General features: G+C 47.4%; 7 protein-coding genes across 11 annotated transcripts; 4 read left to right on the plus strand and 3 right to left on the minus strand.

Moving 5' to 3' along the window:
- Nucleotides 1–17,154: 17,154 nt before the first annotated feature.
- Nucleotides 17,155–22,406, minus strand: mepceb (methylphosphate capping enzyme b). 2 transcript variants are annotated; one of them, XM_055229127.1, is made up of 9 exons: nt 22,068–22,406; nt 21,221–21,487; nt 20,730–20,971; nt 20,266–20,470; nt 19,638–20,092; nt 19,282–19,493; nt 18,573–18,785; nt 18,227–18,335; nt 17,155–17,389 (listed from the first exon to the last, which is right to left on the minus strand). In XM_055229127.1, exons 2-9 carry the CDS (start codon nt 21,469–21,471, stop codon nt 17,337–17,339), a joined length of 1,740 nt encoding a protein of 579 aa, XP_055085102.1. In that variant the 5' UTR covers nt 21,472–21,487; nt 22,068–22,406; the 3' UTR covers nt 17,155–17,336. The 2 variants fall into 2 exon arrangements, with proteins under 2 accessions (XP_055085102.1, XP_055085101.1); XM_055229126.1 differs by having other exon boundaries at nt 19,282–19,475; nt 19,512–20,092.
- Nucleotides 22,407–26,511: 4,105 nt separating this feature from the next.
- LOC117386504 (disks large homolog 4-like) lies at nt 26,512–46,995 on the plus strand. 2 transcript variants are annotated; one of them, XM_033983878.2, is made up of 18 exons: nt 26,512–26,588; nt 27,654–27,779; nt 34,412–34,462; nt 36,054–36,178; nt 36,501–36,670; nt 37,606–37,742; nt 39,578–39,719; nt 39,985–40,241; nt 40,870–40,972; nt 42,018–42,111; nt 42,202–42,378; nt 42,687–42,724; nt 42,817–42,864; nt 43,313–43,414; nt 44,619–44,791; nt 45,141–45,250; nt 46,508–46,599; nt 46,731–46,995. In XM_033983878.2, the coding sequence occupies exons 1-18, from the start codon at nt 26,559–26,561 to the stop codon at nt 46,835–46,837; spliced, it is 2,082 nt and encodes a 693-aa protein (XP_033839769.1). In that variant the 5' UTR covers nt 26,512–26,558; the 3' UTR covers nt 46,838–46,995. The 2 variants fall into 2 exon arrangements, with proteins under 2 accessions (XP_033839769.1, XP_033839768.1); XM_033983877.2 differs by lacking the exons at nt 26,512–26,588; nt 27,654–27,779 and adding an exon at nt 32,046–32,145.
- Nucleotides 46,996–50,646: 3,651 nt separating this feature from the next.
- ctc1 (CTS telomere maintenance complex component 1) lies at nt 50,647–68,959 on the minus strand. 2 transcript variants are annotated; one of them, XM_055229119.1, is made up of 25 exons: nt 68,808–68,959; nt 68,532–68,601; nt 67,667–67,760; nt 66,641–66,860; nt 66,084–66,361; nt 65,523–65,679; nt 64,375–64,845; nt 63,887–64,009; nt 63,205–63,434; nt 62,929–63,067; nt 61,143–61,456; nt 60,510–60,706; nt 60,258–60,372; nt 59,696–59,853; nt 58,532–58,728; nt 57,955–58,047; nt 57,604–57,776; nt 57,358–57,437; nt 57,128–57,263; nt 56,558–56,623; nt 55,771–55,927; nt 55,544–55,599; nt 55,305–55,467; nt 55,047–55,155; nt 50,647–51,268 (listed from the first exon to the last, which is right to left on the minus strand). In XM_055229119.1, exons 1-25 carry the CDS (start codon nt 68,856–68,858, stop codon nt 51,177–51,179), a joined length of 3,939 nt encoding a protein of 1,312 aa, XP_055085094.1. In that variant the 5' UTR covers nt 68,859–68,959; the 3' UTR covers nt 50,647–51,176. The 2 variants fall into 2 exon arrangements, with proteins under 2 accessions (XP_055085094.1, XP_055085095.1); XM_055229120.1 differs by lacking the exons at nt 50,647–51,268; nt 55,047–55,155; nt 55,305–55,467; ... (1 more) ...; nt 55,771–55,927; nt 56,558–56,623 and adding an exon at nt 56,935–57,011.
- Nucleotides 68,960–75,015: 6,056 nt separating this feature from the next.
- Nucleotides 75,016–86,498, plus strand: LOC129457114 (cyclin-dependent kinase-like 3). The gene is made up of 10 exons (XM_055229125.1): nt 75,016–75,106; nt 78,127–78,372; nt 79,921–80,115; nt 80,641–80,822; nt 80,923–81,035; nt 81,464–81,603; nt 81,846–81,934; nt 82,288–83,922; nt 85,520–85,604; nt 86,083–86,498. The coding sequence occupies exons 2-10, from the start codon at nt 78,205–78,207 to the stop codon at nt 86,137–86,139; spliced, it is 2,664 nt and encodes an 887-aa protein (XP_055085100.1). The 5' UTR covers nt 75,016–75,106; nt 78,127–78,204; the 3' UTR covers nt 86,140–86,498.
- A 2,394-nt stretch (nt 86,499–88,892) lies between these two features.
- LOC117386462 (broad substrate specificity ATP-binding cassette transporter ABCG2-like) lies at nt 88,893–114,363 on the minus strand. Its single transcript, XM_033983823.2, has 18 exons — nt 113,633–114,363; nt 112,518–112,699; nt 99,806–99,865; nt 98,891–99,005; nt 98,501–98,653; nt 98,200–98,357; nt 96,725–96,827; nt 96,309–96,357; nt 95,829–95,921; nt 94,746–94,841; nt 94,237–94,382; nt 93,560–93,642; nt 93,206–93,295; nt 92,196–92,320; nt 91,297–91,451; nt 91,039–91,128; nt 90,281–90,342; nt 88,893–89,233 (listed from the first exon to the last, which is right to left on the minus strand). The coding sequence occupies exons 2-18, from the start codon at nt 112,685–112,687 to the stop codon at nt 89,083–89,085; spliced, it is 1,899 nt and encodes a 632-aa protein (XP_033839714.1). The 5' UTR covers nt 112,688–112,699; nt 113,633–114,363; the 3' UTR covers nt 88,893–89,082.
- An 18,113-nt stretch (nt 114,364–132,476) lies between these two features.
- LOC117386465 (H-2 class II histocompatibility antigen, A-Q alpha chain-like) lies at nt 132,477–135,006 on the plus strand. Its single transcript, XM_033983826.2, has 4 exons — nt 132,477–132,585; nt 133,041–133,286; nt 134,054–134,341; nt 134,779–135,006. Exons 1-4 carry the CDS (start codon nt 132,492–132,494, stop codon nt 134,898–134,900), a joined length of 750 nt encoding a protein of 249 aa, XP_033839717.1. The 5' UTR covers nt 132,477–132,491; the 3' UTR covers nt 134,901–135,006.
- Nucleotides 135,007–136,047: 1,041 nt separating this feature from the next.
- LOC117386464 (H-2 class II histocompatibility antigen, E-S beta chain-like) lies at nt 136,048–142,765 on the plus strand. Of its 2 annotated transcripts, none has more exons than XM_033983825.2 (6): nt 136,048–136,191; nt 136,656–136,928; nt 137,466–137,673; nt 139,784–139,851; nt 139,943–140,056; nt 142,409–142,765. In XM_033983825.2, the coding sequence occupies exons 1-6, from the start codon at nt 136,134–136,136 to the stop codon at nt 142,435–142,437; spliced, it is 750 nt and encodes a 249-aa protein (XP_033839716.1). In that variant the 5' UTR covers nt 136,048–136,133; the 3' UTR covers nt 142,438–142,765. The 2 variants fall into 2 exon arrangements, with proteins under 2 accessions (XP_033839716.1, XP_033839715.1); XM_033983824.2 differs by lacking the exon at nt 142,409–142,765 and adding an exon at nt 141,866–141,950.
- The last annotated feature ends 100 nt before the right edge of the window (nt 142,766–142,865 follow it).

Below are 142,865 nucleotides of genomic sequence, written 5' to 3' on the forward strand. Positions count from 1 at the left end.
CAACACACACACCACACACACACACACACCACACACACAACACACACACCACACACATCAACACACACACATCAACACACACATCAACACACACACCACACACACACACACACCACACACACAACACACACACAACACACACACCACACACACACCACACACACACAACACACACATCAACACACACACCACACACACATCACCACACACCACACACACAACACACACACCACACACATCAACACACACACATCAACACACACCACACACACATCAACACACACACACACCACACACACACATCAACACACACAACACACACACCACACACACACACCACACACACACCACACACACAACACACACACCACACACATCAACACACACACACACCACACACACACATCAACACACACACACACCACACACACACATCAACACACACAACACACACACCACACACACACACCACACACACACCACACACACAACACACACACACACACACCACACACCACACACACATCAACACACACACCACACACACACACACACCACACACCACACACACATCAACACACACACCACACACACACACACACAACACACACACCACACACATCAACACACACACATCAACACACACACCACACACACACACACACCACACACACAACACACACACAACACACACACAACACACACACCACACACATCAACACACACACATCAACACACACCACACACACATCAACACACACACACACCACACACACACATCAACACACACAACACACACACCACACACACACACCACACACACACCACACACACAACACACACACCACACACATCAACACACACACACACACCACACACACACATCAACACACACAACACACACAACACACACACCACACACACCACACACACAACACACACACCACACACATCAACACACACACACACCACACACACACATCAACACACACAACACACACACCACACACACACACCACACACACACCACACACACAACACACACACCACACACATCAACACACACACACACCACACACACACATCAACACACACAACACACACACAACACACACACCACACACACCACACACACACCACACACAACACACACATCACACACACCACACACACAACACACACATCAACACACACACCACACACACAACACACACATCAACACACACACAACACACACATCAACACACACACCACACACACATCAACACACACACACCACACACACCACACACACACCACACACACCACACACACAACACACACACCACACACACACCACACACACACCACACACACACCACACACACACCACATACACATCAACACACACACCACACACACATCAACACACACACAACACACACAACACACACATCAACACACACACAACACACATCAACACACACAACACACACACAACACACACACATCAACACACACACCACACACACACCACACACACACCACACACACATCAACACACACAACACACACACAACACACACACAACACACACACCACACACACACCACACACACACAACACACACATCAACACACACACCACACACACATCACCACACACCACACACACAACACACACACACCACACACATCAACACACACAACACACACACAACACACACACACCACACACATCAACACACACAACACACACACCACACACACAACACACACACACCACACACATCAACACACACAACACACACAACACACACACAACACACACACACCACACACATCAACACACACAACACACACACCACACACACAACACACACACCACACACACAACACACACCACACACACACACCACACACACACCACACACATCAACACACACAACACACCACACACACAACACACACAACACACAACACACACACCACACACACAACACACACAACACACACACACAACACACACATCACACACACAACACACACACAACACACACACCACACACACACCACACACATCAACACACACACACACCAACACACACACCACACACATCAACACACATCAACACACACATCACACACACAACACACACACCACACACACACCACACACATCAACACACACACCACACACACACAACACACACATCAACACACACACCACACACACATCACCACACACACCAACACACACACCACACACATCAACACACACACAACACACACATCAACACACACATCACACACACAACACACACATCAACACACACATCAACACACACAACACACACATCAACACACACATCACACACACAACACACACACCACACACACATCAACACACACATCACACACACAACACACACACAACACACACACCACACACACACCACACACATCAACACACACACCACACACACACAACACACACATCAACACACACCCCAACACACACACCACACACACACATCAACACACACATCACACACACACCACACACACCAACACACACACCACACACATCAACACACACAACACACACATCAACACACACAACACACACATCAACACACACAACACACACCACACACATCAACACACACACCAACACACACACCATCACACACATCAACACACACCTGGGCCTCTATAACACACAGTCATAGTTTTAGGTCAGTGTTGTGTTAAGTGTCGAGTGTGAGTTTGAGTGAGACAGAACAGACACAGAGGGACAGATACAGAGGGACAGATACAGAGGGACAGAGGGACAGATACAGAGGGACAGATACAGAGGGACAGATACAGAGGGACAGACACAGAGGGACAGAGGGACAGATACAGAGGGACAGATACAGAGGGACAGATACAGAGGGACAGATACAGAGGGACAGACACAGAGGGACAGAGGGACAGATACAGAGGGACAGACACAGAGGGGCAGATACAGAGGGACAGACACAGAGGGACAGATACAGAGGGACAGATACAGAGGGACAGATACAGAGGGACAGATACAGAGGGACAGATACAGAGGGACAGATACAGAGGGACAGACACAGAGGGACAGAGGGACAGATACAGAGGGACAGATACAGAGGGACAGATACAGAGGGACAGATACAGAGGGACAGACACAGAGGGACAGAGGGACAGATACAGAGGGACAGACACAGAGGGGCAGATACAGAGGGACAGACACAGAGGGACAGATACAGAGGGACAGATACAGAGGGACAGATACAGAGGGACAGATACAGAGGGACAGATACAGAGGGACAGATACAGAGGGACAGACACAGAGGGACAGAGGGACAGATACAGAGGGACAGATACAGAGGGACAGATACAGAGGGACAGATACAGAGGGACAGAGGGACAGATACAGAGGGACAGATACAGAGGGACAGACACAGAGGGACAGAGGGACAGATACAGAGGGACAGATACAGAGGGACAGATACAGAGGGACAGACACAGAGGGACAGAGGGACAGATACAGAGGGACAGATACAGAGGGACAGATACAGAGGGACAGACACAGAGGGACAGATACAGAGGGACAGATACAGAGGGACAGATACAGAGGGACAGATACAGAGGGACAGACACAGAGGGACAGATACAGAGGGACAGATACAGAGGGACAGAGGGACAGACACAGAGGGACAGATACAGAGGGACAGATACAGAGGGACAGATACAGAGGGACAGATACAGAGGGACAGATACAGAGGGACAGATACAGAGGGACAGATACAGAGGGACAGATACAGAGGGACAGATACAGAGGGACAGATACAGAGGGGCAGATACAGAGGGACAGACACAGAGGGACAGATACAGAGGGACAGACACAGAGGGACAGACACAGAGGGACAGATACAGAGGGGCAGATACAGAGGGACAGACACAGAGGGGCAGATACAGAGGGACAGATACAGAGGGACAGATACAGAGGGACACACCCGACACCTTTTACAAAAATGTTCCAATTTCAGAAAAACTACAGTCGCACAAACACTGTCCCAGTTTTAACCACATCATTTTATTCTCGTGTTTCCAAAATGTCTCTGCAGCTGCAAAGTCTTCAGTAAATCAGAGTAAAACTAATACAAACATAAGTATAAGACACACAGAGTAAAGTTTGAAAAGTATTTGTTTTTTTATTAGAAAGTCGCCATTTTATTGGTGTAACACATTTTTTAAAAAGTGGAAAAGAAACTTAATTTAAACACAAATTCACACAAAATAATGTAAAATAATTTCATAATAAACATAAATTATAAGAGAATAAAAATAAAACACAAGTGATAAAATTCATCCAGACAAAAGTCACAGAAAAGGGGCGTGGGGTTTAGAGGAAGGGGCGGGGTCACAGTCACACACACACAAATCCAGCAGAGGGCGCTCTTCTGACTGAAGCAGTGAGTCATTTTCACTGCAGTTTGTCAAAGTGGATCAACGTTTCAGGAGGTTTCAGTTTCACCATAAACCTGAAGACTGGAGACACTCGAGACAACGGCCTGTCCACTGTCTGTCCACTGTCTGTCCACTGTCTGTCCACTGTCTGTCCACTGTCTGTCCACTGTCTGTCCACGGCCTGTCCACTGTCTGTCCACTGTCTGTCCACTGTCTGTCCACTGTCTGTCCACTGTCTGGACCTGTCCCCACCATCACAGTCCCCAAAACAACACAAGGACATTATCAGAGACATCAGCCACAACACGACACAAAACAACACGACACAAAACAACACGACACAAAACAACACGACACGACACAACACGACACACAAAGTCAAAGGAGAGTCCAGAAACTCCACTGTGAACATCATGAACGTAAAGTCTGTGGATAAAAGTGTTAAATATTTACATGACTCAGCTGCAGAACATGGTTTTCACACAGGAGGAACTTTGAGGTGAAAGGATCTGCAAAACATTTAAAGTAAAATATGAAACTGAATCTGAAATGAGGAAAAAGAGAAACATGTCTGAAAAAATTAGAAAACATTCAAATCAAATCAAACTTTATTTATAGAGCACTTTTCATACAACAAAAGTAACACAAAGTGCTTTACAAAGCATTAAAATCAGTCCCACCCACCAAACCCACACAACCACCCCACAGCCCAACAACCAACCCCAACACATCAATAAACACAACCAGACAACCCCCCGCCCCAACACACACTCCCACCCCCCACCCCAACACACACTCCCACCCCCCGCCCCAACACACACTCCCACCCCCCGCCCCAACACATGTTAAAATACCTTTGGTTTCATTTAAAATATGTTTAAGTGGAACAGGCTGATAAAGATGAACCAGATGAGAGAGAGAGAACCACCAGAGGAACCATCTGCACCAGGAACAGGGTCACCCACAGCCACAGGACACCAGCCCAGGGCCCAGAGAAGAGATGAGGTCAAGACCAAACCTCCAGGGGCCACGAGCCGGGGCCCACGAGCCGGGGCCCACGAGCCAGGGCCAACCACAGCTCCCGGTGCAGAGGGCTCCTCAGAGGAAACACTGGCAAATCTAAAATGATTAAAAATAATAAAATAAGTCAAAACTAATAAATAAGTCAATAAATAATAAAATAAATAACCAATAAATAATAAAATAATCAATAAATAATAAAATAAGTCAAAACTAAACAAGTAAATAAAACATAAGTAAAACATAAACACACTATCCAGCCTAAATAAGACTAAATAAATAGAGAAATAAACTAAAATGATAAATACTAATCAAAAGCTATGCTAAAAAGATGGGTCTTGAGCCTGCTTTTAAAAACCTGAATGTTCTCTGCGGCCCTGAGGTCCTCCAGGCTGTTCCATAGACGGGGGCCATAAAACTGGAAAGAGGCCTCTCCATGCGTGTGTGTCCTGACTTTGGGAATGACTAGGAGCCTGCTGCCGGAGGAGCGCAGGGGCCGCGAGGGTTCATAGGATAAAAGCAGTTCTGTAAGATAAGAAGGCCCAAGACCATTAAGACGTTTAAAAAACAGTAAAAGAACTTTAAAATCGATCCTGAAACACACAGGGAGCCAATGCAGGGATTCTAAAACCGGTGTAATGTGGTCCCGCCCCCTGGTCTTAGTCAGGACACGTGCTGCTGAATTTTGTAATAATTGTAGACCTGAAATCGCCTTTTTGGGAAGAGCAGAGAGCAGGGCATTACAGTAATCTATACGACTGGTGATAAAAGCATCAGCGTCTCTGTGTTGGCCCGAGAGAGAATGGGACGGACTCTGGATATGTTTTTCAAATGGTAAAAACCAATTTTTGTGATGTTTTTAATGTGTGGAATAAAAGTCAGCTCAGAGTCAAAAATAAGGCCCAGGTTTCTTACTTGTGATGATGGATTAAAAGACTGTGACTGTAATTTGGGTAAAAGTTTCTCTCTCTGGGCCTCAGGACCGATGATTAAAACCTCAGTTTTGTCCTGGTTAAGCTGGAGGAAGTTTTCTGCCATCCAGGATTTGATGTCTAAAATACAGTTAAAAAGAGCATCCACTGGGCTGGTGTCATCAGGAGACATGGAGATGTAAAGCTGTGTATCATCTGCATAGCTGTGGAAGCTGATTCCATGTGTCCTGATGACATCACCAAGAGGGAGCATGTACAGGTTAAAAAGTATAGGACCTAAAATGGAACCCTGGGGCACACCACATGTGATTTTATGAACCTGAGAGGAGTAGGTGTCTAAGCTTACCATAAATGTTCTGTCTGTGAGGAAGTAAACCATTTGTGTACAGTACCAGAGAGGCCGACCAGGTGTTTGAGTCTGTTTAAAAGAATAGTGTGGTCTACTGTATCAAAGGCAGCGCTTAGATCCAGTAGAACCAACACTGTCACCTGTTTAGAATCATAATTTAGTCTAAAATCATTTAAAATCTTTGTCAAGGCTGTCTCTGTACTGTGGTTTACTCTAAAACCAGACTGACATTCTTCAAGAATGTTCTGTGTGTTTAAAAATAATTAAGCTGGGTAAAAACAAGTTTTTCTAAAATTGTGCTTAAAAATGGTAAGTTAGACACTGGTCTGTAATTGTTAAAATCATTAAAATCTAAATTGCTCTTCTTCAGCAGGGGCCTCACCACTGCAGCTTTAAAGGCAGTGGGAAAGACCCCTGTCTGAAGAGAGTAGTTCATCATGTTTAAAAGCTCGTCTCTAAAAGATTCATAAAATGACTTGAAGAACCGTGTTGGAATGGGGTCAACAAGACATGAGGGTCTCACTGAGGAGAAAACTTCATCAAGCCTCTCAGCATTAACCAGGACAAAACTGTCCAGTGTTTCCTCTGGTAAAGACAAACAATCAGATGTGTTAAAAACAGTGGTTTGGTTAGATAAAATGTCACATCTGATTTTGTTTATCTTTCCCATGAAGTGGTCTGCAAACTGCTCACAAAGGGAGTCAGTGGGAGGGAGTTTGGAGTTTTAAGAACAGGGTTAGTGAGATGGTCGATAGTGGAGAAAAGAATTTTGGGGTTGTTTTTATTGTTTGTGATTAGTTTGGAGAAATATGAGTTTCTATTGTTTCTGATGGCGTTATTATATGTTTTTAGATGTTGGGTGTACATTTGAAAGTTAATTGTGATTTTGTTTTTCCTCCATTTTCTTTCTGCCCTTCTGCAGTTTCGTTTAAGTTGTTTTATTGATTCAGTTTTCCATGGTGCTGCAGGTTTGGGGGGGGCCTTGCTTAATTTAAGAGGAGCAACTGTATCTAAAGTGGATTGAAGTTTGCTGTTAAAATCATCAACAATAAAATCACAGGAGGCAGGTAAAACTATTGGAGGAGTGTTCTCTAAAATTTGAATAAAATATGTGGGTTATTAAAAACAACTGTGTGGGATTCGAAACTCTTAAAATGATTAAATAAAATAGGTTTGTGGCCAGAGCACTTGAACATATAGAAGCAGTGCCCCCTCCCCTTTTACTGCCCCTAATTGAAAAAGCATAGTTAAAATCAGAGGTGGAGGCCTCTGAGAACAACCGGACCATCTCCACCCAACCAAGTTTCCCTTAAAAAGAGACAGTCAAGTTTGTGGTGTAAAATTAAATCATTGACAATAAAAGCTTTGTTCAGCAGAGAGCGGACGTTTAAAAGTGCCATGTTTATTGTTGAAGGAGGATGAGGAGGAGGAATCTTTGATAAATTAATTTTGGTGAGCTGTGATAAATTATTGATGTTGACTGTACGATTGTGCCGCTCTCTGGACATGATGTGATGGAGGACGATGGTGATGGTGTCGTGTTGATTCTACTGATGGAGGACGATGGTGATGGTGTCGTGTTGATTCTACTGATGGAGGACGATGGTGATGGTGTCGTGTTGATTCTACTGATGGAGGACGATGGTGATGGTGTCGTGTTGATTCTGTTGTGCTGCATGTTCTGGGAAAGAAGAAATGAACATTGAAAGAACAAGAAAGTTTAGAAAAACTGAAGCTGAGAAAAGAAACAGAAAAACTTTACAAACTCAAATACTTTTCTCAAAAGACAAAACTCCCATGTGTGACATGACTCCACCCACAGAACCTCCACCTGATACACCACCACGGCCAAACGGACAACCCCAACTGAACAGAAGTGACACCTCCACCACAGGACACACCTCCACCACAGGACACACCTCCACCACAGGACACACCTCCACCACAGGACACACCTCCACCACAGGACACACCTCCACCACAGGACACCTCCACCACAGGACACACCTCCACCACAGGACACACCTCCACCACAGGACACCTCCACCACAAGACACCTCCACCACAGGACACACCTCCACCACAAGACACACCTCCACCACAGGACACACCTCCACCACAGGACACACCTCCACCACAGGACACCTCCACCACAGGACACACCTCCACCACAGGACACACCTCCACCACAGGACACCTCCACCACAAGACACCTCCACCACAGGACACACCTCCACCACAAGACACACCTCCACCACAGGACACACCTCCACCACAGGACACACCTCCACCACAGGACACCTCCACCACAGGACACACCTCCACCACAGGACACCTCCACCACAAGACACACCTCCACCACAGGACACACCTCCACCACAGGACACACCTCCACCACAGGACACACCTCCACCACAGGACACACCTCCACCACAGGACACCTCCACCACAGGACACACCTCCACCACAGGACACACCTCCACCACAGGACACCTCCACCACAAGACACCTCCACCACAGGACACACCTCCACCACAAGACACACCTCCACCACAGGACACACCTCCACCACAGGACACCTCCACCACAGGACACACCTCCACCACAGGACACACCTCCACCACAGGACACCTCCACCACAAGACACACCTCCACCACAGGACACACCTCCACCACAGGACACCTCCACCACAGGACACCTCCACCACAGGACACACCTCCACCACAGGACACACCTCCACCACAAGACACACCTCCACCACAGGACACACCTCCACCACAAGACACACCTCCACCACAAGACACACCTCCACCACAGGACACCTCCACCACAGGACACACCTCCACCACAAGACACACCTCCACCACAGGACACACCTCCACCACAGGACACCTCCACCACAGGACACACCTCCACCACAGGACACACCTCCACCACAGGACACACCTCCACCACAGGACACACCTCCACCACAGGACACACCTCCACCACAGGACACCTCCACCACAGGACACACCTCCACCACAGGACACACCTCCACCACAGGACACCTCCACCACAGGACACACCTCCACCACAGGACACACCTCCACCACAGGACACACCTCCACCACAGGACACACCTCCACCACAGGACACCTCCACCACAGGACACCTCCACCACAGGACACACCTCCACCACAGGACACACCTCCACCACAGGACACACCTCCACCACAGGACACCTCCACCACAGGACACACCTCCACCACAGGACACACCTCCACCACAGGAAGACACATTTAACAAGAGGTCCCAGGTCTGTGTCCACTGCTGTTATGGACAAATGGGACAGTGGGGGTGTAAATGTCACTGAGAAGCTTCTTCAAATACAAGACTATGGGCTAAAACCAACACATCAGATGTTTATTTATTATTTAATGAAGAGACACGAGGACGAGTCCCACAAACACCACAGATTATACAAACAATATAATATATATACACAAAGTACAAAGTACAAAATACGAAGTACGAAATATAAAGTACAAAGTACAAAATACGAAGTACGAAATACGGAATACAAAGTACAAAGTACGAAGTACGAAGTACGAAATACGAAGTACGAAATACAAAATACGAAGTACGAAGTACGAAGTACAAAATACAAAATACAAAATACAAAATACAAAGTACAAAGTACAAAGTACAAAGTACAAAGTACAGAATACTAACCCTGTTTCATATCTTAAACTCCACAGATCACTGCCCTCAGTTCACTCACATAATCAAACTACAGCTTTATAAAATAAACATGACACATTCATGAGAAAATACATTTCAGTTCTACACACAGAACAATAAAGACTTTGACAAACAAACACAGCGTCACCACTAAAATCCACTGGAGTCAGTTGATTGTGTGGACGAGTTTGTCTAACAGACATGAGCTGAGATGTTCTGAAAATGAGCAGCTCACTTTTGTTACTGGGATAAAATTCCAAGTTTGTGAAGCTCGAAAAGAGAAAAGATTCTGTCCAAAAGTGCTTTTTCTAGATGGAACCATACAGTCACCTCTGGAACCTGCTCTGGATCTAATCTGACCTTTTTTGACAAACTCTTGCAGAATCTTCCACACGTGTGCAGTCAGTTTGATCAGACTGATCATGTTGTTTTAGAATTAAACATGATGATGTGACTTGTGTTTTATTTTGAGGTCTGTGTTTAAACTGTTTGAGCAGGTCTCAGTCGTCTGAGGCTGAGTCAGTTCATCATGAGGGACAATCATTAAAGTTTAGAATCATCCAGAGTTAAATTTGCTCTAATACGTCGCAAATTTGACACATTAAATTTCATCTTAACTATTTTTTTAACATGTTGTTTGAAGTGAAGTTTTGAGTCAATCCTGACTCCAAGAGATTTAAATCATAAACAAAACAAAAGAACAGACAGACTGTTTAGATCCATTCAGTACGAGCTGTGACCTCTGTGACCTCTGACCTCTGTGTCCTCTGTGTCCTCTGACCTCTGTGACCTCTGTGACCTCTGACCTCTGTGACCTCTGTGACCTCTGTGTCCTCTGTGACCTCTGTGACTCCACTCTGTCCCTGTGTCCACTCTGTCCCTGTGTCCACTCTCTCCCTGTGTCCACTCTGTCCCTGTGTCCACTCTGTCCCTGTGTCCACTCTGTCCCTGTGTCCACTCTCTCCTCTGATAATTCAGATGATTTGTGTCTTTTGTTAAAAGTTGTTGATTTGACACAAACGTCTGATCCATTTTTTTTCTCCATCATTTAAATGTTTTTATAAAAAAGTACAAACTGCTGAGGACAGTCCATCTGCCCCTGAAGAGTTTATGAATCCAGCTGTTTCCAAACAGAAGAACACGCTGTGGTTGTCCCAGCTCCACGAGAAGCTCCTCACTCTGAGTCAGAAAATATGAGGTTGGCCTCAGAAAAATGGTGAACCTGTTGTGATCAAAGATGAAGATGAAGAGGAGCAGTTGTGAAGCTCCATCGCCTCATCACAGAGCTGGTCGTATATTCTGCAGAGTGGGTTTGGTCTGTGGGAATCACCTGTGGATAAATCCATAGTTCAAGTAGAACTCCTGGTATTGTCTGTTAAAATCTTTTTCTTTTTGTTGTGTCTTTTTCTGTCTCTTCTTTGGGCCTTTTCCCCTTTGACGTCTGTTTTTTACTCATTTTACTCATTTGTGGCTTAAGTTGTCGAGGCTCAAGTGACAGAAATGGAACTGAGAGAATCCGGTCATTTTTCAAAATAAACGATTGTTCAGACTCAGACTAAATACAACGGAAATAATTAATTATTTCTTGGACGGTCCACGGCCCGGGGGTTGGAAACCACTGATGTAAACCACAATATCCCCTGAAGACTGAGGGAATAACACGAGTTTGAATCTCTGAAGTATCAGGAGTAAATGTTCTGATGACTCGACTGTGACGACCTCCACTCACAATTAAAGATTAGAGGAAAAGATGAGTCTGGAGGTTTATCCACGACACAGACGGTAAACACAGTTCAGCCTCGAGCTCAGACGTTCCTGATCCGGACACTGTTCTGTCCCAAGTTCCTCCTGATTCAAAGGACTGTTCTGGTGTAGATGTTTCTTTAGTCCATCCTGACGGTCCATATTGGTTTGCATTTAACTTCAGTGGCCGAGCTCACACATTTACTCGTTTGTGTCGAGGATATTGTGAAAGTCCGACCATTTACAACGATGTGCTCAGGAAAAGTCTTGAATCCTTAGTCCTCACTCCAGGTCCTACGTCAGTGTGTAGATGACATAATGATCTGCTCTACAACTGAACAACAATGAGAAAAGGACACAGTCAAACTCCTGCTCCTCGCTGCAGAGGGCCACAAAGATACTCTGTCAAAAGTACAATTTGTTTAAGAAAAGTCACATTCCTGGGTCACATCAAAAGGTAAAAGTCTGTCTCCACCGTTCAAAATCACAAAACAAACAAACGATGTCTTTGGGAATGTGCTCTTATTGTAGACAATTTCCAAATGATGTAATCCCAGAACCTTCAATCTCATGACAAACTCACATGGAGACGTGACGCTGATCATTTACCACATTAAAAACAAACTCCTCCCACTCTGGGGTTACCAGGCCCAAACCGACCAATCACACGACTGGATGAACATCAAACACGACGTGAAACATGACGTTTCATCCAGACTGGATCCTGCTGTTGTGCCAAGACGCCATAATGACATAATGACATAAAGAGACAGTGTGGGTTATTCTGATTTAACTCCTTCCTCAGGCTGATGAGACAGAAAACGTCTCAGACACACACCTCCACACCTCCACACCTCCACACACCTCCACACCTCCACACACCTCCACACCTCCACACACCTCCACACACCTCCACACCTCCACACACCTCCACACCTCCACACCTCCCCACACCTCCACACACCTCCACACCTCCCCACACCTCCACACACCTCCACACCTCCCCACACCTCCACACCTGCAAACACCTCCACACACCTCCACACCTCCACACACCTCCACACCTCCCCACACCTCCACACACCTCCACACCTCCCCACACCTCCACACACCTCCACACCTCCCCACACCTCCACACCTCCACACACCTCCACACACCTCCACACCTCCACACACCTCCACACCTCCACACACCTCCACACCTCCACACCTCCCCACACCTCCACACCTGCAAACACCTCCACACACCTCCACACCTCCCCACACCTCCACACACCTCCACACCTCCACACACCTCCACACCTCCCCACACCTCCACACCTCCACACCTCCCCACACCTCCACACCTCCACACACCTCCACACACCTCCACACCTCCACACACCTCCACACCTCCACACACCTCCACACCTCCACACCTCCCCACACCTCCACACCTGCAAACACCTCCACACACCTCCACACCTCCCCACACCTCCACACACCTCCACACCTCCCCACACCTCCACACCTCCACACACCTCCACACACCTCCACACCTCCACACACCTCCACACCTCCACACACCTCCACACCTCCACACACCTCCACACCTGCAAACACCTCCACACCTCCACACCTCCACACACCTCCACACCTCCACACACCTCCACACCTCCCCACACCTCCACACACCTCCACACACCTCCACACCTCCCCACACCTCCACACCTGCAAACACCTCCACACCTCCACACCTCCACACACCTCCACACCTCCCCACACCTCCACACCTCCACACACCTCCACACCTCCCCACACCTCCACACCTCCACACACCTCCACACACCTCCACACCTCCACACACCTCCACACACCTCCAAACACCTCCACACACCTCCACACACCTCCACACCTCCACACACCTCCACACCTCCAAACACCTCCAAACACCTCCACACCTCCCAACCTGGGGACGGTTAAAGTCCTGCAGAAGAAGCTCTGCTGTTCCAGACGCTGGCACGTCCCTCCAAATCCTCCTGACACACACACGTCCGTCAAGACCGAAAGAGCGACGTGGATACACAACAACCACTGCAGGAACGTCCCAAAGCCCAGAGACGACCCAACGTCTACAGAGAACCTCCAGGCACCAACTGAAGAACCAGCTCCGGCACAGGCGTCTAACATCTCCTCCGACAGCAGCCGACTCGCCCTGGACATTCTGACTGAAAAAGGCGGTGTGTGTAAACTGATCAATGCTTCCAGCTGCTTCCACGTCCCAGATGAACTTAACATCACAAACATTAAACACATGCAGGTCTTCAGCTCCAGACAAACATCTCGTGGCTTCAGTCCTGGAGCCTGGACTGTGTGTCTTGGATTTTAACAACGATCGTGTCCATTTTAATCGTATTTGTGCCCACGGAGACTGAAGGTTCATGGCTCAAGAACATGACGTCTCCTCCAGGACACACTGAGCACGATGTCCCAGGGGAAACCAAAGATCAGACGGACTCTGACTCAGACGAACTATTTGTGTTGAACTAGTCACATTATTTTATTTTTTACCTGACGACACTGATGATAGTTTTAAATCCATTTGACAATAATGTGTTTATCAGAAATTGTTTTAACTGTATCTCCATTTTAGCTCGTTATTTTCCTCTGATCTTCTTTGTTTTATCTTTGTGTTTATTTTTTTATTAGTATTATTTTTGTGTATTTTTGTTATTTTTCTATACATTGATGTTGAAGTTAAATGTGAAATGATTAATGAATAATCAAGAGGAAGGACGTGTGAAGGAAATTTAAACATGTGATTATTTTACCTTTGACAAACCGCGTGGTTTTGTCTCTAAAACTCACTTGGTCTGGACAGAAAAACTTTGATTAAACCTTTTGTTCCTTTTGTTCCTTTTGTTCCTTAATCTCATTAATGTGTTTATGAGACTGAAGACGTGATCAGACCAAACTGTCTCAGACCAAACTGTCTCAGACCAAACTGTCTCAGACCAAACTGTCTCAGGTCCTTGTTCTGACACGCTCCTCCTGAGGTGTGTCCAGCTCCTGGAGGAGGAGCTGGACACACCTCAGGAGGAGCGTCACTTTAAAGTCTGTCCTCTGGTTCTTCTGTGTGAACCTCAGGTCTGACGTGGACATTCTGTCGGACACAAACTCGTCTCTGCTTCAACTTTTATCAGAAAAAACAAGATTTATTTCCACGACGTCTCTGAGAGGAGGAAGTGTCTGGGGTGAGGGAAGTCTGGGACTCCCTGTTTAGACTGAGCCCCAGAGACCCAGGCCAGGATAAGAGAAAGAACAGGGTAAACAAGGACTAAACCAGGACTAAATCAGGACTAAACCAGGACTAAACCAGGACTAAACCAAGACTAAACCAGGACTAGACCAGGACTAGACCAGGACTAGACCAGGACTAAACCAAGACTGAACCAGGACTAAACCAGGACTAAACCAGGACTAGACCAGGACTAAACCAGGACTAAACCAGGACTGAACCAGGACTAAACCAAGACTAAACCAGGACTAGACCAGGACTAAACCAGGACTAGACCAGGACTAAACCAGGACTAAACCAAGACTAAACCAGGACTAGACCAGGACTAAACCAGGACTAGACCAGGACTAAACCAGGACTAAACCAAGACTAAACCAGGACTAGACCAGGACTAAACCAGGACTAGACCAGGACTAAACCAGGACTAAACCAAGACTGAACCAGGACTAGACCAGGACTAAACCAAGACTGAACCAGGACTAAACCAGGACTAGACCAGGACTAAACCAGGACTAGACCAGGACTAAACCAGGACTAGACCAGGTCTAAAACCAGGACTAAACCAGGACTAGACCAGGTCTAAAACCAGGACTAGACCAGGACTAGACCAGGTCTAAACCAGGACTAAACCAGGTCTAAACCAGGTCTAAACCAGGACTAGACCAGGACTAGACCAGGTCTAAACCAAGACTAAACCAGGACTAGACCAGGACTAAACCAGGACTAAACCAAGACTAAACCAGGACTAGACCAGGACTAGACCAGGTCTAAACCAAGACTAAACCAGGACTAAACCAGGACTAGACCAGGACTAAACCAGGACTAAACCAAGACTAAACCAGGACTAGACCAGGACTAGACCAGGACTAGACCAGGACTAGACCAGGACTAAACCAGGACTAGACCAAGACTGAACCAGGACTAAACCAGGACTAGACCAGGTCTAAACCAGGACTAGACCAGGTCTAAACCAGGACTAAACCAGGACTAGACCAGGACTGAACCAGGACTAAACCAGGACTAGACCAAGACTAAACCAGGACTAGACCAGGACTAAACCAGGACTAAATCAGAACTAAACCAGGACTAGACCAAGACTAGACCAGGACTAAACCAGGACTAAATCAGAACTAAATCAGGACTAAACCAGGACTAGACCAGGACTAAACCAAGACTAAACCAGGACTAGACCAGTACTAGACCAGGACTAAACCAGGACTAGACCAGGTCTAAAACCAGGACTAAACCAGGTCTAAAACCAGGACTAGACCAGGACTAAACCAGGACTAGACCAGGACTAAACCAAGACTGAACCAGGACTAAACCAGGACTAGACCAGGACTAGACCAGGTCTAAACCAGGACTAGACCAGGTCTAAACCAAGACTAGACCAGGTCTAAAACCAGGACTAGACCAGGACTAGACCAGGACTAAACCAGGACTAAACCAGGACTAGACCAAGACTAAACCAGGTCTAAAACCAGGACTAGACCAGGACTAAACCAGGTCTAAACCAGGTCTAAACCAGGACTAAACCAGGTCTAAACCAGGACTAAACCAGGTCTAAACCAGGACTAAACCAGGACTAAACCAGGTCTAAACCAGGACTCAGGTTGGTCTCTGTAATTCACACTTTCTTCTTTGACTTTGTTTATTTCTTTATTTCCAGCGTTTTAGTTTCACACATTTGTCATTTCAGCCAAAGCTTCTGATTGGTTAAATCCTGATGAGTCACTTCCTGTCGCTGTGGGGACCTCATTTCCCACGATGCCTTGCCCATTCATTAAGTCCATTTTCACAGCCAATCAGATCCCTCATTTAAGGTGCATCACTTCCTGGGGGCGGGACCTTTATGGAACAGGTAAATGGGGCGTGGGTTTCCTGTGGACAGACGAGACAGGTCAGGGACTAAACCAGGACTAAACCAGGTCTAAACCAGGTCTAAACCAGGTCTAAACCAAGTCTAAACCAGGACTAGACCAGGACTAGACCAGGACTAGACCAGGACTAAACCAGGACTAAACCAGGTCTAAACCAGGTCTAAACCAGGACTAGACCAGGACTAAACCAGGTCTAAACCAGGTCTAAACCAGGACTAGACCAGGACTAGACCAGGACTAGACCAGGACTAAACCAGGTCTAAACCAGGTCTAAACCAGGACTAAACCAGGACTAAACCAGGACTAAACCAGGTCTAAACCAGGACTAAACCAGGACTAGACCAGGACTAGACCAGGACTAAACCAGGTCTAAACCAGGTCTAAACCAGGACTAAACCAGGACTAGACCAGGACTAAACCAGGTCTAAACCAGGTCTAAACCAGGTCTAAACCAGGACTAGACCAGGACTAGACCAGGACTAAACCAGGTCTAAACCAGGACTAAACCAGGACTAAACCAGGACTAAACCAGGACTAGACCAGGACTAAACCAGGTCTAAACCAGGTCTAAACCAGGACTAAACCAGGACTAAACCAGGGCCAAACCAGGTCTAAACCAGGACTAAACCAGGTCTAAACCAGGTCTAAACCAGGTCTAAACCAGGACTAAACCAGGACTAAACCAGGACTAGACCAGAACTAAACCAGAACTAAACCAGGTCTAAACCAGGTCTAAAACCAGGACTAGACCAGGACTAAACCAGGACTAAACCAGGACTAGACCAGATCTAAACCAGAACTAAACCAGGTCTAAACCAGGTCTAAACGCAGCACAGACCTGGACGTGTGAGCAGACGGTATGAGCTGAAGCCGATCGTCGCTGTCAGAAAAGACGTGAATTTCTCTGGACGAAGTCCAAGAGTTTTAAAGTTCCTCAAGGTAGTCTCCTAGGAAACGAGGAGAGAGGAGACGAGGAGAGAGGAGACGAGGAGGGAGGAGGAGAAAGGTGGGTTAGATTCAGATGACATCATCACATGAACATTGAGACATTTTGTCATAAATCTCTGAGCTATGACATCATCACATCAGGTCTAAACCCGGTCTAAACCCGGTCTAAACCCGGTCTAAACCCGGTCTAAACCCGGTCTAAACCCGGTCTAAACCCGGTCTAAACCCGGTCTTACCGAGGCCCTCTTGCTGTGGCAGTAGCTGGTCCAGGGCTGCGTCTCTAGGAGGAATAATCCGCCCGGCGACAGGCTCTGATAGGCTCGTGTGAAGAGCCTGGCCAAGCCCTCGTCTCCGCCCTGCAGCTGTATCCATTTGGCCACACCCAGACACAGGATGACATCATACAGGCCCCGCCCAGGCCACGCTTCCCCACTGCACACGTAATCGCCCTGGAAATGATAAGCCACACCCATTAATTAATAACATCATCAGGCCTGACCTCATCATACTTCTATGGACAACACAGGGGTCAGGTCCCCCAGACTCTCAGGGGTCCCACAGAGACTCTCAGGGGTCTTTACCTGTGTGGGGTATTAAAGAGGAGGTATTTACTCCTGTGGGGTATTAAAGAGGAGGTATTTACTCCTGTGGGGTATTAAAGAGGAGGTATTTACTCCTGTGGGGTATTAAAGAGGAGGTATTTACTCCTGTGGGGTATTAAAGAGGAGGTATTTACTCCTGTGGGGTATTAAAGAGGAGGTATTTGGCCCACTCCACTGGACTGTGTGTGATCAGGACTTTGTTCTGAGTTCCACACGTTCCACTTGTTCCTCAGGATGCTCCAGGGCATCAGGTGTTTTTGAGGAGGTCCTCTGGGACCTCGTGGATATTTGACCAACTTGGTTCAGTCGTGGTTTTACAAAAAACAGAGTAAGTGAAACTCACCTGAAGAAAGGTGACGTTGTGAGGGAAGTCCAGAGGAGCAGGGTCCTCGGTCCGGTCCTCGGTCTGGATCATTGGGAGCAGAGGGGCACACAGTGGACCTCGAGTGACTCTAAACGACTGTGGGAACGACAGAGATGAGAGGATCCTCTGCAGCTCAGACAAGTCCTGGTCCAGACCCCGGTCCAGGTCCAGACCTCGGTCCTGGTCCAGACCTCGGTCCTGGTCCAGACCTCGGTCCTGGTCCAGACCCGGGTCCAGGTCGAGACCCGGGTCCAGGTCGAGACCCGGGTCCAGGTCCAGACCTCGGTCCTGGTCCAGACCCCGGTCCTGGTCCAGACCCCGGTCCTGGTCCAGACCTCGGTCCAGACCCGGGTCCTGGTTTAGCTCCTCGCTCCTTGTCCCCTTCCCTTGTCTCCTCGTCTCCTCTCTTCTCATCTCCTCCCTCCTCGTTTCTTTCCCTCGTCTCCTCGCCCGCTCCTCTTTAACCAGGTCATGTGACAGGAAGTGTCGAACGTTCTGATTGGCCGCGTGCACCAGGCGCGGGTCTAGCTCCACCCCCAGGATGTGGGCGGGGCTAAAGGAGCGCGCGATGAACAGAGTCACGTGACCGGGGCCACAGCCGACGTCGAGCGCCCGGCGGCCCCTGAACCAGCCGTCCTCCAGCAGGCCGAGACGCGCGTCGGCCCCGCCCACCACGCCGTCACCGTCGCCGTAGCAACCACAGAAACCGTAAAACTTACTACAGTTTCCAAACTGATACCGGCTCCGGTCCTTCGGCCGCAAACGCCGACCAGAGGGGCGGAGAGAGGCGCTGAAAGAGAGGGAGGGCATCTGAGGTAAAGACAGCATCTGACACACAGGGAGGGCATCTGACACACGGGGAGGGCATCTGACACACGGGGAGGGCATCTGACACACGGGGAGGGCATCTGACACACGGGGAGGGCATCTGACACACGGGGAGGGCATCTGAGGTAAACCCACCTGTCTGCTTTGGCCCCTCCCACCTGTGGCGTCTCAAAGCGGATTGGCTGAGCCTTGCTGGTTGCCGTGGTGACGCAGGAGGAGGTGGTGCGCCGCCGTCGGTTACCGCTCAGAGGGGGGTGGGTGTGTCTACGCTGAGGGGGCGGAGCCAAGTCGTCTCGACATGTGAGCGCCGTGTTCAGCTCACACCAGAGCGGAGACGAGTCTGAGAGATGACAAGTACTATTACTACTACTACTACTACTATTACTACTACTACTGCTACTGATATTAACACTGATACTACTACTATTACTACTACTACTACTAATACTACTGCTACTACTACTACTAGTAGCAGTAGTAGTAGCAGCAGTATTAGTAGTAGCAGTAGTAGTAGTAGCAGTAGTAGTAGTAGTAGTAGTAGTAGTAGTAGTAGTAGTAGTATCATCTCTGCCTCTTCACACTGTGCCCTGTGTGTGTACCTGCAGCAGTATTTGTAGTACCCGCTGCAGTATTCTCTGTAGTACTGGCTGTAGTACCGGCTGTAGTACTAGCAGTACTCTCTGAAGTACTGTGCCCGTGACGGTGTCTGTGTCTGCGCCTCCTCTGCTGCGCCCCCTTCAGGTTGAGCGGGTCGGTGATGTCACGCGGCACCACGATCTCCACCGTGTCACCGCCCCTCTGCGGCAGCGGCGAGCTCTGAGGAGTCTCCTGATTGGTCAGTCTGCAAGGGAGAGGCGGAGTCAAACACTCTGCCACTCAGGAGGAGACAGGAGGTGGAGAGAGGAGGAGGAGGGGGAGGAGAGAGGAGGAGAGGAGGAAGAGGAGAAGAGGAGAGGAGAGTTGGAAGAGAGAGGAGAAGAGGAGAGGAGGAGAGAGGAGGAGGAGGAGAGGAGGAGAGAGGAGGACAGAGGTAGCGTGTCCTGCTCGGTGCGTGTCCACACTCGTCCTCCAGGGGGCAGAGGTCACTGACCTGTTGACCTCGTCGTTCAGGAGAGAGTTCAGGTTCAGCGGGTCGAAGATGTTCCCGCCCAACAGGAAGTGGCTGGGCAGGACGGACTCCGATTGGCTCTCGCTGTTAGCACGGCGACGGCGTTTGGGAGGGGCCCTGAAGCCGCCCAGCGAGCAGCGCCGCTTCCCCATTGGCTGAGAGGAGACGGGGCGGGGCTTCGGCAGGGAAGGCTCCGATTGGACCAGAGCCGAGGGTTTGTCCAGTGACATCATCTTCCACCAATCACAGCTGAGGAGAGAGACCAATCAGAGGAGAGGACACGGAACAACGACCAATCAGAGCTCAGGGTCAGAGTACTGAGAGTACTGAAGTACTAAGAGTACTGAAGTACTGAGAGTACTGCAGTACTAAGAGTACTGAAGTACTGAGAGTACTGAAGTACTGAGAGTACTGAAGTACTGAGAGTACTGAAGTACTGAGAGTACTGCAGCCTTACGCAGAGCTAACGCTGTTAGCCTCAGAGGCTAAAGTACTGAGAGTACTGTACTGAGAGTACTGCAGTACTGAAAGTACTGAAGTACTCAAGAGTACTGAAGTACTGGGAGTACTGCAGTACTGAGGGTACTGAGAGTACTGCAGTACTGAGAGTACTGCAGTACTGAGAGTACTGCAGTACTGAGAGTACTGCAGTACTGAGAGTACTGAAGTACTGAGAGTACTGCAGTACTGAGGGTACTGAGAGTACTGCAGTACTGCGGGTACTGAGAGTACAGAGAGTACTGAGAGTACTGCAGTACTGAGTCCACTACACTCCTGAGAGTACTGCAGTACTTCTTCAGCAGTAGTACTGTGTCCCTCTCATACTCACTCTGGTGTTTGTAGAAGTTTGTTGTTGTTGTTTGTTTAGATCCGTGACCGAGCGCGTGCGTGGTCCAGTCGCGTGAGCACGCCTCTGTACGTGTGTCGTCATCAGCGCCTTACGCAGAGCTAACGCTGTTAGCCTCAGAGGCTAACCCCAAAACTAAAGCCTCAGAGCAGCGGGAGCGCGCCCGGTACCGGCAGTGCGCGAGCACACGAGCGCGTGTCAGACCTCCGGTGCAGGCGCGTGCGTGTGTCAGAGTGCACGCGGGTTCTGTTCGGTAAAAATCCTCCAGAACCGCGCGGAGTTTAGTCCCGAGAACCGAGACCACGGCCCTGCTGCGCCTTATCTGCGCTGCGTGATGGACAGGGCCCAGGGCCAATCAGAGAGCAGGGGCAGGGCTGAGGGCCAATCAGAACGCAGGGGCAGGACTGAGGGCCAATCAGAGCGCAGGGATTGGTCAGAGCAGGCTGAAAGGCGGGAGCACAGCGGGGATTAAGCTGCGCATGCGCCAAAACTGCATCGACAACAACCCAAAGTCTCAACAAACAAATAAATAAGCAAACAAACAAATAAACAAACAAATAAATAAATAAATAAACAAATGAGAGAGTCATGTGACATTCATTCTGGTTTCTGATTGGATAATTCTCTTGAACCAAGACATTAAATAATAACATAAATAAATGACGTCACGTCCAGTCTTTTTCATTATGAATAAATGAGTCAGAATAATTCAAGTTCAGCTGGTGTCTGGGGTCACACAGAGGTCAGGTTCAGCTGGTGTCTGGGGTCACACAGAGGTCAAGTTCAGCTGGTGTCTGGGGTCACACAGAGGTCAAGTTCAGCTGGTGTCTGGGGTCACACAGAGGTCAGGTTCAGCTGGTGTCTGGGGTCACACAGAGGTCAGGTTCAGCTGGTGTCTGGGGTCACACAGAGGTCAAGTTCAGCTGGTGTCTGGGGTCACACAGAGGTCAGGTTCAGCTGGTGTCTGGGGTCACACAGAGGTCAAGTTCAGCTGGTGTCTGGGGTCACACAGAGGTGAACATGTGGGAGGGCATCTGACACAGCACAACATGTGCAGATTAACTACAGACCTGTAGATCTCAGTCTAACACAGGAAGATGGGAGGGCATCTGACACAGGGACAGGACGGGAGGGCATCTGACACAGGGACAGGAGGACGGGAGGGCATCTGACACAGGGACAGGAGGACGGGAGGGCATCTGACACAGGGACAGGAGGGGAGGGCATCTGACACAGGGACAGGAGGGGAGGGCATCTGACACAGGGACAGGAGGACGGGAGGGCATCTGACACAGGGACAGGAGGACGGGAGGGCATCTGACACAGGGACAGGAGGACGGGAGGGCATCTGACACAGGGACAGGACGGGAGGGCATCTGACACAGGGCTGTGTGTGGTTCAGACTACATCCCCCACACTGCCTGTCTGTGTGGACTCCATTTCCCATGGTGCTTTGCAGTTAAATCCCTAAAGAGGATTTGTTTGATGAGTCGTCGACATGCCCCTGAAACGAGAAGGTAACACAACATTTACTCTGACTAACCCAGAACTGAACCAGGACTAAACCAGGACTAGACCAGGACTAGACCAGGACTAAACCAGGACTAGACCAGGACTAAACTAGGACTAGACCAGGACTAAACTAGGACTAAACTAGGACTAAACCAGGACTAAAGCAGGACTAAAAAAGGAATCCTGGTTTAGTCCTGATAAAGTCCTGGTTTAGTCCTGGTTTAGTCCTGTTTCAGTCGTGGTTCAGTCCTGGTTTAGTCCTGGTTTAGTCCTGGTCTAGTCCTGGTTTAGTCCTGGTTTAGTCCCGGTCTAGTCCTGGTTTAGTCCTGGTTCAGTCCTGGTTTAGTCCCGGTCTAGTCCTGGCTTAGTCCTGGTTTAGTCCCGGTCTAGTCCAAGTTCAGTCCTGGTTCAGTCCTGGTTCAGTCCCGGTTTAGTCCTGGTTTAGTCCTGGTTTAGTCCTGGTCTGGTTCTTCACATGTCTCTCTTGCTCAGACACGGAGAAGGCTCTGATGGAGGCGGCGGCACAAAATGAAGAGGTCAAAGGTCGCGCAGAGAAACTTCTCAATGTTTTTCAGAGTGACCTCTTCCAGGCTCTGCTCGGTAAGTCCTGGTTTAGTCCCGGTTTAGTCCTGGTTTAGTCCTGGTTCCTGACCGGGTCTCTCTCTGCAGATATCCAGGAGTTTTATGAGCTGACCGTCAACGAGAACCAGACGAACCCTGACGAGACAGACCAAGTAAGACCCTGTCCCCGTTTAGTCCTGGTTTAGTCCTGGTTTAGACCTGGCTTAGTCCTGGTTTAGTCCTGGTTTAGTCCTGGTTTAGTCCCGGTTTAGTCCTGGTTTAGTCCTGGTTTAGTCCTGGTTTAGTCCCGGTTTAGTTCTGGTTTAGACCTGGTTTAGTCCTGGTTTAGTCCTGGTTTAGTCCCGGTTTAGTTCTGGTTTAGACCTGGTTTACACGACCCACAGCCACAAGGTTTCAGGTTTGATTCCCAGACCCTCAGAGATGACGGTCTGGACCATGGCCCTGGTCCGATTCAGGTCCGTCCTGGTCCAGACTCTGGTCTGTGAGGTGTAGTCCTGGACCAGGACCTGGTTTGGATCTGGACTCTGCCTGGGCCCAGAACTGGAGCAAACACAGCATCCTCCTCGTCTCCTCTCTCCTAGCACCTCATCTCCTCTCTTCTCGTGTCCTATCTCCTTGTCTCCTAGCACCTCATCTCCTCTCTCCTCGTCTCCTAGCTCCTTGTCTCCTCATCTCCTCTCTCCTCATCTCCTCTCTCCTCGTCTCCTAGCTCCTTGTCTCCTCATCTCCTCTCTCCTCATCTCCCCTCTCCTCGTCTCCTAGCGCCTCGTCTCCTCTCTCCTAGCTCCTCGTGTCCTAGCTCCTCGTCTCCTCTCTCCTCATCTCCTCTCTCCTCGTGTCCTAGCTCCTTGTCTCCTCTCTCCTCATCTCCTCTCCTCTGTCCTTGTCTCCTCTCCTCTCTCCTTGTGTCCTAGCTCCTCGTCTCCTCTCTCCTCGTGTCCTAGCTCCTCCTCTCCTCTCTCCTCATCTCCTCTCTCCTCCTCTCCTAGCTCCTCGTCTCCTCATCTCCTCTCTCCTCATGTCCTAGCTCCTCGTCTCCTCTCTCCTCATCTCCTCTCTCCTCGTCTCCTCTCTCCTCATCTCCTCTCTCCTCGTCTCCTCATCTCCTCTCTCCTCGTGTCCTAGCTCCTCGTCTCCTCTCTCCTCATCTCCTCTCTCCTCGTCTCCTCATCTCCTCTCTCCTCATCTCCTCTCTCCTCGTCTCCTCATCTCCTCTCTCCTCATCTCCTCTCTCCTCGTCTCCTAGCTCCTTGTCTCCTCATCTCCTCTCTCCTCATCTCCTCTCTCCTCGTCTCCTAGCTCCTTGTCTCCTCATCTCCTCTCTCCTCATCTCCCCTCTCCTCGTCTCCTAGCGCCTCGTCTCCTCTCTCCTAGCTCCTCGTGTCCTAGCTCCTCGTCTCCTCTCTCCTCATCTCCTCTCTCCTCGTGTCCTAGCTCCTTGTCTCCTCTCTCCTCATCTCCTCTCCTCTGTCCTTGTCTCCTCTCCTCTCTCCTTGTGTCCTAGCTCCTCGTCTCCTCTCTCCTCGTGTCCTAGCTCCTCCTCTCCTCTCTCCTCATCTCCTCTCTCCTCCTCTCCTAGCTCCTCGTCTCCTCATGTCCTAGCTCCTCGTCTCCTCTCTCCTCATCTCCTCTCTCCTCGTCTCCTCATCTCCTCTCTCCTCATCTCCTCTCTCCTCCTCTCCTAGCTCCTCGTCTCCTCTCTCCTCGTGTCCTAGCTCCTCCTCTCCTCTCTCCTCATCTCCTCTCTCCTCATCTCCTCTCTCCTCGTCTCCTCATCTCCTCTCTCCTCGTGTCCTAGCTCCTCGTCTCCTCATCTCCTCTCTCCTCGTCTCCTCATCTCCTCTCTCCTCATCTCCTCTCTCCTCGTCTCCTCGTCTCCTCATCTCCTCTCTCCTCATCTCCTCTCTCCTCGTGTCCTAGCTCCTCGTCTCCTCATCTCCTCTCTCCTCGTCTCCTCATCTCCTCTCTCCTCATCTCCTCTCTCCTCGTCTCCTCGTCTCCTCATCTCCTCTCTCCTCATCTCCTCTCTCCTCGTGTCCTAGCTCCTTGTCTCCTCGCTCCTACAGCCTCCTGTTGCCTGGAAACAGCTGCAGCAGCGTCACCGGGGCAACAGCTGCAGGTTTCCATGGCAACACCTCCCCATCCCTCCCAAAGAGAATCAAATAAATAACAGAAAATAAATAAATAAAAGCGGAAAAAAAGGGAAAGAGGCGCGAGCGCAGCCCCATTTTACCGCCATTCACCGCGATCTCCCGCCATTCACGAGAGACGGGGGCGCGCGCGAGGAGACGAGGAAACGAGGAAGGGAGGAAAGAAGGAAGGAAGGACGCGAGCGAGGAAGGAGGGAACGAGGAGGATGTGAGGGCGCGTGATGGGGACATGGACTGTCTCTGCATCGTCACCACCAAGGTACGGCACGTGGTCCCGGTCTAGTCCCGGTCTGGTCCCGGTCTGGTCCCGGTCTGGTCCCGGTCTGGTTCTGGTCTAGTCCAGATTTTGACGCGGTACAGTGTCGTCCCGGTTCAGAGCTGAGCAAGCCTCGAGTTAGTCCTGGTTTAGTTCTGATTTAGACCTTGTGTCTGTCCTGGTTTAGTCCTGGTTTAGACCTGGTTTAGTCCGGGTTTAGTCCCGGTTTAGTCCCGGTTTAGGGCTGAATCCAAGCAGGTCCCGGTATAAACCTGTTTGGAGGTACGTGTTGCTTTAGTCTGGTTCTGTGTTCTGGTCCAAATGGAGTCCTGATGGTTTAGTCCTGGTTCAGTCCTGGTTTAGTCCTGGTTCAGTCCTGGTTTAGTCCTGGTTTAGTCCTGGTTTAGTCCTGGTTCAGTCCTGGTTCAGTCCTGGTTTAGTCCTGGTTTAGTCCTGGTTCAGTCCTGGTTCAGTCCTGGTTTAGTCCTGGTTCAGTCCTGGTTTAGTCCTGGTTTAGTCCTGGTTTAGTCCTGTTTAGTCCTGGTTCAGTCCTGGTTCAGTCCTGGTTCAGTCCTGGTTTAGTCCTGGTTCAGTCCTGATTCAGTCCTGGTTTAGTCCTGGTTCAGTCCTGGTTTAGTCCTGGTTTAGTCCTGGTTCAGTCCTGGTTCAGTCCTGGTTTAGTCCTGGTTCAGTCCTGATTCAGTCCTGGTTTAGTCCTGGTTCAGTCCTGGTTTAGTCCTGGTTTAGTCCTGGTTCAGTCCTGGTTCAGTCCTGGTTTAGTCCTGGTTCAGTCCTGATTCAGTCCTGGTTTAGTCCTGGTTCAGTCCTGGTTTAGTCCTGGTTTAGTCCTGGTTCTAAAAACTTGCACCATGAGTCAAATCCTCCAGTGACAGTCGTTCAGAGACACTGGAGGATGGGTCAAATGCAGGTTTAACCCAGAGACACTGGAGGACGGGTCAAATGCAGGTTTAACCCAGAGACACTGGAGGACGGGTCAAATGCAGGTTTAACCCAGAGACACTGGAGGATGGGTCAAATGTTTACACTTGTATGTATTTCTTGTTGCAGAAGTACCGTTACCATGACGATGAGACACCGCCCCTTGACCCCAGCCCCGGTCACATGACGCACGGACGCAGCTCAGACCACACCCCCCACACACGACTCGACGGATACGCACACCCGCCCCTCACTGTGAGTCAATACTACTACTGCAAATCATACCAGTACTGTTACTACTACTTCTGCTGCTGTGAGTACTACAAATACTACGAATACTGTTGCTTCTACTGCACACTGATGTTCTCGTGTCCTTTGGCAAGACACTTCACCCACCTCTGTGTCCAGGATTATACACACACTAGAACTGCACTTTACAGCGGGGGTATTTACCTCTGTGGGGTATTAAAGAGGAGGTATTTACTTCTGTGGGGTATTAAAGAGGAGGTATTTACCTCTGTGGGGTATTAAAGAGGAGGTATTTACTCCTGTGGGGTATTAAAGAGGAGGTATTTACTCCTGTGGGGTATTAAAGAGGAGGTATTTACTTCTGTGGGGTATTAAAGAGGAGGTATTTACCTCTGTGGGGTATTAAAGAGGAGGTATTTACCTCTGTGGGGTATTAAAGAGGAGGTATTTACCTCTGTGGGGTATTAAAGAGGAGGTATTTACCTCTGTGGGGTATTAAAGAGGAGGTATTTACCTCTGTGGGGTATTAAAGAGGAGGTATTTACCTCTGTGGGGTATTAAAGAGGAGGTATTTACTCCTGTGGGGTATTAAAGAGGAGGTATTTACTCCTGTGGGGTATTAAAGAGGAGGTATTTACTTCTGTGGGGTATTAAAGAGGAGGTATTTACCTCTGTGGGGTATTAAAGAGGAGGTATTTACCTCTGTGGGGTATTAAAGAGGAGGTATTTACTTCTGTGGGGTATTAAAGAGGAGGTATTTACCTCTGTGGGGTATTAAAGAGGAGGTATTTACCTCTGTGGGGTATTAAAGAGGAGGTATTTACCTCTGTGGGGTATTAAAGAGGAGGTATTTACCTCTGTGGGGTATTAAAGAGGAGGTATTTACCTCTGTGGGGTATTAAAGAGGAGGTATTTACCTCTGTGGGGTATTAAAGAGGAGGTATTTACCTCTGTGGGGTATTAACTGTAACACATCACATTAACAAGTTTTATAAGTTTCACTTTCATTTCTGTCGCTCTGAGTCTCTCCTCCCTTTGCTCTCTGTGCTAAGCCCCTCCCCCTTCAGAGCACTATCACACTCAGCTGCATCGCACTAATGAAACTACTGCACATCACACCAGGTTTGTCACGTCATAGTGCACAGTTTGTGTCATGTTTTTGTTTATTTATGGAGGATTGTCACGTGGAGCGTGGGTGAGGCTTCTGGGCGGAGCCTCGTACAGACTCTTTATTCAATCAGTTGACAAACTGAACAGACACATTTTCAAATCTCGATTCATATTGTTTTGAATGTGGTTCTTGTGAATGTGGTTCTTGTTCTGAATGTGGTTCTTGTTCTGAATGTGGTTCTTGTTCTGAATGTGGTTCTTGTTCTGAATGTGGTTCTTGTTTTGAATGTGGTTCTTGTTCTGAATGTGGTTCTTGTGAATGTGGTTCTTGTTCTGAATGTGGTTCTTGTTCTGAATGTGGTTCTTGTTCTGAATGTGTTTCTTGTTTTAAATGTGGTTCTCATCAAATGTCACAAAAATCACAGACGTTAAACCGCACTGTGAACACACTGTACTATACTCTGAGTACTACACAGGACCTGATACCACTGTAGTTACTGTGCTGCTGATGTCATCCACTGTCTGTGGTGATGCTAACTGGAGGCACTGCTTTGTCTGAGGCGTCTTAGACTTTAATCTGAGTTTTATTTTAACACAGTGTGACCATAAAGAGCTGATTTATCTGAACTACACCAGTCTGTGCTGTGAAACAAGTCCCCCTGTAATGACATCACAGTCACAAGCTAGCATTAGCATTAGCATTAGCATTAGCCAACAGCTAACACCTTTTTGTGTAAAATCAAACTCTAACATGAGCTCTTTAAATCACTTTTTAATTCACTTTTTTCATAGTGTCACCGTGGTAACGGCTGAACATTCGGCCGTAGACATACATGCAGAACACCTCGGTGGGATGTTGCTGCGCTGCCACTGTTTGATTTTGAGACGCATTTATGAACAAAGCTCCAGGAGATATTTTAAGAGAGACCGAAATAACAACGAGAGCTAAAAATACAACCCAGAGACAAGAAGAGAGCAGGAGTCTAACCCACAACCTCCAGAACCAGAACAGAACCAGGACAGAACCAGGACAGAACCAGGACTGAACCAGGACAGAACCAGGACGGAACCAGGACGGAACCAGGACTGAACCAGGACAGAACCAGGACTGAACCAGGACTGAACCAGGACAGAACCAGGATGGAACCAGGACTGAACCGGGACTGAACCACGACAGAACCAGGACTGAACCAGGACTGAACCAGGACAGAACCAGTACAGAACCAGGATGGAACCAGGATGGAACCAGGACTGAACCAGGACTGAACCAGGACTGAACCAGGACAGAACCAGGGCTGAACCAGGACAGAACCAGTACAGAACCAGGATGGAACCAGGATGGAACCAGGACTGAACCAGGACTAAACCAGGACAGAACCAGGTCGGAACCAGGACTGAACCAGGACGGAACCAGGATAGAACCAGGACAGAACCAGAACGGAACCAGGACGGAACCAGGACTGAACCAGGACGGAACCAGGACTGAACCAGGACGGAACCAGGACAGAACCAGAACAGAACCAGGACGGAACCAGGACGGAACCAGGACTGAACCAACACCTGAGAGGAGGGGACAGGATAACCACTCTGCCGTTGTAATAATCTCTTCATATATTTCTTCCTCGTGTCCTATCTCCTCGTTTCCTTTCCTCTGGCACTGGTTGCCGTGGCGACAGGCCTCTCTCTCTGTGGGCGGTGACATCACAGAGTGGGCGGGTCCTCAGGCCCTGTGTGAAATATAACCAAGACTAGACCGGGACTAAACCAGGACTAAACCAGGACTAAACCAGGACTAAACCAGGACTAAACCAGGACTGAACCAGGACTAAACCAGGACTAAACCAGGACTGAACCAGGACTAAACCAGGACTGAACCAGGACTAAACCAGGACTAAACCAGGACTAAACCAGGACTGAACCGGGTCTAAACCAGGACTAAACCAGGACTAAAGCAGAAATAAACCAGGACTAGACCAGGACTAAACCAGGACTAAACCAGGACTAAACCAGGACTGAACCAGGACTAAACCAGGACTGAACCAGGACTAAACCAGGACTAAACCAGGACTAAACCAGGACTAAAGCAGAAATAAACCAGGACTAGACCAAACTCTCTTCCTTTTCCTCTCCTCCCTCTCTTTCCCTCTCTCCTCTCGCTCCTCCCTCTCTTTTCCCTCTCTCTCTTTTCCCTCTCCTCTCGCTCCTCCCCCGCCCCTCTCTCACTTTCTCTCTCCCCTGTGCTCTCGTCCTTCGCTCGCTCATTCATTTCCATTCTTTCCCTCCGTCTGCTCAGAGCTTTTTTTCTTTCTCTCTCCTCCTTTCATCGTGCATCCTTCTCTCGCTCGCCCCTGCTCTCCTCCCTCATCCTTCCATTTTTATTTGACATATCACATCTTTTGTGTGGCTTCTTTTCTTTCGCCGCTCCACCCCCTCCGTCTCTCTCTCTCTTCTCTTTTGCCTCGAGACATCCCTCTGTTTTCCCTCCCTCTCTCCTCCTCCTCGCTCTCTCGTTCATTCGGATGTGTGCGTTGCCGCGTCGCTCTTGGACATTTCTGAGGCTGCGTTTGCGATGGCGTGAGATTTATGTAACAGAAGGACAGAGGAGACGAGGAGACGAGGCGGCCAGGTAGGAGATAGGAGCTAGGAGGTAGGAGACAAAGAGGTAGGAACTAGGAGACGAGGAGGCTAGGTACGAGGTAGGAGCTAGGAGGTAGGAGACGAAGAGGCAGGAACTAGGAGACAAGGAGGCTAAGTACAAGTTAGGAGTAGGGGCTAGGAGGTAGGACATAGGAGGTAGGAGCTAGGAAGTAGCAGTTAAGAGGGAGGACCTAAGAGGTAGGATCTAGAAGTTAGGAGGTGGGATTGAGGAGGTAGGATCTAGGAGGTAGAAGGCAGGATCTAGGAGGTAGGATCTAGGAGATAGGATCTAGGAGATAGAGTCTAGGAGGTAGGATCAAGGAGGTAGGGTCTAGGAGGTAGGGTCTAGGAGGTAGGATCTAGGAGGTAGGATCTAGGAGGTAGGATCTAGGAGGTAGGATCAAGGAGGTAGGATCAAGGAGGTAGGATCAAGGAGGTAGGATCTAGGAGGTAGGATCTAGGAGGTAAGGTCTAGGAGGTAGGATCTAGGGGGTAGGGTGTAGGAGGTAGGATCTAGGAGGTAGGAGTAGGAGGCATGTTTGTATCGGTGTGGTACGCCAAAAAGATGGGTCGCCGTTTCATCAACAACGTTCGCCGCGCCAAACGCCACCGACAGAGACTCCTGGTAACTCCTCCTCTTTTACCTCCATCCCCCTCTCCTCCTCTTTTACCTCCACCCCCCTCTCCTCCTCTTTTACCTCCACCCCCCTCTCCTCCTCTTTTACCTCCACCCCCCTCTCCTCCTCTTTTACCTCCATCCCCCTCTCCTCCTCTTTTACCTCCACCCCCCTCTCCTCCTCTTTTACCTCCACCCCCCTCTCCTCCTCTTTTACCTCCACCCCCCTCTCCTCCTCTTTTACCTCCACCCCCTCTCCTCCTCTTTTACCTCCATCCCCCTCTCCTCCTCTTTTACCTCCATCCCCCTCTCCTCCTCTTTTACCTCCACCCCCCTCTCCTCCTCTTTTACCTCCACCCCCTCTCCTCCTCTTTTACCTCCACCCCCTCTCCTCCTCTTTTACCTCCACCCCCCTCTCCTCCTCTTTTACCTCCACCCCCCTCTCCTCCTCTTTTACCTCCACCCCCCTCTCCTCCTCTTTTACCTCCATCCCCCTCTCCTCCTCTTTTACCTCCACCCCATCTCTCATCTCTCCTTCTGAACTGAACTAAACCAGGACTAAACCAGGACTAAACCAGGACTAAACCAGGACTAAACCAGGACTGAACCAGGACTAAACCAGGACTAAACCGGGACTGAACCCAGATGGGACACACCCCCTTCACCAGAGTAGCATTAGCATTAGCATTAAAAGGTGCTAACAGCGGCTAAAGCTAACATTCATTTAAATCTAACACAGAATCACACTGAGGCATCATGGGAAATGTGCCGCTGTAATTACCTCTCACTTTAGATGACTTTTTCCTCCTCCTCTCCCTCCTCTCCCTCCTCTCCCTCCTCTTTTATCTCCTCTTCTATCTCCTCTCTCTCCTCTCTCCATTCTTTCTCTTTCCTTCTGTCTCTCTGCTCCTTGTCTCTCCCTCTTTTCTCTCCTCCTTCATAACTGTTACATAACTCTCTCTCTCTCTCTCTCTCTCTGGGCTGACAGCTGCTCCTGAGTCTCACACACACACACACACACACACACGGGGAGGGCATCTGACACAATCTGACACACGGGGAGGGCATCTGACACACGGGGAGGGCATCTGACACAATCTGACACACGGGGAGGGCATCTGACACAATCTGACACACGGGGAGGGCATCTGTGTGTGGCTCCTGAATAATTCATGTGTTTGAGACTAAAGACGTTTTTCTTGTTCTGTAAAAATAGAACAATCCTCTGTCCCTGTTAAAGCCTTTAGTCCTGGTTTAGTCCTGGTTTAGTCCTGGTTCAGTCCTGGTTTAGTCCTGGTTCAGTCCTGGTTTAGTCCTGGTTTAGTCCTGGTTTAGTCCTGGTTCAGTCCTGGTTTAGTCCTGGTTTAGTCCTGGTTTAGTCCTGGTTTAGTCCTGGTTTAGTCCTGGTTCAGTCCTGGTTTAGTCCTGGTTTAGTTCTGTTTAGTCCTGGTTTAGTCCTGGTTTAGTCCTGGTTCAGTCCTGGTTCAGTCCTGGTTCTGTCCTGGTTTAGTCCTGGTTCTGTCCTGGTTTAGTCCTGGTTCAGTCCTGGTTCTGTCCTGGTTCTGTCCTGGTTCTGTCCTGGTTCAGTCCTGGTTCTGTCCTGGTTCTGTCCTGGTTCAGTCCTGGTTCTGTCCTGGTTCAGTCCTGGTTCAGTCCTGGTTCTATCCTGGTTTAGTCCTGGTTTAGTCCTGGTTTAATCCTGGTTTAGTCCTGGTTCAGTCCTGGTTCAGTCCTGGTTTAGACCTGGTTCAGTCCTGGTTTAGTCCTGGTTCTGTCCTGGTTCAGTCCTGGTTCTGTCCTGGTTTAGTCCTGGTTCAGTCCTGGTTCAGTCCTGGTTCTGTCCTGGTTCAGTCCTGGTTCTGTCCTGCTTCTGTCCTGGTTCTGTCCTGGTTCAGTCCTGGTTCTGTCCTGGTTCAGTCCTGGTTCAGTCCTGGTTCTATCCTGGTTTAGTCCTGGTTTAGTCCTGGTTTAATCCTGGTTTAATCCTGGTTCAGTCCTGGTTCAGTCCTGGTTTAGTCCTGGTTCTGTCCTGGTTCAGTCCTGGTTCTGTCCTGGTTTAGTCCTGGTTCAGTCCTGGTTCAGTCCTGGTTCTGTCCTGGTTCTGTCCTGGTTCAGTCCTGGTTCAGTCCTGGTTCTGTGTGGGTGATGGAGTGATAGAGGAGATGTCGTTGCCTGGGTGACGGTGATGCAGTTGCCGTGGTAACCTCTCGACAGCTGCTGTTGCCGTGGCGACAGGCCGAGGATGAGGAGTTTAATGAGTCTGTTTCTGTTTCAGATGAACGGGTCTGACGGAGAACTGGAGTACGAGGAGATCACACTGGAACGGGTACTGCTCCTCTGCTCCTCTGCTCCTCTGTCTCTGCTCCTCTGCTCCTCTGTCTCTGCTCCTCTGTCTCTGCTCCTCTGCTCCTCTGTCTCTGCTCCTCTGCTCCTCTGTCTCTGCTCCTCTGTCTCTGCTCCTCTGCTCCTCTGTCTCTGCTCCTCTGTCTCTGCTCCTCTGCTCCTCTGTCTCTGCTCCTCTGCTCCTCTGTCTCTGCTCCTCTGTCTCTGCTCCTCTGTCTCTGCTCCTCTGCTCCTCTGTCTCTGCTCCTCTGTCTCTGCTCCTCTGTCTCTGCTCCTCTGTCTCTGCTCCTCTGGCTCTGCTCCTCTGGCTCTGCTCCTCTGGCTCTGCTCCTCTGCTCCTCTGTCTCTGCTCCTCTGCTTCTCTGTCTCTGCTCCTCTGTCTCTGCTCCTCTGCTCCTCTGGCTCTGCTCCTCTGCTCCTCTGTCTCTGCTCCTCTGCTTCTCTGTCTCTGCTCCTCTGTCTCTGCTCCTCTGCTCCTCTGGCTCTGCTCCTCTGGCTCTGCTCCTCTGCTCCTCTGTTTCTGCTCCTCTGCTCCTCTGTCTCTGCTCCTCTGCTTCTCTGTCTCTGCTCCTCTGTCTCTGCTCCTCTGCTCCTCTGGCTCTGCTCCTCTGGCTCTGCTCCTCTGCTCCTCTGTTTCTGCTCCTCTGCTCCTCTGTCTCTGCTCCTCTGCTCCTCTGTCTCTGCTTCTCTGTCTCTGCTCCTCTGTCTCTGCTCCTCTGCTCCTCTGTCTCTGCTCCTCTGCTTCTCTGTCTCTGCTCCTCTGTCTCTGCTCCTCTGCTCCTCTGGCTCTGCTCCTCTGCTCCTCTGTCTCTGCTCCTCTGCTTCTCTGTCTCTGCTCCTCTGTCTCTGCTCCTCTGCTCCTCTGGCTCTGCTCCTCTGGCTCTGCTCCTCTGCTCCTCTGTTTCTGCTCCTCTGCTCCTCTGTCTCTGCTCCTCTGCTCCTCTGTCTCTGCTTCTCTGTCTCTGCTCCTCTGTCTCTGCTCCTCTGCTCCTCTGTCTCTGCTCCTCTGTCTCTGCTCCTCTGTCTCTGCTCCTCTGTCTCTGCTCCTCTGGCTCTGCTCCTTTGCTCCTCTGTCTCTGCTCCTCTGTCTCTGCTCCTCTGTCTCTGCTCCTCTGGCTCTGCTCCTTTGCTCCTCTGTCTCTGCTCCTCTGTCTCTGCTTCTCTGCTCCTCTGTCTCTGCTCCTCTGTCTCTGCTCCTCTGTCTCTGCTCCTCTGCTCCTCTGTCTCTGCTCCTCTGTCTCTGCTCCTCTGCTCCTCTGTCTCTGCTCCTCTGTCTCTGCTTCTCTGCTCCTCTGTCTCTGCTCCTCTGTCTCTGCTCCTCTGTCTCTGCTCCTCTGCTCCTCTGTCTCTGCTCCTCTGTCTCTGCTCCTCTGCTCCTCTGTCTCTGCTCCTCTGGCTCTGCTCCTCTGCTCCTCTGTCTCTGCTCCTCTGTCTCTGCTCCTCTGACTCTGGTCCTGATCCAGTCTTAGTCCTGACCAGCTCTTGCCCTGGTTCTGGTCTGGTTCTGACCTGGTTCTGGTCTGGTTCTGGTCTAGTTCTGGTCTGGTTCTGACCCGGTTCTGGTCTGGTTCCAGGGGAACTCGGGCTTGGGCTTCTCCATCGCAGGAGGGACAGATAATCCTCACATCGGAGACGACCCCAGTATCTTCATCACCAAAATCATCCCAGGAGGAGCCGCCAGCCAGGACGGCAGACTGAGGTAAGACCGGGACTGGACCGGGTCTGGACCGGGCCTGGACCGGGACTGGACCGGGACTGGACCGGGACTGGACCGGGACTGGACCGGGACTGGACCGGGACTGGACCGGGACTGGACCGGGTCTGTACCGGGACTAGACCGGGTCTAGACCGGGACTAGACCAGGACTGGACGGGGACTAGACCGGGGCCTGGACCGGGGCCTGGACCGGGACTGGACCAGGACTGGACTGGGACTAGACCGGGACTAGACCGGGACTGGACAGGGACTAAACCAGGACTAAAGTCCAAGCCTCTCTGATGATGTCACTGTGATGTCATCAGGGTGAACGACTCGATCGTGTTCGTGAATGACGTGGACGTGCGTGAGGTCACACACTCCGTTGCCGTGGAAGCGCTGAAAGAGGCGGGGCCAGTGGTGCGACTGTACGTGCTGCGCCGGCGCCCCCCTCAGGAGCGCGCCACACAGATCAAGCTCTTCAAAGGACCCAAAGGTGAGACCGAGACTAGATTTAGACCTGGTTTAGACCTGGTTTAGACCTGGTTTAGACCTGGTTTAGACCTGGTTTAGTCCTGGTTTAGACCTGGTTTAGACCTGGTTTAGACCTGGTTTAGACCTGGTTTAGACCTGGTTTAGACCTGGTTTAGACCTGGTTTAGACCTGGTTTAGTCCTGGTTTAGACCTGGTTTAGTCCTGGTTTAGACCTGGTTTAGTCCTGGTTTAGACCTGGTTTAGTCCTGGTTTAGACCTGGTTTAGACCTGGTTTAGACCTGGTTTAGTCCTGGTTTAGACCTGGTTTAGACCTGGTTTAGACCTGGTTTAGACCTGGTTTAGTCCTGGTTTAGTCCTGGTTTAGACCTGGTTTAGACCTGGTTTAGTCCTGGTTTAGACCTGGTTTAGTCCTGGTTTAGACCTGGTTTAGACCTGGTTTAGACCTGGTTTAGACCTGGTTTAGACCTGGTTTAGTCCTGGTTTAGACCTGGTTTAGTCCTGGTTTAGACCTGGTTTAGTCCTGGTTTAGACCTGGTTTAGACCTGGTTTAGACCTGGTTTAGTCCTGGTTTAGTCCTGGTTTAGACCTGGTTTAGTCCTGGTTTAGACCTGGTTTAGACCTGGTTTAGACCTGGTTTAGACCTGGTTTAGTCCTGGTTTAGTCCTGGTTTAGACCTGGTTTAGTCCTGGTTTAGACCTGGTTTAGACCTGGTTTAGTCCTGGTTTAGACCTGGTTTAGTCCTGGTTTAGACCTGGTTTAGTCCTGGTTTAGACCTGGTTTAGTCCTGGTTTAGACCTGGTTTAGACCTGGTTTAGACCTGGTTTAGTCCTGGTTTAGACCTGGTTTAGTCCTGGTTTAGACCTGGTTTAGACCTAGTTTAGACCTAGTTTAGACCTGGTTCAGACCTGGTTTAGACCTGGTTCTGGTCTGTTTCAGGGCTGGGCTTCAGTATTGCTGGGGGAGTGGGGAATCAGCATGTTCCTGGAGACAACAGCATCTACGTGACCAAGATCATCGAGGGCGGAGCCGCGCACCGCGATGGACGACTCTGCATCGGGGACAAGATCCTGGCCGTGAGTACTACACACACACACACACACACACACACCCCACACCCATACACACACATATACACACACACACACACAGTGGGGCAAAAAAGTCTTTATTCTTCCTCCAGTTGTTCCAGTTCTTCCACTTAAAAAGATGAGACGCCTGTGATTTTCATCATAGTTTCACTTCAACTATGAGACAGAATGAAAGATCCAGGAAATCACACTGTAGGATTTTTAATGGATTGATTTCCAAATGATGTTGTAAAATAAGTATTTGGTCAATAACAAAAGTTCGTCTCATACTTTGTTACATTCTCTTTGTTGCAGTGACAGGTCGTTTTCTGTCTCCAGAGGTTTTCTCTGTTGCTGTAGTTTGGTCCGTTCCTCCTGCAGATCTCCTCTAGAGCAGTGATGTTTTGGGACAACATGGACTTTCAACTCCCTCCAAAGATTTTCTATGGGGTTGAGATCTGGAGACTGGGCCACTCCAGGACCTTGAAATGCTGTTTATGAAGCCTCTCCTTCGTTGCCCGGGCGATGTGTTTGGATCATTGTGACGCTGAAAGACCCAGACACGTTTCATCTTCAATGTCCTCACTGATGGAAGGAGGTTTTCACTCAAAATCTCACGATACATGGCCCCGTTCATTATTTCCTTTACACAGATCAGTCGTCCTGGTCCATTTAAAGAAAAACAGCCCCAAAGCATGATGTTTCCACCCTCATGATTCACAGTAGGTCTGATGTTCTTTGGATGAGACTCTGCATTCTTTCTCTTCCAAACACAAGTTGAGTTTTTAACAAAAAGTTGTATTTTGGTTTGATCTGACCATGTGACATTGTCCCAATCCTCTTCTGGATCATCCAAATGCTTCTGTCAAACTTCAGACGGGCCTGGACATGTCCTGTCTTAATCAGGGGACACGTCTGGCACTGCAGGATTTGAGTCCCTGGTGGTGTCATGTGTTACTGATGGTCCCTTTGTTACTTTGGTCCCAGTTCTCTGCAGGTCATTCACTCGGTCGTGTGGTTCTGGGGTTTTTGCTCTTTGTTCTTGTGTCATTTTGACCCCACGGGGTCAGATCTTGGTGGAGCCCCAGGTCTTGGTCTTGTTCCATTTTGTAATACTTGCTCCACAGTTGATTTGTTGACTCCAGCTCTTACCTGTTGCAGATTGAGTGTTCGGGGCCTGGTGTCTACAGTTTTGTTTGTGGTTCCTTTGCTCTTTGGTCTTGTCCATAGTGGAGTTTGAGTCTGACTGTTTGAGGTTGTGGACATGTGTCTTTTATACTGAGGACGAGTTCAAACAGGGGCCATTAATACAGAGAACGAGTGGAGGACAGAGGAGCCTCTGAAAGAAGAAGGTACAGGTCTGAGAGAGACACAGATCTTTATTGTTTGTAGGAGACAAATACTTATTTTACCGAGGAATTTACCAATTAATTCTTTAAAAATCCTACAGTGTGATTCCCTCGTTTCTTTCTGTCTCATAGTTGAAGTGAAACTATGATGAAAATTACAGGCGTCTTGTCTTTTTGGGAGAACTTGAACAGTTGGAGGATGAATAAACACTTTTTTGCTGGACTGTATTTACACACACAGTTTTCTATTTTCAAAACATGAACTTTCTCAAAGCTCCTCAAACACCCACAGACAGGGGGCGCTCACGGTCAACTGCCTTTTCCTTGGCACCTCAGAATGTCTGATCTGGTTCTGGTCCCTGACGTGCCTGGAGGACGTCTTTCTCTCTTTGGTCTGGGTTTGGTCTGGTTCTGGTCGGGTTTTGGGCGGGGTCTTGGGTCTCAGGTGTTTGTTTGGGTCTGGTTCTGATCCTGATCTGGTTCTGGTCCCAGGTAAACCACATGTGTCTAGAGGACGTCCTTCACGAAGACGCCGTGGCGGCTCTGAAAAACACTGGAGACGTGGTCTACCTGAAGGTGGCGCCGTCACACTTCTCCCAGCCCCAAGAGAGATACAGCCCCCCCGACATCAGCTGTGAGTCCGGATGAAAACCAGAACTATAACCGGACTATAACAGGACTAAACCTAGTCCTGGTCCAGTCCTGGTCCAGTCCTGGTCCAGCCCTGGTCCAGCCCTGGTCCAGCCCTGGTCCAGTCCTGGTCCAGTCCTGGTCCAGCCCTGGTCCAGCCCTGGTCCAGCCCTGGTCCAGCCCTGGTCCAGTCCAGGTCCAGTCCTGGTCCAGTCCAGGTCCAGTCCTGGTCCAGTCCAGGTCCAGTCTAACTCTCTGTGTCTCTGCAGCATACATGGAGCCAGAGTACATGTGTGAGTACCCGGCGGCCCTCCCTCCCCCCTCGCCCCCGCGCAGGTACTCACCCGTGTCCCGGTGCATGATGGGAGACGAGCCGCGGCGTGTGGTGGTGCAGCGCGGCTCGTCGGGACTCGGCTTCAACATCGTGGGCGGAGAAGACGGGGAGGGCATCTTTATCTCGTTCATCTTGTCGGGGGGACCAGCCGACCTCAGCGGAGAACTACGGAAGGGCGACCAGATCCTGTCTGTGAGTCTGGGGTCAGGCCGGGGTCAGGCCGGGGTCAGGTCGGGGTCAGGCCGGGGTCAGGCCGGGGTCAGACTAGGGTCAGGCCGGGGTCAGGCCGGGGTCAGGCCGGGGTCAGGCCGGGGTTAGACCCGGGTTAGGGTGGGTGTAGACCGGGTTTAGACGAGGTTTGGATTGGGGTTTAGACCGGAGTAAGGCCAGGGTTAGATCGGGTTTAGAACAGGATTAGACTGGGATAGTCCGGGGTTAGACCGAGGTTTAGATCTGGTTCAGACCTTTTTCTTATGTTCCTCATGATCCTCATGTTCCATGTGTTCTTTACTTTCCTCACATTCCTCCTGTTCTTAATGTTCTTGTCCCTCGTGTTCCTAATGCTCCTCGTGTACTTCATGCTCCTCGTGTACTTCATGCTCCTCGTGTTCTTCATGCTCCTCATGTTCTTCACGCTCCTCGTGTTCTTCACGCTCCTCGTGTTCTTCACGCTCCTCGTGTTCTTCACGCTCCTCGTGTTCTTCACGCTCCTCGTGTTCTTCACGCTCCTCGTGTTCTTCACGCTCCTCGTGTTCTTCACGCTCCTCGTGTTCTTCACGCTCCTCGTGTTCTTCATGCTCTTCATGTTCTTCTGTTCCAGGTGAACGGTGTGGACCTCAGATATGCCACTCATGAACAGGCGGCTGCAGCTCTGAAGAACGCCGGGCAGACGGTCACCATCCTCGCCCAGTACAGACCCGAAGGTAAGTCAGATGCCCTCCCACTCTCCAGACCAGGTCCAAGAAAAATACAGCCCAAAAGACCAACAGTTGTATTAGTTGGAAGTTACCAGATACAAAAGCACCTCTGTCTCAGACCATCTGAGACCATCTCAGACCATCTCAGACCATCTCAGACCATCTTCAGCTGCTTTATCTCCTCCTCTGTGAGTCTGAGGAGGATCGATACTCTATAAATGTCTGGCAGCTGTTACCGATACCATGATACCGATATCGATATCAGATTGATCCATGTACAGCCTTTCCTCTCGGACTTATATACTTGAGTACTTATATACTTGTATATTTGTGTACTTGAGTACTTGTGTACATATGTACTTGTTTATACTCATATACTCGTGTACACACATACTTATATACTCGTGTACTCATATACTCATGTACTCATATACTCATGTACTCATGTACTCATATACTCATGTACTCATATACTCATGTACTCATGTACTCATATACTCATGTACTCATATACTCATGTACTTATATACTCATGTACTCGTGTACTTATATACTCATGTACTCATATACTCATGTACTCATGTACTCATATACTCATGTACTCATATACTCATATACTCATGTACTCATATACTCATGTACTTATATACTCATATACTCATGTACTCATGTACTCATATACTCATGTACTCATATACTCATGTACTCATGTACTCATATACTCATATACTCATGTACTCATATACTCATGTACTCATGTACTCATGTACTCATATACTCATGTACTTATATACTCATATACTCATGTACTTATATACTCATATACTCATATACTCATGTACTCATATACTCATGTACTCATGTACTCATATACTCATGTACTCATGTACTCATATACTCATATACTCATGTACTTATATACTCATGTACTCATGTACTCATGTACTCATGTACTCATATACTCATGTACTCATGTACTCATATACTCATGTACTCATGTACTCATGTACTCATATACTCATATACTCATATACTCATGTACTTTTTCCAGAGTACAGTCGTTTTGAGGCAAAGATCCATGACCTGAGGGAGCAGATGATGAACAGCTCTGGGAGTCTGAGGAGCCCACGCTCCTTCTACATCAGGTACAGCACCTCCTGTAGGAGACGCAGCATCTACAGCAGGATAACACCTAACGCCTCTCTCCCCTCCTCCCCCCCTCTCCCCCCGGTCAGGGCGCTCTTTGACTATGATAAACAGTGGGATTGCGGCGTTCTGTCTCAGGCCTTGGACTTTAACTTTGGGGAGGTTCTTCATGTGGTCGACTCCAGTGATGACGAGTGGTGGCAGGCGCGACGACTCACCCAGCAGGGGGAGCTAGAGGAGCTGGGCTACGTGCCGTCCAAGCACAGGTACAGAGGGGGCGGGGCAGAGGGGGCGGGGCAGAGGGGGTGGGGTTACACTGGAAAACCTCTGATTGGACAAAAACACTTTCATTCATTTAGCCCTGTGTGTCTGGAGAGTCATGTGGGCCCTTTAATGTGGGCCCTTTAATAGAGTCATGTGGGCCCTTTAATGTGGGCCCTTTAATAGAGTAATGTGGGCCCTTTAATGTGGGCCCTTTAATAGAGTAATGTGGGCCCTTTAATGTGGGCCCATTTTAGAGTCCTGTGGGCCCTTAAACAGAGACGTTGTTGAACTTTGTGCTGTTTCATTGCAGAGTCGAGCGTAAAGAGTGGGCCCGTATGAAGACCAAAGGTGAGTCTGAATCACCAGGACCAGACCAAGTCCTGGTTTAGACCTGGGTCCAGACCAGGATTCATCAAATGTCACCTCTTTATTTTCCTCAGGTCGAGAAGGTTTTGTCCACAGCTACGAACTCGTCACCCAGATCGAAGGTGAGTCCCTGTTTAGTCCTGGTTTAGTCCTGGTTTAGTTTCGGGTTAGTCCAGGTTTAGTCCCGGTTTAGTCCTGGTTTAGTCCTGGTTTAGTCCCTGTTTAGTCCCTGTTTAGTCCTGGTTTAGTCCAGGTTTAGTCCAGGTTTAGTCCCAGTTTAGTCCTGGTTTAGTCCCTGTTTAGTCCTGGTTTAGTCCTAGTTTAGTCTCGGTTTAGTCCTGGTTTAGTCCCTGTTTAGTCCTGGTTTAGTCCCGGTTTAGTCCTGGTTTAGTCCTGGTTTAGTCCCTGTTTAGTCCTGGTTTAGTCCTGGTTTAGTCCCTGTTTAGTCCCGGTTTATTCCTGGTTTAGTCCTGGTTTAGTCCCTGTTTAGTCCTAGTTTAGTCCCTGTTTAGTCCCTGTTTAGTCCCTGTTTAGTCCTGGTTTATATTGATGATTCTTTGTGTGTTTCAGTGGATTACGCTCGTCCTGTTATAATCCTTGGTCCCACCAAAGACCGGATCAACGACGACCTTTTGTCCGAGTTCCCTGACAAGTTCGGCTCCTGCGTCCCCCGTGAGTTCTGACCCAGACCCGGTCTAGACCCGGTCCAGACCCAGTTGGGGGCAAGAACCAGTTTTTCCTTGAGGACGCTCCTTGATTTTTTGCAGTGACATCACACTGGGGGTGTTCTACATGTAACTCTATGATAGAATGTTCAGCAGTTACCATGGAGACACAATCACACATTAACACTGACAAAAGAATTTTACGTTCCAACTCAATAAAAAACACAACAGTGATTTAAAGAGCTCATGGTCCTGAATTTGATTTAACACAAAAAGATGAGACTGAAAAACTGTTGGCTAATGCTAATGCTAATGCTAATGCTAACGCTAATGCTAATGCTAGCGTGTGACTGTGATATCTGAGGGACTTGTTTAACAGCACAGATCAGCTCTTTATGGTCAGATTGTGTTTGACCAAATCTCAGATTAAAGTCCAATTTAAGTAACAGCTTCAGACACAGCAGTGCCTCCAGTTAGCATCACACCCCCAGAGAATGTGGATGACATCATCTGCAAAGGGTCAACTGGTCATTTTCAGACTGTAGAATGTGATGATGTCATACTCCAGATGGGGTCAGGGGTCACAGTTCTTTTTTATTCACACTGGATTTTGAAATGTCCAACAACAACAACACACACCTGACCTCACTGAGACAACAACACACACCTGACCTCACTGAGACGACAACAACACACACAACACACACCTGACCTCACTGAGACAACAACACACACAACACACACCTGACCTCACTGAGACAACAACACACACCTGACCTCACTGAGACGACAACAACACACACAACACACACCTGACCTCACTGAGACAACAACACACACAACACACACCTGACCTCACTGAGACAACAACACATACAACACACACCTGACCTCACTGAGACAACAACACACACAACACACACCTGACCTCACTGAGACAACAACACACACAACACACACCTGACCTCACTGAGACAACAACACACACAACACACACCTGACCTCACTGAGACGACAACAACACACACCTGACCTCACTGAGACGACAACAACACACACCTGACCTCACTGAGACGACAACAACACACACCTGAACTCACTGAGACGACAACACACACACAACACACACCTGACGTCACTGAGTGTGATGTCATCCGTGTTAAATATGATTGGCTGTAGATGTCTCACTTCCTGTTGCCCTTTTTTGGCAGACACGACGCGTCCGAGACGGGACTACGAGATCGATGGGCGGGACTACCACTTTGTGTCGTCACGGGAACAGATGGAGCGTGACATCCAATCACATCGCTTCATAGAGGCGGGGCAATACAACAGTCACCTGTACGGAACCAGCGTGCAGAGCGTGAGACAGGTCGCCGAGCAGGTGAGCCGAAAAGACCCCGCCAAGACCGGGTTTAGTCCAACTAGACCCCCTGAGCCGAAAAGACCCCGCCAAGACCGGGTTTAGTCCAACTAGACCCCCTGAGCCGAAAAGACCCCGCCAAGACCGGGTTTAGTCCAGCTAGACCCCCCTGTGCCGAAAAGACCCCGCCAAGACCGGGTTTAGTCCAGCTAGACCCCCCTGAGCCAAAAAGACCCCGCCAAGACCGGGTTTAGTCCAGCTAGACCCCCCTGAGCCAAAAAGACCCCACCAAGACTGGGTTTAGTCCCCGTGTGCCTGTGGCGGTCGTACATGTGACATGTTTGTTGTTTGTCGTTTGTTTGACTCTCAGGGGAAACACTGTATCCTGGACGTTTCTGCCAACGCCGTCCGACGCCTGCAGGTGGCGCAGCTGCACCCCATCGCCATCTTCATCCGACCGCGCTCCCTCGAGAACATCCTGTACGTCAGTGTTCTATTAGCATGTTCTATTAGCATGTTCTATTAGCATGTTCTATTAGCGTGTTCTATTAGCATGTTCTATTAGCGTGTTCTAGGAGCGTGTTTTTAGCGTGTTTTACCACAGAAATCAAATCAACCCCAGTGTGTTTTATGTTAAAAGTCACATTTTTCTAGCAGCGTGTTTCAGACTGAAGACGTGACGTCTCCACAGAGACCACGAGTGTCAGAGCAACCACAGAGCCAATCAGGAGAGAGGATGATGAAGGCCACGCCCCTTCAGCCCACACCACTGGTTTAACAGGGAGCGGACGCTTAGCAACGCTGTCAATCAAACCTGTTGCTAACGCTAACAGGAGCGAATAGTGAAATAAAAAGCCCAGGATCATGTAGAGGGTTAATACGAACATTTAAGACCAGAATGAGTCTGACACAGGGACAGACACAGGGGGCGCTGTTTAACACAGAGTGAACTGCCTCAGTGGGGAGTTTCTGGTCGGAGGGACAGTCGGATCATTTCCTCTGTCATGTAATGTCTCCTGAGGGGGTCAGAGGTTAGAGGTCAGACAGTGGACAGGGAGCTGGTGGACATCACTAACATGTTGGATACTTTACAAATGTCTTTGTGTGTCAGGGCTAATGCTAATGCTAATGCTAATGCTAATTTCTGAGCCTAATAAAAATTGAAATCACACAATCGACCGAAATGATCTACACCTGAAAATAAAACCTGTGACGACATTAAGTCCTGACCCTGGGGTTTTAAGAACAAACAAATCAGGTCCTTCTGTCCTCGTCACTCCTGCTAGCGTTAGCAACAGGTGCTAAGCGTCCGCCCTCTGTTAAACCAGTGGTGTGGGCTGAAGGGGCGTGGCCTTCATCATCCTCTCTCCTGATTGGCTCTGTGGTTGCTCTGACACTCGTGGTCTCTGTGGAGACGTCACGTCTTCAGTCTGTGACTCGTCTGACCAGCATTTAAGAAGGTCTATGATGGGACCTCAGTGTGACCTCAATGTGACCTCTGTTTGACCTCAGTTTGACCTGTTTGACCTCAGGTTAACCTCAGTGTCCTCAGTTTGACCTCAGTGTGTCCTCAGTTTGACCTCAGTGTGTCCTCAGTTTGACCTCAGTGTCCTCAGTTTGACCTCAGTTTAACCTCAGTTTGACCTCAGTGTTCAATTAACATACACATGTTCTTGTTCTTATAATATTAAACACGCGTGTTCTTGTTCTTTTGTTTTAAACGTTGTTTTTGTGCAGAGATCTGAACAAACGTTTGTCTGAGGATCAGGCTCGAAAAGCTCTGGACCGAGCTCTGAAACTGGAGCAGGACTTTCTCCAGTGCTTCACCGGTGAGTTTGGTCTCTGCTGTTTCTTTCTCCTCCCTCCTGATGATCTAACGTTCTTTCTCCTCCCTCCTGCTGTTCTCATGTTCTTTCTCCTCCCTCCTGATGATCTAACGTTCTTTCTCCTCCCTCTGCAGCGGTCGTGGGCGGGGACAGTTTCGAGGAGGTGTATCATCACGTGAAGGTGGTGATCGAGGAGCAGAGCGGACCCTACATCTGGGTGCCTCAGCGAGAGCGCCTCTAACGTCACCCGACGAGTACCCCAAAAAACACCCAATGATTACCCCAGAAACACCCGACGAGTTCCCCAGAAACACCTGACGAGAACCCCAAAAACACCTGATGAGTACCTGAGAAACACCCAACAAGAGCGCCTCTAACACTCCCCAACGAGTACCCCTAAAACACCGATGAGTACGCCAAAAACACCCCAGAGCGCCTATAACATCCCCCAACGACTACCCCAAAAACAGGCCAAGGTCCCCAGACGCCTGTAACATCCACCGGGAGCACCCTTATTCCCCCAGGAGTGCCTAAAACCCCCGCACCACCCTAACGCCCCCCTGAGGAGCGCAGACCTCAGGAATCACAGACGCCGCAGACCTGAACCTCACACACCCAAGATGGCCGCCGTGTTGGAGCACACACTGCACTTTAGTCAAGAACCGACGAAACACGTAAAGATCAGAGTTTAAACCCAGTTCATCCGTTTTGAGCCGAGCAAACTGTTAAGTGTAGTACACGTTAGCGGCCACTTGAGGACGCACTACAGACGCTCCGTGTGTGTGGTATAGGGAAACCTGCGGCTTCTGTGATTTCTATGGCCTAAAACAATGCGGTATGAATATAAACTAGAAGGAATGATCGCCATGGTAACCTACAGAAACACACCCAGTCCCGGCGGCCATGTTGTGACTGTAAAACAAACAGCACTAACAGGGAGAGCGCCTGTTACAACATGTGACGTTTTGTGCTCTCACTATATAAACATCATTGTGTTTGTATAGTGCGTAAACTCGATAAACACGATAATTATGAATGAATGTGTCTGACAGCGTAGAGACATAAAAAATACTGTAACTGCAATAGACCTGTGACGTGTTTTATCACAACTCTGCTCTTCCCACAGTCACAACATGGTCGCCACAACTGCCACAGTATCCATGGTTCCTCTAGCTTTATACTCATCATCCTGACCCCACACCCCCTAAAGAGTAGGCCTGAAAGAGGACTAAACCTGGACTAAACCTGGACTAAACCTGGACTAAACCTGGACTAAACCTGGACTAAACCTGGTCTAAACCTGGACTAAACCTGGTCTAAACCTGGACGAAACCTGGACGAAACCTGGACTAAACCTCCTCTAAACCCGGACTAAACCCGGACTAAACCTGGACTAAACCTGGACTAAACCCGGTCTAAACCTGGACGAAACCTGGACTAAACCTGGACTAAACCTCCTCTAAACCCGGACTAAACCTGGACTAAACCCGGTCTAAACCTGGACGAAACCTGGACTAAACCTGGACTAAACCTCCTCTAAACCCGGACTAAACCTGGACTAAACCTGGACTAAACCCGGACTAAACCCGGTCTAAACCTGGATTAAACCTGGACTAAACCTGGTCTAAACCTCCTCTAAACCCGGACTAAACCTGGTCTAAAGTGACCCCCACCCCTTGCCGTCTCGAGGCCACGCCCCCTGAACTCTTGACGAACTTCTCTATTTATAGAATCTTGATTTCTGGATGTATTGGTTCTGACTGGAGAGATAAATGTGTGTGTGTGTGTGTGTAATTATAAGATGTGTGTGTGTAAATATAAGATGTGTGTGTGTAAATATAAGATGTGTGTGTGTAAATATAAGACTTGTGTGTGTGTACATAGTTCAAACGATGGGGCTCAACACACAGTCTTTTCAGGGCTTCAATAGAGAAATTATTATAATGAATAAATAAATCTATATCTATATCTATGATGAATAATGGACTACAAATCCCACACCCCCTCACGCTAAAGGACTACACAACCATGATCCTCCATGGTCACCCACCACTCGTCTAAAGGACTACAAACCGCACCTCCTCCATGCTAAAGGACTACAAACCGCACCTCCTCCATGCTAAAGGACTACAAACCGCACCTCCTCCATGCTAACTCCATGGACTACAGCCGCGCTAAAGGACTACAAACCCCACCTCCTCCATGCTAACTCCATGGACTACAGCCACGCTAAAGGACTACAAACCCCACCTCTTCCATGCTAACGTGGTGAACTACAGCCGCGCTAAAGGACTACAAACCCCACCTCCTCCATGCTAAAGGACTACAAACCCCACCTCCTCCATGCTAACTCCATGGACTACAGCCGCGCTAAAGGACTACAAACCCCACCTCCTCCATGCTAACTCCATGGACTACAGCCACGCTCAAGGACTACAGACCGCACCTCCTCCATGCTAACTTTGAACTACAGCCACGCTAAAGGACTACAGACCGCACCTCCTCCATGCTAACATGCTAACGTGGACTATAGCTGCAGGAAAGGAGTACAAATCCCAGGATGCATTTGGTTTTGGAGGAAGCGGTTTACATTTCATGCCTGAGGACTGCACCCGCTTTAAAACTGGACTACAAATGATCCCTGGTGGACTACAACTCCCACACAAGGCTGCGTTCATGATCAGGAAGTGGATGTACAGATCTAAGATGGAGGACAGCTGTCGATATGTTTTTTTTTTCTGTTCTGGGCTCCGCAAAATGATAAACCCGTGTTCATATCCTCACACCTGTGTTTATTCTTAAAGCTAAACATGTTTTTCCCTCGAGTTTGTTGAAACTGCCAGAGAACGCACAGAACTTTGTGTAATTTCTGGGCTCATCCACATGAAACGAAAACTGGCTCAGATATTAACCACAGACCAGGTCAAATATCTGTGTTTGGACTCTGTCCTCCAGCTCAGACTGAACCAAGGGCTCTAGAACGTTTAAGGACTACAAAACCATCCATCTTTGGACTACAAATCCCACTGTGCATCATGGATAAACCTCCTTTCTGTTGGATTACAAAAGGACTACAGATTCTACTGCCATTGCCTCAAAAGGACTCCAAATATGGACACGCGTTTGGACTACAACTCCCATGAACGTCGCTTCCTAAGGGACTACAAAACCCACAGGACTCCAGCTCCCATCTCCTCCTCAGACCGAGCACTTACTGAAGTTTAAATACAGATTATTGACGTAGTGGAGTTGATTTTAATAGCTTTTAATATTATCAGACAGAATTATGAACTTTTGAAAGATGGTGTTATTTTTATCCTCATTGGTTAGTTTGAAAAAAGGCATCTCGCGTTGACATTAGCTCCCGAGGCTAACCGGACGCTAAAGGACCCACTGCACACGCTCAGTAGCGCCTTCGCCTGGACCAATGGGATCACAGACGTTTCACCGCGATGACGTCACTGTTTTTAAACTATTTTGTGTTTGTTCAGAAAGTTTACCACAGAATAAAATATTATTATCATAAACCAGTCGGACATTTTGTTTTTCTCCTTTATGGTCACCAAGGCAACCGCGGGTACTTTTAATACTTTTACTGCTACTTGAGATACTGTACTTACTGAGTACTGTTTGTATTGAAGTAGCAGTACTGTTACTGGAGTAAAAGTGGTGACGATTTGAACATTTGTTTCTTCAGATTTAGTTTGGATCATTTTTGTGGCTCTTTGAAAATAACACATTTTATGACTTTTCTTGTGTTTTGTCACATTCACTTTAAAGTATAAAACAGATGCCCCGCCCTCAGTTACCCAGTACTCTGTTTACCAAGTACTGTGACTTGGCTTTACTCTTGTACATGAGTAGTATTTGGAGTAACAATAGTAAAAGTACTCGCTCTCTGCAGTACTTTAAGTCTCACTATTTGTACAAAAACTCAGAAATACTTGAACATTTCAACACTTTAATACTTTCACTGTTTTCATCCGTCTCATTTTGTGTCAAACTCAAAGTGAATCAAAACAAACGAACTTCAGCCGACGTCCGTCTGACGTGAGCCGCGACTCGGAAGTGAAAGGAGCCGGGGCAGTATCGGCTCCATGATCGTTCACCCGCTTTCCTGGTTGGACTTTTAGATTTACAGGATCTCATTGGTCCATGGGTCTCCTCTCTCCTCTCATTGGTCCGTCTCTCTCTCCTCCCTCTCGTCTCATTGGTCCGTCCCTCCTCTCCCTCTCGTCTCATTGTTCCGTCTCTCTCCTCTCTCGTCTCATTGGTCCATCCCTCTCGTCTCATTGGTCCGTCCCTCTCGTCTCATTGGTCCGTCCCTCTCGTCTCATTGGTCCGTCCCTCTCGTCTCTTTGGTCCGTCCCTCTCGTCTCATTGGTCCGTCCCTCTCGTCTCATTGGTCCGTCCCTCTCCTCTCCCTCTCGTCTCATTGGTCCGTCCCTCTCGTCTCATTGGTCCGTCCCTCTCGTCTCATTGGTCCGTCCCTCTCGTCTCATTGGTCCGTCCCTCCTCTCCCTCTCGTCTCATTGGTCCGTCCCTCTCGTCTCATTGGTCCGTCCCTCTCGTCTCATTGGTCAGTTTCTCTCCAGGTGCACACAGGTGAGCTGTAGAGGTGGCCTCATTTTGGTCACAAAGTCTCGGTCTCCTCGAACCATCCGCCTCAGCTCTGAAAGACAGAAATATAAAAACACATTAAACGACAAACGTCCAATCAGTCGCACAGCAGCGCATTAGGCCCGCCCCCTCAGAATAAAAACATCTGATTGGTCCAAAACTGACCTGCTGCTTCTTCTGTTCTGGTCAGATTGGTGGACAGTCCCTTCAGATAAATATAAGGCAAACTGCACTAAAGACCCAGAGCAAAGACTTAGAGCTGTAGATCGTTGAGAGACCCTCTTTTCCTGGAGGGATTTCCTAACAAAAATATCTTCTTTAACTCTCCTCTCAAACCATTTCTTTCCTCTGGCTCAGATCTGACCCTCAGTCTGTTCAAAGCAGTGGTCAGTGTGTTTGAGATGTAGATGAACAGCAGACTGTGTCCTGAGCTGCTCTCTCTGTGTTGGTTCTTTCTCTTATGGAGTGTTTAGTTTCTCCAGTGTGACGCTCACTCTTCACTGAATGGAGGAGACACATTACTTTATGTCTCGGGGTTTTGTCCTTTGGTCTTAAAATGTTTTTTGGGTTTGAAAAAGACAAGAATCTCAAACTGTCTGAAAATTCTGAAGTTTTTCAGACACACCCTCAGTGTAAGGAAGAGTTACACGTTTCCTTCTGAGTTCAGATTCCCCGTTGTCCTGTTTTTTAGTTCTCTTAGATCTATTGAAGGTTCATTTTGGATGTCCACAAGCAGAGAGGACTTTGTCCACGTGTTGATCCTCCATCACTTTTCCCTCCGTGTCTGTGGCTCCGTGTTGTAGAGGACGACTCTGAGTTTGTGCTGCGGATGGTGTGAATCAAACAGTGTGTGTGTGTGTGTGTGCGGGGGTGTGTGTGTGTGGGTGTGTGTGTGTGCGTTTCCTCTAAACTTCTACCTGGTCGTCTCCTGTTGTTACTGCACAATCTAAAAAGGCCAGTTTACTTGATGTTTGATCCACAGCTTTAATCTGTGCAGTAAAAGGTTGGAGAACTTGAATTTTGACTTTAGTCCAGTGTCGTCCACAGATCGATACCAGTTTGTGGGTGGAGCCTGTAAACGAGGCCAGTGCATCCTGTTCTAATTAGACAAAAGCTGTTTCCAGTCTCAGTGTCGTTAGCTCCTCCCCTCACACAGATATAAATCAGTGTCCAGCAGGAATCTGACCAGAACTGAAGAAGAATCTGACCAGAACTGAAGAAGAATCTGACCAGAACTGAGACTTGGACGAGCAGAGAAACGTCTTCACTCCTACGATTTGTCCAGTGACAGATTTAAACCACGTCTTTTGTTACACTCTGACGCTGGACATGTGTAAATAGTAAATAAAAGTAAATACAGACGAGAAACAACAACAGTGAAACTCATTTGTGCCACTGACACAAAAACAGTGTAAATGTATAAAAACATAAAAAAACCCAAGACGTGCCATAAATAAATAACAGACTCAAACCGTTTAGTTCTTAATGAGTCAGAAAAGTTAGTTAAATTCTGACCATGAGTGTCATAGCAACCAAAGAGCCAATCAGGAGCGAGGCTGTTGAAGGTCACGCCCCTTCAGCCCACACCGCGGGTTTAACGGGTGCTTTAGCAACACTATCAATCAAACCTGTTGCTAACGCTAACAGGAGCGACCTCGGGGACAGAAGGACCTGATTTGTCTGTTTTTAATGTTCAGATCTTGATTTACAGACACAATAGTGAAATAAAAACCCCAGGATCATGTAGAGGGTTAATACGAACATTTAAGACCAGAATGAGTCTGACACAGGGACAGGACGATATACGATAAAATCACTAATCGCGATAAAAAACATCCGCAATTAATTGTTTGTGTGATTTTTTAATCATCGTGATCATCGCCGATGTTTATAATCACCTTTACGGCTCCAGTCTGCCTAATGTCTGCAGTTTCAATACAATGTTTAGATGTTAGTTCTTGTGTTTGTCCACAAGGGGGCGCTCTGTCAGAGCAAAGACACTTGTTGCGTCTGTGCCTGTTCTGATTTGGGGATGGATCTTCATCCTCAGTCGCCCTCATGGCTCGTGGGCAGTGGATCTCGGTGACAGTCTGATGTGTGGAATTATTATGAAAAATAAGACCAACAAGACGAGCCACCGATCTGCAGAGTCTGAAGGAAAAAAGATACGGCTCCGACGGAAAACACGAGCAGCTTAAAGACGCACATTTACGACACAAACATCCTGCACCGTTTGACAAACTTGAGCTGAAAATCTCCATCATACGCAACATACCATGTGAAATAAACTATTGAACGTAGTTTAGTTTGTATTTGTGTGAATAATGGTATGTGTTTGTGTGGACTTTGCTATCGCTAGGTTAGCACTAGAACAGCATTTTGCACAGGTGATTGCACAGCTCGCTAGCAGCGGAACACGGTTTTACAACAATCATGAATTAATCTGAATACCTACAGTGAGGCAAAAAAGTATTCAGCCACCAACTGTTCAAGTTCTCCCAGTTAAAACAACGAGACGCCTGTAATTTTCATCATAGGTTCATTTACCACAATGTAGGATTTTTAATGAATTAATTGGTAAATTCCTGGGTAAAATAAGTATTTGTCTCCTACAAACAATAAAGATCTGTGTCTCAGACCTGTACCTTCTTCTTTCAGAGGCTCCTCTGTCCTCCACTCGTTCTCTGTATTAATGGCCCCTGTTTGAACTCGTCCTCAGTATAAAAGACACATGTCCACAACCTCAAACAGTCAGACTCAAACTCCACTATGGACAAGACCAAAGAGCAAAGGAACCACAAACAAAACTGTAGACACCAGGCCCCGAACACTCAATCTGCAACAGGTAAGAGCTGGAGTCAACAAATCAACTGTGGAGCAAGTATTACAAAATGGAACAAGACCAAGACCTGGGGCTCCACCAAGATCTGACCCCGTGGGGTCAAAATGACACAAGAACAAAGAGCAAAAACCCCAGAACCACACGACCGAGTGAATGACCTGCAGAGAACTGGGACCAAAGTAACAAAGGGACCATCAGTAACACACTACACCACCAGGGACTCAAATCCTGCAGTGCCAGACGTGTCCCCTGATTAAGACAGGACATGTCCAGGCCCGTCTGAAGTTTGACAGAAGCATTTGGATGATCCAGAAGAGGATTGGGACAATGTCACATGGTCAGATCAAACCAAAATACAACTGTTTGGTTAAAACTCAACTTGTGTTTGGAGGAGAAAGAATGCAGAGTTTCATCCAAAGAACATCAGACCTACAGTGAATCATGGGGGTGGAAACATCATGCTTTGGGGCCGTTTTTCTGCAAAGGGACCAGGACGACTGATCTGTGTAAAGGAAAGAATGAACGGGGCCATGTATCGTGAGATTTTGAGTGAAAACCTCCTTCCATCAGTGAGGACATTGAAGATGAAACGTGTCTGTGTCTTTCAGTGTGACAATGATCCAAACACATCGCCCCGGCAACAAAGGAGTAGAGTAAGAAGCATTTCAAGGTCCTGGAGTGGCCCAGTCTCCAGATCTCAACCTCATAGAAAATCTTTGGAGGGAGTTGAAAGTCCGTGTTGCCCAAAACATCACTGCTCTAGAGGAGATCTGCAGGAGGAACGGACCAAACTACAGCAACAGAGAAAACCTCTGGAGACAGAAAACGACCTGTCACTGCAACAAAGAGAATATAACAAAGTATGAGATGAACTTTTGTTATTGACCAAATACTTATTTTACAACATCATTTGCGACTAAACACCCACTCTCGTCCGTCTCTTTACCTGTTGCCATGGTGACAGGCTTTTGTTTCTGTGCAGACTCACCTGGACCTCGGAGCGAGCGCTGGCGGCGACAGGTGAGAGACACCGAGCCAATCAGAGCGTCCTGAGCCGCGCACAGGAGGAAGACGAACACGGGGTCTGAGTCCACCGTCTGGATCAGAGAGAGAGAGAGAGTTAACAACGGGGGAGAGGAGGAGAGGAGAGGGGGAGAGGAGAGGAGGAGAGAGGAAGGGAGGAGAGCAAAGGAACAGAGGAGCAGAGGAGAGGGGCAGAAGAGCAGAAGGGGGGGCAGAGACTCACCACAGACATGCTCCTCCCCCTGGGCTGCACCTGGATATGACCTTTGACCTTGAGCGCCCGCTGAAGCCCCGCCCACTGTGAATCGTCCAATCGCAGCAGAGCCCGGACGAGAGGGTTGTAGAAGCAGACGTGAGCCTCCGCCGTGCCGTCCTCCAGCACCACCCTGGACGCCATTTTAGAAGAGACGACATTTTAGAAAAGACGCCATTTTAAACACGAGTAAATGTGGAGGCACTGACTTTGCTTTGGCTCGAAACACAGACGAGGAGGAGCTGCACTGAGGACCACTGCACGACTGAAACACAGAAGACCTGGTTCAGTCCTGGTTCGGCCCTGGTTCAGTCCTGGTTCAGTCCTGGTTCAGTCCTGGTTCAGTCCTGGTTCAGTCCTGGTTTAGATCTGGTTCAGTCCTGGTTCAGTCCTGGTTTAGACCTGGTTCAGTCCTGGTTCAGTCCTGGTTCAGTACCGTGGTGTAGACTCGGTCGCACTTGGAGCAGGTCCACTGAAGTTGAAGGAACATAACGCAGACCAGATGACCTTTGACCCGAGCCACATTAACCTCGCTCCCTTCGCCCCACTGTCCCAGGAGCATGATGGGAAACGGAGGTGGTGTCGGAGTGGAACTACAAACGAGAGCAGCAGATTTTTGAACAATATAATCAGTGTGACACTGATGACGTCACTCTGATGATGTCACTTCGATGACGTCACACTGGGAGAATTCTTTAATTAAGTTTGGCATCATTTACACAAGAAACACATTTATCTGACACTTTAAGCAAAATAAAGGTATTTTCTTAAATTTTTATTTGTAAAATATTAATCTCTGACATTAGAGGAGTTTTGGACCAGTGTATTACAGGTTCAGTCCTGGTTCAGTCCTGGTTTAGTCCTGGTTTAGTCCTGGTTTAGTCCTGGTTTAGTCCTGGTTCAGTCCTGGTTCAGTCCTGGTTCAGTCCTGGTTCAGTCCTGGCCCAGTGTACCACATGGTTGCTAGGTAACAGTGACAAAGTTTCCTAGTGTGATGTCATGATTTCCAACCAGGAAGTAAGATGTGGATCCTAAAAAAACTAAAAGAAAATTGTATTTTTTTGTTAAATGTTAAATATAATGATCTTAAGTGTTTCAGTCGCACGAGTCCATCCTGTAATCGGCTCTGTACAGACAAAATGGAGGACGGGACGTACTTCTGTAAAGACAAAATGGAGGACGGGACGTACTTCTGTAAAGACAAAATGGAGGACGGGACGTACCTTTGTCCAACAGAGATTACAGAGACACAGGAGACCGGGACCCCACAGCAGTACACTGTCCCCGACCTGAAGCCACAGAAGGCACGATGTGAGTGAAATTCACCTGCAAACAGTTTGTGCTGTGAAACAAGTCCCTCAAATAACATCACAGTCACAGGCTAGCATTAGCATTAGCATTAGCATTAGCCAACAGTTTTTTGTGTAAAATCAAACTCTAAACAGAACCATGAGCTCAGACCACAGGCTCCTGAACGTGAAAATCACATTTTCTTGATGTTTTTAGCCGTGTGATCTGCGTGAGATCTGCGTGTGCTCTGCGTGTCCTCTGCGGGTGCTCTGCGGGTGCTCTGCAGGTGCTCTGCGTGTGCTCTGCGGGTGCTCTGCGGGTGCTCACTGGTGAGCAGCTCTGTCCTCTGTGATTAGTTTGTAGATTAAATGGTTCTCACGCTGGCTTCTGTCATATTAATATAAAGAGTCTTTTAAAAGATTCTTTGAAATAATCGGATCCAGATCCCACAGAAAGAGCCAAAAGTCCCATCACTATACGTGACCTTTGACCTCCGACCTCACCTGGAGACCTTCCTCTGCACACGACTGAGGCTCAGGGTGTTGCCAGGCAACAGGCCCGGGCTGAAGGGGGCGTGGCTCAGCTCCAGGTACACCTGCAGACTCCGCCCACTGTGGTCACACACCGTCAGGCGCACACCTGTCCAGAGGAAGGGCATCTGATGTAAAGAGGGAGGGCATCTGATGTAAAGAGAGGGCATCTGACACACGAGGAGGATGGGAGGGCATCTGACCTGTATGTGCAAAGTCCTGGCTCCTGTCAGTGACTCCAACTCTCTCCAAAACCAGACCACAAAAACTCACCAGATCTGACCTGAAACAGAGACCAAGACTAGACCGGGACCAGACCGGGACCAGACCGGGACCAGACCGGGACCAGACCGGGACCAGACCGGGACCAGACCGGGACCAGACCGGGACCAGACCGGGACCAGACCGGGACCAGACCGGGACCAGACCGGGACCAGACCGATATTTACCTGGAGTTGATGACGTCGCTCAAACTGATGAGGTCACATGACTCTGGAGGGGTGGTTTGGGGGCGGGGCACAGTGTGAAACCTCCAATCAGGGTGCACATGGAGGGCAGAGTCAGCATGAAGCTCCACCCCCGTCTGCCCAGTAACAGCACAGCCAATCAGAACGCTCGGATCCTGCGGAGAGCGATTATTTCAGTTTAGTTTGAGTCCAGAACACGGCGGCCAGCTCTGTCCAGAGACGTGTACAGGATATGGTTTAAACAAAGTATCTAAAATTACTCAACGTTACACATTTGGATCTATGTTTGTGACCCCTGTGTGACCCCCGTGTGACCCCCGTGTGACCTCTGACCTGAGTGTCGAGAGCCAACAGTCTGTAGTAGCGTCCGTCCTGCAGTAGAGGGAACCAGCGAGAGGACGCTCCAGAGAACGACAGACTCAGCCTCTGGAACAGCAGCAGTGAGACAGGGACAGAGACAGAGAGAGACAGAGAGAGACGGGGACAGAGACAGAGAGAGACAGGGACAGAGACACAGAGGGACAGAGAGACAGAGAGAGACGGGGACAGAAATAGAGAGACAGAGAGAGAGAGAGACAGGGACAGAGACACAGAGGGACAGAGAGACAGAGAGAGACAGAGAGAGACGGGGACAGAAACAGAGAGACAGAGAGAGAGAGAGACAGGGACAGAGACACAGAGACAGACAGGGACAGAGAGACAGAGACAGACAGAGAGTGGGGAAAACTTAACATATAGAATGTACTAGACCAGATAAATGTTTTTTTCTTTGTTTACATTTTTCTACAGTTTAGACACAGATCAAATATATGAAGAAATATAGAAGTATTATGAACCGGGTCTAAACCGGGTCTAAACCGGGACTAAACCAGGTCTAAACCGGGACTAAACCGGGTGTCAGATCTTGTACCTTATTTTCTCCCGCTGTGACTTCTCGCTCTGTGATTGGATGGTTCTTTGGATCCCGCCCCCAGCAGACGACCGGGCCAATCACAGCGGTTTTGAGGTTGAATGACAGCGTGCGCCCCGCCTCCACGTTCCTCAAGGCCACACCCTCTTTCTGCTCCACCCTAATCACCACGGAGACGCAGACTGTGGCTTCGCCCTCTGTGTAAACACACGAGCAGCAGATACAGGTTAAAGTGCACCAGGTTTGTTTCTAATGACTCTGATAGAACCTCGTCTGAATATTTATGACACTCTAAATCTGTTAAATCACAAGAAAAGTACAAAAATACCTCCACCGATGTCACCAACACTGAAACTTTTAGTGAAAATGTAATTTGGACAAGTTTGGGTCATTGTTAACTCTATGGTTGCTAGGTAACAGTTTTGAAATATCACATCCACTGGTTTATCGGGCGGGCGCTTAGCAACGCTGTCAATCAAACCTGTTGCTAACGCTAACAGGAGCGACCTCGGGGAAAGAAGGACCTGATTTGTCTGTTATTAATGTTCAGATCTGGATTTACAGACACAATAGTGAAATAAAAACCCCAGGATCATGTAGAGGGTTAATACGAACATTTAAGACTAAAACAAAAAAATAGACAAAAAAACAAACAAACCTCAAAATAACAAAACAAAAAAACAAACAAACCCCAAAACAAAACATCAAAACAACCACCAAAAAAACCCTAAAAAAAAACACACAAAAAACTCAGTATAACAAAACATAAAATAAATCAACTCAAAATAACTAAAAAGAACAACCAATACTCAAATAACTCAAAAAATAAACTCAACATAACTCAAAATGAAGAAAATAAGCTAAAAATTAACAAACAAACTCAAAATAACTAATACAATTAAAAATAACAACTCAACTAAAAAAAAAAGAAAAAAAGAATGAACCCAGGATCATGTAGAGGGTTAATACGAACAAAGACAAGACCAAAACAAAAAAATCGCCTAAAAAAAAAAAACAAACAAAAAAAACAAAAACTCAAAATACCTCAAATATCCAAAACATTTGACCCAAATAACAGTTTAAAGACAATGGACCAAATACTAATTAAATAAATAAATGAAGTAAATAGAAATGACCCGAAGAAGAAGTGTGACCTGATATCACCTTCTTCATCTCGTCTCCTCTTCCTCTTCCTTTCCTCGGGCTCCAACTCCTCGCCACTCGCATCACTACCAGGCCCCGCCCCCTGACGCAGCTGAATCGCCATGGAAACGGACGGGCTGAGCACAGTCACCTGGTCGAGCGAGAACTGGAGGTAAATCCTACAGAGAGAGAGAGAAACCGGGTCTAAACCAGGACTAAACCAGGTCTAAACCGGGTCTAAACCGGGTCTAAACCAGGACTAAACCAGCACTAAACCAGGTCTAAACCGGGTCTAAACCGGGTCTAAACCAGGACTAAACCAGGACTAAACCAGCACTAAACCAGGTCTAAACCGGGACCAAACCGGGTCTAAGCCGGGTCTAAACCGGGTCTAAACCAGGACTAAACCAGGACTAAACCAGGACTAAACCAGGTCTAAACCAGGACTAAACCAGGACTAAACCAGGACTAAACCAGGTCTAAACCAGGACTAAACCAGGTCTAAACCAGGACTAAACCGGGTCTAAACCGGGTCTAAACCGGGACTAAACCGGGACTAAACTGGGTCTAAACCAGGACTTACCTGGCATCTTTGCGGGAGATGAAGTGCTCTTGATCCAGGTGTCTGAAGGAGGGGAACTCAGATTGGATGAACCTCTCCGTTACCATGGTGAAGTGACGCACACAGACCAGGCAGCCTGCCAATCAGAAGCCAGCGTTAAGGAGAACCTTCATCACCCTAAACCAATCAGCAGCTGGCTTCTACACACTGACTCGTTGGCAAATATAATGACGTGTTTAGAATCTCCAAACTCTCAAATAAACTGGACTGTACCGATCCAGGCCGTGCTGAAGGCGGCCGTCTGCTCCCGAGGCGAGTCCCGCTCCGGGTCCTGATCTAGACCCCGGTCCGGTCCCGCCTCTGTCACCACACAGGTCACGGTCCCGGTGGAGTCTCGGAGCTCCAGACTCTGAGCCTCAGATCCTGGAGACGGGAGGTGCAGCATCCCCACCAGCAGCAGGGGGCGCTCTCTACACAGGAGCACAACAGTCCCATGTGAGTCCTCAGGGTCAGAAGATCAGAGACATCTCCAGACTCCTCCAGAGCTCCGAAGCAAAGCCCAGGCTCTCCTACACTTTTAAAGACGGGTCAGACCACAGACTCTACATATCTCTGGACGTCGCTAACCCACTAGCCGCCGCGGCGTTCCAAACAGGAAATGATCATGGGCGCACTTCAGCTCCATCGACTCGCCACAGACGCCTTCTTTCCTCTAGGTCACCCCCACTAGCGTTAGCAACAGGTTTGACTGATTGCGTGGCTAAGCACCCACTTCCTGCCCAATCAGCGGGGTGTGGGCGGGGACATGTACCTTCTCTTTGGTTGCTATGATACTCACGGTCAGAATTACAAATATGAGCTTCATTTGGAGCTGAGCGCTGTGGGTGACGTCAGACAGAGACTTACCTCAAGGTGAAGTCTGCAGGTGGTCTCTGGTCCGGTCTCTGGTCCGGTCTCTGGTCCGGTCTCTGGTCCGGTCTCTGGTCCGGTCTCTGGTCCGGTCTCTGGTCCGGTCTCTGGTCCGGTCTCTGGTCCCCGGGGTCTGATCCGAGGACGACATGGGACCAGGAGATGGCTGCGTTGAGCTGGCTGCAGTTCAGACTCTGTCCATCGGGGGGTAGTAGAGAGTGCAGACTGAGGGAGGACCAGCAGTGCGAGAGCAGCGAGGAGCGGAGCGACGACACACTGAGCACGTGCGGCAGCGAGGAGGCGGAGCCGTACTGAGGAGGAGGGAAATACGTCAGATAAGTAATGACGTCGCCTGTGACACGTGTGGGCCGACGAAACTGAAACTGAACTGTTTGACCAGAATGAGCCTCGTTATGTTTGGAGGAAAAAGGCCTGAGAAACACCATCCCAACTGTGAAACACGGGGGTGTCTGCATCGTGTCGTGGGGCTGTTTTGCTGCAGGAGGGACTGGTGCACTTCACAAAACAGATGCATCAGGAGGAAAGAACATTATGTGGAAAAACTGAAGCAACATCTCAACACATCAGCAGGAAATTAAAGCAACAAATGTGTCTTCAAATGGACAAAGACCTGAAGCATACGGACAAACTGGTGACAAAGAGGCTTAAGGATAACAAAGAGGTTTAAGGATAACAAAGAGGCTTAAGAAATAACAAAGAGGCTTAAGGATAACAAAGAGGCTTAAGGATAACAAAGAGGCTTAAGGATAACAAAGAGGCTTAAGGATAACAAAGAGGCTTAAGGATAACAAAGAGGCTTAAGGATAACAAAGAGGCTTAAGGATAACAAAGAGGCTTAAGGATAACAAAGAGGCTTAAGGATAACAAAGAGGCTTAAGGATAACAAAGGGGCTTAAGGATAACAAAGAGGCTTAAGGAAAATAAAGTGACTTAAGGATAACAAAGAGGCTTAAGGATAACAAAGAGGCTTAAGGATAACAAAGGGGCTTAAGGATAACAAAGGGGCTTAAGGATAACAAAGTGGCTTAAGGATAACAAAGAGGCTTAAGGATAACAAAGAGGCTTAAGGATAACAAAGAGGCTTAAGGATAACAAAGAGGCTTAAGGATAACAAAGGGGCTTAAGGATAACAAAGAGGCTTAAGGAAAATAAAGTGACTTAAGGATAACAAAGAGGCTTAAGGATAACAAAGAGGCTTAAGGATAACAAAGGGGCTTAAGGATAACAAAGGGGCTTAAGGATAACAAAGTGGCTTAAGGATAACAAAGAGGCTTAAGGATACCAAAGAGGCTTAAGGATAACAAAGTGACTTAAGGATAACAAAGTGGATGTTTTGGAGTGTCCATCACAAAGTCCTGATCTCAGTCCTATTGAAAATGTGAACAGACCTGAAAAGGCCTGTGCGAGTGAGACGGACACAAACTGGGCTCAGATACACCAGTTCTGTCTGGACGAACTGGGACAAAACTCCTGCAACTTTTGAGAGAAACTTCTGGAAAGAAATCCAAAACATTTGACCCAAGTCAAGTTGTTTATAGTGTGTGTGTTTGTTTATAGTGTGTGTGTTTGTTTATACTGTGTGTGTTTGTTTATACTGTGTGTGTTTGGTGTGTGTACAGTCTATGGGGCAGTGCCAACAAATATCAGTATGAAATGGTGACATCGACCAATATATCGACCGATATATCGACTGATATAATCGACCAATATATCGGCGTCTTGGTGTCAATCATCCAGTATCTTGCCCATCCTGAGCCGTTACCTTGGAGACGGTGCAGGTGTGGGGCGTGTCCATCATCTCGCCGTAGATGTCGCGGCGTCGGGACTTTCTGGGTCCAGTCACAGTCTCCAGAATCTTCCACGACAAAAGACACACACACTGCTCCTTCTGAGGACTCAGGCTGAAACAAGACCAGACCAGGACTAAACCAGGACTAGACCAGGACTAGACCAGGACTAAACCAGGACTAGACCAGGACTAGACCAGGACTAGACCAGGACTAGACCAGGACTAGACCAGGACTAGACCAGGACTAACCTGTCTCTGAGGCATGTGGTCACGTGACACATCCACAGGTACATGGCCACGCCCACGTCCTTGTGCAGCAGTAACCGCAGCAAAACTCCGTCTCCAGGGCAACTCTCCTCCTCGTCTCCGCGGTAACCGGGACTGAAGGCCGTTACCGTGACGCTGGACCGCAGACAGCAGCAAAGCATGATGGGAGCGTGGTCTGGGCTCGGCCTCCGCAGAACGTGCACGTTTGAGATCTGTGCACAAGAGACCCCCTTTAGACCGGTTCAGATCCACACGAGAGACCAGAGAAAGACCCCCTTTAGACCAGTTCAGGTCCACACGAGAGACCAGAGAAAGACCCCCTTTAGACCGGTTCAGATCCACACGAGAGACCAGAGAAAGACCCCCTTTAGACTGGTTCAGATCCACACGAGAGACCAGAGAAAGACCCCCTTTAGACCAGTTAAGATCCATACGAGAGACCAGAGAAAGACCCCCTTTAGACCAGTTAAGATCCATACGAGAGACCAGAGAAAGACCCCCTTTAGACCAGTTAAGATCCACACGAGAGACCAGAGAAAGACCCCCTTTAGACCAGTTAAGATCCACACGAGAGACCAGAGAAAGACCCCCTTTAGACCAGTTAAGATCCACACGAGAGACCAGAGAAAGACCCCCTTTAGACCGGTTCAGATCCTGGACTCACCTGTAAAGTGTCCCCGGGTCTAATGGCTCTCAACGGCAGCGGCTGATTGGCCAAACACAGTCCCACCTTTCTGTCAATCACGTAAAGCCCCGCCCCTCTGCTCAGGACCTCCGTGACAGTGCCCTGGAAGAGCGGCAGAGTGGTTAGCCCTCAGCAGGACTAAAGTAGGACTAAAGCGAGACTAAAGCGGGACTAGAGCGGGACTAGAGCGGGACTAGAGCGGGACTAGAGCGGGTCTAAAGCGGGACTAAAGCGGGACTAGAGCGGGACTAAAATAGGACTAGAGCGGGACTAGAGCGGGACTAGAGCGGGACTAAAATAGGACTAGAGCGGGACTAGAGCGGGACTAGAGCGGGACTAGAGCGGGACTAGAGCGGGACTAAAATAGGACTGGAGCAAAAAGACAGAGCAGTGGGCATGTCTGGGGGGTAGGGGAAAACAGTGATTTTTGGAGCGATGGCGTCTTGAATGCAGAATACAGACGTTACCTTGTAGTTGATGACAGAGGAGCGTCTCAGTCCTGATTGGTCCCTGGGCAAAGCCTCAGCCTCTGATTGGTCCTGGGTTTGCATCTCTTCAAAGACGCGCTGTGATTGGTCTGCCGGGTGAACGGAGGGCTGTGATTGGTCTGCCGGGTGAACGGAGGGCTGTGATTGGTCTGCCGGGTGAAAGGAGGGCTGTGATTGGTCTGTCGGGTGAACGGAGGGCTGTGATTGGTCTGCCGGGTGAACGGAGGGCTGTGATTGGTCTGTCGGGTGAACGGAGGGCTGTGATTGGTCTGTCGGGTGAACGGAGGGCTGTGATTGGTCTGCCGGGTGAACGGTGAGCTCTGATTGGCCGGTGGCGCTCAGGACGCTGTTCCTGTTCCAGCTGCGTAACGTGCACGCTCGCAGCTGTGTCACGTGCACGCTCATGCCCACGTGCACGCTCCTGCTCCACCACAGCCGACATGAAGTGTCCTAAAGAGAGACAGGGACTAGACCGGGACTACACCGGGACTAGACCGGGACTAGACCGGGACCAGACCGGGACCAGACCGGGACCAGACCGGGACCAGACCGGGACCAGACCGGGACTAGACCAGGTCTAAACCGGGTCTAAACCAGGACTAAACCAGGTCTAAACCAGGTCTAAACCGGGTCTAAACCGGGTCTAAACCAGGTCTAAACCAGGACTAAACCAGGACTAAACCGGGTCTAAACCAGGACTAAACCAGGTCTAAACCAGGTCTAAACCAGGTCTAAACCCGGACTAAACCAGGTCTAAACCAGGTCTAAACCAGGTCTAAACCGGGTCTAAACCAGGACTAAACCAGGTCTAAACCAGGTCTAAACCGGGTCTAAACCGGGTCTAAACCGGGTCTAAACCAGGTCTAAACCAGGACTAAACCAGGACTAAACCGGGTCTAAACCGGGTCTAAACCGGGTCTAAACCGGGTCTAAACCGGGTCTAAACCAGGACTAAACCAGGTCTAAACCAGGTCTAAACCAGGTCTAAACCAGGTCTAAACCAGGTCTAAACCAGGACTAAACCCGGACTAAACCAGGTCTAAACCAGGTCTAAACCAGGACTAAACCAGGACTAAACCAGGACTAAACCAGGTCTAAACCAGGTCGGACATGGCAGTAGTTCAGACCTTGACGAGGACGTTGATGGTCGTGTTGTTTTGTGTCAGAGAAAAGATGAAGAATGTGGTTCCACCGATGTCCAGTAGGGGGCAAACTGCAGAGACCAGGCCCCTGACTGAGACGCGCCGCTGTGAGACGTGTCCGCCATCGCCACGGCGCCGCGTCCTGAGGAGACACGTTCCTTTTAAAGATTAAAGGAGGAGATCCAGGTCTGCGACTGTGGAGTGACTCATTCTATTTACTCAAACACATTTAAGATCATTTCATTTAAGATTTTACTAAAAACAATAAATATTAATTTGAAATACCAGCATTTTTTCTTAGTTATTATAGTGATTTTTTACGTTTTTAAATTTGACTTCCTGGTTGCAATTGTGACTTCACCCTTGGACAGGATTCCCTCAGTGTGACGTCATCAGTGTGGGACTTTAAATAGAACCCTCATTTTCAACACATTTTTCACTTTTTGTTCACAAACTGCTTCTTGATTTGTGTTTTTGTGATTTGTTTAAACAGGTTTTATCCTCCAGATTAAATCAAAATTAAAACATTAAACCCCAAACTCTGACCTGCTCTTGTGCTGCAGCAGAAGAGTCGCCGCTTGATTGACACTCAGAGACCCCGCCCCCTCCGCCTTGCTGGCCAATCCCTGCCCCTGAGGGGCGGGGCACAGTGACAGAGGACGGCCAATCAGCTCCAGATGCCCCCGTCCCGGTGCATCATGGGGGATGTAGTTCCAGTGCGGCAGAAACACGGCTCGGGCCAGACCCTGGTCCAGACCCTGGTCCAGACCCTGGTCCAGACCCTGGTCCAGACCCTGGTCCAGACCCTGGGACCATGCAGGGACCTGAACAGAAACAGTTTTGGGTCAGAACCTTTAGAAACACAGAGAGGAACCACCTGATGACATCACCAAGTGTAACAGTGTTGAGCTGAGCAGGATTATTGAAACACAGGGTTAAAGCTCCACTGTGGGATATTTCACACATTAGAGCAGGGTTAAAGCTCCACTGTGGGACATTTCCTCACAGAGCAGGGTTAAAGCTCCACTGTGAGACATTTCCTCACAGAGCAGGGTGACAGAGGGGAGGAGGACACAGAGCCTTAAAATGGGGGGGTTTGGTACCTGACAGCTGAGTTCTCCAGTGGCGTCCTTCAGACTGAGGTCCGGGCCACGCCCCCTGCACAGCCATCCAATCAGCAGCAGCTTCACTCGGGGGAATGGGCGGAGTCCAGGGATCTGCTCCGCCTCCCGGGCCCACGCTCGATGCTGATTGGTCGTCCAGGAGAGGCAGCTGACGCAGGGCAGACGCTGCAGAGACACAAGCTCCGACACAGAAACCAACCTGAGACCAAAAACAAGACCTGAGACCAAAAACAAGACCTGAGACCAAAAACAAGACCTGAGACCAAAAACAAGACCTGAGACCAAAAACAAGACCAAAAACAAGACCAAAAACAAGACCAAAAACAAGACCTGAGACCAAAAACAAGACCAACACACAACTCTGCAGACGCACACTGCATCAACAGATCAGTGTGTGGAGGAAAAACAACTTTGTCCAGATAAACTCAGACAAGACTCAAGTCACAGAAACATAAAGTGTCAGTGTCACCTCCAGTCTCTGTCTCTAAAACCTTCAACTCAGGACAGAAATCTAGAGGTAAAAATGGACTCAGACTTGAACTTTAACAGACACATCAAATCAGTAACATCTGCAGCTTTTTATCATCTTAGAGACACTTATCCTGCGTTTGTGTCCAGTAGATTAGACGACTGTAACGTCCTGATCACTGGACTCTACAAACGAGCCACAGAACAGAACATCCAGAACATCCAGAACATCCAGAACATCCAGAACACTGCTGCTCGGGTCAGGACTAGAACCAGGAAGTACTTCACACATGTGTCCTGTGGCTCCTGTGGCTCAGTCTCTGGCTCCTGTGGCTCAGAGACTTTAAAGCTGCTCTGTGTGAACAAGTCTCAGGGATAAACCAGGACTTCTCCTTTAATGTTCAATTTATGATGATTATTTATGTTTTGATTTGTGTGATCTTAATGTTTCTTATTCTGTAAAAGTCTTTGTATGACTTTGTGTACCAGTTGTACAAATAAACCCGTCTGTGCCCGTCCTAAAGAGGGCGCTCTCACCTGTAGGACACAGGTAGAGATCCGGAGGCTGAAGTTTCCTGGAGGATCTTCACCAGCGCCAAACTCAGCTCCGACACTGAAGTCCTGACGTCATCTGAAACCAAGAACAACGTGAGAAACCGGCGCGTCGCAGACAGACACGGCCTCAGATTATGGTGCCTTCCAGTCGTCCTCGGAGGTGGAGTTTTCCTCCTCGTACATGACGACTTGAGCGCGCCGCCATCTTGGAATTTCTACTGAAAAACTATGAGAACGTTTCAGAGTTTGAACATCCACCACGTCGCTCTGCGTTTGGATTAACACGTTCAAGAGTTTATGAGAGTGTTACATAAATAAGTCAGCCTCTCCACAGACCTGGTACAGTAATGAGAACTGAACTGACCCAGGGAGGTGAGGTTTTACCAGTCAAGATTTATAAATGAAGATGTTTGAGGGTCTGCAGGTCAGAGGGGTGAGGGTCAGAGGGGTGAGGGTCTGCAGGTCAGAGGGGTGAGGGTCTGCAGGTCAGAGGGGTGAGGGTCTGTGGGTCAGAGGGGTGAGGGTCTGTACAGGTCAGAGGGGTGAGGGTCAGAGGGGTGAGGGTCAGAGGGGTGAGGGTCTGCGGGTCAGAGGGCTGAGGGTCAGTGGGGTGAGGGTCAGTGGGTCAGAGGGGTGAGGGTCAGAGGGGTGAGGGTCAGAGGGGTGAGGGTCAGTGGGTCAGAGGGGTGAGGGTCAGAGGGGTGAGGGTCAGAGGGGTGAGGGTCAGTGGGTCAGAGGGGTGAGGGTCAGAGGGGTGAGGGTCAGAGGGGTGAGGGTCAGCTCACTCTGGTTTAGTGTGATATTGTACATTTTGAATAGTTTATAAACACATTATAACGACACTCACCTGAGGGGGCGGGGCCACTGCACAGGTGAGCTCGGACAAACACAAACAGCTCCTGGAGCCACTGAGACTCCTGCAAGAGCAAGACCCGAGTTAGACCCGAGTCAGACCCGAGTCAGACCCGAGTTAGACCGGTTTAGTCCTGGTTCAGTCCCTGTTCAGTCCCGGTTTAGTCCTGGTTTAGTCCTGGTTCAGACCCGGTTTAGTCCCGGTTTAGTCCCGGTTCAGTCCCGGTTTAGTCCCGGTTCAGACCCGGTTTAGTCCTGGTCTTTTACTCACCGCGTCAGTGCAGCCTCTGAACTGGTCCAGGACCCGCCTCAGCTCCGCCATCCGCCCGGGAACAACCCGCCTGTCATTAGTCCTGTTTTAGTCCCGGTTTAGTCCTGGTTTAGTCCCGGTTTAGCCCTGTTTTAGTCCTGTTTTAGTCCTGGTCTAGTCCATTTAGTTTCCCGCACTAACCCGAGCGCTCCGGAAGCTGCGCAGGCTCAGAGCCGCCTTCGCCCCGCCCCCCTGTGGTGAAATAAAACTAGAGACCACACACTGTTACCGTGACAACCGCGGCGGCCATCTTGGGATTGTAAGAGCAGCAGAAACGTCACGAAAACACAGAAAACACGTGTAAAGAGACAGATAAAGGTGTATTTGTGTCATAATGATGCGGGAATGTACAGTTTGCATCACACCCCGAGAATATACATGATGTCAGCTGTAAAGTATTAATACAAGAGAATATTTATAATAGTTCAATATTTCTTCACATGAGTTTTCACATTAGGTAGAACATTAGAACTATAGAAGTATATAAAAGAACTACATATTAACAAGTCACGTGATCCAAGTATTTAAGAGAAATTTATTTTTATAAAGTGCACTTTCTGTTGGTTTGAATGAGTTCTTTATAGAATACTGAAGTCACAACATGGCCGCTGCAACTGGATTTACATTATTCTTATTTCCATGGCGATAGTCAGTCTAGCCTTTATAATATCTAATGCCCCCTGCTGCTGGGACAAAGTATGACACAGAAGTTCAAATGCCGTATTTACATGTTTTATTTGTGTGTATTGTAACTAATTTCTTACATTTATTTTGAAAATCCACAGGTATGTGTGATACAGACCTTTATTACACATTTAATAAACATATTGGAGTTATTCTTATTCATGGAGTTATAAGGATAATATGGACACATGCATATGTAATATCTCTATGGAACACACACGTACCAGGCCGTTTAACCAAAGTACCAGAGTAACTCCAGGACACAAGTTTAAATACACAAAAGAGTCTCTAAAAACATGAGGATTCAAACAGTTTATCAAACATCAGCAAAAGTACATTATACCAAAATAAACACAGACAAAAGATACTGGTTATAAAAAGTGTAACTGACACTAGAGTGTAACTAAAACAAAGTTACGATTGTGAAATTTTAGAAAAATTAAATCCCAGTTTGGGATTGTTTTTTTTTTTAGGTTTTAAAATTGTACTTCTTGGTTGGAGATCATCACATCACACGAGGAAATTCCATTACTGTTACCTAGCAACCATGTAGTACACTAACCCAAAACTCCTCTAATGTCAGAGATTAATATTTGACAAATAAAAATGTAATAAAACAGTTATTTTGTTGGAGTCATGTTTAAACTGTCAGAAAAATGTGTTTCTTGTGTAATTGGTGCCAGACTTTGACAGAGTTCTCCCAGTGTGACGTCCTCAGTGCGACGTCTTCAGTGCGACGTCCTCAGTGCGACGTCCTCAGTGCGACGTCCTCAGTGCGACGTCCTCAGTGCGACGTCCTCAGTGCGACGTCCTCAGTGCGACGTCCTCAGTGCGACGTCCTCAGTGCGACGTCCTCAGTGCGACGTCCTCAGTGCGACGTCCTCAGTGTGGGAGAACTCTGTCAAAGTCCAAATAGAACTCTCTACTTCCTGTCATTATTAACACATTTTTCATCTTTTCTTCACAAACTGCCAGTCCAGGTCTCAAGTGGATCTGACCTGGTCTAAGTCCAGGTCTTCTGAGGTCCTGTCTCTAGCGCCCCCTCTGGCCCGGACCTGAAACATCAGGAAACAATTCATCCATAGGTCACAAAACAAAGACCATATAAACCAGACCTTAAACTAAGTCCACAAACCAGGTCTAAACCAGGGTCTAAACCAGGGTCTAAACCAGGTCTACCCCGGGTCTAAACCAGGTCTACCCCGGGTCTAAACCAGGTCTACCCCGGGTCTAAACCAGGTCTACCCCGGGTCTAAACCAGGTCTACCCCGGGTCTAAACCAGGTCTACCCCGGGTCTAAACCAGGTCTACCCCGGGTCTAAACCAGGTCTACCCCGGGTCTAAAGGTGCAGTACCTTGCAGTAGTAGTAGTACATTGGAAGGATGTAGAGGAGCTTCAACAGTAGAATGAGCAGGACTCTGATGATCAGGTCTGAGACTGGAGCTGCAACACAAAAGACCCAGGTCAGTCCAGACCAAGACCAGGACAAGGACCAGGACCAGGACAAGGACCAGGACCAAGACCAGAAATAGGACAAAGACCAGAATCAAGATCAGAACCAAGACAAAGGCCAGAACCAGGACCATGACCAAGACCCTCACATGACCCTGTGTGACCCTCACATGACCCTGTGTGACTCTTGACCCTCACATGACCCTGTGTGACCCTCACATGACCCTGTGTGACCCTCACATGACCCTGTGTGACCCCTGACCCTCACATGAGGCTGTTGCTGGACGTACCTCCCAGAGAGAGCTGGAGGCTGGGGCTCTGAGAGGAGAAGTTGTGGTTGAACACATGCAGGTGGTAAACACAGGTGTAGTTTCCTTTGTGGGCGGAGCCAGTGTCAGAGAACAGGAAGTGTGCGGAGTGATTGACAGCGGGCAGGGTGTGGTTCTGACCGAGGGGGGCAGTGGGAGAGAGGAGCTGGAAGGAGCCTCCCGGGTACTGTGGCTCCACAGAGCATTTGACCCTGAACTTTGACCCCAGCAGCACCCGGACCCCCTGTGGCCGGGCCTGGGAAGCCCCGTCAGACACAGACAGAGAGATGACCGGACGATTCAGTAAGTCTGTGGAGAGAGATGATTGGACAGTTCAGTCTGTGGAGAGAGATGATTGGACAGTTCAGTCTGTGGAGAGAGATGATTGGACAGTTCAGTCTGTGGAGAGGAGTGTGTGTGACACAGAGGAGTGAACATCACACATTTTACACCTGACAGTTCCCTGGAGCAACTAGAAAAAAACACCTGAGAAACATAAAAATGTGAGATCAGACTTTTACCTGAGCACACCACCTCCACACCCAAGGAAGAGGAAGAGTCTGAACCATCGACACATTCTCTCACTGCAGACTTCTTCTTCACACAGTCAGCAGAGACCAACCACACTGGACTCTGGAAAATCATCTCTCTCTTCTCCATAAACAGCAGAGCCACAGTCCAGGTCTCTGCACACAGCAGCTGTGTCCTCCAGGACCCAGGGGCCATTGGACATATGTGGCTCATTCACTCGTCTCCACTCTCCTCTGTGTTTCACCTCCACAGTCCCAGCACAACGACTGGCCCCTCCCACCAGCCTGAGCGGCTCTGAACAGACAAGAGACAGAGTGAGCCCCGCCCCTTTACCTGAGCCATGAGGCCCCGCCCCTTTACCTGAGCCATGAGGCCCCGCCCCTTTACCTGAGCCATGAGGCCCCGCCCCTTTACCTGAGCCATGAGGCCACGCCCCTTTACCTGAGCCATGAGGCCACGCCCCTTTACCTGAGCCATGAGGCCACGCCCCTTTACCTGAGCAGGTGAGGTTGACAGCGGCTCCAGAGGAGCAGGTCTCTGAGCCGGAGCGGGGACAGTCCATCAGAGCAGACTCATGGCCCTCACAGTGGAACGTCTGCCTCAGAGGAGAGAGCGCCCCCTGGAGGAGAGAAGGAGCCCCACAGCCCAGCTCCCTGCACAGCACCTCTGCCCCCTGCTGGTCCAAGGCCCCTTCACAGACCCAGGTCCAGGACTGGTCCCAGATCTGCACTGATCCTGAGCACAGACTGGGCCCCGAGACCAGACGCACCGAGTCTGTGGACACACATGTGTGACATCACCGCTCTGAGCCAATAGGACACACACAGGGCTGTGACATCACCGCTCTGAGCCAATAGGACAAACTACAGGGAGATTCTCACGTATTTAGGAACAAGTGAACCAGGACTGAACCAGGACTGAACCAGGACTGAACCAGGACTGAACCAGGACTGAACCAGGACTGAACCAGGACTGAACCAGGACTGAACCAGGACTGAACCAGGACTGAACCAGGACTGAACCAGGACTGAACCAGGACTGAACCAGGACTGAACCAGGACTGAACCAGGACTGAACCAGGACTGAACCAGGACTGAACCAGGACTGAACCAGGACTGAACCAGGACTGAACCAGGACTGAACCAGGACTAGACCAGCACTCTGACGTGTTTGAGTTTGTTTTTAACACATTCTTATCTGTTCAGCGTTTGTGGTTTTTCTTGCTAAAACTAAGTATCACAATAATCTGATGTTTTTTTTTACCATAATATTCGTCAGAATGTTCACATTTTAAAACTGTGACTAAACTAAACTCGTGAGGAGCGATGTCCAGTGTGTCTGTGTCCAGATGTCCCACCGTCAGTCTCTGCATTTGCACCATTTCATTTTCTCATTGACTTTATATTTATTATTATTGTTATATTTATTATTCTCACTGCTCTGTTTCTCCTCTCTGCCCAAGGCAAGTTCTTTGCTCTGACTTTTGACCAGGACCAGGACCAGGACCAGATCAAGACCATGACTATAACAGGACTTAGAGTAGGATTGTAGGTCAGCTGACACAGTAGGTCTGAAGATATTCAGGGGGAGCTGATATGACAGGGCAGGTAGTCCTGTTAGTCCTGTGCAGCACCGATGCGATTAGGCCGAGGAAACACGCCACTGGACCAGTTATAGGTTTGAAGGAGCAAATGAAATGTAAAAAGAGCCAGAGTCAAGTTCACTTTAAATGGAAAAGGCGGGAAACAGTTAACAAACATGTAATAAATTACTGTCACTTAATTTGTATAAGGCACTTTTAAAACATCCTTTTATATTGTTTCAGTCTTTACTTTCCAGTTTAAGTTTGAATGAAAGTTTGGTTTTAGTTAGTTTTTTCTTTATTTCAATGTTTTTCTTTAAGACGATCAGTTATTCATTTAGAGGGTTTTAGTTGTGAATATAATTTTGTTAATCTTATGTTTAAGCTCTGTTTTAAGTTCTGTGTATTCACCCTGTGCACTTTTCAAATCAGTTTTAACTTTACGCCACGTGCCCCTTTATATTTTACAAAATTGTCATTAATCCAAATAAAATTGAAGCAAAATGAAAACATTTTCTAAATGTCCTTCAGCAGTGTGTCCCGTTGGTTCAAGTTCTGCTTTAATGTCTCTGAGATCCACAGAGTAAAAAGTGTCTTTGTCCCACCTCAGCCTTGGCCGTGAGTTTGTCTCTGTGGACACAGGACCACGTGGGGCTGTAGGCCTTTGTCTCCCTGTGTAGGCTCCTCTGCAGCTCAGTGGGAAGGTCAGAGTCCAGAACCTTCTCCCAACTTCTCCTGAGAACAAACCCTGACCTGCAGGACAGACCACGAACAAAATCATTTTAGTCCATTTAGTAAAAATAAATCTCCTGTAAATGAAGCGCCTGACGTGGCTACGTGACTTTATGAAAACTCAAAATGGCGGCTGCTCCGCACGACTACAATTTAACACGTTTCACCTGAAATATACACAAAATAAATAAATAAAATACAGTGAGGCTTGAACAGTATCAAATAAAACTACAGTCAACACAAATATGCAGTTTTCTGTTGTCTTCAGCGACTTTAAATGCTCTAAATGACCTGATTTAACGATGGCAAAATGCACCTTACAAAATCAGACAAAATGTAACATAAAACTCACCAGAACTCTTCTGGTAAAGGCTTAAACTCGTCTGGCAACGCCAGAGAAGTGGAGGGTCCAGTCCCTCTCAAGGCGAGTTGGTTCCAGAGCCCAAACTGTGCTGGAGGTGAGGCCGAGTAGACCTCAACCTCCTGCACGAGCTCGGGCTCCTGCCCCCGGTGACGGTCCACGTGCTACAGGCAGATGCTGTGTCCGTGGACCGGGTCATCGACACCTTGACCACTGCCCAGTCCTCTACGCACCCGGCCCCTATGAGACCCTCTGCGGGCGGTGAGCCCACAGGAGGGCGGACCCACGTCGTCCTTTTGGGATGAGCCCGGCCGAGCCCCGTGGGCAAAGGCCCGGCCACCAGGCGCTCGCATTCGAGCTCCAACCCCGGGCCCGGCTCCAGGGTGGGGCCCCGCCATGCCGGGCCACGTCACCATCCTGGTTCTATTTTCCATCATAGGGTAACTGCTCTTAGTCTGACCCGTCACGTGGGACCTGTCACGGGAGACCACATCCAGGACCTGGACAACAGAGTCCCCAGGATCATTCAGACTCCACCTCGATAAGGCGGAAGTTCAAGGGGGAGCTCGATGTCATTGTACATTGTATTTGCAGTGAAATGTCCAAAAGGTAAATTACTAAATGTTTTTTTATTGTTGACTCAAAAAACTCATAACACAAATCAGCTTTTTAACAATATTCACTACCATCTGTGTTAAATACTGTAGAATGTGCTAATGTCATCTGAAACCGACAGCCTGAGCAGTTTAGCCGTTAGCCTTTAGCCGTTAGCCTTTAGCCGTTAGCCTTTAGCCGTTAGCCTTTAGCCGTTAGCCTTTAGCTGTTAGCCTTTAGCACAGTGGGGCGGTCTCCATGGAAACGCGCGCTGTAGTGACAGAGGCGGAGGCGGTGTCCGGTGACACACCGCAGCTCCCACCAGGACACACACCACGGACCAGGACACACACCACGGACCAGGACACACACCACGGACCAGGACACACACCACGGACCAGGACACACACCACGGACCAGGGACAGGCTCCAGACCCGGGGGACAGGCTCCAGACCCGGGGGACAGGCTCCAGACCCGGGGGACAGGCTCCAGACCCGGGGGACAGGCTCCAGACCCGGGGGACAGGCTCCAGACCCGGGGGACAGGCTCCAGACCCGGGGGACAGGCTCCAGACCCGGGGGACAGGCTCCAGACCCGGGAGGAGGTGAGTTTAACTCGGGGCATTAGAGACTTTGACCTGAGACTCTCTGGTTACGGGACAGTCCCTCTGTTAAACCCTCTGACCGTGGACTGTAAATGTTGTGTACACATATTCTGTGTGTGGTTACTGTGACAGGCTTTAGACCTGCACTTTAAAGGGGCCACATGTGTCTGACATGAGGAAACATTAAACACATCAGACCTGGAGTTGTGTTTTGTTTCATTCTCACATGTTTAACACACACATGTGCAGATTGTAATGATCTGAGTGGAGTTCAGAGTTGACTCTTGTGTTGTTTTTGTGACTGTTTATGTTGTTGTTAATGTTTTTGTATGTGACACTTGGTCGCTCTGCCAAGTTGATGTGAAGGTTCTGTTGGTCAGTTGTCTGTTTGGGAGAATTGTGGCTGTAGTTGTTTTGCTCTTGTCTTGCTTTTGTCTTGCTGTTGTTTTGCTTTTGTCTTGCTGTTGTTTTTCTGTTGTCTTGCTGTTGTCTTGTTGTTTTGCTGTTGTCTTGCTTTTGTCTTGCTGTTGTTTTGCTGTTGTTTTTCTGTTGTCTTGTTGTTTTGCTGTTGTCTTGCTGTTGTTTTGGTATGGGTTATGGCTTACAATAGAAAAAGAAATTCCTTGCACCAGAACACTACAATATTTAGGCTGAGTCTTTCTCCCAAGTTGAAAACACTCTGTTCCACCTTGTGATGTCATCATGTGGCAATACAGGAAGTGCTCCACTGTGTTTTTAAACTCCACCTTCACTAGAATCATCTGGATCATTTCAAATCTGGAGTTGTCACTTATCTCGATTGAACTAAAGGTAAAAGGAGCTGTTAACATGAAAACTACCACTTCATGACATCACAAGGTGGAACAGAGCATTTTGAGCTTTGGAGAGGTTACAGACTAATAATAAAGTGTTACATGAAACAAAACACAACTCCAGGTCTGTTTTTGAGGAGGAAACGGCTTTAGAACATGACTTAAAGCTCACAAGAGTCAGTTTTGTGTAATATAGGATCTAAAATGTTTACTTCAGTACTTTTACTTTTGTACTTTTTTACTGGCTTGAATACATTTGCCCCCGACACCACTGTATCTGGAAATGCTAAACGCGATGCCTCTTAACTACCATTCAGCTGTAACAGTATGGACAGATCGTGCAGTTTAAGCTAACACATGCACAACAGTGGTTTTTCTTGTTTCATGCTCCAGACTTCACATTTTCACCAGGTCTACACATGTAAATAAAAAGTGCAAAGAAGTCCTAACAGACTGTAAAGAAGTGGATGAAGCAGCGGAGTTCCATATTTGGAATTCTGACATTCTGAGTATTAGTAGCTAGTAGTATTAGGAGCGACCTCGGGGAAAGACGCCTGATTTGTCTGTTATTAATGTTCATATCTTTATTTACAGATACAATAGTGAAATAAAAACCCCAGGATCATGTAGAGGGTTAATATGAACATTTAAGACCAGAATGAGTCTGACAGCAGCAGGTACAGACACAGGGGGCGCTGTTTTTACACAGAAAGTGAACTGGAGCCAGAGTCGGTGGAGCAGGAAGTGCACCATGTTAGCTCTGTCCATTTGTATATACAGACTGTGGTAGTGACCCAGCAGCTTGTTGATTCAGGGCTCTTTTGTTCTGTTTTACATTATTTTTGCTCTGATTTGATCTCTGAGCGTTTGGCACATCCGCTCAATGTTTCCCAACCTTTTTCTCCTAGCGACCTCTATTTGAGTAAAGTAAATCCAGACGATAAATAATTATATCGTAACAAATTATTGTTAATTATAATAATGCATCTTATTCATGAGCGCTTTTCAAAACTGCACAGAACAAGTGAAAAACATAAAAACAGGTGCAAGAAAAACACACAGTAATCACATTTTTATACAGAGCTCATTACATCATGGAACTACACACACATTCACACACACATTCACACACACATTCACACACAGTGCACACAGACTCTGGGGCGAGGGGGGTTAAGTGTCTTGCCCAAAGACACAATGACAGCATTCATCTGTGGGAGCTGGAATCACACCACCAACCTGTGAGTCAGTGGAACCAATAATGTTTACGACGAGAGTGGGGATTCGAACCACCAACCTTCAGATCAGAGTCTGTGTGATCCCTCAGTCGTCCTGGTCTGATCTACAGCAAAAGACGAAGTTTAAACGTGTCAAACGTCTTCACTCCTACAACGATTTGTCCAGTGACAGATTTAAACTTTGTCTTTTGCTGTGTTCAGATCAGAGGACAAACACTCACACCCCCCACACTGATACTGCGCCTAATGTCCCACCGGCGCAGAGACACACAGTATAAACACTGAGCCCGACACATGACTGTTCTGTCTGTCATGTCCATATTCACCTGGCTCCAGAAGTTGGACTGATTTAATCTTGAGTTCTGTCTTATGTTTTTCAGGTTGTTTGTTCTCCCCTTACCTGTCCCTCCTTCTCCGCCTCCTCCCAAACCCCACTGTCCCCTCCCCCTCCCGTCTCCATGGAGCGGTACGAGTCGCTGGGCCTGGTTGGCGAGGGCAGTTACGGCGCCGTGCTGAAGTGTCGTCACAGGGAGAGCGGCCGTCTCGTCGCCATCAAGAAGTTTCTGGATTCGGACGAAGATAAAACGGTGAAGAAGATCGCTCAGAGGGAGGTCAGGCTGCTGCGGGTGAGACGCTGTTTATGTGGTCGCCATGACAACGCTGTCCCTGCAGCTGTTCAGTGCACGGACGTACAACGTGCAGAGGTTACGCAGATGACATCACGACATTCTTTATTTTTAGAGTTAGCAGCAAGTTTTGGCCAAACCTCCTTGTCAAAGCCTGATCTCAAATATTAGGATCTAAAATAGGCAGGTCCAATGGGAGACTGCTGGGGAGACCATGGCAGCCTCGCTTCTGGCAGTCTGTCCCAGGACAGCTGTGGCTATGATAATGTCACTACCTCGAGTATGAGTCAATGAAGAATGCACAAAACTATAAAGTGATTTTGAGTGTCTGGAAAAGCACCGTATAAGACTTCAGTATTATTATTATTATTATTATTAAAAGCTCAAACACTAAATCTAAAATGTCACAGAGCTGCTATAGCTTAATAATCAATATAAAAATCCTAAACTATGCTCAATATTTAGTTTGTACCTGACTCTGAAACAAGAACCGAGTGGAGAGGTAAACCACAGGCCCCTGCAGATCTGTTTATCACAGCTGAACTTTCCTTAAGGTAGACTCTGACAGTTAAACCACATGTTAGTGTCCAATATAATGAGCACAGAATCCTGATTTACCTTTGTACCGATGCTGGTTTAGTGCATGGATTTGGATTATAAAACAATCCACGTAGTGCCCAGCAAAGGGTTTTCTGTAACACAAAGAGCGTAGCTTATTGGCACAAATGGAACAAATTCAAAGAACAGAAGTGACTAAGGAGGCTCTTTAAGAACACGTTTCTGAGTCTGTGTGAGCAGATTAATGGTTGTTGGACGAGCTGAAGTGTCATTTATCGCTCCCATATCGTTAGCTAAAGGGCTAGCTACGCTCTGCACAGTGTGAACCTGATTTGAGCTAAAAAAATATCTCCATGGACAAAGATTAGGCCAAAAACACAGATACACATTTAGTCTGTTGTGTTGCCCATAGTTCTGCCTCAGCCACCCACTCTACCCGACCCCGTCTGTCTGAGTGTGGAGTACCCGTCGGTCCGAGTGTGGAGTACCCGTCGGTCTGAGTGTGGAGTACCCGTCGGTCTGAGTGTGGAGTACCCGTCGGTCTGAGTGTGGAGTACCCGTCGGTCTGAGTGTGGAGTACCCGTCGGTCTGAGTGTGGAGTACCCGTCGGTCTGAGTGTGGAGTACCCGTCGGTCTGAGTGTGGAGTACCCGTCGGTCTGAGTGTGGAGTACCCGTCGGTCTGAGTGTGGAGTACCCGTCGGTCTGAGTGTGGAGTACCCGTCGGTCTGAGTGTGGAGTACCCGTCGGTCTGAGTGTGGAGTACCCGTCGGTCTGAGTGTGGAGTACCCGTCGGTCTGAGTGTGGAGTACCCGTCGGTCTGAGTGTGGAGTACCCGTCGGTCTGAGTGTGGAGTACCCGTCGGTCTGAGTGTGGAGTACCCGTCGGTCTGAGTGTGGAGTACCCGTCGGTCTGAGTGTGGAGCACCCGTCTGTCTGAATGTGGAGCACCCGTCGGTCTGAATGTGGAGTACCCTGTTCTCTTGTTGGCAGCACCTGCGTCATGATAACCTAGTGAACCTTCTGGAGGTGTGGAAGAGGCGGCGGCGCTGGTACCTGGTCTTTGAGTTTGTGGAGAGGACTCTTCTGGACGAGCTGGAGCAGAAACCTCAGGGTCTAGAGCTACACACCTGTCGACAATACCTGTACCAGATCCTGAGAGCGACTGCCTTCTGCCACCAGCACAACGTAAACTACACTCGTATACACCACTCTATACATGTAAAACTACACTCATATACACCTCTTTATACATGTAAAACTACACTCATATACACCTCTTTATACATGTAAAACTACACTCATATACACCTCTTTATACATGTAAAACTACACTCATATGTAGTATGTTTGTGTCTCTGTAGACGTGTGTGTTGTATGTTTGTGTCTCTGTAGACGTGTGTGTTGTATGTTTGTGTGTCTCTGTAGACGTGTGTGTTGTATGTTTGTGTCTCTGTAGACGTGTGTGTTGTATGTTTGTGTCTCTGTAGACGTGTGTGTTGTATGTTCGTGTCTCTGTAGACGTGTGTGTTGTATGTTTGTGTGTCTCTGTAGACGTGTGTGTTGTATGTTTGTGTCTCTGTAGACGTGTGTGTTGTATGTTTGTGTCTCTGTAGACGTGTGTGTTGTATGTTCGTGTCTCTGTAGACGTGTGTGTTGTATGTTCGTGTCTCTAGACGTGTGTGTTGTATGTTTGTGTTTGTGTTCTTGCAGGTCATCCATCGCGACATAAAGCCCGAGAACATCCTCATTTCTCAGGGGGGTGTGGTCAAACTGTGCGACTTTGGCTTCGCTCGCACCGTGTCTGTGTCGGAGGGCGGAGCTTACACCGACTATGTGGCCACGCGCTGGTACCGCCCCCCCGAGCTACTGGTGGGAGACACGCACTACGGAAAGTAAGTGTCAAGTCAATTTGCGCCGTTAAAATTCTTGAGCGTGCACGTATGACGGGCTGTGAAGTACGTGACCTGTGCTCTCTGACCTTTGACCTCTCAGGCCTGTGGACGTGTGGGCCGTGGGTTGTCTGCTGTTGGAGATGCTCACCAGTCAGCCCCTGTTCCCCGGAGAGTCAGACCTGGACCAGATCCACCACATTGTGCGCTGTTTCGGTGAGAGAATACAGAGACATGTCATGGAAACGGTAACCAGGGTAACCACAGTAACCACGGTAACCAGGGTAACCCTAACGATCATTTTTCAGGGTGTTTGAGAGTTGGTGGGACATCCTGCTTTAGGGTTATCTCATCGGTGACATAAACAGATACTTTGCAGCTGATGTTACTGGTGTTACTGTTATTCCCTAGAGGTGTGATGCTAACTGGGGGCATTCCTCTGTCTGACGCTCTTTAGATGGACTTTAATCTGCACTTTGTTTTAATACAATTTGACCATAAAGAGCTGACCGTCTCTGTGTCCATCTCTGTGTCCATCTCAAATAACATTACAGTCATAAGTTAGCCCGCTCTATCCCTCTGCCCTGTCCCTCTGCTCTGTCCCTCTGCTCTGTCACTCTGTCCTGTCCCTGGTTCTGTTACAGGAGACCTGACGTCTCACCATCAGCAGTTGTTCCACTCAAACCCTCTGTTCTCTGGAGTGCGTCTGCCTCAGTGCTCTGGACCAATCACATTACAGCAGCGCTTCCCCTCCCTCCTCCCCACGACACTCAGCCTGGCCCAGGTACAGCCGCCCCGCACCCGAGCCCTGGTTTAGACCTGGTTTAGACCTGGTTTAGACCTGGTTTAGACCTGGTTTGGACCTGGTTTGGACCTGGTTTAGACCCGGTTTGGACCCGGTTTAGACCTGGTTTAGACCTGGTTTAGACCTGGTTTAGACCTGGTTTAGACCTGGTTTAGACCAGGTTTAGACCTGGTTTAGACCTGGTGTAGTCTGAATAAAGTCTGATTCTTTCTTCTGCTTAGAGCTGCCTCCAGATGGCGCCGGAGCAGAGGCCTGAGTGTTCAGAGCTGCTCGAGCACGACTTCTTTACCCACGACTCCTTCAACGTCAGGTACGACCCTGTCAGGTACAGCCAGGTTCATGTCAGGTTCGATCGTGTCGGGTTCGGTCGTGTCGGGTTCGATCGTGTCGGGTTCGGTCGTGTCGGGTTCGGTCGTGTCGGGTTCGGTCGTGTCGGGTTCGGTCGTGTCAGGTTTGAACGGGTGGTTAAATGTGACATCATTGGTCCAAACGTGACACAGACAGTACAAACATGAGCAACTGAATTATATCAAAGGGTGACGCTGTTTTTAGTCCTAGATTTAGAATGAAATAAAACACTGGATTGTTTATGTCTCAAGTTGCAAAGAGATGGAACTTTTTTGGTAATAATCGTGGTTTAACATTTAGTCTTTGTCTTCGCAGGTTTTCAGACGAACTTAATGCAAAGATCCAAAAGGACCACAGGGAGAACTCCACTCTGCCCAAAATCCCCAAAAGCACCATGGGTCACACCAAAGAGGAGCCAGAGGAGAAAGAGAAAAGACACAAACTCCCTGAAAACGTGGACGAAAAACTACGAACCAAAAAGGAGAAAGAGCCGAACGATGACAAGACCAGAGCCGTGAGACAGGCCAAGCTCCCAAAAGCCAATCTGACCGCTCCGGAAACCACCACCAAACCGACGAAGACCACAGGAACCAAAACTAAAGCTGTAAAACCCAAGGACACTCAAGACACAGCAAAAACGTCCACCAGCAACCCAGGTGTCAAAGCTAAAGCCAGCCGAGCGCCTTCGCCTGAAACCAAACATGACAACGCGAAAGATCCAGCTAAAGTGAGTCTAAGCTCCAAAGCTCTTAAAGCTGCACACCCAGAGCAGAGCCAGAGGTTTGTGAAGAAGAAACCAGAGCCTCAGAACCTAAACGCCAGCTCCAAAGTGCTCAGAGGAACCGGAGAACAGCTGGTGTCAGACTTCATGTTTGACCCGGAGAGAAGCCATTCGACGTTAACCGTGCCTCAAACTGCAAAAAGAACAGGAGATGCACGAGAAGAAGCTCCACCTGCAGCCGACAGTAACGAGGACAGGATCTCAAAGTCGAGTCAGACGCTGGAGAGCTGTATGGCAAAACACCCAGCCGTGTCTGAGAACATCTCCAAACCAAAGCTCAACCCGAGTCTGGAGGCTTCCATCTCAAAACAGGCCACAAATATAGATTTCAACAGCTTCAAAATGTCCGCTCCCTCTCACAGTCTGTCCAAGATCATGCTGCAGTCACTTCCACAGCCGAGCAACCTCCCTAAAGCCTCCAAAAGTAACCCGGATGCCCCGAACGCACATCGTCTGAGGATAAAAGCTCTAGTCAGTAACTTTCCCGTGGAGCGAGCGCCAAGTGTAGCATTAGACAGTGGTAAACTTTTCACAGGTCCCAAAGACGAGACATTATTAGGTCCTACGAGGGACGAGGAGCTTACAGACGCTTCAGAGAAACGGGACAAAGATTTAAATTCAGGCTTTGGGTCAAAAACTCAAACTGAATCCAGATTAGCTTCATCTGACGACACTGATCCAACCCCAACAGCCCCCTCACAGCTGAACAAAGGATTAAACATGTGTGAAACCGAAACGAGAGCTGAGGTGGACCACGGCGGCCCCAGGTGGAGGAGCGAGGCCCTGAACGCTCTTCATCACACGAAGACCAGGACTCTGGGGGGTGTAGTCTGCTCCGGTTCAACCTTGGCCCAAAGTAAAGCTCCGACCCAGAGTCAAGAGGAAACAAGGGCGAAAACCCACCAACAGAGAAACGAGGACACAAACGTGGTCCCCAACGTGGCCCCCAACGTGGCCCCCAACGTGGCCCCCAACGTGGTCCCCAACGTGGTCCCCAACGTGGCCCCCAACGTGGCTGCTGATGAGCCGGACCCATGGGACCAGTTTGAGGACCTGTTCTGCTCCTCCCCCCCTCCTCCTCCACCTCCCTCCTCCACGCCTCTGCTGCTGCTGGCCCCTCCCACTCAGGTGACATCCACGGGACACAGCGCCCCCCACAGCCCACTCAGGTAAACACACAGACCACGAGGGGGCGATACTGGATCTGATGATTTTATCAGCCAGTGCAAAAGTTAAACGATTAGGGCTCCACCGACACGATACAGGTATAAAATATCAGAGCAGATACTGAACAAACATCTTAAAAAACAGTCAGATAAATAAGTTATATACAGCTGGATTTCTCGTGTAATAAGTAAACTGTGCCTTTTCTGTCCCTACACTGGAATTGGTTGATATCAGGCATCAGTAAATACTTAAGGTCAAAGTATCGACATTGGTATCAGAACTGAAAAAGCTGAATCCCTGTCACCTACACTTTTTTTCTGTTTTCATACATAAAAATCATGTTAAAGGAGGTATCAGCCTGTACTTTTGCCCTTTCTCACACAAATCCATCCTTATTTTTACATTGATGCATCGAATAAACGTGTAGTACCAGTTTAAGTAGAAGAAAAATATAAAAACAAATGTACTTTTGAGTAACTTTTATGCAAGAAAACAATGAAAAAACTATGTGTCCAGCTCATAAACACTTTAAATGACATTTGTGAACAATCATCAACATTTATACAAGAGATTATGCAGATTGTACTTAGGGTTTGGTTTTTACAGCCCTTCATATAAAAAAATGTCAGATGTTTTTGCAGCTCAGACATGGATTTTTCCAGGTCATATTTTTTGGAATGTTGACTAAAGAATATCTGAAGTTCTGCAGCTGATGAGTTTGTGTCTTTGGTAAAATAAGTGACATGTTTAAAGAGCACTCCGCTTTGAGGCGCCGTTTGTCGCAGTGATGCCTCCAAATGAACTGGTGGTTGTGATTAACAGGGATGTACTAATCTGATACTGGTCTCTAATATCGGCGCCGATCCAGAGAAATCTGCTGTCGGCTTCTAAATATCGGTCCAGTCGATTTCCTGGTTGAGCATGAACATGTCTGTAATAATGTGTGTGATGTACAGGGTGTCTCAAAAAAATATACTCACACTCTGAATGACGAGAAAAACATTATTTATGAACATGGAGTGAAATGGAAGAGCTTCAAATACAGAAGACAAATGTAATTGAAGAATCATGTTCACAAATGTTCAGATTGATGACCATTATTGTCCAGATAACGCAGATAACACACACCAAAGGATTCACAAACATCACAACAGTTAAAGTGTGAGTACATTTTTTTGAGACGCCCTGTATAAAGCCTCAGGATGTTTGAACTTTCATTTCTACAAAGCTCTTCTGTAGTTACGTGAGACATAAATAACATTGGGACCAGTTTAGTCTTATTTTTGTTTTAAAGGAAATAAATGCTGTTTTCAGTCTCTGCTCTGGTATCGGTTGATATCGGGCATCAGAACTGAAAAAGTTGGATCGGTGCAGCTCCTCTCAAACTTATAAAACGTGAAATGTAGTTTATCATTAGTCATACTCCCCTTTAATGCTCAAAAATCTGTTTTAAGTCCGTATTGTGGATATTTTGCCCGAGTTTTGGGAGCATCTAAAGCAAAAGCACGTGTCTGTGCGATGTAACCCACAGCAGCGAGTCGTCATGGAGCTGGACAAACAATCTGTTCAAAATGGCCGACGTCTCTGTGTCTGTTTCAGAGCGACTCAGACTGACGTCCACACTCACATATACAGCTGTGTGACGCCGATCCTCAGCGACGCCACGCCTACTCTGCCCCCAACGGTAACTCCAACTACGTCCTACCATCACTAACTACGTCCTACCATCACTAACTACGTCCTACCGTCGCTAACTCACCGACACCTCCGACTAACTACGTCCTACCGTCGCTAACTCACCGACACCTCCGACTAACTACGTCCTACCGTCACTAACTCACCAACTCCTCCGACTAACTACGTCCTACCGTCTCTAACTCACCGACACCTCCGACTAACTACGTCCTACCGTCTCTAACTCACCGACACCTCCGACTAACTACGTCCTACCGTCGCTAACTCACCGACACCTCCGACTAACTACGTCCTACCGTCTCTAACTCACCGACACCTCCGACTAACTACGTCCTACCGTCACTAACTCACCGACACGTCCTACCGTCACTAACTCACCGACACCTCCGACTAACTACGTCCTACCGTCGCTAACTCACCGACACCTCCGACTAACTACATTCAGATGAACAGATTTTGTGTTTCAGGTGAAGTGCAGAGATCAGTGGGAGCAGAGGAACAGTCGCCCAAACCATCCGCCTTAAACTGAAGCCGACCCTGCTCTGAAGTATATTTAACCTCAAATACATGATTATAACCTCAAATACATGATTATAACCTCAAAAACATGATTATAACCTCAAATACATGATTATAACCTCAAATACATGATTATAACCTCAAATACATGATTATAACCTCAAATACATGATTATAACCAGGATATACAGGGATTAAGTGACTCACTGTTATGTTTAAATCAGATGCCATGTGCAGATTATGTTCTAATCGTTTTGAAGATAAAATCTGTTTTAAATGTATATATTTTGTGACATTTATTTTCTTAAACATAAATCATAAACACCAACAAATAATGACCCTTTAAAATAAAAGTTTGAAGTATAACTCTGGTTTTCTCCTGGTCCCTTGTTTCTTTGCAAACCTCAGCATTAGTTTAGAGCAAAGACTTTACTACAGCCTCACACTTAAACCTTCAAAGTTGCTCTGGTTTCATTCCCGTTGCCGTGGTTTTGGTCCCGTTGCCATGGTTTTGGTCCTGTTGTCGTGGTTTCGGTCCCGTTGCCGTGGTTTCGGTCCTGTTGCCGGGGATTTGGTCCCGTTGCCGTGGTTTCGGTCCTGTTGCCGGGGATTTGGTCCTGTTGCCGTGGTTTCGGTCCTGTTGCCGGGGATTTGGTCCTGTTGCCGTGGTTTCGGTCCTGTTGCCGTGGATTCGGTCCTGTTGCCGTGGTTTCGGCCCCGTTGCCGTGGTTTCAGTCTGGTTTCCTCTGATGAAACTGAAGGTATTTCCAGTGAGTTTTTGGCGTTCTGAGACGCCGTATTCTCCACGCTGCTTGGAGGATGGCTGCTGAACTTTGATTGGACGTCAGGAAGGACACTGAGGTGAGGCTGGTTTCTGATTGGTCCTCTGTTGGGAGGTGCCGGTTTTGGGGGTGTGGTACAGATGAGTTTACATACAAAAGTGGAGCATAAGTGACACATCAGATACTGGGTGTTGATGCTGACTGCTTTGGGTGTGTGTGACCTGTTGTGTGTGACCTGTTGTGTGTGACCTGTTGTGTGTGACCTGTTGTGTGTGACCTGTTGTGTGTGACCTGTTGTGTGTTTCCTGTTGTGTGTTTCCTGTTGTGTGTGACCTGTTGTGTGTGATTCCTGTTGTGTGTGACCTGATGTGTGTGACCTGTTGTGTGTTTCCTGTTGTGTGTGACCTGTTGTGTGTGACCTGTTGTGTGTGACCTGATGTGTGTGACCTGTTGTGTGTGACCTGTTGTGTGTTTCCTGCTCTTGGTTCCAGACTTTAACGCCTTTAAACTGTTCCAGGGTCAGTTTGTCTCCTTCAGAAACTTGAGTCCTGATGCATTGTTCATGAGACACGTCTGAGCCGTGTCCTCTTTGTCTGCAACATACACAAAGCACACGCAGAACACACAAAGCACACGCAGAACACACACAAAACACGAGCAGAACACACACAAAGCACACTCTGGTTGCACACAGAGGGCCACATATTGAAACTTGTACAGAGCAAAGAACCACAAACTCAGGACAGTAGTGAGGAGGACTAAACCAGGACTAAACCAGGACTAAACCAGGACTAAACCAGGACCAAACCAGGACCAAACCAGGACTAAACCAGGACTAAACCAGGACTAAACCAGGACTAAACCAGGACCAAACCAGGACCAAACCAGGACCAAACCAGGACCAAACCAGGACCAAACCAGGTCAACACGTGTATCTGACAGTTACACAGCGACCTCAACCTGCGAGCTCCACCTGAGGGCTCCACCTGTGAGCTCCACCTGTGAGCTCCACCTGTGAGCTCCACCTGAGGGCTCCACCTGTGAGCTCCACCTGTGAGCTCCACCTGCGAGCTCCACCTGTAGGGCCTGTCTCTGGTTAAACAGACGGAGCAGTGAGATATGAAACCCCCTGATGAATAAATAAATAGTCTGATGTCATATTTACTCTCCGGCTTTTGTGTCTTTATGGAAAACGTAACCTGAGACTCTGCGTTTCCACGGAGACGAGTCTGCTGACACAACACCAGCTTTAATACAATGGGACATTGATCCAACAGCGACAGAAACAAAGGAACTTCTCTGTGTAGTGTCCAGAACCCTTATTTTTACTCGAGTAACATACTGGAGGAGTAAATAAATCAGGAGTAGGAGTAGAACATGATCTATTATTGATACGTGCAGCTGATGTTATGAACATTCACACTGCTGCATCTAGTGTGAATCTAACTAGAGGCACTGCTCTGTCTGAATCTTACCAAAGTGAGACTTTGATCTGAGTTTAGTTTTAACACAATCTGACCACAAAGAGTCGACTGACCTGAACTACACCAGGACTACACTGTTAAACAAGTCCCTCAAATAACATCACAGTCGTAAGCTAGCATTAGCATTAGCCAACAGCTGTTCAGTTAGCAAATACGGCGGCCATCTTGTGAGTGGAGTGGGAGCAAAATTCTGATGTAAAATCCTGTAAACACAGGGCCAGAGTACACAGTGATTAAAGAGACAGAACTGCAGAATTACTGCAATACTACCTCAAATATAATGTATTTGTAATAAAACAGGACTCTCCGTCAGACTCTTGTCTCCGTCCGTCATGTTTCGACAGCTGGACACTGTTTACTGTGGGTCACCATGGCGACCGTCTCTATTCTGGCCATAGACACTGGTGCAGGACTAACTCGTAGTAGTTGTAGTTTGTGATAAGCAGCACTAGAGGGCGCTGTACCACAGCGTCATGAACACAGGCTCAGCTTCAGGTTTAAGTTTATTTTATTAAATCAGTTTTGAAAAATAAAAGTTAGTTAGTGCAGTAATTACTTTGGTTTTAAAGTGCAGCACTGGTACATTTTGGAGACAAAAGGCTGAGTTAGTTTCACAGAAAAAAGACAAAACATTTGACAAAACAAATTTGAACAAACGGATGTGTTTAAACATGTTTTAGTTTTAGGTGAATTTCCGGATGAATCTCAGTTTGACGTAGGCGATGCTCAGGAACAAGATCGTCATGACGCCCAGAGCCACGTGATTCTGCCACAGTCCCCACGGCGACGGGTCCACGCCCTGCTCCGCCAGGACGTCCTCCCCTGAGCGGCAACTGCAGACAGGAGGGGGGGTGAGGGGGGGGGGGGGTGAGAGAGGGGTGAGAGAGAGGGGGTAAGAGAGGGGTGAGAGAGAGAGGGGTAAGAGAGAGAGGGGGGGGTGAGAGAGAGAGGGTAAAAGAGAGAGAGGGGTGAGAGAGAGGGTGAGAGAGAGAGGGGGTGTGAGAGAGAGGGGGGTGAGAGAGGGGGGTAAGAGAGAGAGGGGTGAGAGAGAGAGAGGGGGGTTTAAAAAGGTGCACTGTTTGACTTTTCTAATTTCAGGTCAGTTTGGATGAACATTTATTTCTGTTTGTAAATGAAAATAATAAGAGGAGGATTTTTTAAAGACAATTTTTCATGACTTTGTTCAAAGTGAAGCTCTTTGTCCCTGTTACAAACTGTCCTCTGTGTTTTCTGTGTCTTTTGGAGTCATGTCTTCGTTCTGCAGACTGTCCTTTCAGTCCATGTCCTCAGTCCTTTCCAGGTCTTTTTCTTTTGTGTGTTTTGTGTTGATTCAGACCAGAGCTCGTTCGTCTCTGGGACACGTGTCCTTCCTGAGCGGTGTGACTCTGGACAGTCCCATGGTCTTTATACTCGTGTTTGTTTGAACAGATGAACGTGGAGGAAACTGCACCGAGGACGTTTAACTGTTTAAAGTCAAAATAATCTCACTGTAAAAATCCTCCTCATTCTTTTTGCAAATAGAAATAATCATTTTGTTTATCCTAATTTTCCTGAAACAGGAAAAGTTGAGTCTGATTCATGTCAGAGACAAAAAAAAGCACAGGTGTAGTTCTTATAGTACACAGGTGTAGTTCTTATAGTGCACGGGCGTAGTTCTTATAGTACACAGGTGTAGTTCTTATAGTGCACGGGTGTAGTTCTTATAGTACACGGGTGTAGTTCTTATAGTACACGGGTGTAGTTCTTATAGTGCACGGGTGTAGTTCTTATAGTACACGGGTGTAGTTCTTATAGTACACGGGTGTAGTTCTTATAGTACACGGATGTAGTTCTTATAGTGCACGGGTGTAGTTCTTATAGTACACGGGTGTAGTTCTTACAACGTGGTGCCGTTCAGGGTTTGACAGAACTCCAGCCCCACAAACTCATTTATCTGCAGCGCCTGAAAACAAAGGAGAAAGTACATGTAAAGTACACGTAAAGTACACGTAAAGTGTGTTGTGTGTGTGTGTGTGTTGTGTGTGTCTGTGAGTTGTGTGTGTGTTGTGTTGTGTTGTGTGTGTCTGTGTGTGTGTTGTGTGCGTGTGTGTGTTGTTGTGTGTGTGTGGGGTGTGTCGTTGTGTGTGTGTTGTGTGTGTGTTGTGTGTGTGTTGTGTGTGTGTTGTGTGTGTGTTGTGTTGTGTGTGTTGTGTGTGTGTCTTGTGTGTGTTGTGTGTGTGTGTTGTTGTGTGTCTGTGTGTTGTGTGTGTCTGTGTGTTGTGTGTGTGTGTTGTGTGTGTCTGTGTGTGTGTGTGTGTGTTGTGTGTGTCTGTGTGTTGTGTGTGTGTTGTGTGTGTGTGTGTGTGGGGGTGTGTGTGTGTGTGTGTTGTGTGTGTGTTGTGTGTGTGTTGTGTGTGTGTTGTGTGTGTGTTGTGTTGTGTGTGTGTTGTGTGTGTGTCTTGTGTGTGTTGTGTGTGTGTGTTGTTGTGTGTCTGTGTGTTGTGTGTGTCTGTGTGTTGTGTGTGTGTGTTGTGTGTGTCTGTGTGTGTGTGTGTGTTGTGTGTGTCTGTGTGTTGTGTGTGTGTTGTGTGTGTGTGTGTGTGTGGGGGTGTGTGTGTGTGTGTTGTGTGTGTGTTGTACAGATAAATATGACCCTCACCCCAAACCCGTATCGGGGGATACTCAGATACTTGAGCCAGGACAACCAGCTCACGATGGACGGAAGGTTCACCAGTAAACCTGTGAAGATCTGAACACACGAGAGGATGGATGTGCACATGTATGTACACACACGTATGTACACACATGTATGTACACTTATAAAGAGAGGGAGGAGAGAGAGAAGAGAGGGAGGAGGAGAGGGAGGAGAGACGGAGGAGAGAGGGGGAGGAGAGAAGAATAACAGAAGTTGCTTTACCATCATGAAGACAAAGGAGATGGTGATGAAGATGTTGGCGATGGCGACCACCGACTGATCGGCCGAGATGGCCATGGTCATCCCCGTTGCCGTGTACGCCACCAACGCCACGGTCAGAGCGAAGACGAAGAACGCCTCCACAGTGGGCTTCAGACCTGAGGGAGGAGAAAAGAGTGAGAGAAGCACCGAGGAGGAACAGAAGAGCTCCCCCTGGAGGCACATGTGAACTCTACAGGGTATTAAAGAGGAGGTATTTACCTCTGTGGGGTATTAAAGAGGAGGTATTTACCTCTGTGGGGCATTAAAGAGGAGGTATTTACTCCTGTGGGGTATTAACTGTAACACATCACATATTTTATTTCCTTTTATTGTTTTGAAAATGTTATATTCACCCAACACATCACATTAACATGTTTTATAAGTTTCACTTCTGTTTCTGTCGCTCTGAGTCTCTCCTCTCTTTGCTCTCTGTGCTAAGCCCCTCCCCCTTCAGAGCACTATCACACTCAGCTGCATCGCACTAATGAAACTACTGCACATCACACCAGGTTTGTCACGTCATAGTGCACAGTTTGTGTCATGTTTTTGTTTATTTATGGAGGATTGTCGTGTGGAGCGTGGGTGATGTAGACTTGTGGGTGGAGCCTCGTACAGACTAACTGTAAGGAAGGTTTGTATAGGGTTCAGGAGAGATCTCTAGATTACTCAAACATGGATGACATGTAAATCTTCTCCAGACATGTTTGTGAGGAACAGTTTTGTGGACATGGAGGAAAAAGGTACTTTTCTTACTTTTTTAATTCTGATTTTCTGCAGCCTGTGGTTACAAAGCAGAAGTTCCGCAGTAAAACTGTTTTAAAGTTTTACTGGTAGTTGTGTAAATGTTGTGTGAATCTGACCGATCATGAAGTAGGCGACGCAGGAGAAGACGATGGCGGGGATGGTCCTCAGCGTGATGATGTCAGACAGGATCTTAGACAGGAAGTAGACGGAGACTCTGTAGTACCCGCTGATGTACTCGTGTCTGTACGAGAGACAGTAACCACGGTAACCACGGTAACCATGAGCCTCCCCCGAGCATCGAACACCCACCTCTGTCCACAGCCCCTCCCTCTGTCCACAGCCCCTCCCTCTGTCCACAGCCTCTCCCTCTGTCCACAGCCCCTCCCCTCTGTCCACAGCCCCTCCCCTCTGTCCACAGCCCCTCCCTCTGTCCACAGCCCCTCCCTCTGTCCACAGCTCCTCCCTCTGTCCACAGCCCCTCCCTCTGTCCACAGCCCCTCCCTCTGTCCATAGCCCCGCCCCTCTGTCCACAGCCCCTCCCTCTGTCCACAGCCCCTCCCTCTGTCCACAGCTCCTCCCTCTGTCCACAGCTCCTCCCTCTGTCCACAGCTCCTCCCTCTGTCCACAGCCCCTCCCTCTGTCCACAGCCCCTCCCTCTGTCCATAGCCTCTCCCTCTGTCCACAGCCCCTCCCCTCTGTCCACAGCCCCTCCCCTCTGTCCACAGCCTCTCCCTCTGTCCACAGCCCCTCCCCTCTGTCCACAGCCCCTCCCCTCTGTCCACAGCCCCTCCCTCTGTCCACAGCCCCTCCCTCTGTCCACAGCTCCTCCCTCTGTCCACAGCCCCTCCCTCTGTCCACAGCCCCTCCCTCTGTCCATAGCCCCGCCCCTCTGTCCACAGCCCCTCCCTCTGTCCACAGCCCCTCCCTCTGTCCACAGCTCCTCCCTCTGTCCACAGCTCCTCCCTCTGTCCACAGCTCCTCCCTCTGTCCACAGCTCCTCCCTCTGTCCACAGCCCCTCCCTCTTTAGTGCACTCATTCACAGAGCTGTTTGGTGTTTTTACTTTTGTTTTTGTGGTGATTTTATTTTTGGTGTCGTGTTTTTGATTTGATTAATTTCAAACTCACATGAAGAGTTTCCTCTCCGTGATGAAGAGTTCTGCCGACGACACAGAGCTGAAACACTGATTCACTGTGATGAAGAACAGCGCTCCAAATCTGAAACGCAAAAACAAAAATATAAACGAAATCACAAACTGGGGTCACGATCCCAAAACACCACAGGCTCCTGAACACGCGCTCTTTAAACCACCTCGGGGTGTTTCTCCTGAGGTTTCAGACGATCTTAAATGTTTTTTGACAGCGTTGCTAAGGTGTACGTTGTGTCACCGTGGTAACTGTGGAACATTCAGGAAAGGTTCGTATCTGTCGACGTTTTTAGAGTTTTTCCGTGAAAATGAGTCTGGACTTTCATTTCCTCACCTGTTCTGAATCCCGCTCTGATCGTTCTTGACGCCGAAGAAGAGGGCGCCGACCACGAGCGCCAGGAACAACGTGACCACCACCTACAGGACACAGCCGGGATAACACAGAGATCAAATAAACAGCGACACCTACAGGAGGAACGCAGCCATGACACAAGCACAGTACCAGAGGTGGAAGGGTAAGTACGTACAAAGCAGTTCTCTTGCTCATGTAAGAATAAAAAAGTATTTGGTAAGAGTAACTTAAAGAGTAGTAGTAGTAGTAGTAGTAGTAACGTCTGAATTATCATTTAAAGTGAATGAAACAAACCAACACAAAAATGATCCAAAGAAACAAATAAAACAAAGAAACACAAATGTTCAGATCATTTCATAAACAGCCACTTCAGACTCAGAGGGAAGAGGAACAACACTTTTACTGCAGTAACACCATGATACTGCAGTACAAACAGTACTTGAGTCGGAGTAAAAGTATGCTGCTGGAAAAGTATTCTGAAAAGTACTATTTCTTTAAAAAGTTACTCAAGTAAATGTAACTGAGTACTGCCACGCCTGGTCAGTAGTAGATGAAGTAGTAATAGTAGTAGTAGTAGTAGTAGTAGTAGTAGTAGTAGTAGTAGTAGTAGTAGTAGTAGTAGTAGTAGTAGTAGTAGTAGTAGTAGTAGTATTTGTTACCTGTGCGACGGAGGTCTGGGGGTTGAGCACCAGGTTCCTGAAGGTTCTCTTGAGGACCCATCTGAACTGTGTGAAGAACCCAGTGTTATATGTGATGGTCCTGGAGCGAGAGGACGGAGCCGACTGTTTACCCGCCACAATACGCTCTGTAAACAAAAACAACACCTCTGTAAACAAAAACGACACGTCTGTAAACAAAAACAACACGTCTGTAAACAAAAACGACACGTCTGTAAACAAAAACAACACGTCTGTAAACAAAAACGACACGTCTGTAAACAAAAACAACACGTCTGTAAACAAAAACAACACGTCTGTAAACAAAAACAACACGTCTGTAAACAAAAACAACACGTCTGTAAACAAAAACAACACATCTGTAAACAAAAACGACACGTCTGTAAAGAAAATTGAAATGAAATGAGTGAATGTGTAAATTAATGTGTGTGTGAAGTTGCTGCCGTTTAGAGGCTTAAGTCCGTAGAGTAAATGAAATAAACGTGTGTTACCGAGTTCTGCTTTGGTGTGTTTGTAGTAGCTGCAGGTCCTGTACTCCTGCACCAGCTTCTCCTCGATGGCCTGAGTGGACGTCAGCGACTCTGCATCTGCACAAACAACACCGAACTGTAAATAAAACTGTAAATAAAACTGTAAATAAAACTGTAAATAAAACTGTAAAAAAAAACTATAAATAAAACTATAACTGTAAATAAAAAGTTTAATAATCTGGGCGTCTCATTTTTCACACATTTAAAGACGAGGTGTTTGTCCCGTGTCCTAACGCTGTTCCTCATTAGGTTTCAGATGTCATCCATGTTTGAGTCATCTAGAGATCTCTCCAGGCTCTATTCAAACCCTCCTTACAGTTAGCAGTATGAGTGTGTACGAGGCTCCGCCCACAAGCCTACATCACCCACGCTCCACGTGACAATCCTCCATAAATAAACAAAAACACGACACAAACTGTGCACTATGACGCGACAAACCTGGTGTGATGTGTAGGAGTTTCATTAGTGCGATGCAGCTGAGTGTGATAGTGCTCTGAAGGGGGAGGGGCTTAATAATCATTAAACGGGTGGTGTTTTTTCACAATAAAGGTAACACTAAAATTAGCTATGATGAGAACCCCAAAAGATGTTTAAAATACTTTTAAAATACCTTTAAAATACTGTTAAAATGCTGCTGAAATACTCTTTAAATACTCTTTAAATACTCTTTAAATACTCTTTAAATGCTCTTTAAATACTCTTTAAATGCTCTTTAAATGCTCTTTAAATACTCTTTAAATGCTCTTTAAATGCTCTTTAAATACTCTTTAAATGCTCTTTAAATACTCTTTAAATACTCTTTAAATGCTCTTTAAATGCTCTTTAAATACTCTTTAAATACTCTTTAAATACTCTTTAAATGCTCTTTAAATGCTCTTTAAATACTCTTTAAATACTCTTTAAATACTCTTTAAATGCTCTTTAAATGCTCTTTAAATACTCTTTAAATACTCTTTAAATACTCTTTAAATACTCTTTAAATACTCTTTAAATACTCTTTAAATACTCTTTAAATACTCTTTAAATGCAGTTTGTTGCACTCACTGTCGGCGCCGCTCAGAGCCACGGCCGTCGAGTCCCCGTTGATCACATCCAGGAAGAAGTCTGCAGGGTTATTATGGGGTTCACAGGTGTACCCTGGGAAACAGAGTCCAGTCAGTGTCAGAGAAGACAGCAAATGGACTAGAGCTAATGTCCCACAGTAGGGCTTTAACCCTGCTCCAATGTGATGAAATGCGGTTTAGTCCTGGTTTAGACCTGGTTTAGTCCTGGTTTAGACCTGATTTAGTCCTGGTTTAGTCCTGGTTTAATCCTGGTTTAGACCTGGTTTAGTCCTGGCTCAGTCCTGGTTCAGTCCTGGTTTAGTCCTGGTTTAGGCCTGGTTTAGAATAGACTCTGATCCACTTCTAATCCTGGTTGAGTTCTGGTCTGGTCTTGTTTTAATCCAGGTTTAGTCCCAGTTTGGATAAACCTAAATGTTTATGTGGAAACGTCTTTAGAAATGAAAGAATCCAGAGTTTATACCAATGTCAGAGAAATAGTCCAGAGCCTCTTGAGCTGGACCGTGGTACACCTGAAATCAGAGGGAAAGAGTTAAACACCTGAAATCAGAGGGAAAGAGTTAAACACCTGAAATCAGAGGGAAAGAGTTAAACACCTGAGACCAGAGCAAAAAGAGTTAAACACGTGACACTAAATCTAAAATATCTGTTGAAAATACATTTTCTTTTTCTATCAGTTTGATTTAATAAAACATTTCCAGGTAAAAGGCGGAAAACGCTGAACCATTATTTCATTGTGTTCTTTTATTTCAGTGGCCGGTCACTTCACTCTGGACACTCGTGCTCTGGACACTTTGTGCTCTGGACACTCGTGCTCTGGACACTTCACTCTGGTCACTCGTGCTCTGGACACTCATGCTCTGGACACTTCGCTCTGACCTGTTTCCCGTTGACGAGCAGTGTGAGGTTGTCAAACAGACGGTAGATTCCGTATCGAGGCTGGTGGATGGACAGGATGATGGTGCGTCCGGCGTCCGCCATTCTGCAAAAACACAGACATCACCCAGAGTTTGACATTAACAAAACAGACTACGGCGCCCCCTGCAGTCCAAAGGCGCCCCCTGCAGTCCAAACAGAACACGGACATAACAAAAGCACTCAACCCTGCTCCGTACGTAACATAAAACGAGACCACACTGTTCAAAATAAGGTTTAAAAGGACGTGACATTCAAACTCCTCAAACTGTAGAAAGTATCTGAGCCACAGTCTGAACTAAACTGTTTGATTTATACACATTCAAAATAGAACTGAAACTGCCCCAAGTGCTTCACAAAAACACAAGAAACAAGTAAAGAACAATAAAGCTCCTGTACATTCTGTGTGGTGTTAAATGCCAGGGAGAAGAGGCTTCCTGAGCAGACGCCCGAGCCTCCGACACAATAGAGAAATAAAAACCCCAGGATCATGTAGAGGGTTAATACGAACATTTAAGACAAAATGAGTCTGACACAGGGACAGACACAGGGGGCGCTGTTTATACACAAAGTGAATCAGAGCCAGAGTCGACCATGAGCACGAACCCGACGATCAAAAAACGTTTTTAAGACAATGGATTTTGAGTTGGTAAAAATGGCCTCATAATTAGACCTTTGTGAAAGTGCTAGTGCCCTGTCCCTCTGTTTGTGTTTATATTTCACTCTATGAGAAAAATCTTTTCTGGGCAGGAGGGATTTTTTTGGTTGTAGTACCACTTAGTGGCCACTAGTCCAACTCAAGGCGCTCTAAGCAGCAGGACGCTGTGCAGTTATTTAAATAGATCCAGAAATGGCCTCCAGGGGGCACTACACCCACAGAAAAACATGTCTGCATCGACACTACAGCAGGTAGAGTGTGCAGACGGACCACAGGGGGCGCTAGTGTGTGCAGACGGACCACAGGGGGCGCTAGTGTGTGCAGAGGGACCACAGGGGGCGCTAGTGTGTGCAGAGGGACCACAGGGGGCGCTAGTGTGTGCAGAGGGACCACAGGGGGCGCTAGTGTGTGCAGAGGGACCACAGGGGGCGCTAGTGTGTGCAGAGGGACCACAGGGGGCGCTAGTGTGTGCAGACGGACCACAGGGGGCGCTAGTGCTGGGGTTATCCTCTTTCACATTTTTTCTCAAAAAGTCTTTTTTCAAAGTTTCTGAAACTAAAACATCCAAGATGGCAGCTGCATCACACTGCTCTGTGTCACTATAGAGAGCGTGTAGCATGTAGCATGTAGCATGTAGCGTGTACAGTGTAGTGTGTGAGTAGGGAGTAGCATGCAGAGAGTAGCATGTAGCATTTAACATGTAGCGTGTAGCGTGTAGCATGTAGCGTGTAGCATGTAGCGTGTAGCATGTAGCATGTAGCGTGTAGTGTGCACTAGTTACTTCTTGAGCAGCAGCAGCACAGATCCGGCGGTGGAGGCGTCCAGGCCTGTGGTCGGCTCGTCCAGAAACAAAACGGACGGGTCAATGATGAGCTCCATCCCAATGTTTGTCCTCTTCCTCTCCCCCCCAGAGATGCCCCTGATCAGCTGAGTGCCCACCTGAGGGTGAGACCGGGGTTAGGCCTGGTCAAGTCCTGCTTTAATACTGGCTCAGTCCTGGTTCAGTCCCAGTTCAGTCCTGGCTCGGTCCTGGTTTAGTCCCGGTTTAGTCCCGGTTTAGTCCCGGCTCAGGCCTGACGTACCCTGGAGTCGGCAACCTTGCCCAGGCCGAGCTCTTGGATAAGCCTCTCCACCCTCTGGTCCTTGCTGTCCTGGGAGATGGTGGAGGGCAGACGCAGAGCTGCAGAGAAGCTGAAGTTCTCCCGGACGGTCAGAGTCCCCATCACAACATCATCCTGAGAACGAGAACATTTAGTACCCACACAACACCAGGACTGGACCAGGACTGGACCAGGACTGGACCAGGACTGGACCAGGACTGGACCAGGACTGGACCAGGACTGGACCAGGACTGGACCAGGACTGGACCAGGACTGGACCAGGACTGGACCAGGACTGGACCAGCCACTTCACCTGCCCTACTGGTTTAGTCCTGGTGTAGACCTGGACCACACGCTCTCACCTGGACTCACCTGGACCACATATCCTGACAGACACTTGAAGTTTGGAGGCTGAGGAGCTCCATCGATCAGAACCTCTCCACTGAGACCGGACGGGTCTTTACGGGCCGCCAACACGTCCAGGAACCTACGAGAGTCACATTCAAAATACGTAAACAGAAAACACATGTTTGACTCACACTTTATTATTAGTCTGTTACATCTACAAAAATCAAAACGCTCTGTTCCACCTTGTGATGTCATCAAGTGGGAGTTTTCAAGTGAACAGCTCCTTTTCCCTTTAGTTCAGTTGTAGATTGTCAATTCCAGGAATAAAACACAGTGGAGCACTTCCTGTATCACCACATGATGACATCACAAGGTGGAACAGAGTGTTTTCAGCCTAAATCTGCAGGTTTGTGTTAAACATGTGAGAATGAAACAAAACACAACTCCAGGTCTGTGTGTGACGAGGAAACAGAACAGATCAGAGGACAGTGTGATATGGACCTTTAAGGCTCTGGAAAAGCAGGTTCAGAGGTGAATGTTATGGCTTTTTTAAATTCATTAAAAAAAATAATAATAATAATAATTCTCAAAACATATAAATAAACAGATTCTGATTCAAAAGTGATAAATAAACAGTTGTGGTTTAGGGAGAGCCCCACTGGTCTGACATAACTCCAGAGCCTGATGATGCTCTTCAGATAAACCCCGTGTTTGACCTGTTGTGTGGGCGTGTGGGTGACTCATGGGCGGAGCCTCGTACAGGCCTGGGAGGGATCGTTAAATTACTCAGACATGCATGGATGACATCGAGGAAGGAATAATGTTACAACATAAGAGAAAGTCTAAAAAAATAGATTTATCCCCGTCTTTAAATGTTTCTTTCACAGAATAGATCACTGCGGTTTACTGCGGCGTATACACATGTTGGTGTTTACTCACGAGGATTTCCCGCTGCCTGTGGCTCCCATGATGGCGTTCAGACCAGGCTTCATGATCCCACTGAGACAAACGTACAAATAAATAAAACATTAAAATATGATTAACTTTTCAATTATTTTGTCAAAGATTTGCACTTTGCAAAGCTTTACATCACTTTACATCACTTTACAACACTTTACATCACTTTACATCACTTTACGGCACTTTACATCACTTTACATCACTTTACGGCACTTTACATCACTTGAATTTTTTTCATCAAAGAATTTGCTGACTCTTGCATTTTAAAAGTGCTTTTTGGACTTAAAACAAACATGTTATGGATATTAGTTAGCACGTAGCTGGTTAGCCTCCACGATGTCTTTGAACACTTAATATTTGTATCTTTTGTAAAGTATGTGGGACAAGGGGACAATGTACTTCTGGAACCAGAGCGAGTCTGTGTTGAGCTACAAGCAAATAATAATAATAATTAAAGCCGCAAGCGGCATCGAACGGCCCTCGCGGGCCGTGCTTCGCACTCGGCCGACCCGGCACTCCCTGTGGGTGGCGCTGACGCGCCACTTGTCCCTTTTTTATTGCGGCTTTGGGCTGCACTTGTCACCAAACAAGTCAAAACACATTCGAAGTGCTGATGCACAAAATGCAAAAACATGGGTTTTGCAGGCATCGCCATGGCAACACCGTGCAAAATACAAACTTGGCCCATTGGACTTTTTTGTCGGGGACGACCTGAAGAATCACTGTGCCAAATTTTGTGTTCGTCGTTGACGGTAATATGTCGTTATAAGACTTTGAAATGTACGAAAATTTGGAAATTTTCCCATTAGGATAACATGGGCGCTTTCGCGCATCGCCATGGCAACCCAGTAAAAAATATGACATGGTTCTGATTGACTTTTTTGATCAGGATGACATGAAGACTCATGGTGCCAAATTTCACATTATTCCATGAAACTAATATTTTTCCCATGAATGGGAAAAATTTGGAGATTTCCCATTAGGATAACATTGGCAGTTTGGCGCATCGCCATGGCAACACGGTGCAAAAAAAAGCATGGGTCTGATTGACTTTATTGATTGGGATGACCCATTGGAATTTTGTGTCAAATTTGGTAACATTTGGAAAAACTAAATTTTCAGCCTTCCATACAAATTTATTTGTTATTCTGTAGGGGGCGCTGTCGCGCCAAATTGATTTCTTTCACAAACATTAGAATTAGGCCGGAAAGTTTTATAACTGATTCGAATTTGAGCAAAATCGGACTTTGCATGCGCAAACGGGAGCAAATTTTGACGTTTGAAAATTGCAAAAATTCCGATGGAATTTTGCGGCTTCGCCGCACGGAAACGGTAAAAGGGATCATCATGAATTGGATAACTTTTGATGCCCCACTTGTCTAGATGATGTACAGTGAATTTCAGCCCTGCAGGTGAAGCGCCTTCAGAGGAGTTGACGAAAATGCGACGTCAGCGAAAACGCTGACTCGGCATTTTGGAATTTTCAATCCAAGATGGCCGACTTCCGGTGCGTCAGAGGGCGTGGCCATAATAATATTTTTTGTTTGGCATCCCTTGAAGAATGCATGTACTGAATTTTGTGGCTGTATGAAAAAGTTGACGTCGACGTCTCCCATTGACGTCAAAAATTTGAATTTTGCAGGGGGCGCTGTCGCGCCATTTTTTTATGCCCAATGACGCACCACATAAAAAAATAAATTTTTCACCAGACCTGAATTATGGGCAAAATTTGGTGAGTTTTTGAATATGTTCAGGGGGTCAAATTACTGCTCAAAGAGCAGAAGAAAGAAGAAATAAAAAAAAAAATAATAAAAATAATAATAATTTTAGCAAAAACAATATATCCGATAACATTATAATGACATATTATACGTTTTTTGAAAGCTCTCGACTTTCCCCACGTCACCGTGGGGTCAATGGCGAATGACGAGCGCTAACGCGCTCGTCATTCGCCATGGCGTCGGGGTCCGCCATTGACCTCCCATTGACTTCCATTCATTTTAGCAGTAATAAGTATGGCCGATGCCTGCGGCATGGGGGCTTGGATAGGGCTCGATGCCAGGAGTGTGTTTGGGGACATTAGCGCTTCGCGCTGCGTCAGCGTCAACATTGAGTCAATGGGCTTCGCCCATTGACTCAATGTTGACGCTGACATGCTAGCAAGAACAAATATGCATGTCCCATGCCTACGGCATGGGTTGCTAGGACACAGGAGTCTGTGCAGGGGGCGATGGGGGACAACTCCTCCTATTGACTCCTGTTAACGCATGTCAGCGTCAACATCGAGTCAATGGGCTTCGCCCATTGACTCGATGTTGACGCTGACATGCTAGCAACAACAAATATGCAATCCCATGCCTACGGCATGGGTTGCTAGGACACAGGAGTCTGTGCAAGGTCGCGGTGCTGCCACGAAGTTGCGCGCTTCGCGCGCAACTTCGTGAAGACAGTCTGCAACGATGAGTGCTTCGCACTCATCGTTGCGGAAGCAATAGGCCCTACGCCCTGTAGGGGCTCGGGCCTAATAATGATAATAATAATAATAATAATAATTAAAGCCGCAAGCGGCATCGAACGGCCCTCGCGGGCCGTGCTTCGCACTAGGCCGACCCCGCACTCCCTGTGGGTTGCGCTGACGCGCCACTTGCCTCTGTTTTATTGCGGCTTTGGACTCCGTTTGGCACCAAATAAGTGAAAAGACATTGGAAGTGCTGATGCACAAAATTGCAAAATTTGGGTTTTTCCAGGCATCGCCATGGCAACACCGTGCAAAATACAAACTTGGCCCCCCGGACTTTTTTGACGGGGACGACCTGAAGAATCACTGTGCCAAATTTTGTGTTCGTCGTTGACGGTAATAAGTCGTTATAAGACTTTGAAATGTACGAAAATTTGTAAATTTTCCCATTAGGATTACATGGGCGCTTTCGCGCATCGCCATGGCAACCCAGTGAAAAATACGACATGGGTCTGATTGACTTTTTTGATCAGGATGACATGAAGAGTCATGGTGCCAAATTTCACAGTATTCCATGAAACTAATATTTTTCCCATGAATGGGAAAAATTGGGAGGTTTCCCATTAGGATAACATTGGCAGTTTGGCGCATCGCTATGGCAACACGGTGCAAAAGACGACATAGGTCTGATTGACTTTATTGATTGGGATGACTCAAAGGAATTTTGTGTCAAATTTGGTAACATTTGGGAAAACTAAATTTTCGGCCTTCCATACAAATTTATTAGATGTTCTGTAGGGGGCGCTATCGCGCCAATTTAGTTTCTATCATAATGAGTAGCTTTAGGCCCGAAAGTTTTACAACTGATTTGAATTTGAGCCAAATCGGACTTTGCATGCGCAAACGGGAGCAAATTTTGACTTTTGAAAATTGCAAAAATTCCGATGGAATTTTGCGGCTTCACCGCACGGAAACCGTGATAGGGATCATCATAAATTGGATAACTTTTGATGCCCCACTTGTCTAGATGATGTACAGTGAATTTCAGCCCTGCAGGTGAAGCGCCTTCAGAGGAGTTGACGAAAATGCGACGTCAGCGAAAACGCTGACTCGGCATTTTGGAATTTTCAATCCAAGATGGCCGACTTCCGGTGCGTCAGAGGGCGTGGCCATAATAATATTTTTTGTTTGGCATCCCTTGAAGAATGCATGTACTGAATTTTGTGGCTGTATGAAAAAGTTGACGTCGACGTCTCCCATTGACGTCAAAAATTTGACTTTTGCAGGGGGCGCTGTCGCGCCATTTTTTTATGCCCAATGATGCACCACATAAAAAAATAAATTTTTCACCAGACCTGAATTATGGGCAAAATTTGGTGAGTTTTTGAATATGTTCAGGGGGTCAAATTCCTGCTCAAAGAGCAGAAGAAAGAAGAAATAAAAAAAATTAAAGCCGCAAGCGGCATCGAACGGCCCTCGCGGGCCGTGCTTCGCACTCGGCCGACCCGGCACTCCCTGTGGGTGGCGCTAACGCGCCACTTGTCCCTTTTTTATTGCGGCTTTGGGCTGCACTTGTCACCAAACAAGTCAAAACACATGGGAAGTGCTGATGCACAAAATGCAAAAACATGGGTTTTGCAGGCATCGCCATGGCAACACCGTGCAAAATACAAACTTGGCCTGTTGGACTTTTTTGTCGGGGACGACCTGAAGAATCACTGTGCCAAATTTTATGTCCGTCGTTGACGGTAATAAGTCGTTATAAGACTTTGAAATGTACGAAAATTTGGAAATTTCCCCATTAGGATAACATGGGCGCTTTCGCGCATCGCCATGGCAACCCAGTGGAAAATATGACATGGGTCTGATTGACTTTTTTGATCAGGATGACATGAAGAGTCATGGTGTCAAATTTCACATTATTCCATGAAACTAATATTTTTCCCATGAATGGGAAAAATTGTGAGGTTTCCCATTAGGATAACATTGGCAGTTTGGCGCATCGCCATGGCAACACGGTGCAAAAGACGACATAGGTCTGATTGACTTTATTGATTGGGATGACCCAATGGAATTTTGTGTCAAATTTGGTAACATTTGGGAAAACTAAATTTTCGGTCCTCCATACAAATTTATTAGGTGTTCTGTAGGGGGCGCTATCGCGCCAATTTAGTTTCTACATAATGAGTAGCTTTAAGCCCGAAAGTTTTACAACTGATTCGAATTTGAGCCAAATCGGACTTTGCATGCGCAAACGGGAGCAAATTTAGACTTTTGAAATTTGCAAAAATTCTGATGGAATTTTGCGGCTTCGCCGCACGGAAACCGTAGTAGGGATCATCATGAATTGGATAACTTTTGATGCCCCACTTGTCTAGATGATGTACAGTGAATTTCAGCCTTGCAGATGAAGCGCCTTCAGAGGAGTTGACGAAAATGCGAGGTCAGCGAAAACGCTGACTCGGCATTTCGGAATTTTCAATCCAAGATGGCCGACTTCCGGTATGTCAAGGGGCGTGGCCATAATAATCTTTTTTGTTTGGCATCACGTGAAGAATGCGTGTACCAAATTTCGTGGCTGTATGAGAAAGTTGACGTCGACGTCTCCCATTGACGCCCGAAAATTTGACTTTTGCAGGGGGCGCTGTCGCGCCATTTTTTTATGCGCAATAATGCACCACATAAAAAAATAAATTTTTCAGCAGACCTGAATTATGGGCAAAATTTGGTGAGTTTTTGAATATGTTCAGGGGGTGAAATTCCTGCTCAAAGAGCAGATGAAAGAAGAAATAAAAATAATAATTAAAGCCGCAAGCGGCATCGAACGGCCCTCGCGGGCCGTGCTTCGCACTAGGCCGACCCCGCACTCCCTGTGGGTGGCGCTAATGCGCCACTTGTCCCTTCTTTATTGCGGCTTTGGGCTGCACTCTTCACCAAACAAGTCAAAACACATTCGAAGTGCTGATGCACAAAATGCAAAAACATGGGTTTTCCAGGCATCGCCATGGCAACACCGTGCAAAATACAAACTTGGCCCCTCGGACTTTTTTGACGGGGACAACCTGAAGAATCACTGTGCTAAATTTTATGTTCGTCGTTGACGAAAATAAGTCGTTATAAGACTTTGAAATGTACGAAAATTTGGAAATTTTCCCATTACGATAACATGGGCGCTTTTGCGCATCGCCATGGCAACCCAGTGAAAAATATGACTTGGGTCTGATTGACTTTTTTGATCAGGATGACATGACGAGTCATGGTGCCAAATTTCACATTATTCCATGAAACTAATATTTTTCCCATGAATGGGAAAAATTTGGAGATTTCCCATTAGGATAACATTGGCAGTTTGGCGCATCACCATGGCAACACGGTGCAAAAGACAACATAGGTCTGATTGACTTTATTGATTGGGATGACCCAATGGAATTTTGTGTCAAATTTGGTAACATTTGGGAAAACTAAATTTTCGGCCATCCATACAAATATATTACATGTTCTGTAGGGGGCGCTGTCGCGCCAAATTTATTTCTTTCACAAACATTAGAATTAGGCCCGAAAGTTTTACAACTGATTCGAATTTGAGCCAAATCGGACTTTGCTTGCGCAAACGGGAGCAAATGTTGAAATTTGAAAATTGCAAAAATTCCGATGGAAGTTTGCGGCTTCGCCGCACGGAAACCATAATAGGCATCATCATAAATTGGATAACTTTTGATGCCCCACTTGTCTAGATGATGTACAGTGATTTTCAGCCCTCCAAGTGAAGTGCCTTCAGAGGAGTTGACGAAAATGCGAGGTCAGCGAAAACGCTGACTCGGCATTTTGGAATGTTCAATCCAAGATGGCCGACTTCTGGTGCGTCAGAGGGCGTGGCCATAATAATCTTTTTTGTTTGGCATCACTTGAAGAATGCATGTACCGAATTTCGTGGCTCTACGGCAAAGTTGACGTCGGGACGTCTCCCATTGACGCAATGTATTTTGACTTTTGCAGGGGGCGCTGTCGTGCCATTTTTTTATGCTCAATGATGCACTACATAAAAAAATAAATTTTTCGCCAGACCTGAATTTTGGGCAAAATTTGGTGAGTTTTTAAATTTGTTTAGGGGGTCAAAATCCTGCTCAAAGTGCAGGAGAAAGAATAAATAAATAAAAATAAATAAATAAACAAAAATAATAATAATTTTAGCAAAAACAATATATCCGATAACATTAGAATGACATATTATACGTTTTTTGAAAGCTCTCGACTTTCCCCACGTCACCGTGGGGTCAATGGCGAATGACGAGCGCTAACGCGCTCGTCATTCGCCATGGCGTCGGGGTCCGCCATTGACCTCCCATTGACTTCCATTCATTTTAGCAGTAACAAGTATGGCCCATGCCTGCGGCATGGGGGCTTGGATAGGGCTCGATGCCAGGAGTGTGTTTGGGGACATGAGCGATTCGCGCTGCGTCAGCGTCAACATTGAGTCAATGGGCTTCGCCCATTGACTCAATGTTGACGCTGACATGCTAGCAACAACAAATATGCATGTCCCATGCCTACGGCATGGGTTGCTAGGACACAGGAGTCTGTGCAGGGGGCGATGGGGGACGACTCCTCCTATTGACTCCTGTTGACGCATGTCAGCGTCAACATCGAGTCAATGGGCTTCGCCCATTGACTCGATGTTGACGCTGACATGCTAGCAACAACAAATATGCAAACCCATGCCTACGGCATGGGTTGCTAGGACACAGGAGTCTGTGCAAGGTCGCGGTGCTGCCACGAAGTTGCGCGCTTCGCGCGCAACTTCGTGAAGACAGTCTGCAACGATGAGTGCTTCGCACTCATCGTTGCGGAACCAATAGGCCCTACGCCCTGTAGGGGCTCGGGCCTAATAATAATAATAATAAAAATAATAATATTTTTAGCAAAAACAATATATCCGATAACATTAGAAACACATATTATACGTTTTTTGAAAGCTCTCGACCTTCCCCACGTCACCGTGGGGTCAATGGCGAATGACGAGCGCTAACGCGCTCGTCATTCGCCATGGCGTCGGGGTCCGCCATTGACCTCCCATTGACTTCCATTCATTTTAGCAGTTACAAGTATGGCCCATGCCTGCGGCATGGGGGCTTGGATAGGGCTCGATGCCAGGAGTGTGTTTGGGGACATGAGCGCTTCGCGCTGTGTGCGTCAACATTGAGTCAATGGGCTTCGCCCATTGACTCAATGTTGACGCTGACATGCTAGCAAGAACAAATATGCATGTCCCATGCCTACGGCATGGGTTGCTAGGACATAGGAGTCTGTGCAGGGGGCGATGGGGGACGACTCCTCCTATTGACTCCTGTTAACGCATGTCAGCGTTAACATCGAGTCAATGGGCTTCGCCCATTGACTCGATGTTAACGCTGACATGCTAGCAACAACAAATATGAAAACCCATGCCTACGGCATGGGTTGCTAGGACACAGGAGTCTGTGCAAGGTCGCGGTGCTGCCACGAAGTTGCGCGCTTCGCGCGCAACTTCGTGAAGACAGTCTGCAACGATGAGTGCTTCGCACTCATCGTTGCGGAAGCAATAGGCCCTACGCCCTGTAGGGGCTCGGGCCTAAAAAAAAAATAATAAAAATAATAATAATTTTAGCAAAAACAATATATCCGATAACATTACAATGACATATTATACGTTTTTTGAAAGCTCTCGACTTTCCCCACGTCACCGTGGGGTCAATGGCGAATGACGGGCGCTGACGCGCCCGTCATTCGCCATGACGTCGTGCTCCGCCATTGACCTCCCATTGACTTCCATTCATTTTAGCAGTTATAAGTATGGCCCATGCCTGCGGCATGGGGGCTTGGATAGGGCTCGATGTCAGGAGTGTGTTTGGGGACATGAGCGCTTCGCGCTGCGTCAGCGTCAACATTGAGTCAATGGGCTTCGCCCATTGACTCAATGTTGACGCTGACATGCTAGCAAGAACAAATATGCATGTCCCATGCCTACGGCATGGGTTGCTAGGACACAGGAGTCTGTGCAGGGGGCGATGGGGGACGACTCCTCCTATTGACTCCTGTTGACGCATGTCAGCGTCAACATCGAGTCAATGGGCTTCGCCCATTGACTCGATGTTGACGCTGACATGCTAGCAACAACAAATATGCAAACCCATGCCTACGGCATGGGTTGCTAGGACACAGAAGTCTGTGCATGGTCGCGGTGCTGCCACGAAGTTGCGCGCTTCGCGCGCAACTTCGTGAAGACAGTCTGCAACGATGAGTGCTTCGCACTCATCGTTGCGGAAGCAATAGGCCCTACGCCCTGTAGGGGCTCGGGCCTAATAATAATAATAATAATAATAATAATAATAATAATAACACACATTACGGAACATTAATGGTGTCATGAAAAGTTCTAAACTGATCCATTGTTTTCCCTGTTGTGTTACACTTTATGTTCATATTATTCAAATCATGACTCAAGATTATTTGAATCGTTTATATAATTGAAAAAACTCCAGATCAGACGCCGCACAGAAAACCACAGACCAGAGGAAATGTTTGACTCTGTTTTTCTCATAAACTTCCACAAATAAAAACCACGAGTCAGCACTTTTCACTAAACATGACACAGCAGCAGCTTCTGTGAGTCGTGACGCGGCACAAAAGATGATTACCCCCACGTGTCACTCCACTTCCACGTTTCACTTATTTATTTGTTAAAAAGAAGCGAACGTGAAAATAAAAGGACTATGATTGGATTGTCGAGTCGCTGAGCGTGAGATTTGGCGTCAGGGTTTTGTGTCACGTTTGTCTCGTCACATTCAAATTCCATATCAGCTCCGTGGATTTATACTGCGTAAACCTCAGACTGCAGGTATAAGTGGACTTAGCTAAAGCGCTAGTGTTACAAACAGGAAGTGAACATGGCGCTCTTTCCCCGAGGTCGCTCCTGTTAGCGTTAGCAACAGGTTTGATTGACAGCGTCGTTAAGGCTGTGCAGCTGCTCGAGCGGCAGGAAGGGGCGTTACCTTCAACAGCCCGGCTCTGGATTGGCTCTTTGGTTGCTATGACACCTAATAACGTATAACTGAGCCGAACGCCGCGGTGACGTCGCAAACTCGTCTTTATACAGGTCAATATCACTGTAGACTTTAAGGGTCAAAGGTCAGGTGTGTTGTTTCATTCAAAAAGCAAATAAGACAAAAAGACTAAATTTGACTTTTGGCTGCCTTCATCTCCACAGATATGATATGTAAAGTGTGACCTGACATGGCCTTAACTGTGACTCAGTGACTCAAGAGGAAAAGAAACCACAGGACAGGAAGTTCCACCCACGCAAACCACGACGCAGCGCTTTACACTAAACACGACGCAGCGCTTTACACTAAACACGACGCAGCAGCTTTACACTAAACATGACGCAGCAGCTTTACACTAAACACGACGCAGCGGCTTTACACTAAACATGACGCAGCGCTTTTCACTAAACATGACACAGCAGCTTTACACTAAACATGACACAGCAGCTTTACACTAAACATGACACAGCAGCTTTACACTAAACATGACGCGGCAGCTTTACACTAAACATGACGCAGCAGCTTTTCACTAAACACGACGCAGCAGGTTTTCTGAGACGTGACACTGCACAAAAGACGATTACCCACAAATGTACAGAGTCAGAGTACTGTTACTTCAGAATAATACGCGTACGGAGTCAGAGTACTGTTACTTCAGAATAATACGCGTACGGAGTCAGAGTACTGTTACTTCAGAATAATACGAGTACGGAGTCAGAGTACTGTTACTTCAGAATAATACGCGTACAGAGTCAGAGTACTGTTACTTCAGAATAATACGCGTACGGAGTTAGAGTACTGTTACTTCAGAATAGTATGACTTTAGTCGCTGTTTTGTCCTACTCCAGAACAGAACAGATGTATTGCATAAGCGGCTCTTGATATAATCAGGAAGTGCACTGTTCCCATGCTAGTTGTCGTTAGAGAGCTCCACTCTGGCCTCAGTGGAGAGAAGAGCTTTAAACTCCCTGTGGTGAATAATCCTGATGTTCAGATGCATCAGGTCAGTGAGGAGTGACCTGAGTGCTCGTGTCCCCAGATAAAGTCGTGTTTGGAGGTTTTGTTCTGCTGCGCGCTTGACCTTTGACCTCTGTAAATGATTGTCTGTCGTAAAGCACATAAAGGCGTGCACTTTGCTCCGCTCACTAAACTCTCACAATCGCACATTATTAAAGCAGAATCCTGTTCATAAAGATGTTTAAAGTCCAGCCACACGAGCTTTACACACGACTCAGCCTAAACTCTCACCGACTTTTACGCTTTTATTTTTATTGTTTTCATTTTAAACAGTTTGTAGTTGGGTCCAAAGTTGCTCCTCACTGATCTTCTGCCTTCAGAGCATCCTAATTATTCACCATGATGAGTTTATAAGCACTTTTCACAGCTGAGGGCAGTTTTAGCTGTCACGTTAAACTTAACAACAACTAGCATGCTAACACACACTTCCTGACGCCTTATAATCAGATACAGACAGAACACAGAGGATTTATTTTAACTCAAGAGCCACTTTTATAATAAATCTGCACTGGAGCTGGACGTTCGGCTCAGACACGTCAGGTAAAGAGACTTTGGGCTTCAGTTAAAGCTGCACTATGTAACTTTTCTGGGAGGAGTCTGACACCTGCTTGTGTCTTATCACTTTTGTCCTTTAGGATCGACACAAACCAGGACTAAACCAGGACTAAACCAGGACTAAACCAGGACTAAACCAGGTCTAAACCAGGACTAAACCAGGTCTAAACCAGGACTAAACCAGGACTAAACCAGGACTAAACCAGGACTAAACCAGGTCTAAACCAGGACTAAACCAGGACTAAACCAGGACTAAACCAGGTCTAAACCAGGACTAAACCAGGACTAAACCAGGACTAAACCAGGACTAAACCAGGACTATCTCAAACATAAGTTTCTTTTAATGTGGTGCAGATTCACTCGTCCTGACCAAGACTCGACCTGGAGATAAACCACTGCTCCTGACACGTGACACAGGGAGGGCATCTGACACATGTGTGCTGGTGTTGTGTGTGTGCTGTTGTGTGTGCTGGGGTGTATGCTGGTGGTGTTGTGTATGTGGTTGGTGTTATGTGTGTGTGTGCTGGGGTGTATACTGGTGGTGTTATGTGTGTGTGTGGTGTTATGTGTGCGGGTGGTGTTATGTATACGGTTGGTGTTATGTGTGTGTGGTGTTATGTGTGCGGTTGGTGTTATGTATGCTGGTGGTGTTGTGTATATGGTTGGTGTTATGTGTGTGTGTGCTGGGGTGTATGCTGGTGGTGTTATGTATGCTGGTGTTGTGTATGTGGGTGGTGTTGTGTGTGTGTGTGGTGTTATGTATATGGTTGGTGTTATGTGTGTGTGTGCTGGGGTGTATGCGGGTGGTGTTGTGTTTGGCGGTGTTCCTGTGTATTGTTCTTCTTCCTCTGGCTGTGGCCCCTGCGTCTCCTTCCTCCTCGGGGCTTTGATGGAGTCACGTTTGTCCTCAGGTGGAGGACGAGGAGCAGCACGTACACGACAAACATGTGAAATCAGGGAGGTGCACACCTCCACCTACATGAACTCCCTCTCCTCCTCCTCCTCCTCTCACTTACTTGAGGTCTATGAGTATGTCCTTGTGGCTCTTCTTGCAGCTGAAGACTCCTCCTCCTCTCCTCCTCCTCCTCCTCCTCTCCTCCCCCTCTCCTCCTCCTCCTCCTCCTCTCCTCCCCCTCTCCTCCTCCTCCTCTCCTCCTCCTCTCCTCTCCTCTTCTCTCCTCCCCCTCTCCTCTCCTCTTCCCCTCCTCCTCCTCTCCCCCTCTCCTCCTCCTCCTCCTCTCCCCCTCTCCTCCCCCTCTCCTCCTCCTCCTCCTCCTCCTCTCCCCCTCTCCTCCTCCTCCTCTTCTCTCCTCCTCCTCTCCTCCTCCGCCCCCTCTCCTCCCCCTCCTCCTCTCCTCCCCCTCTCCTCTCCTCCTCCCCCTCTCCTCCTCCTCCCCCTCCTCCTCTCCCCCTCTCCTCCTCCTCCTCTTCTCTCCTCCTCCTCTCCTCCCCCTCTCCTCTCCTCTTCTCTCCTCCTCTCCTCCCCCTCTCCTCTCCTCCTCTCCTCCTCCTCCTCCTCCCCTCCTCCTCTCCCCCTCTCCTCCTCCTCTCCTCCTCCTCTCCTCCTCCTCCTCTCACTTACTTGAGGTCTATGAGTATGTCCTTGTGGCTCTTCTTGCAGCTGAAGACTCCTCTCTGCTGAACTTTGTAGTGGATGTTGTGGAAACTGACGGTGGCTCCTCGTTTCTGAGCATCTGATCCTCCACTCCGTTTAGAGCCTCCATTTTGACTCCTCTCCATCTCCAGCTCCATGTCACACCTCCTCTGAAACAGACACAAACTGACTCCTCTGAAACACAAACTGACTCCTCTGAAACAGACACAAACTGACTCCTCTGAAACAGACACAAACTGACTCCTCTGAAACACAAACTGACTCCTCTGAAACAGACACAAACTGACTCCTCTGAAACACAAACTGACTCCTCTGAAACACAAACTGACTCCTCTGAAACAGACACAAACTGACTCCTCTGAAACACAAACTGACTCCTCTGAAACACAAACTGACTCCTCTGAAACACAAACTGACTCCTCTGAAACACAAACTGACTCCTCTGAAACACAGACTCCTCTGAAACACAAACTGACTCCTCTGAAACAGACACAAACTGACTCCTCTGAAACACAAACTGACTCCTCTGAAACACACACAAACTGACTCCTCTGAAACACACACACAAACTGACTCCTCTGAAACACACACAAACTGACTCCTCTGAAACACACACAAACTGACTCCTCTGAAACACAAACTGACTCCTCTGAAACAGACACAAACTGACTCCTCTGAAACACAAACGAAAGGAAACATTAAACAGATCAGAGTCAGACGGAGCTTTGACTGAATGAACCAAACTAAATTACGACTAAATGTTTTAAAAGCAGCAGAAATAATCTGATGATCCAAACGTCTGAGCTGAACAAACTACAGACACAACAGTCCCTCCAGTTTGAATTAGCTTCATTAAACACACTCCATTTAAAGTCGCGTGTCCTCACGGGTGTTTTGTGTTTGTTTTATTTTAGCCAAAATATCTCAACATGTTTCTGACAAAACTAAAGCTTCACTGTGTAACTTTTGTCCTTCACAGTGAAGCTTAGCCTGAAATGTCCCGCAGTGTGGCATTACCCCAGAGCAACACAACAGAAGAGTGACACAGCTCAAAGTTTAAGAGACAAACACGTGAGGGTTACCTTCAGCAGAACCTGAGAGTGAAAGACTCAGAAGACACATCCAGAGTCTGCTCCTCCTGTCTGCTCCTCTGCTCCTCCTGTCTGCTCCTCTCTGCTCCTCTCCTCTCTGCTCCTCTGCTCCTCTGCTCCTGGGCTCGTGTCTGCTCTGCTCCTCTGCTCCTCCTGTCTGCTCTGCTCCTCTCTGCTCCTCCTCTCTGCTCTGCTCCTCTTGTCTGCTCTGCTCCTCTGCTCCTCCTGTCTGCTCTGCTCCTCTCTGCTCCTCCTGTCTGCTCTGCTCCTCTCTGCTCCTCCTCTCTGCTCCTGTCTTCTCTGCTCCTCTCTTCTCTGCTCCTCTCCTCTCTGCTCCTGGGCTCGTGTCTTCTCTGCTCCGCTCCTCTCTGCTCCTCTGCTCCTCTCTGCTCCTCTGCTCCTCCTGTCTGCTCCTCTGTGCTCTTCTCTGCTCCTCTCTGCTCTTCTCTGCTCCTCTGCTCCTCCTCTCTGCTCCTCTGCTCCTCGGCTCGTGTCTTCTCTGCTCCTCTGCTCCTCTCTGCTCCTCTCTGCTCCTCGGCTCGTGTCTTCTCTGCTCCTCTCCTCTCTGCTCCTCTGCTCCTCTCTGCTCCTCGGCTCGTGTCTTCTCTGCTCCTCTCCTCTCTGCTCCTCTGCTCCTCTCTGCTCCTGGGCTCGTGTCTTCTCTGCTCCTCTCCTCTCTGCTCCTCTGCTCCTCTCTGCCCCTCGGCTCGTGTCTTCTCTCTTCTGCTGCACAGACACAGTGGAGTTTTATTGTCGAGATAAGGGAAGTGGGCTGGAGGCCAGTTATGTCAGAAACACAACCTGACGTCACGATACTTAGCTAACACTGACAGGACAAAAAATACTACTACTACTACTACTACTACTACTACTACTACTACTACTACTACTGCTACTGCTAGTGCAACTACTGCTACTACTACTGCTACTACTACTGCAACTACTGCTACTACTACTACTGCTACTACTGCTACTACTACTACTGCTACTACTGCTACTGCTACTACTACTGCTACTACTACTACTGCTACTACTGCTACTGCTACTGCTACTGCTACTACTACTACTACTACTACTACTACTGCTACTACTACTACTACTACTACTACTGCTACTGCTAGTGCAACTACTGCTACTACTACCACTACTACTACTACTACTGCTACTGCTAGTGCAACTACTGCTACTACTACCACTACTACTACTGTAGTGGGAGGCGCCTGACCCCAGGATTTAAAAAATAGTAAACTTAATTTTGATGGAGACAATGAGGCAGAACACACCCACCAAAAGCCCCGTCACACCTGTGTGGAGAAGAGGGCGGAGTTTAACATATGTGGAGAAGAGGGCGGAGTTTAACATATGTGGAGAAGAGGGCGGAGTTTAACATATGTGGAGAAGAGGGCGGAGTTTAACATATGTGGAGAAGAGGGCGGAGTTCAACATATGTGGAGTAGAGGGCGGAGTTTAACAGTCACACCTGTGTGGAGCAGAGGGCGGAGTTCATTCAATTCAATTCATTTTATTTTTGTAACGCCCAAACTCACAACAACAGTTGTCTGAAGGGCGTTCATGTTTTGGTTGATGGGGGAAACCGGAGTACCCGGAGGAAACCCATCCAGACACGAGGAGAAACATGAAAAACTCCACACAGAAAGGCCTGGTGACCCGGGGATCAACCAAACACACAAAAACACAACAACACACAAAAACACACAACACACAAAAACACAACAACACACAAAAACACACAACACACAAAAACAAACAACACACAAAAACACACAACACACAAAAACACAACAACACACAAAAACAAACAACACACAAAAACACACAACACACAAAAACAAACAACACACAAAAACACAACAACACACAAAAACACAACAACACACAAACACAACAACACACAAAAACAAACAACACACAAAAACACAACAACACACAAAAACAAACAACACACAACAACACACAAAAACACAACAACACACAAAAACACAACAACACACAAAACACAACAACACACAAAAACACAACAACACACAAAAACACAACACACAAAAACAAACAACACACAACAACACACAAAAACACAACAACACACAAAAACACAACAACACACAAAACACAACAACACACAAAACACAACAACACACAAAAACACAACAACACACAAAAACACAACAACACACAAAAACACAACAACACACAAAAACAAACAACACACAACAACACACAAAAACAAAACAACACACAAAAACACAACAACACACAAAAACACAACAACACACAAAAACACAACAACACACAAAAACAAAACAACACACAAAAACACAACAACACACAAAAACACAACAACACAACAACACACAAAAACAGAACAACACACAAAAACACACAACACACAAAAACACAACAACACACAAAAACACAACAACACACAAAAACACAACAACACACAAAAACACAACAACACACAAAAACACAACAACACACAAAAACAGAACAACACACAAAAACAGAACAACACACAAAAACACAACACACAAAAACAGAACAACACACAAAAACAACACACAAAAACAACACACAAAAACACACAACACACAAAAACACACAACACACAAAACAAAACAACACACAAAAACACACAACACACAAAAACAAAACAACACACAAAAACACAACACACAAAACAAAACAACACACAAAAACAAAACAACACACAAAAACACACAACACACAAAAACAGAACAACACACAAAAACACAACACACAAAACAAAACAACACACAAAAACAACACACAAAAACAACACACAAAAACACACAACACACAAAAACACACAACACACAAAAACACACAACACACAAAAACAAAACAACACACAAAAACACACAACACACAAAAACACACAACACACAAAAACACACAACACACAAAAACACACAAAAACACACAACACACAAAAACACAACAACACACAAAAACACAACAACACACAAAACACAACAACACACAAAAACACAACAACACACAAAAACAGAACAACACACAAAAACAGAACAACACACAAAAACAGAACAACACACAAAAACACAACACACAAAAACAAAACAACACACAAAAACAACACACAAAACAACACACAAAAACACACAACACACAAAAACAAAACAACACACAAAAACAAAACAACACACAAAAACACACAACACACAAAAACAACACACAAAAACACACAACACACAAAAACACAACACACAAAAACACACAACACACAAAACAAAACACACAAAAACAAACAACACACAAAAACAAAACAACACACAAAAACAACACACAAAAACAAACAACACACAAAAACAAAACAACACAAAAACAACACACAAAAACACACAACACACAAAAACACACAACACACAAAAACACACAACACACAAAAACACACAACACACAAAAACACACAACACACAAAAACAACACACAAAAACACACAACACACAAAAACAAAACAACACACAAAAACACACAACACACAAAAACAAAACAACACACAAAAACACAACACACAAAAACAAAACAACACACAAAAACAAAACAACACACAAAAACACAACACACAAAACAAAACAACACACAAAAACAAAACAACACACAAAAACAACACACAAAAACAACACACAAACAACACACAAAAACAAACAACACACAAAAACAAACAACACACAAAAACAAAACAACACACAAAAACACAACACACAAAAACACACAACACACAAAAACAACACACAAAAACAACACACAAAAACACACAACACACAAAAACAAAACAACACACAAAAACAAAACAACACACAAAAAACAACACACAAAAACACACAACACACAACAACACAACAACACACAAAAACACAACAACACACAAAAACACACAAAACCACACAAAAACACAAAAACACACAAAAACAAAACAACACACAAAAGCACAACAACACACAAAAACAAACAACACACAAAAACAACACACAAAAACACACTACACACAAAAACAAACAACACACAGAAACAAAACAACACACAAAAAACAACACACAAAAACAAAACAACACACAAAAACAAAACAACACACAAAAACAAAACAACACACAAAAACAAAACAACACACAAGAACAACACACAAAAACAAAACAACACACAAAAACAAACAACACACAAAAACAAAACAACACACAAAAACAAAACAACACACAAAAACACAACAAGAAAAAAAAATCGGCCAGGTGAGGAGGAGAGGGAGGCGGGTGGAGGAGAGTGTCCATCTGTCATCGGGGCATCTGAAAGAGATACACTCCACAGGGGGAGTGGGACAGGGGACAACATGTGAATAGCATTGCTGATGAGAAAATAGGACAAAGTAGAGGATAGTGCTCAGGTTGCCATACTTCCCCCAGCTAGTTACTCCTACTGCAGCTTATCTTATCCCGGGTTTGTCCCTAACTCCCTCACTATGTAACCTGGTCTATACTGAAGAGGAAGGTTTTAAGCCTGGTCTTAAATACAGAGACTGTGGGGGCCTGTTTAACATCAGCAGGGAGTTGATTCCATAGCACAGGAGCTTGGTAACTGAATGCTCTCCCTCCCACTGTACTTTTGGACACTCTAGGAACCACTAATAGTCCTGCATTCTGAGAGCGGAGTGCTCTGTTTGGCTGGTACGGGACAATAGCATCTTGCAGATAGGATGGGGCCAAACCGTTTAGGGCTTTGTATGTCAGGATGTGGTCTCTTCTTTTAGTTCCTGTTTGGACTCTGGCCGCTGCTGCACAACTGTATCATCCACAAATGGACTCATCTTAAATTATTTTCCAAAAACTCGAATGCCTTTCAAGTTTGGATTATTCATAATGACAGTGTGAGTATCTGTGCTCAAATAAATCATTTTGGTGAAATCGGACACGCCTGGTGAAGTCAAACCTGATTTATATCTGTACAGAACATTTGAATGATTTCACACAAACCAAAGCCCAAACTTTTAAGGTTTGAATAATAAAGTCACGCTCAAGTGAGTCAAATGCTTCATAAAAATCTAGAAATAATATCAAACTTTCATTTTTTATAAATCGTCTGTAGTCCAGTGTGTCAAGGGTCAGTGTGAAAATGTTTACTCCTCTTTTATAAAAGCAGATTAACACGAACACAAACATCTGCCCAGAGCTTCAACCATCGGCAAAAATAAGTCTGAACATAGAAGGATTATGAGTCGCCACGTTTCAACAGAAAGAGGATCTTTGTTTTATGAATCCGAAAATGAGCCCACGCCTCATGGGGACAGAGATTATGGTTTAAAATCATTTCACCAAAGGCAAATAACAGAAAAATATACAAAATTCAACAGTTAAACATCTGAACCAGGAGACCTGCCTTCAGACGTTTGATGAATTTATCCAACTTCAATGATTCGATCTTCGTCCATGTCGTTTTTAAATCATCATTTTACTGACGGAAAAATAAAGTGATTCAAAAAAGGACATTTGCCTCTGAGTTAGAACTTTACTATTTACTACAGAAATTGTGTATTTCTGTCGTAACGGGTGTCTGTAGTGGACCAAGGGATGCAGACTCGGGGCAGATTTACGGTGTTTATTGACAAAAAGGTGCAGAAATGGGACAAAGTACGAACAGGGGGTGATCCGGAGGTGAGCAGGTGAGCAGGAACACAGGAACCGACAACATGAAGGGCCCACAGGACAACAGGCACGACAGGATCACAGGAACAGGCAGACCAAACGGGCGTGGGGCAGAGTGGGCAGGAGACATCCAGGGCCGGAGCACGACAGGAACAGAGGGACGACAGGAATCAAGTGAAGACGACAAACGCAGCACAGACAGGATGAGGACAAACAGACGATCTCCCACCGAGTGTCTTCCCCCATCTCCTCTTATCCATGACAGGTGTGGTGATTAGCCAGATGGAGAGCAGGTGAGCACGGGAGGAGCCGAGAGCTCCGCCCAGGGGAAGAGCACACAGGGGCTGTGTCTCAATTCGCCAAATGCACCCTTCAAGGGTCCTTACGAAGTTCTCTTCAAAAGTGTAGTTTCAAGGTTCCGGTCCAGAGTCTGCCCTCCTCAGTGTAGCCTCCATCTAACTGAAGTGGGACAGGTCCACACCACGGACCGCACTTCCACCTCTGTCTTTGAGCGTACGATACTGATATTTTTAATGATTTATTATTTAATAGAAGAAAAGTCAAGATGTCGTCACAGCCGTTTCTTTCTGTTTAGATTGAATATCAATAGGCAAAAATAATGTTTAAGGTGATTGTTTTTCTCATTTGTTGCTACTTCATAACTTAAACAAAATAAACCTTGTGAAAACGTAATAACAGAGACAGAGGAAACAGGATCATTTTCACATTCATAGTCTATAAACCAGAGACACTGATTAGTTGTACATATAGTGGGATATTTCAGTTTAATGGTTCAGTATTTTGTCCAGTGGCTGCACCACTTTAATAACAGTAGAGGGCGCTGTTTCCCTTCTATGTCGTGCCAGTTCTTTTCATCTTATTATTGTGAAGTATTTTCTATCAGTGCAGCTACATCAAACTAGTGTCTTGATTTAATAACACGAAGGTAAATGACACGTGTCCACCAGGGGGCGCAGACCTATGGAATGTACCGGAACACATGAAGATTTTGTGCCCGTCTCAGGACTCTGTTCTGTCTGTTCTGTCTGTTCTGTCTGTTCTGTCTGTTCTGTCTGTTCTGTCTGTTCTGTCTGTTCTGTCTGTTCTGTCTGTTCCTCAGAGTCCGTTGCTTCATTGTTCACATTACCTGTGTGAATCATTAAACTTTTCTGACTTTATGTTTCTCTTGGTCTTTGACAATAGAAACAAACATTCTTACATTTTTCTTATTGCAGTAATATTTTCTCGTGATAATAATGTCTCTTATTGTCAATAACTGCACATTCCTTTATTCCATGTAACTCTCCTCCTTTTTAATCAAACACACTGTACAGATCTTTATTCAGATTTAACAGTTTCATGTCGCACTGATGAGGTAAACCAGTACAAACATTTGAACGTATATTACACAGCGGACTCCATTTTCTTCTGTTTTTTGCGCAGCCGCGGTGCATGATGGGATATAGAAGTGCGTGAAGTCTGCATGGATGCAGCTTCGGTTACGTCCGATCTCCATGGAAACGGTGCAAAGGGAAGGGCAGGTTTGTCGGCCCATTCAGTCGGGTGGGGTGAAATGGGACAGCCCTTGTCGCGCCGGAAATTACGTCACTGCCCTTCAACTCGCCCTTCAAATGGTGATTCTAAGGCCAGGTGAGCGAATTGGGACACGGCCAGGGAGACAAAACAAGAACAGAAAAGTCCACATCATGACAATTTCCCTGTTAATTTCATTATTGTTTCTCTTTTTAGATTGTCTCTGTTTGTCAAGGCTAAAATTATATGAAGAATTCTTCTCACGCTCAACCCGTCGAGCTCAGGGACAAAAGCCCCGAGTGTTTTCTATGAAAAGATCCTTTAGTTTAAGGCGTCTGATCAGACTCGTCCTTCGTTAGATCATTCTGCTTTGGAGCGTTAAATGTTTATCGACGTAACAGTTTCATTTTGTCGAGCTCTTTTTTGTCGAGCTCTTTTTTGTCGACCTTCCCAGTTGCCGTTGCTTTTCTCTATCGCTGCATTTGACTCATTCTCACTCGTTTAAACCTGTGGAGTCTAGAGACTTTATTTCAGTGACAAGATTCTTCATTTACACACAAAAGTTTTTGTTAAACAAAAGATGAAACTGTTACATGTCCAAACTAAGGCTGGTGCAGATGTTATTATTAGAGTGAGGGTCAGTGTGTGTAAGGGTCTGTGTGTGTGAGGGTCTGTGTGTGTGAGGGTCTGTGTGTGTGAGGGTCAGTGTGTGTGAGGGTCAGTGTGTGTAAGGGTCTGTGTGTGTGAGGGTCTGTGTGTGTGAAGGTCTGTGTGTGTGAGGGTCTGTGTGTGTGAGGGTCAGTGTGTGTGAGGGTCAGTGTGTGTGAGGGTCTGTGTGTGTGAGGGTCAGTGTGTGTGAGGGTCTGTGTGTGTGAGGGTCAGTGTGTGTGAGGGTCTGTGTGTGTGAGGGTCAGTGTGTGTGAGGGTCTGTGTGTGTGAGGTCAGTGTGTGTGAGGGTCAGTGTGTGTGAGGGTCAGTGTGTGTAAGGGTCAGTGTGTGTGAGGGTCAGTGTGTGTAAGGGTCTGTGTGTGTGAGGGTCTGTGTGTGTGAAGGTCTGTGTGTGTGAGGGTCTGTGTGTGTGAGGGTCAGTGTGTGTGAGGGTCAGTGTGTGTGAGGGTCTGTGTGTGTGAGGGTCAGTGTGTGTGAGGGTCAGTGTGTGTGAGGGTCTGTGTGTGTGAGGGTCAGTGTGTGTGAGGGTCAGTGTGTGTGAGGGTCAGTGTGTGTGAGGGTCTGTGTGTGAGGGTCTGTGTGTGTGAGGGTCAGTGTGTGTGAGGGTCAGTGTGTGTGAGGGTCAGTGTGTGTGTAAGGGTCAGTGTGTGTGAGGGTCTGTGTGTGTGAGGGTCTGTGTGTGTGAGGGTCAGTGTGTGTGTGAGGGTCAGTGTGTGTGTAAGGGTCAGTGTGTGTGAGGGTCAGTGTGTGTGAGGGTCAGTGTGTGTGAGGGTCAGTGTGTGTAAGGGTCAGTGTGTGTGAGGGTCAGTGTGTGTGAGGGTCAGTGTGTGTGAGGGTCTGTGTGTGTGAGGGTCAGTGTGTGTGAGGGTCTGTGTGTGTGAGGGTCTGTGTGTGTGAGGGTCAGTGTGTGTGTGAGGGTCAGTGTGTGTGTAAGGGTCAGTGTGTGAGAGGGTCTGTGTGTGTGAGGGTCAGTGTGTGTGAGGGTCAGTGTGTGTGAGGGTCAGTGTGTGTGAGGGTCAGTGTGTGTAAGGGTCAGTGTGTGTGAGGGTCAGTGTGTGTAAGGGTCAGTGTGTGTGAGGGTCAGTGTGTGTGAGGGTCAGTGTGTGTGAGGGTCTGTGTGTGTGAGGGTCAGTGTGTGTGAGGGTCTGTGTGTGTGAGGGTCAGTGTGTGTGTAAGGGTCAGTGTGTGTGAGGGTCTGTGTGTGTGAGGGTCTGTGTGTGTGAGGGTCAGTGTGTGTGTAAGGGTCAGTGTGTGAGAGGGTCTGTGTGTGTGAGGGTTAGTGTGTGTAAGGGTCAGTGTGTGTGAGGGTCAGTGTGTGTAAGGGTCAGTGTGTGTGAGGGTCAGTGTGTGTAAGGGTCAGTGTGTGTGAGGGTCAGTGTGTGTAAGGGTCTGTGTGTGTGAGGGTCAGTGTGTGTGTGAGGTCAGTGTGTGTGAGGGTCTGTGTGTGTGAGGGCCAGTGTGTGTGAGGGTCTGTGTGTGTAAGGGTGTGTGTGTTCTAGAGGGAGGATGGTCCACTGTGTCGTCTGGAGCCAAATTGAAGTCCCACCTAAAACAACTTCATCAGAAGAATAAACAAAATTAAAGCCGCGAACGGCGATGATAGCCCTCGCCACCCGCGCGACCGCCCCCCCACGCGACCGCCCGGGGCCGGCCACCGCCCCCACGCACCATTTTCCCCGCCTGGCCACCCCACGGCTGCAACCCACCCCCCTTCACACAGTTTCTATATAAATATGTGTGACCAACACATTATAATGGAGGTCCACGGCGTTGAACCGGCAACCTCGTGCACAATACACGTATGGTGTAATGGACTTTTTTGCCTCTTTTGAGGTGCACAATTATCTCCCCAAGTTTCATGCCAATCGGACAAAGTTGTGTATTTTACCAATACTGTAGGGGGCGCTATAGTGTTCATTTAGATAACAATTAATAGTGCATTATATTAATACCCTGATATCACATGTGTGATGAGAATTTCAGCTGTCTAGAACCATGTATGTGCGTATAAGAATTTTTTTAATGATTTTTTTTTTTTGAGTTTGCGCCCCTGGTGGCCAACCGTGGAAAATGACTCATGGCCATAATGTAATCTTTTGCTTCTTCTTATGCCACCAATTTCATAGGAATTGAATAATGTTTACATATCACCTCTATGGTAGGGGGTGCTACAGTGTTTATTTTGATTACAATTAAAGTGCATTCTATTAATGCCCTGATGTCACACGTGTGATGTGAATTTGAGCTGTGTAGACCAATGCATGTGCGTGTCAGACATTTTTCAATGATTTTTTTGGAGTCTTTGCGCCCCTGGTGGCCAAGGGAGTAAAAAGACCTAAGCCCATAATATAATTTTTTTCTCCACGTCATGCCCCCAATTTATTCCCCGAATTTTGTAGCAATCCGATAATGTTTGCGTTTCACCCCTATGGTAGGGGGCGCTATAGTGTTCATTTTGATTAAAATTAATATTGCATTCCATTCATGCCCCAATCACACATATGTGATGTGAGTGTGAGCTCTGTAGGGCAATGCCTGTGGTCGTGAGAGGACATCGAAAAAACAGGAAACGAAGGCGTATTTTGGTGGCGGCGTACGGGCGAACCGTGTGGAATTTGGAGAAAAAACGGATATTTTATGAAACCCCATGTGTCTAGATGTAGCATGTGAAATCTGAGCTCATTTGGACCAAAAACCTGGGAGGAGATGCGTTTTGAAAACACGCAGTGAAAAAATTGGCGAATTTTTGATTCAATATGGCCGACTTCTGGTCAACCCTAGGGCCGCACTATGATTGGCTTTCTTGCTTGTCTCCATGAGCTCTATCACTGGTGTGAATTTCGTCGAGCTAGGGCAAAAAATGCATGTCAGCTCCCAATTCATTTGAAAATTTTGAATTTTCTAGGCGGCGCTGTCGAGCCTGTGTCCGTGGGACATTGTTGTGATGCCAATTTTATGAAATTTTTCGCCGAGCCGGTCGATCCTATATATATATGTGGGACTTTTCGTTCATGTTCAGGGGGTGAAAAATGGGATCGTTTGGGCGGAAAAAAAAGAATAATAAAAAGAAACCATGGAAGAACAATACCCCTCGCCATCACTTTGTGAATGGCGAGGGCTAATAATATACAGAATATACAAAATATACAAAATATACAGAATATACAGAATATACAGAATATACAGAATAAACACCCTGCTCTGATTCGTCCTGCACAGAGTGTGTGATTAAATAAACACATATTAAAATATTAAAATAAACTTAACACAACCTTGAGTTAAAGCCCCTCTGTGTCACTTTTATCATCCAATATTGAACCTTGAAACTTCTCAAATAAAATCACGGCTCCAGCTGAAACGTGACTGAATAAACAGACTCGTTTCACTGAAGTTTCAAACTGTTTCCTCAGAAAATAAACTTCACAAAAAAGAAAAACTGACTTTAGTTTTTCAGTCTCTTTGTGTTTAAACCACAATAAAATAAAATAAACACAAAATAAACACAAAGTCAAAAAGTGCAAAATAAAACAGGAAAGAGTCAGAGTCAACACACATCTGTGGAACACTGCAACATACATGCACCTCCCTCTGCTCCTCCCTCTCCTCCTCCAGCTACGTGCTCCTCCGTCTCCTCCTCATCCTGAACAGTTCACATTCCAAATGTGTCTCCGTCTCCTCCTCACCATCTCCTCCTCACGTCTCCTCGTCACGTCTCCTCGTCACGTCTCCTCCTCACCGTCTCCTCCTCACCGTCTCCTCCTCACCGTCTCCTGCACATTTCCGTCGTCCTCCTCACCGTCTCCTCCTCACCGTCTCACCGTCTCTTCCTCACGTCTCTTCCTCACGTCTCCTCCTCACCGTCTCCTCCTCACCGTCTCTTCCTCACCGTCTCACCGTCTCCTCGTCACCGTCTCCTCCTCACCGTCTCCTCCTCACCGTCTCCTCCTCACCGTCTCCTCCTCACCGTCTCTTCCTCACCGTCTCTTCCTCACGTCTCCTCCTCACCGTCTCCTCCTCACCGTCTCCTCCTCACCGTCTCCTCCTCACCGTCTCCTGCACATTCCCGTCGTCCTCCTCTTTAAACCCGTCCGATTCCTTCTCCTCCTGTGACTCCTCGCTCCTCAGAGCTGCGTTCTCTTCAGACTGAAGCTCCTTTAGTTCCTTTTGTTCTTCTCGATTGTGTTTTGTTCGATCGTCTTTTCAAACTTTATGAAACGCCGGGTTTGGTCGTCCATTTTGTGGTTGGGCTCCTGCGCCGCCCGGAGCGTTGGTCCTTTGCGGGTGGTCGTCTTGTCCCTTGTCCTTTGGGTCTTTTATTCTTGACGGGTGTGGTCCCAGTTCACTTTGTCCTCCTTGGAGAAAGTGTCTTCATTGGACGTCGTCTCGTCCACTTGAATCTCCTCAATAACATCTTCATCCACTTCAGAGCCGTGAGGTCGAGATCTTGGTCCATGTGAGCAGGAATTTTCCAAGAGAAAAACAAAAACTGTAACTAAAGTCGAAAAATAAGTTACACACGAGCACAAAAGTGTCACTGCAGAGTCTGAGTCGACAACTTGGACAAATGAGACATGAGAACTGAAACATGTGCCCCCGTGACCTCTGACCCCCCGTGACCTCTGACCCCCCGTGACCTCTGACCCCAGGCGTCTGACATGTGACCTGCTGCTCGGACTGTCCACCGGGGGCGCCGTCACACACAGGTCAGATTCATTTAAATGTTGTTGTTTTAAGTCTGACCAGCAGAGGGAGCCGTGACACAACAGCAACATCTGAGGCACAAGGGAAAAGAAGAGATCAGATCTGTGGAGAGGAGAGCATTTAAGACCTCTGTGTTTAGATCTGTGGAGAGGAGAGCGTTTAAGTCCTCTGTGTTTAGATCTGTGGAGAGGAGAGCATTTAAGACCTCTGTGTTTAGATCTGTGGAGAGGAGAGCATTTAAGACCTCTGTGTTTAGATCTGTGGAGAGGAGAGCATTTAAGACCTCTGTGTTTAGATCTGTGGAGAGGAGAGCATTTAAGACCTCTGTGTTTAGATCTGTGGAGAGGAGAGCATTTAAGACCTCTGTGTTTAGATCTGTGGAGAGGAGAGCATTTAAGACCTCTGTGTTTAGATCTGTGGAGAGGAGAGCATTTAAGACCTCTGTGTGAGGGAAAGGTCTGAAATAAATACACACAAAACATCACACACAGAGACACAAACACAGAGACACAGACACAGAGGGAAAAGTGAAGCAGGACCAACACGTGGACAAAGTCCTCTGTGCTTGTGGACAAAGTCCTCTCTGCTTGTGGACAAAGTCCTCTCTGCTTGTGGACAAAGTCCTCTCTGCTTGTGGACGTCCAAACTGGTCCTTCAGTGGATCAAAGAGACAAAAAACAGGACGACAGAGAATCTGAGCTGAGAAGTAAAAGTGTAACTTCCTCACACTGAGAATGAAAAACTTCAGACAATTTTCAGTTTGATATTTTTGTATTTTTCAAATCCACAAACTCAAAGACTAAAAATACTGTGTACTACTGAACATACTGTGTACTACTGAAAATACTATTACTACTGAAAATACTGTGTACTACTGAAAATACTATTACTACTGAAGATACTGTGTACTACTGAAAATACTGTGTACTACTGAACATACTGTGTACTACTGAAAATACTGTGTACTACTGAAAATACTATTACTACTGAAAATACTGTGTACTACTGAAAATACTGTGTACTACTGAAAATACTGTGTACTACTGCTACTTCAACTAATACTACTACTACTGAAAGTACTGTGTACTACTGAAAGTACTGTGTACTACTGAAAATACTGTGTACTACTGAAAATACTGTGTACTACTGAAAATACTGTGTACTCCCAAAGACTTTACATAAGCGAATAATAATACTAATAATGATATTATTATTATTATTATTATTATTATTATTATTATTATTATTATTATTATTATTATTATTATTATTATTGTTATTATTATTATTATTGTTATTATTATTATTATTATTATTATTGTTATTATTATTATTATTATTATTATTATTATTATTGTGATAAACACACGTGTGTTTCAAATCCCTTCTGTCCTGATCGTGGCTCAAAACTGCAGAAATCTCTGGTTCATAAAATCTTCAGGAAACTTGACTCTGCTCCTCAGCTCGTGTTTGAGTCGTTTGTTCTTGCTCTCTGCCCGGTAACAGCTGACTCAGGCCTGTTCTCTTTTCTGATTGGCTCAGAGCAGTTTCTCAGGGACTTTCCTCAGACCGGTCCAACCAGAACTGAACCTCAGACAAACATGAGGCCGAGGTCCAGGGCCTCACTCCTGTGACACAAACCGACCCATCAGGAAGTCACCGTGGCATTTTGTTTGTGTTTATGTTTCATTTTGTGAAAGTGGAACAGCGTCTGTCCACAGGTGTTTGAGTCTAAGGCCTCACCTGGACACTTAGATTTAGAGCCAATAAAACAGAAGCAGACGTTTGTGTTTGTGAACATGAGTTTAGTCCAGTGCACACGGCCTGGTGTGAGATGAACCAGCACGATCATTTAAACAGAAAAACTATCACAAAAACATCACAAGCACAACTAAATAAATATAAAACTATCACAAAAATATCACAACAAAATAAAATAAATATAAAACTATCACAAAAATATCACAAGCACAACAAAATAAATATAAAACTATCACAAAAATATGACAACAAAATAAATATAAAACTATCACAAAATATCACAATCACAACAAAATAAATAATAATAATAATACATTTTATTTATATAGCACTTTTCAGGACACTCAAAGTCGCTTCATAACACAAACAATAATAAAATATCACAAAATTTACAACATAAAATCAAACATTAAAAGCGATTTTGAACAGGTGAGTTTTGAGTTCTTTTTTGAAGGTGGGGAGGTCAGAGGTCAGAGGTCACGGAGGGGTTTGGGCAGTGAGTTCCAGAGGGTGGGGGCAGCGATGGAGAAGGCTCTGTCCCCCCAGGTTCGGAGCTTGGTCCTACAGGGCAGGGACAGGAGGTTGGAGCTGGAGGAGCGGAGGAGGCGAGATGGAGTGTGGAGGTGGAGCAGGTCTGTGAGGAGGGGCCAGGTTGTGGAGAGATTTGAATGTGATAAGAAGGATTTTGAAGTGGATGCGCTGAGGGACGGGGAGCCAGTGGAGCTTGTGGAGGACAGGAGTGATGTGTTCATGTGAGCGAGTGTGGGTGAGGAGGCGGGCGGTGGAGTTCTGAATGTTCTGTCGTCTGTTGAGGGTTTTGGATGGTGCACCGTAGAGCAGTGGTCCCCAACCACCGGATCAATTGGTCCCGGGCCACCGGCCGTCCAAGAAACAATTAATTATTTCCGTTGTATTTATTATCTGAGTCTGAACAATTGTTTATTTTGAAAAATGACCGGATTCTCTCAGTTACATTTCCGTCACTTCTGCAACGACAACTTAACCCACAAATGAGTAAAATGAGTAAAAAACAGACGTCTTTCTTTTGAAGGGGAAAAGGCCCAAAGAAGAGACAGAAAAAGAGACAACAAAAAGAAAAAGAAAGATTTTAACAGACAATACCAGGAGTTCTACTTGAACTATGGATTTATCCACAGGTGATTCCCACAGACCAAACCCACTCTGCAGAATATACGACCAGCTCTGTGATGAGGCGATGAAGCTTCAAAACTGCTCCGCCACTTGGAGAGCCCCCCATCCCCCCCCCCCCCCCGGTCCACAGTAAAATTTTCAAGCGTTGGCCGGTCTGCGGTGATAAAAAGGTTGGGGACCACTGCCATAGAGGACGCTATTACAGTAGTCGATTCTGGATGTGATGAATGCGTGGATGAGAGTTTCAGCGGCAGAGAAGGTGAGTGATGTTTTTGAGGTGAAAGAATGCAGTCCGGGTTATGTGCTTGACGTGGGGTTCAAATGAAGAGTGGGGTGGAGGAGCACACCGAGGTTACGGATGAGTGAGGATGGAGAGAGTGTGGTGTTGTCAAAGTGGAGGGTGAAGTGTTGTGAGGATTTGGAGATGTTGTGTGGACCGATGATGATGAAGTCTGTTTTGTCGCTGTTTAGTTTGAGGAAGTTGTGATTCATCCAGTTTTTGATGTCTGTTAGGCAGTGGGTGAGAGTGGAGTGTGGGGTTGATGGATGTTGTGGAGGTCAGTGAGATTATTATGACTTTAAACAATTGGGGAAAACCCAGATGATGATGTCACGTCTTTGGAAGCTTCTGATTGGTTTATTGACACATCTGAGTTAATTAGAGGCACACCTGTGGATGTGTCTGAAACACACCTGAAACTGACCTGAAACTCACTTGAAACACACCTGAAGCTCACCTGAAACACACCTGAAGCTCACCTGAAACACACCTGAAGCTCACCTGAAACACACCTGAAGCTCACCTGAAACACACCTGAAGCTCACCTGAAACACACCTGAAACTCACCTGAAACACACCTGAAACTCACCTGAAACACACCTGAAACTCACCTGAAACACACCTGAAGCTCACCTGAAACACACCTGAAACACATCTGAAACTCACTTGAAACACACCTGAAACACACCTGAAGCTCACCTGAAACACACCTGAAACACATCTGAAACTCACCTGAAACACATCTGAAACTCACTTGAAACACACCTGAAACACATCTGAAACTAATTTGAAACACACCTGAAACATCTGAAATTCACTTGAAACACACCTGAAACACATCTGAAACGCATCTGAAACTCACTTGAAACACACCTGAAACACTCTGCTTCTTTGTGTAACATCAGGAGAAAGTCAAAAGAATGAGCCAAAATATCATGAAGTGAACTGTGGACCTGCTCCAGTCTGTTTCATCCTCGGTGCAGTTTCCTCCTGAAGGAGCCACGTTCATCTGTTCAATTAAACACGAGTATAAAGACCATGGGACTGCTGCCTCTGCGACCCGGCCCCAGATAACGCTGAAGAAAATGGATGGATATAACTTATTTTACCAAAATGTACCATAAAATATTATAATAAATCATTAAAACAAAATAAAATATATGACTCAAGTTTCATCTCGAGCAGCTCAAACTCAAACAGTTTGACTATTGGAGGCAGTTTGTTGTTGTTGTTGTTGTTATTGTTGTTGTTATGGTTGTTTTTGTGGTTGTTTTTGTTATTGTTGTGGTTGTTGTTTTTGTTGTGGTTATTGTTGTGGTTGTTGTTTTTGTTGTGGTTATTGTTGTTGTTGTTTTTGTTGTTGTGGTGGTTGTTTTGTTGTGGTTGTTGTTATTGTTGTGGTTGTTGTTTTGGTGGTTGTTGTTTTTGTTGTTGTTATTGTTGTGGTTGTTTTTGTTGTTGTTGTGGTTGTTTTGTTGTGGTTGTTGTTGTTATTGTTGTGGTTGTTGTTTTGGTGGTTGTTGTTTTTGTTGTTGCGGTTGTTGTTGTTGTGGTTGTTGTTGTGGTGGTGATAGGTTCACAACCTATATTACAGTTCAAAAGAGAAGAGAAGACAAGAGAGATTATTTTGTCTCAATATTGAGGAGAAAGAGCGAAGAGGCAAAAAACCTTCAGTTACAAATCACCACCCTCCTTCTGAAGGCCCTCACCGTTTTTCTCCTCCTTTTCTTAAAGTTAGGAAACCCTAGTTACAAACACACTGCTGCGCTGAAGGGGGGGGGGGGGGGGGGGGGGGATATATTCTGTCAGAGAAATATATTCTGTTTTTGCATTTCCACAAGGTCACTCTTTCCCTTCGCACAAAACATCCCATGATGTTTCTGTTTCTGTTTCACAGTGACCTTCTTCCCGTGGGATCCTGCACTTTCAAAAGACATTTTCTGCAAGACTCAAGAACAAACATTAGTGCAGATTACATAGTTTACATAATTGAATATAATGACTAAATAAAGAGTGAACATTACATTACCTTTAAAATGAACAGTGAGATAACATAATATACTTGAATATATATTTTGAATCCATCAGTGGTTATTGTTTTTGTTGTTGTTATTGTTGTGGTTGTTTTTATTGTGGTTGTTTTTATTGTGGTTGTTGTTGTTTTTATTGTTGTTAAAACATCCTGACGTCAGCTCCAGTTTGTAAAGTTCACTTCTGTTTGGATTTTAAAAATGCAGGAAAAGAAATAATAATATTCTGAAGGATCTGGGATCCTGTCTCCTGTTTTAGACTGAAAAATAATAGTAATAATAATTCCTTTTTCCTGATGTTCACTTGGTTCTTGCTCTGTTGACAGTGTCGGGTTGGTCCATTCTGTCTGTATCTGTCCCACAGGATCTTGGATCATTCTCCACGACCTTTGGAGGTGTTTCCACCTTTGACCTCGGGGTTTCCAGTCCGTACTCTGCACAGATGTTTCACTCTGGCTCCACTTGGTTATGTCGCTCCATGTTTGTTTTCCCTGCAGCATCTTACACCTGCAGTTATGTGCTGGTCTCAGGGGCCTCTGCACAGTCTACACCTCGGGTCTTGTCTGGTGTGGTAGATCTGGGCCTCTATTGCTCTGGTGCTCAAGGCTCCTCTGCTCCAGGATGAGCCTCTGTCCCTCAGTCCAGCTCTTTCTCAAGACATTAGGAGGATTTCTTGATATGAGTCACTTCAGTTCTATATATATATATATATATATATATATATATATATATATATATATATATATATATATATATATATATATATATATATATATATATATATATATATATATATATATATATATATATATATATATATATATATATATATATATAATTATTATTCTATAACAGATAATAAAGAATAACATTATTTTGTGTTACAGAAAAGTGTCTTGTCTGTAAAGAGTTTTACCTGGAGCCTGGTGATGTGTCGTGCTCTGATTGGCTGAGCTCTGAGGGCTGAGCTCTGATTGGCTGAGCTCTGACTTATAGAGAAACACACAGATCTCACTGTAACTCAGTTCAACATGAAGCTCCTGCTACAACTACAAGTACTACAAGTACTACAAGTACTACAAGTACTACAAGTACTACTGCTACTGCAGTACACCTCTGCACAGGGTATGTAATATATATACTATTACTACTACTACTACTACTACTGCTACTGCAGTACACCTCTGCACAGGGTATGTAATATGTATACTGCTACTACCAATACTACTAATAGTGCTACTACTGCTACTACTTTTAATATTTTTAATACTTCTACTACTACTACTTTTACTAGTACTTTTAATAGTACTATTACTACTACTTCTACTACAACCTCTACTACTAATACTACTACTACTAATAGTGCTACTGCTACTACTTTCCATCCTTTTAATACTACTACTAATACTACTACTCCTACTACTTTTAATACTACTACTTGTTCTGCTAATACCACTACTAATGCTTTTACTGCGACTACTACTACTACTACTACTACTACTACTTTGTTCTTATTCCACATAAATAATAAAATAATATATTTAATAATAATTTTATTTCTTCTTCTTTGTTTGTTGTAGGTTTTCATAAGGATGTGCAAATCACTGGCTGTTCAGACTCAGACAAAGAGTACATGTACGGTCTGGATGGAGAGGTGGTGCTCTACTCAGACTTTGACAAACAGGAGGTGGTTTACACTCTGCCACAGTTTGGAGATTCAATAACATGTTCAGGGTGTTATGATGGGTCTGTGGTTAATCAGGGCATCTGTCAGAGTAACCTGCAGAATGCCCGTAAAGGCATGAAGGACGTCCCCCTGGAGCTCGGTGAGTGAAACAACAAATAAAATGTCTGACCCTTACGCACACTGGCCCTCACACACACTGACCCTCACACACACAGACCGTTACACACACTGACCCTTACACACACTGACCCTCACACACACTGACCCTTACACACAGACCCTCACACACACAGACCCTTACACACACAGACCCTCACACACACAGACCCTCACACACACTGACCCTTACACACACAGACCCTCACACACACAGACCCTCACACACACTGACCCTCACACACACTGACCCTCACACACACTGACCCTCACACACACAGACCCTCACACACACTGACCCTTACACACACAGACCCTCACACACACAGACCCTCACACACACACAGACCCTCACACACACAGACCCTCACACACACAGACCCTCACACACACAGACCCTCACACACAGACCCTCACACACACAGACCCTTACACACAGACCCTCACACACACAGACCCTCACACACACAGACCCTCACACACACACACACACACACACACAGACCCTTACACACACAGACCCTCACACACACAGACCCTTACACACACAGACCCTCACACACACACACACACACACAGACCCTCACACACACAGACCCTCACACACACAGACCCTTACACACACTGCCCTTGTTCCAGTTGTGTCATGTTTCTTATTGATCTAAACTGTACTTGTGTTTTTCAGTAATAACAGACTCCAGTCTCTTTGTCTCAGTCTGACCTGTGTCCCTCTGTCCCTCTGTCCCCCAGACCCCCCCGGGGCCCCCCTGCTCTACCCTGAGGACCACCTGAGGCCCTCTCACCCCAACACTCTGGTGTGTCAGGCCTCGGGGTTCTACCCCGCTCCTGTCCACTTCTCCTGGACCAAAGATGGACACAACGTGACCCGCTCTGCCTCTGTGTCCCAGGCCTATCCTCAGAGCGATGGGACATTCACACAGTTCTCCAGACTGGACATGTCCCCAGAGGAGGGACAAGTGTACAGCTGTGCACTGGAGCACCCCGCCCTGAAGGGGGCGCAGAGGAGCAGGCTCTGGAGTGAGTACTTTACCTTATATATATGTAATACACACACAGACCTGGGGGTGAGGGGGTTGTCCTTGTCTTGCCCAAAGACACAACAGCAAAATTCATCTGTGGGAGCTGGAATTGAACCTGTCACCTGTGGCTCAGTGGACAAACACTGTCCCTCCTGAGCTCCTGTCCTCATGTTTATGTCCATATGTGTGTGCTCTTTATATCTGTGTGTTTGTGTTATGAACATATTTAAAGTGTATTTACCTGCATTTAGTTGTTTTTTTTGTCTGTATTTACCTGATTTGACCTGTTTTTACCTGTATGGTCCTGTTTTTACACATATTTAAAGTATATTCACCTGTATTTACATGTATTTAAAGTGTACTTACCTGTATTTAATATTTACCTGTATTCACCTGTCTTCGCCTGTACTTACTTTTCTTCTCCTGTCGTTGCAGCGGTGGAGTTCCAGAAGCCCTCTCTAGCGCCCTCTGTCTTCTGTGCTGTGGGACTGACTCTGGGGCTGGTGGGCGTGGCCGTCGGGACCTTCTTCCTGGTCAAAGGGAGACAGTGCTGCTGATTGGACAGCTGCTGTGATGTCATCGCTCTTATTTTTGTGTTTTGTTTAATCAGATTTAAATAAAATGAGGTTTAATATTTACACTGGGATTTAATAAAATTGATTAAAATAATAAAACGTTTGTGTGAATCTGTTGTACACGTACAAATATACACACACATATACACACACACACACACACCCCTACACACAGTATTGGTCCGTATGTGTTGGCTTCCTGTAAACTTCTACCTGGAGTCGCCTGTCCTCTCCTATTGCTACTGCACAATCTAAAAAGGCCAGTTTGTTCTCCTTGGCTTCTTTCCGTGTGAACCTAATGAACAGAACCGGTGATAAAGGGCAGCCCTGGCGGAGTCCAACATGCACCGGGAACAGGTCTGACTTACTGCCGGCAATGAACACAGCTCCTGCTCCGGTCATACAGGGACCGGACAGCCCTTAGCAAAGAGCCCCGGACCCCATACTCCCAGAGCACCCCCCAAAGGACACCACGAGGGACACGGTCGAATGCCTTCTCCAGATCCACAAAACACATGTGGACTGGTTGGGCAAACTCCCATGAGCCTCGAGGACCCGATGGAGAGTATAGAGCTGGTCCAGTGTTCCACGACCAGGACGAAAACCACACTGCTCCTCCTGAATCAGACACACACAAAAATACACATCTACACATACATTCTCACACTCATATAAGCAAACACAAACACACACACACACCCACACCCACACACACACACACACAGTCTTTTGGTGATATGTTTAGAGCTGTAGAGGAGTGATAGACGACACATTTGGTTCAGTCTAGTCCAGTCCAGTCCAGTCCAGTCCAGTTCCTTCAGTTTACTGTTGTCCATAAACCTGAATCAGGTTCTTGTTTGTGAAATAAAAGTGTTTTTTCCTCAGATTTAGACTTAAATGTTTTAAATGTTTTTCTTGTAAAAACAGAGACGTGTGATGTGGCAGAATAAAGATTATTTTTGATAAATATGAGTCTTATAAATCTGTGTTGTTGTTTAAATACTTTCTGTGCAGATTATCTGTATGTTTCTGTCTGCAGTCTGCCCGGCAACAGATGACACTCAGTCACATGAGTTTAATACAGAGTCACGTGACCTGTGTGTTTAATACAGCTGCAGAGACAGAAGAAGTCAGTGTGAGACTCAGTTTGGGTCAGACACTGTGTTTGAGTGAGATCAGAGGTCAGAGGTCAGAGGTCAGGGTCAGAGGTCAGACATGAGAAGGACCTGTGTGTGTGTGTGTGCTCTGCTGCTGCTGGGGCTTCAAACTGCAGGTGAGGAACAATTTTATTAAATTAACAACAAACACATGAAAGAATCATATTAATGTGAAAGATTTAAAATGAAACTAAATAAACTAATGACACTAAAGTGTCCGGTGTGAGTTTGGTGTGACACAAACTACAGTCGGTCAGAGAGAAAACTGACCATCAAACATAAAGAACTTTAATGGATTTTATTCTTTTATTTAATAAAGTTGAAACAAACTGAAGGATTTGACTCAGGACGTCAGGAACTTTATCACTTTTATTATTTTAACCTGAATCTTTTGAGCCTGAGTCCAGATCAGATTTCAGTTTGTGTTTGTGTCACATCTGTGTGTCCAGTTTATTTAGAGCGGTCAGTTTATTTAATGTGGTCAGTTTATTTAATGTGGTCAGTTTATTTAATGTGGTCAGTTTGACCTCAGACACAAGGGTCATTATTATTTTATTTCAGGTGTGTCTCTCTGTTTCAGATGGATATTTACATGTTGTGACACACAGCTGTGAGTTCAACTCCACTGACCCTAAGGACATACAGTACATTTACTCTCATTTCTACCACAAACTGGAGTACATCAGGTTTGACAGTCGAGTCGGGAAGTTTGTGGGATACACAGAGTACGGAGTGAAGAACGCAGAGAGATGGAACAAAGATCCTGCAACGCTCGAGAGGCGGAGACATGAGAAGGACAGACTCTGTGTCAACAACATCAACATCTGGAACGATGCCATCCTCTCCAAATCAGGTGAGCCCAGGTCACATGACCCTCTGTCCCCTGAGGTCACGTGACCCCCCGTCCCCTGAGGTCACATGACTGTCCCCTGAGGTCACATGACCGTCCCCTGAGGTCACATGACCGTCCCCTGAGGTCACATGACCGTCCCCTGAGGTCACATGACCGTCCCCTGAGGTCACTGTCCCCTGAGGTCACATGACTGTCCCCTGAGGTCACATGACCGTCCCCTGAGGTCACATGACCGTCCCCTGAGGTCACATGACCCTCTGTCCCCTGAGGTCACATGACTGTCCCCTGAGGTCACATGACCCTCTGTCCCCTGAGGTCACATGACCGTCCCCTGAGGTCACATGACCGTCCCCTGAGGTCACTGTCCCCTGAGGTCACATGACTGTCCCCTGAGGTCACATGACCCTCTGTCCCCTGAGGTCACATGACTGTCCCCTGAGGTCACATGACCCACCGTCCCCTGAGGTCACCGTCCCCTGAGGTCACATGACCCTCTGTCCCCTGAGGTCACATGACCCTTATTTCCCTCTGTTCCAGTGGAGCCGTACGCGGTGCTGAACTCGGCGCCCTCTGCTGGCAGTGACAGGGTTCTGGTCTGCAGCGTCTACGGCTTTTACCCCAAAGACGTCACCGTGTCCTGGACCAACCACCACCAACCCCTGACCATCGGAGTGACCAGTACTGACCTAATGCCCCACGCAGACTGGTACTACCAACTGCACTCACAGCTGGAGTACTCCCCCAGGTACTGACCAAGACCAGGACCGGACCAGGACCAGGACTGGACCAGGACTGGACCAGGACCAGGACCAGGACCAGGACCAGGACTGGACCAGGACCAGGACCAGGACCGGACCAGGACCGGACCAGGACCAGGACCAGGACTGGACCAGGACCAGGACTGGACCAGGACTGGACCAGGACCAGGACTGGACCAGGACCAGGACTGGACCAGGACTGGACCAGACCAGGACCGGACCAGGACCAGGACCGGACCAGGACCAGGACCAGGACCAGGACCGGACCAGGACCAAGACCAGGACTGGACCAGGACCGGACCAGGACCAGGACTGGACCAGGACCGGACCAGGACCGGGACTGGACCGGACCAGGACTGGACCAGGACCAGGACTGGACCGGACCAGGACTGGACCAGGACCAGGACTGGACCAGGAACAGGACTGGACCAGGACCAGGACCAGGACCAGGACTGGACCAGGACTGGACCAGGACCAAGACCGGACCAAGACCAGGACTGGACCAGGACCAGGACTGGACCAGACCAGGACTGGACCAGGACCGGACCAGGACTGGACCAGGACCAGGACTGGACCAGGACAGGGACCAGACCAGGACCAGGACTGGACCAGACCAGGACTGGACCAGGACCGGACCAGGACCAGGACTGGACCAGGACTGGACCAGGACCAGGACCGGACCAGGACCAGGACTGGACCAGGACTGGACCAGACCAGGACCGGACCAGGACCAGGACCGGACCAGGACCAGGACCAGGACCAGGACCAGGACCGGACCAGGACCAGGACTGGACCAGGACCAAGACCGGACCAAGACCAGGACTGGACCAGGACTGGACCAGGACCGGACCAGGACCGGGACTGGACCAGGACCGGACCAGGACCGGGACTGGACCAGGACCAGGACCAGGACCGGACCAGGACCAGGACTGGACCAGGACCAAGACCGGACCAAGACCAGGACTGGACCAGGACCAGGACTGGACCAGACCAGGACTGGACCAGGACCGGACCAGGACTGGACCAGGACCAGGACTGGACCAGGAACAGGACTGGACCAGGACCAGGACCAGGACCAGGACCAGGACTGGACCAGGACTGGACCAGGACCAAGACCGGACCAAGACCAGGACTGGACCAGGACCAGGACTGGACCGGACCAGGACTGGACCAGGACCAGGACCGGACCAAGACCAGGACTGGACCAGGACCAGGACTGGACCAGACCAGGACTGGACCAGGACCAGGACTGGACCAGGAACAGGACTGGACCAGGACCAGGACCAGGACCAGGACCAGGACCAGGACTGGACCAGGACTGGACCAGGACCAAGACCGGACCAAGACCAGGACTGGACCAGGACCAGGACTGGACCAGACCAGGACTGGACCAGGACCGGACCAGGACTGGACCAGGACCAGGACTGGACCAGGACAGGGACCAGACCAGGACTGGACCAGGACTGGACCAGGACTTGACCAGGACTGGACCAGAACCAGGACCGGACCAGGACCAGGACTGGACCAGACCAGGACTGGACCAGGACTGGACCAGGACTGGACCAGGACCAGGACTGGACCAGGACAGGGACCGGACCAGGACTGGACCAGGACTGGACCAGGACTGGACCAGGACTGGACCAGGACTGGACCAGAACCAGGACCGGATCAGGACCAGGACCGGATCAGGACCAGGACTGGACCAGGACTGGACCAGGACCAGGACTGGACCAGGACTAGGACCGGACCAGGACCAGGACCGGACCAGGACCGGACGAGGACCAGGACCAGGACTGGACCAGGACCGGACCAGGACCAGGACTGGACCAGGACCGGACCAGGACCAGGACCGGACCAGGACCAGGACTGGACCAGGACCAGGACCGGACCAGGACCAGGACCAGGACTGGACCAGGACCGGGACCGGACCAGGACCAGGACCGGACCAGGACTGGACCAGGACTGGACCAGGAGTAGACCAGGTCTAAACCAGGTCTAAACCAGGACTAAACCAGGACTGAACCAGAACTAAACCAGGTTTTAACCAGGACTAAACCAGGACTAGACCTGGTCTTTCTAAAGCTCTTTCTGTGGCAGGTCTGGAGACCAGATTTCCTGTGTGGTTGAACACATCAGTCTCAAAGAGCCCCTGGTCCTGGACTGGGGTAAGTCCTGTGTGTCAGATGCCCTCCCGTCTCTCTATATTTAGTATATAGTACACTGTGTATAGTTGTAGTAAGCCGTACTGTCCCACAGAGGACGCTGTCTCGGACGGGGACAGGAATAAGTTTGCCATTGGAGCGTCTGGTCTGGTCCTGGGTCTGGTTCTGTCTTTGGCCGGGTTCATCTTCTACAAACACAAGTCCAGAGGTGAGTGAACATAAAACACTGAGCACCTTCTCTTTAAAAACATCAGCTCCAACTCAAACTCCACTCATCCTTTTGTTACGCCGCAAACCAGGTCTAAACTTGGACTAAACCAGGACTAAACTAGGTCTAAACCAGGACTAAACCAGGACTAAACCAGGTCTAAACCTGGACTAAACCAGGTCTAAACTTGGACTAAACAAGGTCTAAACTAGGTCTAAACCAGGTCTAAACCAGGTCTAAACTTGGACTAAACCAGGTCTAAACTTGGACTAAACCAGGACTAAACTAGGTCTAAACTTGGACTAAACCAGGACTAAACCAGGTCTAAACCAGGACTAAACCAGGACTAAACCAGGTCTAAACCAGGTCTAAACCAGGTCTAAACCTGGACTAAACCAGGACTAAACCAGGTCTAAACCAGGTCTAAACCTGGACTAAACCAGGTCTAAACCAGGTCTAAACCAGGTCTAAACCAGGTCTAAACCAGGACTAAACGGGGTCTAAACCAGGACTAAACCAGGTCTAAACTTGGACTAAACCAGGTCTAAACTAGGTCTAAACCAGGTCTAAACTAGGTCTAAACCAGGTCTAAACCAGGACTAAACTTGGACTAAACCAGGACTAAACCAGGTCTAAACCAGGTCTAAACCAGGACTAAACCAGGACTAAACCAGGTCTAAACCAGGTCTAAACCAGGACTAAACCAGGACTAAACCTGGTCTAAACCAGGTCTAAACCAGGACTAAACCAGGACTAAACCAGGACTAAACTTGGACTAAACCAGGACTAAACTAGGTCTAAACTTGGACTAAACCAGGACTAAACCAGGTCTAAACCAGGTCTAAACCAGGACTAAACCAGGACTAAACCAGGTCTAAACTTGGACTAAACCAGGTCTAAACCAGGACTAAACCAGGTCTAAACCAGGTCTAAACCAGGTCTAAACCAGGTCTAAACCAGGTCTAAACTTGGACTAAACCAGGACTAAACCAGGTCTAAACCAGGTCTAAACCAGGTCTAAACTTGGACTAAACCAGGACTAAACCAGGTCTAAACCAGGTCTAAACTTGGACTAGACCAGGACTAAACCAGGTCTAAACTTGGACTAAACCAGGTCTAAACCAGGTCTAAACTTGGACTAAACCAGGACTAAACCAGGACTAAACTTGGACTAAACCAGGACTAAACCAGGACTAAACTTGGACTAAACCAGGACTAAACCAGGACTAAACTAGGTTTTAACCAGGACTAAACCAGGACTAAACCAGGACTAAACCAGGTCTAAACCAAACTCAAACTCCACTCATCCTTTTGTTACGTCGCATTTATGGATCCACTCCAGACAAAACTCTTTTATCAACAACATGTTTGTTTATTCACAAATGAAATGGTCCAAACTCCAGATCTGCTGTTCCCTCTGAACTCGTCTCACTCCTCCACAAAACACAGACATCATTTTGTTTGGTCCTTAAAGTTTATTCTCCACCTGCAGCAGCTTCTGAAGACTCCTCTGTGTCTCTGTGTGTCCCTCTTGTCTCTGTGTGTCCCTCTTGTCTCTGTGTCTCTCTTGTCTCTGTGTCCCTCTTGTCTCTGTGTCCCTCTTGTCTCTGTGTGTCCCTCTTGTCTCTGTGTGTCCCTCTTGTCTCTGTGCATCCCTCTTGTCTCTGTGTCCCTCTTGTCTCTGTGTGTCCCTCTTGTCTCTGTGTCTCTTGTCTCTGTGTCTCTTGTCTCTGTGTGTCTCTTGTCTCTGTGCGTCCCTCTTGTCTCTGTCCCTCTTGTCTCTGTCTCATGTCTGTTCTTCTGTTTCAGGCTGGGTCATGGTCTCTCGTGGTTCCTGAAGTCTCCTCTTGTGTCTCTGTGTGTCCCTCTTGTCTCTGTGTCCCTCTTGTCTCTGTGTGTCCCTCTTGTCTCTCTGTCCCTCTTGTCTCTGTGCATCCCTCTTGTCTCTGTGCGTCCCTCTTGTCTCTGTGTGTCCCTCTTGTCTCTCTGTCCCTCTTGTCTCTGTGCATCCCTCTCGTCTCTGTGTCCCTCTTGTCTCTGTGCGTCCCTCTTGTCTCTGTGTCTCTTGTCTCTGTCCCTCTTGTCTCTGTGTGTCCCTCTTGTCTCTGTGTCTCTTGTCTCTGTCCCTCTTGTCTCTGTGTGTCCCTCTTGTCTCTGTGTCTCTTGTCTCTGTGTCTCTTGTCTCTGTCTCATGTCTGTTCTTCTGTTTCAGGCTGGGTCATGGTCTCTCGTGGTTCCTGAAGTCTCCTCTTGTGTCTCTGTGTCCCTCTTGTCTCTGTGTGTCCCTCTTGTCTCTGTGTCTCTTGTCTCTGTCCCTCTTGTCTCTGTCTCATGTCTGTTCTTCTGTTTCAGGCTGGGTCATGGTCTCTCGTGGTTCCTGAAGTCTCGTCTTGTGACGTTTGGACTAAATCTTCTTCTTTTGCTGAAATCAGAATGAAACATATTTAATAAAAGTGATTTTAAACAGATGAAGATGAAACTTTATGGTTCATCTGGTGTTTTTTATGATCTTAATGTCTCTGTGTCCCTCGTCCTCCAGTTCAGACTAAACCTGGAGGACGAGGTGCAGGACTAAAGTCCTGTCTCCTTTAATGAGTTAAACAGATTATTCACACAAATCAAATGTAAACATGATGATTATTGATCTGTGAAACTCTCCGTTTGAGGGCGTTTTTCTGGTGTGGCTTTAATAAAATATAAATGTGATTATAGTTTGTCCTGTGGTGATTTCACAGATAAAACTCCACAGACACAAACAGGATCATTATCTTCACATCAGACACAAAACACAGATGGACATGGGACCAGA

Source organism: Periophthalmus magnuspinnatus, chromosome 18 (assembly GCF_009829125.3).
Source record: "Periophthalmus magnuspinnatus isolate fPerMag1 chromosome 18, fPerMag1.2.pri, whole genome shotgun sequence".
Taxonomy (NCBI): Eukaryota; Metazoa; Chordata; class Actinopteri; order Gobiiformes; family Gobiidae; genus Periophthalmus; species Periophthalmus magnuspinnatus.

What these genes read in the sequence shown, in the direction of transcription:
- mepceb (XM_055229126.1), bottom strand. Translation starts at nt 21,471, where the DNA reads ATGATGTCACTGGACAAACCCTCGGCTCTGGTCCAATCGGAGCCTTCC. An exon ending in CTGAACGACGAGGTCAACAG is followed by an intron (nt 20,972 to 21,220) that starts GTCAGTGACCTC and finishes TCTCCCTTGCAG; the next exon opens with ACTGACCAATCAGGAGACTC. An exon ending in GGAGGGGCCAAAGCAGACAG is followed by an intron (nt 20,093 to 20,265) that starts GTGGGTTTACCT and finishes CCTCTCTTTCAG; the next exon opens with CGCCTCTCTCCGCCCCTCTG.
- LOC117386504 (XM_033983878.2), top strand. Translation starts at nt 26,559, where the DNA reads ATGGACTGTCTCTGCATCGTCACCACCAAG. An exon ending in CAGCCCCCCCGACATCAGCT is followed by an intron (nt 39,720 to 39,984) that starts GTGAGTCCGGAT and finishes GTGTCTCTGCAG; the next exon opens with CATACATGGAGCCAGAGTAC. An exon ending in CTTTCTCCAGTGCTTCACCG is followed by an intron (nt 46,600 to 46,730) that starts GTGAGTTTGGTC and finishes CTCCCTCTGCAG; the next exon opens with CGGTCGTGGGCGGGGACAGT.
- ctc1 (XM_055229119.1), bottom strand. Translation starts at nt 68,858, where the DNA reads ATGGCGGAGCTGAGGCGGGTCCTGGACCAGTTCAGAGGCTGCACTGAC. An exon ending in CCTCTGTCATCAACTACAAG is followed by an intron (nt 64,010 to 64,374) that starts GTAACGTCTGTA and finishes CCGCTCTTCCAG; the next exon opens with GGCACTGTCACGGAGGTCCT. An exon ending in ACCACATGCCTCAGAGACAG is followed by an intron (nt 63,068 to 63,204) that starts GTTAGTCCTGGT and finishes GTCTTGTTTCAG; the next exon opens with CCTGAGTCCTCAGAAGGAGC.
- LOC129457114 (XM_055229125.1), top strand. Translation starts at nt 78,205, where the DNA reads ATGGAGCGGTACGAGTCGCTGGGCCTGGTTGGCGAGGGCAGTTACGGC. An exon ending in CCTTCTGCCACCAGCACAAC is followed by an intron (nt 80,116 to 80,640) that starts GTAAACTACACT and finishes GTGTTCTTGCAG; the next exon opens with GTCATCCATCGCGACATAAA. An exon ending in CGCCTACTCTGCCCCCAACG is followed by an intron (nt 85,605 to 86,082) that starts GTAACTCCAACT and finishes TTTGTGTTTCAG; the next exon opens with GTGAAGTGCAGAGATCAGTG.
- LOC117386462 (XM_033983823.2), bottom strand. Translation starts at nt 112,687, where the DNA reads ATGGAGCTGGAGATGGAGAGGAGTCAAAATGGAGGCTCTAAACGGAGT. An exon ending in ACACACCAAAGCAGAACTCG is followed by an intron (nt 94,383 to 94,745) that starts GTAACACACGTT and finishes TTTTGTTTACAG; the next exon opens with AGCGTATTGTGGCGGGTAAA. An exon ending in TCCCCCGATACGGGTTTGGG is followed by an intron (nt 90,343 to 91,038) that starts GTGAGGGTCATA and finishes CTTTGTTTTCAG; the next exon opens with GCGCTGCAGATAAATGAGTT.
- LOC117386465 (XM_033983826.2), top strand. Translation starts at nt 132,492, where the DNA reads ATGAAGCTCCTGCTACAACTACAAGTACTACAAGTACTACAAGTACTA. An exon ending in GCAGTACACCTCTGCACAGG is followed by an intron (nt 132,586 to 133,040) that starts GTATGTAATATA and finishes TGTTTGTTGTAG; the next exon opens with GTTTTCATAAGGATGTGCAA. An exon ending in GGACGTCCCCCTGGAGCTCG is followed by an intron (nt 133,287 to 134,053) that starts GTGAGTGAAACA and finishes TCTGTCCCCCAG; the next exon opens with ACCCCCCCGGGGCCCCCCTG.
- LOC117386464 (XM_033983825.2), top strand. Translation starts at nt 136,134, where the DNA reads ATGAGAAGGACCTGTGTGTGTGTGTGTGCTCTGCTGCTGCTGGGGCTT. An exon ending in TGCCATCCTCTCCAAATCAG is followed by an intron (nt 136,929 to 137,465) that starts GTGAGCCCAGGT and finishes CCTCTGTTCCAG; the next exon opens with TGGAGCCGTACGCGGTGCTG. An exon ending in GCCCCTGGTCCTGGACTGGG is followed by an intron (nt 139,852 to 139,942) that starts GTAAGTCCTGTG and finishes ACTGTCCCACAG; the next exon opens with AGGACGCTGTCTCGGACGGG.